The 102,583-nt window shown below is 57.9% G+C and overlaps 2 protein-coding genes across 5 annotated transcripts; both read right to left on the minus strand.

Annotated features, from left to right (window-relative positions):
- Window positions 1-645: 645 nt before the first annotated feature.
- Window positions 646-11,277, minus strand: PEF1 (penta-EF-hand domain containing 1). The gene is made up of 5 exons (XM_050932452.1): window positions 11,177-11,277; window positions 5,744-6,044; window positions 4,327-4,482; window positions 2,913-3,056; window positions 646-2,050 (listed from the first exon to the last, which is right to left on the minus strand). Exons 1-5 carry the CDS (start codon window positions 11,198-11,200, stop codon window positions 1,821-1,823), a joined length of 855 nt encoding a protein of 284 aa, XP_050788409.1. The 5' UTR covers window positions 11,201-11,277; the 3' UTR covers window positions 646-1,820.
- Window positions 11,278-13,946: 2,669 nt separating this feature from the next.
- Window positions 13,947-99,317, minus strand: COL16A1 (collagen type XVI alpha 1 chain). 4 transcript variants are annotated; one of them, XM_050932401.1, is made up of 72 exons: window positions 98,981-99,317; window positions 95,090-95,212; window positions 86,714-86,788; window positions 86,475-86,592; window positions 75,711-75,834; window positions 74,692-74,967; window positions 73,734-73,814; window positions 72,597-72,722; window positions 67,319-67,369; window positions 65,532-65,579; window positions 64,753-64,788; window positions 62,959-62,985; window positions 62,616-62,678; window positions 61,968-62,009; window positions 61,790-61,834; window positions 60,919-60,954; window positions 60,445-60,507; window positions 59,490-59,534; window positions 59,296-59,391; window positions 58,940-58,978; window positions 57,373-57,417; window positions 56,399-56,434; window positions 55,687-55,803; window positions 54,896-54,931; window positions 53,693-53,728; window positions 53,365-53,493; window positions 51,932-51,976; window positions 51,404-51,439; window positions 50,279-50,332; window positions 49,116-49,247; window positions 48,630-48,665; window positions 48,159-48,266; window positions 47,327-47,449; window positions 47,176-47,229; window positions 47,047-47,088; window positions 46,165-46,200; window positions 44,759-44,812; window positions 43,209-43,277; window positions 42,324-42,377; window positions 40,007-40,033; window positions 39,167-39,232; window positions 38,905-38,958; window positions 38,733-38,786; window positions 37,284-37,337; window positions 36,988-37,032; window positions 36,437-36,553; window positions 35,650-35,685; window positions 35,142-35,228; window positions 34,485-34,529; window positions 33,753-33,797; window positions 31,344-31,397; window positions 30,848-30,901; window positions 29,046-29,099; window positions 28,313-28,357; window positions 28,019-28,072; window positions 27,355-27,390; window positions 26,406-26,468; window positions 24,931-25,002; window positions 23,449-23,502; window positions 23,079-23,123; window positions 22,461-22,505; window positions 21,674-21,727; window positions 21,063-21,116; window positions 20,437-20,487; window positions 19,716-19,805; window positions 19,116-19,151; window positions 17,987-18,031; window positions 17,516-17,704; window positions 17,216-17,282; window positions 16,571-16,747; window positions 16,146-16,223; window positions 13,947-15,486 (listed from the first exon to the last, which is right to left on the minus strand). In XM_050932401.1, exons 2-72 carry the CDS (start codon window positions 95,172-95,174, stop codon window positions 15,284-15,286), a joined length of 4,968 nt encoding a protein of 1,655 aa, XP_050788358.1. In that variant the 5' UTR covers window positions 95,175-95,212; window positions 98,981-99,317; the 3' UTR covers window positions 13,947-15,283. The 4 variants fall into 4 exon arrangements, with proteins under 4 accessions (XP_050788358.1, XP_050788360.1, XP_050788361.1 ...); XM_050932403.1 differs by lacking the exon at window positions 67,319-67,369; XM_050932404.1 differs by lacking the exon at window positions 38,905-38,958.
- Between the last annotated feature and the right edge of the window lie 3,266 nt (window positions 99,318-102,583).

The following is a 102,583-nucleotide window of genomic DNA, read 5'->3' on the forward strand; positions in this document are numbered from 1 at the left end:
GGCCCAGATATGGAGTTAATCAGAAGAGTGAATAAGAAACAATTCCAGGCATAGAAAAGCCCTTAGTCTCAGGCCTAGTCTATGCACACAAGTTGACCACTAACTGTACTGGTACAGTTAAAACAGTACAGCCCCATTAGTATGGTTGTAGTTCTAGTAAGAGACAGTCATACTGGCATAAGCTGTACCAGTTTAAGAACCTTCACAGGACTCGGGAAGGAGAATAAATGACACTGGTATAAGGCACCTTTCCACCAGTATAACTGCATCCACACGAGGGGTTGTCCTCGTAAAACTGTATCTGCTAAAAAAAAAAAAAAAAAAAAAAAAAAAATCACACTCCCTAGGAGACCTAGGAAGACCAGTGTGCAAATTGTGCAGGGCAGGCTCTCCTGCTGGAAAAGAGTCCCCCAATCCCGCAAGTTCTCTTGACATCTTTGGGAGGTGACGGTACTCAGACCTTCCCAGCTGAAGGCCCTACCTTTGAAATGATGACTGTTTTGGGGGTAGTTCCAGGCCCCAGGAGCCACCACAGACACTAAATGGCAGGAGTGGTGTTGAAAAGCGCTTTGTTCTGTGCTTGTGCAGCGCCTGGCACAACAGGTCCTAGCTCCTAGGCACTCCTGCAACAAACAACAACTATGCTAATGCACATGGTATTTTATTGCAATGATCTTTCAAAGTATAAACTGTTTACTGAAGCTTAAAGCCCTTCATGATTTTGGCCCCTACAAATGAAAACATAAATTCAAACATACTGGCAAGAAAAGGGAGCTAATTATCCCGTTTGTCACTCAAGTCAAGTGGCCCAATTTCACGTTGTGCAGGAACCGTGCACTTGATAGGACTGAGACGTCAAGCTACGCGGCACAAAAGAACAGGACCCCACAGTGAGGGAAAGGAAGTGCGTGCAATGGTTCTGTTAAATGCTTAATCTTTGGCAAGGGAGTCAGGTTTGAAATGCCAGCACTCGGGCACAGGAATCGGAACAGCTGTCAATACAAATGCTGCATCACTTGCTACTTTGGATATTAAGGATCATACGAGGTAAGATGTCACTAAGCTACTGTGGGGAAACAAGGAAACAAGCCCCATAAGGCCGCCTGAGGAGGAAAAAACATTTTCAGATGCCTGACAACCAGGACAGCATCCTCCCAGGGTGGCAGGAGAGCACAGTTTGGGGACTGAAGTATAGTTTTATCAACCGGAGACAAGAGCAGCCATAGCTGTTTTGCTGGGAAGGGCAGAAAACATTTTTGGTGCCTCCTGAACGACAGAGGGAAAAACGGTGGCCAATCAGAGCTGAACAGCACAGCAGGGCAGTCTTCCCCCCGCCCTCCAAAAAAAGTTGGTGCCTAGGGTAACCACCCTTGTCATCCTCCCCTAGAACTGGCCCTGACCCTGGCAGGTGGTGAGGGGCAGAGGACACTTGTTCTCCTGAAAAAGAGAGAGAGTTACCATACAGTGTAATTTACAATGCTGGCCTTCCTTTGATGTGGGGTGCACCCTGGTGGCAATATAATGTAACCAATGTTTTTGGCAGGGTCATTAAATTGTTTTGTGGACTGGAGACTGAAATCAAAGCGACTGAAAGCAGGGCTTCTGCCACACATGTTCACAGCCTGATTCCACCTGTCCATGTTGCTCCCTCGTTCTCAGGCACTTCACGATGGTTACACAGCGGGGAGAGGAAATGGAATGGGTTTATCCTTTCTGTCGGAGGACATACATATCCAGGTGAGAGGGGCTGATCAATCACTCCCGGTGACTCGTTTCCAGCCTTCCCTCACTACCCTCAGGCAAAGAAACGTCCCAAGGCGTCACAACATGCGAGTCGCAGCCATAGTGAGGAAGTCTTCATAGCTGAGCCGCACGCTGCCTACCCTGCCGGTATCCTTCTCCTGGAAAGCTTCCGTGATGCTCTGGAGCTGGGTGCAGAGCTGAATGAAGCTATCCAACTGGATGGTGGAGTTGGAAGCCCTCTGAGAGAAACGGGCCAGCAGCAGCTGGGTGAACTGGGGGCTCAGGTTGTATCCCATCTGGGACAGAGCTGGGAGTAAAGAAATCAAGATAAAATAAACCCCTCTGGCGACGGACCCCTTCCCCTGGGGAGATCAGTCCATCCTCCCCTCTCAGAATATGCAGAGGCATTTCCTCTCTGCTTTATGAGTACTAGCAATATAAACTGAAGTGCAAATTCCAGATCCTTCCCTTGCCTCCCACAGACAGTTAAATCTCAGCAGCTCATCAGACAAAGTGAGTCTTTAGCTATGTGCCATCCAGGCAGAGTTATTCTGGGGAGGTGGAAGGGGGCAGAGCCTTTCCTGGAAAAAAAGAAGCTAGCTTGCTCTGACACCTACAGCCTCCGGACTAATGCACACACCTGACAGGTAAGAGTCGTGGCAAAAGGTGAGTGGCTGCACAGCATCAGCACACCGTCTCTGCAGCCATGACTTCAGAGTGGGAGCCTCTCCACGTATCAGAGGCAGGAGCACAGGGATCTGCTGTAACAACTCCTACTTTCCAAGCACGGGGAAGCGTTAGCCACAGAAGGTGTAACTGCACCACTTCCATGGAGCCCACTTAAAGCTAAGCAAGCACAGTGCATTCATAAACAGCGGTTCCACAAGTTTAGAATGCAGCTGTCACACTGCAGGAGGGGACAGCTGTAATTATTTAAGTGGGAGACAACTGAGCCAGCACCGACCTGTTGATTCGTCCACCATTGCCTTGAACTGACGCAACCGAAGCAGCTGTCATATAGTTTTGGACACAGCCCCCTGAACAGACATCATATGGTTTCAGAGAGCAGCTAGTCGGGACAGGAACCACAATGGGTACTGTGCTGTCATGCCTGAGGATGCTGCCACCTGCTTGCTCTCTACAATCTGCCACATTCCCTCTCGTCTCACCTTGCTGCAGCTCACTGAAGTTGATGGAACCTGACCGGTCTCTGTCGTACTGCTGAAAGAGGTTCTTCCACTGCTGGATGAAGCGCCACAAGGCCGAGAACGCAAAGACATCGATCCGTCCTGACTTCGTTCTATCAAACATGTCTGCCGAGGAACCAACAGCAAGAGCAGGGCTGTGAGGCGTGATCCAGAAAGAGCGCCAGGCACGTCTACAGTGCCTCCCATCAGAAGCTCTCAAAGAGCTTTACAAACATGCTACAGACCAGGGAAGTCTGTCATTCCGCATTGTTCAGATGGGGTTTGGGAACTTGCCTAAATGCAAGTCTACATTACGGGGCTTAATCGACCTAATTTATGCAACTCCAGCTATGTGAATAACGAAGCTGGAGTTAATGTAGCTTAGGTTGACCTTTTGCGGTGTCTACACTGTGCTGGGTCGACGAGAGAGACTCTCCCATCAACTTACCTTACACATCTCGTTTCGGTGACGTACCGGAGTCGATGGGAGAGCGATCTGCGGTCGCTTTAGTGGGTCTTCACTAGACCCGCTAGATCGACTGCCCATGAATCAATCACTGCAGCGTAGATCCTCAGTAAGCGTAGCCATGCCCTGAGATACAGAACCCAGGTATCTCGACTCCTAGTCCCCTGCTCTAGCCATGAGACCACACTGCCACCTCCCAAAGCTCTCCCCGTTAGGAGCTACAGAGCAAATCTAATCACAGGAACAGAATTCATAACGGGAAAGCACTACACTGATCAAAATGGGGCCTTCAGGCAATGGCATCAAAACCTTTACCCTCGGGGTATCGCAGCAAGCGTGGAAACTGTCAGGAATTCAGTTTGCCATAGCAAGCAGTTTGGATTTTTCTGTCTCTCCTTTGCTCACTGCTCTCCTTAGAAAGAGGAGCTAGACACACAGGACAACAGGCAGGGACTATCCTCAGCTGTCATGCAGCACTCAGCTGGTAGAAGTGCTAAACAATCCGCTAGCTCAGGGCATTACAAAAAGCTGCTGGAGAAATTCCAGCTTCCAAGACTGCGTAAGTTGTTGCACTGTGAGCTTCGGCTCCAGCATCTTACTCCTCTTCTGCTCTTCCAGTCCCTACCAAGTGGGGCATGAAGGTTTGCCCAGTCCTTCACAGCTGCCATCCCTAATCTGAAACCATCAGCCAGCCTGCCATTCACATCCTTCTTGCGAAGTAAATGCTTTGCCAAGGGGGGAAATATACGGCGGCTGTACACTTGACCTAGGATTCACCCTCTTAGATCTAAATTCAATGCACAAAGAGCTGGATTTTTTCCCAACGTTACAAAACCACCCCTGCAGAGTTCAGCGCGATACACAATGTCTCTGCTAGTACAGATTGCAGCTCATGAGCAATTTAAAGGGGAAAAAAACATCTGGACTCACTTATCATCATAAGGCAGGTCTCATCATTAAACGCAGACCAGTTGGAGTTGACCAGGGCCTGCTTGAGCTCTTTGATGGAGATGTAGCCACTGTGATCCGCATCCACTGTCTGGAACCAAGAAAAGGCCTCCGGGTCCACACCGGGTGGCACGTTACCTGTCAGGAGGAACAGGATGAGGGCTCCCACAATCCACTAGAGAAATGACAGCTTGCTAGTCACTAAGCAAAGCAGCGTTTGTCTGGACCTAGCTAGACCCTCTTCATTACTAACAGCTGGGAGTCAGCACAGGAACCCTGCAAAAAGCCAGACAGCAAGTGCCGAGGGACTGGTTACAGCTGATCGGCCTCAAGGAGAGGCTGAGTCAGATTTTCCAGTCTAAATGCGTTTTTATGGCCACGTGATCTAGCCTGTGGAAGCAGGTTCATAATGGCTGGAACTTGGCACGCAAGGTCTTGTGAAAATAGAGAGAAGCAAATTAGATCTCTTCAGATGGTTTGTAAATGGAGCGCAAACAAATGGAAGCTGGGTCCTTTCAGCAGGATAAACACAACCCATTTCAGGGAGACAGATGTGCGACTATAAAGTTTTATTTCTACCATTTGGGGTTGCAGCTTCTTCAGCATTTTTCCCCCATGTTGGAGCCTTAAATAATGAACGGGAACGTTTTTCTGAACAGCAGTTTAATTGAAATGAACGATTCAGTTAAATGCCACAGCTCCCATTCTGCTGGGCAAGGTGTATTGTTCACGTGGCCCCCAGATATATTCCCCAGACCTTTGAATGGCAGTTAGCACATGTCTAGGCCTTGTCATCTGAAATATTCTTTACAAACAATAAAGAACAAGCCCTGGGAGTTTGGTTATTACCCTCATTTTATAGCTGGGGAAACTGAGGTACATAGCTGTGGAAGGCTATTCCCTTGGCCAACTGGCTGTCAGGAGCTGAGCTGGTATTTGGAGTCAGGAGTCTCTGGATCCCTGTCCTGTGCTCAGATCATAACTCTCAGCTAAAGGAAAGTGCCATGTCAGCACTGGTGTCAACATCTTCATTTAAAAACAGCCTCAAGTGTTTACTTAAAGATAACAGCAAGGCAGCTAGCACTTGGGAATCCTGGCAGCAGACTCAGCCCAGCAATCGGCTGCCTGGCCAATGGGAAAGGAATACTCATCCTGGAAACCTCTCAAGAACCTAAAGGATGGCAGCTTGCACCAAAGGCAGGGCTCTTTCTCCACCCTGTATCCCACATGCACACAGCCTTCCTCCATCACTGAAGGCAGTCAACTAGCATTGCGAGACGCTCTTCCAACCCTGATATTCTATAAGCAAGTTTGCGTGAAGGAACAAACTGCTCCGCCAGCACAATGGGGAACTCGTGCAGGGAGGCAGGATCATTCCATCACACACTTTTCTACTCACCAGCAGGAGCCCCGGCTCCATAGGGTCCTGGCTGAGGGGAACCATAGGGATTGGTAGATGGCTGCCCATAAGGCCCTCCTGGAGCTGGGCCTCCTGCATAAGGTCCCCCAGGAGCTCCAGATGGTGCCCCGCCCGAGGTGGGATGCCCATAAGCCCCTCCGCCAGATGGTGGCCCATAGGGGCCTCCAGGTGCTGGGCCACCATAAGAACCACCAGGAGGCAGCCCACCTCCATACTGGCCTCCGGAATAGTAACCACCCTGCGGGGCGCCTGGGGCTGGTCCAGCTGATCCGGGGTAACCCTGTGGGAGGAGAAGGGGGAAAATAAAGGACAGGTTGACAGTCCAATGAGAGCAGAACTCACTAGAAAGCACAAACAGCCACTGCAAGGGGCCAAGCCCCTAGAGTCCCCAGTACAGCTGCACATACAACCAGCAATGCTCCAGACTGCTGGCAGCACCCCCGCCGCTTGGCTATACAGCGTGCTAGCAACTCTGGATTACCAGAGTTTATAACTAAAATCCTCCAAGACATGGACTCCCCCTACCCAGCTTCAATTTAGCCCAAAGGGAAGTTTTTGAAACAAACCCTGTTGAGCAGGGTAGGGAGGGGGAGAGAGCACTTGGCAAACACCAAGCAATCAGCTAAGTACCTGAAGGGACCTTGAAGGGTTAAATTGGATTATCTGAGGCCTACACTCCCACTGGGCATTATTTTAGGACATTTGGGGAGTGTAAAGCATAGAACGAACCAGCCCAGCAGCTTTTCCTGCTCTGGCTTTTCAGCCAAGAAATACCAGATTGAATGGTCTGCACTGGCATGACGTTCTCTGTAACAAACCGTAGCTGCTGTCCCATTCAGTACAGGGCACTGCACTCCTGGGAAACCAGCTACCCATGAGTCCTGCCATCCTAGGTTCCCTGCACAACCCGACAACAGGCAGCTACCAGGACTGTAAATTGGCCTTCTCAGAGCATCATCCGACAAATACTTCACACAACACCAACAGGCATGAAGTAGTGTTATGAACACCACACAGTGGATCATACTAGAACACTGCCGGAGGCCAGTTGGTAAGAATACTGCACAGCATGAGAAAGTTTGGATTGTCAGAAGCTCCTAAGACAGTGAGATGTCTCGCTCCCACTGATGTTCCCAGTGCCCTTCAGCACCATTGAAAATGCCAGTTTTCATGTTTGTGACAGTCGGTGGCCTGGTGGCCATGGACACTGAACCCACAGAACTGGTACAACAAGCCTAACACATCCTGCTCTTCCACCCACAGACTGTAGCTGTGACCTGCAGGAGTTTCCTCTAGGGAGGAGAGCTGAATTTAGTCTCCAGGGTCTAATTCAGTCCTTGGTTTCTCATCCACCTGGGGAGCTAATCAGTGCTGGTTTTGTGATGCAGCCACCTGCCCATCAGGCCCTGAGCAGAGACCACAACAGAAGGGTTTGTACCTGTAATCCTAGCTGAGAAAGGCTCACAGAACAAATGCCCTCGCACTTATGTAAACAACAAGGACCTTGCACCTTCATGGGAAAGGTGAATCCTTTTAAAGCAGCCAAAAGTAAACCCCCTTCCTTTCAGCAATGAGTCTTCACTGCTGTTACGCCAGACTCTTACCTAGGTTTGTCCACACACAAAAACCCTTAACCCGGGCTTGGAGGTGCTTTGAATATGGACTATCTTACCTGGGTGGGGGCATAGATTAGAGCCCAGGTTCTGCTTTAACTCAGGCTGTAACCCACCCTCTACACTTCTCCAATGCCTTCCCAGAATTCCCTCAGGACCATATTTTCCTGCCCTTCCACGTACTCCCTCCTGCATCAGAAGCCATCTGAGTTTTTAAATACACCAGTTCACATTTAAACCCCACATCCTCCACACCCTGCTTCATTTCTACATGGAACTTGAAGAGAGATGCCATCCTGGAGAGCCTCATCTCAATGCGTTATTAGCCAGATACAGGATCACACAACAGTGCTGCACAAACAACATAGGCTGTGCCCCTGACGCCCAAGCACTTCACCTGACTTAGAGCTACAGTATTCCAGCGTGGACACAGCTACGTGGGTACGACCCTAGTGTGGGTGCTCACAGCCAGGCTAGTCTCCAGTGAAGATACACCTGTAAGTCAAATACAGTTGCCTGACTCCCCATTCAGAGCATTATTCCTTGGATCGCACTGCCTCCCCAATGAGGGGCAGCCGAGACAACGTAAGGATACAAACCCTAGGCAGCCTGAGGTGGGGGCGTTCAGCCTGTTCCCAAAAGAGGCAACCCCAGCCAGTAAGGGAAGAGGAACAAGACTCAACAGAGCCCCACCCCCTTCAGAGCCAAGCTTTATCCCCACCCCACCCACATCCTTGTGAATTCACTGTTTAGGGCTGTAAACGGCTGACATCAGAAAAGGCAACTCACAACTGAGATTACAGGAAACACTGTACACTTTAGCACCGCACAGTTTCATGTCTTCGGAAAACCATGTAAGGAGCCTGATTTCAGAGGGCAGGTGGTCAGGTCCCTTTAACGTGTGTCAACCTGAGACCCCCAAAATGGAGGCAGCCAAAATCATATGCACGAGGCACCAACTAGGTGCTGCTGTCCATGCCAAAGGTGGCTGCATTTTAGTGGCACTGCTGGAGTGTGTAAAGCCCTTGGGATCTTTTGGGGCAAACAGCAATTGGGAATTTCAGTGGAAGGCGCCAGGAATGCGAGCTATCACAACATTTACACCGAGGAGACCTTTAACGGGGAAGCCTGTGAAACAACATTGTAGTGCTGTGTTGTGACATTCTGACAGGTGATTGTCCAGAGCCACTTGGGGGCCTGTTGAGTTCTGGGACAGATCCAGTTGGGGAGTGGAGGAAGAGACAGGGGAGCAGACATGTTAAATGGTGCTGACATCTGAATCATCACGCCCTCCACCTCCGCCCACTTGCCCAAGCACCTTGGTGCCAATACACCCTGTGGTGCCCCCAGAGCCACCCTATCAGTCCCCACTCTGCCTCTGGTGATGGCACCCCCTTGACACCAGCCTGGAGTCACCCTGCCATCACACCCTGCGATGCCGTCTGGGTGACACCCTGCCATTGGGGCTGCACTGTTCCCCAGGATACCCCCCTTCATCACCAGCCCCCTTCTGCACAGGCAGCCACGACTGCCCAATGCCACCTCCAGCACCAGCCTCACATGCCATCACCGCCCCCCAGCCCCACCAATGGCACCTCCACCACAACCCCACCCCCAGCCCCTCCCGCGCCGCCCCCCGCCCCACCAATGGCACCTCCACCACAACCCCACCCCCAGCCCCTCCCGCACCGCCCCCCAGCCCCCCCAATGGCACCTCCACCACAACCCCACCCCCAGCCCCTCCCGCACCACCCCCAGCCCCACCAATGGCACCTCCACCACAACCCCACCCCCAGCCCCTCCCGCGCCGCCCCCAGCCCCACCAATGGCACCTCCACCACAACCCCACCCCCAGCCCCTCCCGCACCACCCCCCAGCCCCCCCAATGGCACCTCCACCACAACCCCACCCCCAGCCCCTCCCGCACCGCCCCCAGCCCCACCAATGGCGCCTCCATCACAACCCCACCCCCAGCCCCTCCCGCGCCGCCCCCAGCCCCACCAATGGCGCCTCCATCACAACCCCACCCCCAGCCCCTCCCGCGCCGCCCCCAGCCCCCCCAATGGCACCTCCACCACAACCCCACCCCCAGCCCCTCCCGCACCGCCCCCCAGCCCCACCAATGGCACCTCCACCACAACCCCACCCCCAGCCCCTCCCGCGCCGCCCCCAGCCCCCCCAATGGCACCTCCACCACAACCCCACCCCCAGCCCCTCCCGCACCACCCCCCAGCCCCCCCAATGGCACCTCCACCACAACCCCACCCCCAGCCCCTCCCGCACCGCCCCCAGCCCCACCAATGGCGCCTCCATCACAACCCCACCCCCAGCCCCTCCCGCGCCGCCCCCAGCCCCCCCAATGGCACCTCCACCACAACCCCACCCCCAGCCCCTCCCGCACCGCCCCCAGCCCCACCAATGGCACCTCCACCACAACCCCACCCCCAGCCCCTCCCGCACCGCCCCCCAGCCCCACCAATGACACCTCCACCCCAACCCCGCCCCCACCCCCTCCCGCACCGCCCCCCAGCCCCACCAATGACACCTCCACCACAACCCCACCCCCTCCTGCACCACCCCCAGCCCCCCCAATGGCACCTCCACCACAACCCCACCCCCAGCCCCTCCCGCACCGCCCCCAGCCCCACCAATGGCGCCTCCATCACAACCCCACCCCCAGCCCCTCCCGCGCCGCCCCCAGCCCCACCAATGGCGCCTCCATCACAACCCCACCCCCAGCCCCTCCCGCACCGCCCCCAGCCCCACCAATGGCACCTCCACCACAACCCCACCCCCAGCCCCTCCCGCGCCGCCCCCAGCCCCCCCAATGGCGCCTCCATCACAACCCCACCCCCAGCCCCTCCCGCACCGCCCCCAGCCCCACCAATGGCGCCTCCATCACAACCCCACCCCCAGCCCCTCCCGCGCCGCCCCCAGCCCCACCAATGGCGCCTCCATCACAACCCCACCCCCAGCCCCTCCCGCGCCGCCCCCAGCCCCCCCAATGGCACCTCCACCACAACCCCACCCCCAGCCCCTCCCGCACCGCCCCCCAGCCCCCCCAATGGCACCTCCACCACAACCCCACCCCCAGCCCCTCCCGCACCGCCCCCCAGCCCCCCCAATGGCACCTCCACCACAACCCCACCCCCAGCCCCTCCCGCGCCGCCCCCAGCCCCCCCAATGGCACCTCCACCACAACCCCACCCCCAGCCCCTCCCGCACCACCCCCCAGCCCCCCCAATGGCACCTCCACCACAACCCCACCCCCAGCCCCTCCCGCACCGCCCCCAGCCCCACCAATGGCGCCTCCACCACAACCCCACCCCCAGCCCCTCCCGCGCCGCCCCCAGCCCCACCAATGGCACCTCCACCACAACCCCACCCCCAGCCCCTCCCGCGCCGCCCCCAGCCCCTCCAGCGGCACCTCCACCACAACCCCACCCCCAGCCCCTCCCGCACCGCCCCCAGCCCCACCAGCGGCACCTCCACCACAACCCCACCCCCAGCCCCTCCCGCACCACCCCCAGCCCCACCAATGGCACCTCCACCACAACCCCACCCCCAGCCCCTCCCGCACCGCCCCCAGCCCCACCAATGGCACCTCCACCACAACCCCACCCCCAGCCCCTCCCGCACCGCCCCCAGCCCCACCAATGGCACCTCCACCACAACCCCACCCCCAGCCCCTCCCGCACCGCCCCCAGCCCCCCCAATGGCACCTCCACCACAACCCCCCTCGCGCCCCGCCGCCCCAGAGGCTCCTAGCCGCAGAGCCCCCCCCGCCCCGCGCGCTCACCTGCCCGTACGGGTATCCGGCCATGGCGCTGTCGGACCGGAGAATCTTGCCGCCTCCGCCCCGCCCGCGCTGTGAGAGCAACTTCCCTCCCCGCCCTTCGGCTCCGCTGATTGGTTGCCGGTCTCTTACAAGAGCGTCGACTGGCTTCTACTGATGTCAGTCAGGGAGCTCCGCCCAGAGGGAGATCATGTGACTGGGGGCGTGGGAGGGGCTCTTAAAGGGCCAGCACAGAGTGCGCCCTTAGGCCTAGCAAGAGAGAGAGTGTGGCTCCCCTCCCCACCGCTGAACTGTCTGTCATTGGCCCCGCCCCCTCAAGCCACGCCCCTGTGCCCCTCTGCCCCGCCCCCTGTCTCTGGCCCCATGGCCCTGCCTCCTGCCCCGCCCACTGTCTCTGGCCCCATGGCCCTGCCCCTCTGCCCCGCCCCCATCTCTGGCCGCATGGCCCTGCCTCCTGCCCCGCCCCCTGTCGCTGGCCCCATGGCCCTGCCTCCTGCCCCGCCCCGTGTCTCTGGCCCCATGGCCCTGCCTCCTGCCCCGCCCCCATCTCTGGCCCCATGGCCCTGCCCCTCTGCCCCGCCCCCATCTCTGGCCGCATGGCCCTGCCTCCTGCCCCGCCCCCATCTCTGGCCCCATGGCCCTGCCCCTCTGCCCCGCCCCGTGGCGCTGGCCCCATGGCCCCGCCTCCTGCCCCGCCCCCATCTCTGGCCCCATGGCCCTGCCTCCTGCCCCGCCCCCATCTCTGGCCCCATGGCCCTGCCCCTCTGCCCCGCCCCCATCTCTGGCCGCATGGCCCTGCCTCCTGCCCCGCCCCCATCTCTGGCCCCATGGCCCTGCCCCTCTGCCCCGCCCCCATCTCTGGCCGCATGGCCCTGCCTCCTGCCCCGCCCCCATCTCTGGCCCCATGGCCCTGCCCCTCTGCCCCGCCCCGTGGCGCTGGCCCCATGGCCCTGCCTCCTGCCCCGCCCCCATCTCTGGCCCCATGGCATGGCCCCTCTGCCCCGCCCCTGGCGCTTAGTGTTTGCCCCATGCTCTGTCATGCCTGGCCCAGGCCCTCCCCCCAAACCATGGCTGCCTGAAGGGATCCTCCCTCCTGTCTGAGTTAATGGAGGAAGTGGGTGGCAAGGGGCCTGGTGCTGGGTCAGAAGGGTGGGGGGCAAGGATGGCTCAAGCTGGGAGGGTGTCTCCATTCCGTGTGTTCCCTCCTCTCCTGCTCACCCCACCCCACTCTTGGCTCTGCTGCTCTTACACCCTCGGTCCCTCTGGCAGCATCCGATCCCAGCTTCTCATCCTCATTCCGGGACTAGCCTGCGGCTGGGCAGAGCTCCTTAGCGGGGTGCTGAATAATCCCAATCGCAAGCTGGGGAGAGGGCTAAGGCCCGAGAGCCAGTGTACTGCAGGGAACAAACGGTTCGCCGTTAGCCTCAAGCAGAGAGTGGAGGATCTCCATTTCTAACAGCAGTGATTCTTAGGGTTGGCCTTAAAGCCATTTCCCCCCTCCCGAGGGGCAGGATGAGCATGTTTCGTTCTTGGTACCGTATTACAAGATCAGCACTGGCTTCAGCAGGCTGCCAGCCCTCAGCAGATTGCAATGGATAATGTGTTGTTGAAATAAGTTGCTGGCACTCACTCCTAGCTCAGTGATGGAGTAATAGCCCATGGGCTGTCAGTCACTGCTCTGAGATACCTAGAGAGATGTGTAAGCTTCCACAGTAACCCCCCTTCCCCGCCCTAGCCATGCCTGCTGACCCATGCCAAAGGGCACCACTGCTTCCAAGCTGGTTGCTTAGAAATGATGAATGCCTGTTAGAACTAGATCAAATCCAGAACTCTAAATTTGAGCTGGGGAGCTGAGCGCAGGCTGCAGCTTTAACTAAAGGAAACACAAAGAGACAGTTCTGCTGCAGCTCTGGCCTTCCCTGTTTGAAGTGGGGCAAGTAGCCAATTTAAGCACTGTTTATCAAGACCATTAGTGACACGAAGACACTGTCTCCCAGACATGTAAGAAATGAGCAGCTGACATTTGGAAGGCAGCGGCTGAGAGAGACATGCTAGGTTCAATTTTAAATACCGTGCCTCAGGAAATTGCTCCTGTTACAGCTAATGAGAGTAATGGGAATTCTGCTGGGCTCTGGGCTGTTCATTTACTCAAGCACATCAATACTCAACAACCTTAGTTTGTTCACCTCACCTTATGGAACGGTAAATATGCAGACTCTGGGCTCTTTCCACAGGGGACAGCAATCTGGCTAATGGAGCTCCTAAGACCCACTCTTCCTATGTGCTTGTTACCTATTTGGATTCTGCCTTAGCAGCTCGATGGATGCTGCTGGGCAGAAGTTTGGGCTATTCTGGGAACTGGATACTAACAAAGGACAGCAAGGACCAACGGTAACCATGTATCCTTTATGCAGAGTTGGAGAAACTTCCCCTTACGGTCTTGCACACACTATGGTTGCAAACCTATACACACAGCCGTAGCTGGGGCCAGTTTGGCTCCCTCCATCTTCCTAACCAGGGGGTCCTGGGACTCTTGTGTTCCCCATTGCTACCAGTTTATAAAACTACCCTCAACAACTCTGCTAGGGTTAGGTTATTGCCCGGTTCTTAGGAAAAAAAGTCATTGCTACTTGAAACCATAGTACATTGCTATATGAAACAGCATTTAGCTTTGTTGGTGAAACCAATGGCCATTAAGAGCCTACATACTTTTGAGGATCTAGGCCTGACTTCTTATTCATGACAGACAACTGTTGATGGATGGTACAAATGATTTTCTTATATCCTTAAGAGAAGATGACAAATACTAACAGGAAGGGAATACATCAGTACACAGATGTACTGGTCCAGATGCCAGATATTCCATTGAGAATACAAACTGTCGGGGTGTCTTCCAACCTTTTGAGCTCCACCCACTTCTAGTACATACTCGGGGGCAAGTTTTATCTATGGTCGAGGGAAGGACAACCGGGTAGAATTTAAGCTGTTACTGTCCCCAGGGTGATAGACAAAAGTGCTCAAGATTTATATATAAATAGTTGCTTTAAAAATGCAGACAAAGCTTGGACAGGAATGTTTTATTATTTTCTGTTTGTTTGCTCACCAGATTCAACCTGCCTCAGGGAGGAAAGCAGCCCCCCCTTTCGCACACTGAGCTGAAAAGTGGTAACTGACTGCTCAGACGTTGTATTTTAATATTTGGAAACTGGTTTAGCACTTAGCAACCCAGTCGTGGTTTTTAGATTAGACGCTTGTTTTTCCACCAAATGAAAATGTTGGGCTTTGAGTTAAAGGCCAGCATGACTGCTCCACTTTATGGCTATGAGAAGATGCACAGAGGCCTGCTGCAGATGCTGAAAAAGGGCTTGGTGATCCAGCTTCCTTGGTCTTATTTTTCCCTAGAATGACTCTATGCTGAGGGCCAAAACGTTGTGCAGGAGCGTTCTCTAACGGAAGAGCGACATTGGCACCACGACAAGGAAATGGCTGATGGCACATATGATGCTGGCACGTTACAAATGAAAGGAGTGGCAGAGCATGCACTGCAACACAAACGAAAGGCACACGGAGGCAGAGGGAGAGTTGTCTCGGTCGTGTGAACGGGGATATGTCATTTCACAAACAATGGAGGTGGGATCTGGAATCTTGCCTGAAGTTCCCACCCGTAACAGCTGAGGCTGCTTAGAGGTGTGACAGTTAAAAATACCCTTCCTTCCCTCACCCTCCTCTCTTTGTCTGCCTCAGTGCCCAAAGTGCTGGTGATGAGCAGGCGTTGAAAGAAAGACAGAAGAAGCTAGAGAAGACACAGGAAAGTGCAGGCTTGGCCAGGGCGATGATAAGTGAAGACACCATCATGAAATGGATTTTGGCTGGCCACAGATGGCAGCGTCCAATTCCCTTTATAAACACAAGAAGAGATGCTCTCTCTCTCTCTCTCTCTCTCTCTCACACACACACACACACACACGCCATCACAAGAGACTTAACCCCACTGGAAATCGAAAGAAAAAAATATTAACAGCAATAAAAAAATCATTCACGACCAGTTGCCAGGCCCGAGCTTTGGTCATTCCCAATGGAGTCCTTTGTGAAAATGCCCTGCAGGTCCACTCATCCTAGGGGTCCTTTCATACTTTTGGGCTCGTATATAGGCTGCTCAAGGGGCATCATGCTGAAGCAATCGGAAGGGTTACAATGCCCGGTCTTTCCAGGCTGCCCTGTAGCTCCTGGTGGTCCAGGAACGCCTGGGATGCCTTGCTGTCCCACAGGCCCAGGCGGACCCAGCTTGCCATAACCTGGTGGCCCTTGAGGACCTGAAGAGGAGAAACAAGAAAGGGAAGACAGGAGCTGAGAAGGCTGACTGTGCAAAGCCAAACCCAGATGCTTGGCTGGCTGGTTCTTGCACACATGCTCAGGGTCTAACTGATCGCTATTTTCTCCAGGTCAGCCTGGCAGTGAGCTTTGGTGTTTTCCCCCCCCTCCTCTGCAGTGTGTGGGTGTGGGTCACTGGCCAGGATTATCTGGGTCTGTCTCACTTGCTCATTTCCCTGCCATTGTGGGGGCCTCGGACATCGGGGCACCTCGGTCCCTCCCATTCTCTGCCTGTGGCACAAACAGCTACGTCTCCTGTGGGCAGTGATGCATTGGTCTGATTTCAGTTGTTGGGTTCAGTGCTGGTGGCCTGTGAGATCCAGGTCAGACTAGAGGATCTGGTGATCCCGTCTGACCTTAAACTCTCTGACTCCGTTAAAGCCGACCCACCGCAGTTCAGAGGGTTTGGATGGAGAGGCTTTGGTCTGAGACCCTCAATCTGTCTCACATTGTTAGGAAAAGCTGAATCAGGAGGAGATTTCCCCCTGAAGCACCAGGCGTCTATTGCCATCCATGTCCCTGCAGCAGGAAGGGCTAACGAGTTGACCTTAAAAATGCTGACCCAATTGGGTCCCTGTTGTGACACGTGCAGGGGTCTTACCGGGCGCCCCTGGCGGGCCGCTTTCTCCCGCAAGGCCAATGCCTTTCTCTCCCTTTTCTCCTTTGGCGCCGGGCTCACCTGGAATGCGAGAGCGCAGTAAGAAACCCCACCCGCAGAGCGCAATGCGCATGAGTGACAGAGAGGGAGGAAAGGACGATTCCATGGGGCTGAGCAAGAAAGCGAGTGCGTACAAGGCCACCAGGGGAAAGAGAAGGCGTGAACCACACACACGGGTTGGCAGGAGCCCCCTTAGGTCAGTGGCTGTGGAGTTCCCTTAACTTGCTTTGCAGTCCCGCAGCGGAGAATTCCAGCTGCTGCCACCACGCCATTAAAAATCTCCTGACTCTGGAGGCCATTTCTGAAACTCCGCGGAAATGTCAGGGAAGAGGAGATGCAAATAAAGGGCTTCCAGGAGAACGACCTACCTCTCATGCCTGGCACACCTTGCCGCCCTTCTCTCCCGATCTGTCCCGGTAACCCAGGGGATCCAGGAGGCCCTGGCCGCCCTGGCGCTCCATCTTTACCAGGGTGACCTGGTCGTCCTGGGGAGGCAGCCATCTCCACCGGGAACTGCATCCTGGAGGCATAGTACACCATCCTCTCTGCAGAGAGAGACAGGGAGCCAATGATTGCACCAGCCAGGGGTTATTAACCCCAAACTCTTGCTATCGGGTGTAGGAAGCCTACAGTAATGGGGACTTATCTGCAGACCCTGCGGGGTGTAGAAGTGCACAGGAAACGCCAGCTTGGGAAGTAACAACTGGCTCAAAGAACACAGTGCGGTGCTGGAGGGAAGCAGGAGCCCGGGACAAACACCATGTGCTTATTCAAAGGGCTCTGAGATGTAATGCACACACAGATCGTCCGTTCCCATCTCGGCACACCCTGCACTAGGTAGTGGTACGGTGATCTTCTTGGGAAGGATGAAGGGCAGCGCTAACCCTTCCGGGATTTGGACACATGGATCCAGAGACTGGCGCAGCTCTTTCAGCCAGTATGTGCCAAGCACTAAGCCGTCACTTGCAGCTCAGCCCAGCCCTCCAGCCTCCCGTTCCCACCGCGCCGCTTACCGTCAAACATTTTGTTCAGCTCTTGCCGGATGAACCGCTTGATTTCATCGTAATTCACCATGTCTCCCTAGAGAAGGGGGACAGAAAAAACCACAAAGCAAATCTCACCCTGAGAAAAGGCAGCAGGAGGACATGCCTCGCCCATGGCCACATAGTGAGTCAGTAGCAGAGCTAGGAATAGAACTCACGAGTCCTGATGCTCAGAGCCAGATTGTGAACCCTTGCTCAGACTGCTTTGTTCTGCGAGAACCCCCCCATCCCACCCCCAGCAGCAGGCACTTACCCCTTCTCCCCCCTTACCATTGTGCCTGGGAGTCCTGGCGTCCCCGGGCTGCCAGCAGGTCCTGGGGAGCCCGGGTGGCCTCTCTCTCCTGGAGACCCACGTGGTCCCACGGGGCCCATGGAGCCACTTTTCCCTGGTCCTCCAGGCATGCCAGCTCTCCCCTTCTCTCCAGGGTACCCTCTCTCCCCTGCAGGGCCAGCTTCACCCTGGAATACACAAGAAGAAGCCAGATACAGTCAGAGGCAGAAATCTCTCCAGTTCCTTGTCACCTTTCCCCACCCAGACAAGAGATGGGCATCTCTCTTCAGTACAGCAGCTCTCAGGGCAACTTAGCATGGGCTGGCCCCTCCAGGGATCCCAGGCAGCAGGACCGCAGCTGGGGAAACATTCACCTCGGCAGCCACTTCTGCTCAGCAACAGAGCCCCAGTGTAGCAGCTGTCCAGAGCATTTGGCTCAGTGTCATGGAGCAAAGCTGAACTGCTCTTACCTTCTGGCCAGCTGGTCCTGACGGTCCAGGCTTCCCCGGTGGGCCCTAGAAGGAGGCAGAAGGGAGCAGTGATCACAGGAAGTTCTGCTCTGAAATGATTTCTAGACTTAGGGCTGGTGGCCCCTGCCCGTCTTGGTGCCAGGGTCTAAGCCTGTGTGAATGCGGTATACTGGAGAGGCAGCAATGGCTAGGGAGGGCTCTCTCTCTCTCTCAGACTCTGAGGATCAGGAAGCTTAAAGCTAAACAAAGAGGTTTCCTCTAGTCTGACCTCCTGCGTAGCAAAGGCCACAGATCCCACCCAGTCACTCCAGCGTCAAGCCCATAACTTGTGCTTTCAGCTCTCTCTTCCTCTCATGCCAAAGAGCCTCCTTTATGAACCTGGCTGGATCCCTGCCTCGTCAGACCAACCCTGCCTGGGTGCAGGAAGCAGGAACGTGGAAGCAAGGAGTTTAGCCCCTGCCAACACCCTGTGGGATATGAACACGTGCTTGTTGGTACACTGCCTTTTATCCTCCAGGCACTGGCCTCTATTCTGGAGATTCTGCCAGGGCTCAAGGAGCAAGACAGACATGCTAAGGCCCCACTTACCCATGTCGCTGGTACACCCTTTCTAAGGTACCACCGCGTGGGGTGACACTAGGGAACTGTCACTTCCTCCACTCTGATGGCAAACCAGGAAGTCCCACCTTCCAGGAAGCCTGGGATGGGATGCTGCCCCTGGTGGCAGGGAGTGGGCAATGCATGAATCTCTGTGGAGTGGGGAGCCACTTCCCGCTAGGGATCCAGCTCTAGATCACAAAAGCAGCTCGACACGTTAGGACGGTGCAGTCCGGGGTCAAGGGAAAACCAGGCCTGAGCATTGTCCCCTAGGCTGTAGTTATTTATCCTCAGCTAGGCCCCTATGGCGCACTCAGCACTGCGGGGCAAGACATCGCTGATGCTCAAGGGAGTTTTGCCTGAGTAAGGGCTGTGGGTCCAGGGTCAGCAGCGGCACTGACCGCAAACATGATCCTATTGCAATACGGTCCAGGATAAGGAGGGGGCAGAGAGCACAGTGTGAACCTGCCACCCTCGCTGCCGTGGAACAGAGCATGCGAGGGGGGAGCCATCATGGCCAGCATCACAATACCTCTTTCCCAGCTGCTCCATCCGCTCCCATCTCGCCCTGGGAAATCAAAGACGGAAACATGAAACGTTCCAGAGCCCTCCTTTCTCCAACCCATGCTCCCAAGGAAAGGGACCTGGACAGCCCAAACCCGCCTGAGATGCTGTGGCTGAGAACACATCTCAGGCTCAGACCCTGTCAGCACTCTCCGAGGGTTCGCACCATGCAGCGGAATAAAGAATTCCCAACACCCACCGGGGAGGTCACCAGGGCAGCCCCTGCAGTTGCAGTGCCCAGTGTGCGCCAAGCACCCAGCGGTGCACGTGCTGTCGTACGGATGGATGTTGCCGAATCCACACCGCATGGAGCGAACGATGGATGGGCTAAGCCTGGCAGGGCCCAGACCGGCACGCCATAACTGGCAAACCTGGCACCAGAGAGAGGAACTTGGCAACCTCAGAGCACGCCGGCGTGCTTTGTTCTCCGTCCTTCCCACAGTGCAGTGTCAACCGGGGCTCAGTGTTTGATGTCTAAGCCTCTCCCCCAGCCCCACAGACACTGTGCGCTCCAGGCTCTGGCATTGCCCTAGTCCGTGTCACGTCTCCATTGACATGCAGCACTCACGGGTGGTCCAGGGTGGCCCGGGGGCCCGGGTTGCCCCGGCATCCCTGCGAGACCTCTTTCCCCTGAAGATCCTCTCTCGCCCTTCAATCCCTGGAGAATGGGGAAAAGGAGAGTGCTGATTTCAGACGTTATTTCAGAAGTGAGAATGAAGCCATCAGTAGATGCCCAGGTGTGGACCCGGGCACTCAAACATGCAGTCGTGATCAGAACAGGCAAAGTATGGGAGCTCAACTGCTGAGCCAGTTCTCAAATGTGGATGCCCTCATTGGAAACCAGGCCCTACACTACCTCGCCTGGCCCCTGATCCAAGCGAGACTGGTGAACTGGATCCTGAATCAGAGCCCAGCCGACCTCCCAAGTGCCATCGGCCACGTTCGCTCCCAAGCATGGCCCTGGCACGGCACGGTACAGCACGGCACGGAACAGCTTCGCGTGCCACCAGCCTGCCAACGTGGCTTGGCAAAGGCAGTTCAGCTGGTGCTGCATGGCTGGACATGCACCACCTCTGCCTGGGGGATGGTGGCAGCTGGGAACATTTCTTATGATGCTGGCAGAGTGAAGCTGGTAAGAAGGCTGGGGTGAGACCCCCAGGTTGGGGTCCGCTCTCCCCATCTGTCCCACGCTGAAACCCACTCTGGGAAGAACGAGGCTGTAGGAGACTAAACATGCTCCTATGGATCTGTGCCAATGGGGAGGCCCCTGGGACAGGGACAGCACTTACCATTCCTGTGATTCCAGCTGGGCCCGGCTGGCCCGGGCTTCCTGGGGGACCCTAACGAGTGAGAAGAGATTAGGACATTTTAACAGAGTAACAATTAACCTGGACGCAGGAGCCGAAGCCAGCCCTAGGAAAAGGCCGATCAACTCCTACCGTGCAGTGCACCGTGCAGTGTCCACTACACCCGTCAGCTCGCTTCTTTAAACTGGGGGAACCAACGGGTGATTGAACAGGAGCGCCGTGGCCAGAACAGCCATAGCACCTCCCACCAGACACTGTCCTGTCAAGCAGCCTTGCCTGCTTGCACAGGCTTAGTCATTTTATTTAGGGGCAAGTAAAATAGCCATCATTCCATACAGCACCTCCTGCTGGGAGAGGCTGGGACTGCAGTAGCTGAGAGTCCCCCCACCAATCAACTCCCTTGAAGTGCTTGCTGCTGGGACTGGCATTGGTGAGAGTTCCCCTACAGCCAATGCCCCTGCATCATCCCCTACAGCGCCTCCTGCTGGGCGAGGCTAGGGCGGGAGTGAGCTCACACAGCCCTGTGTTTTCCCCCATTGGCGCCGGATTAAACCAGTGCAATTGGGATGTTGTCACTTCTTCTCAACCAGAGCAAAAATTCAACTTACTATATGGCCTGGAGGCCCCTGTCTGCCTTGGGGTCCCATCGGACCAGGTTCCCCCTGCAAAAGACAGAGCGATTATATACAGTCGCAGCTCGTACAGTACACACCCCTCCTCACCCAGCTGACCTGTATGCAAGAGCATGAGAACAGCCAGTGGGAACCGGGCCCCCTCCCTGGGAACCTGGGTGTGTGTTTGCATATGCTGTACTTCAGCGTTCCAGGCCAGATCCTCAGCGGCTGTAACCCAAGGTAGCTCCATTGACTTCACCAGAGCAGCTGCACTCATTTGCCCCATGGAGAGCCTGGCCCTATGGCAACAGGGCTGCTGAAGTGCTCCTGTGAGTCGCTCAGGGTTTGTCTACATGCAATTAAACACCTGCAGCTGGCTGGTGTCAGCTAACTTGGGCTATGGGGCTGCTGAATGGGGCTAGGGCTGGAGCTTGAGCTCTGGGACCTCGCGAGGGGGAAGGGGCTTGGGACTAGTGGTCAGGGAGCAGAAGCACAATCATGGCTGGCGCTCACATCCAGTGTCGCTGGTGGTAGGTCACTGCCGGGAGCCACACATGGTGCCCTGAGCATTAAACACCCCGTCCTTCCACGCCGCACTGACTCACCTCTGCCCCTGGCCGGCCCGTGCTTCCGGGGGGTCCAGGTTTGCCACAGTCACCCTGGAAAGAAGAACACACAGCATGGAGCATCATGCATGCGCCACGTGTAGACGGAGAGCAAGGGAGCAGGGACTCTGGCCTGCACTGGGTTTGTCACACCAGATCCGGTCACTGGGCCAGCCAAGCTGGCATCTTGCCTCTCACAGTGCAGAGGAACGTGACAGCCTCCCATTACACATGCCAGCCACATGGGCAGTGCCATGAGCAACGACCATCACATCCTCTTAGCTTGCATGGCTGCCAACTTCAGTGGATCTACACTAGCTTATTCCAGCTGGGCACATGGCCCCATTGGGATCATAAAATTATCCAGCCCTTTAAAATCAGGTACCCAGCCTCTGCCGCCATCTGACCGAGCAATCCCACGTCGGCACCCAGTGATGAAAAGGTCCCACCCTGGGGTGGAATGGCCTGGCTTGACCAGAAGAGGAAGCCACTGCCACGCCTGTATGTCACAAGTACATCACTGCCCAGCCCTGGCACCGCTACAAGCCAGGCTGGTTCATCTCCGTCTCTGGAAGCCTGGCTTGGTCCCTTTGGAGGGGGCTTGCAGCGGATGAATGCTGAATGCTGGTGGACACTGGGGCCTGCTCTCTGCACTAGTCAGGGTGGGCGTGAGATTCCTGGGGTGCACTAGCTCTGAATGATGGTGTCGGGGAATGACGGGGTGCTGAATACGCCGAGGGGCCCGCTGCGGATTCCCTGAGGCTGTAATAGCAGCAAACCAGCTCACCTTCTGGCCTGGGAGACCCGGGTGGCCAGGTTTGCCCTTGAAGCCCTGGCGGGGAAAAGAAGAGAAGAATTACTCTCCAGCATCAAGTGAGCAGGGCCTTCCCGGCAGGCTCTGCGGAGTTCCCCTGCCTCCCTCCCTCGGGCACGGAGACACCACCCACACCAGCCCCCAAGGAGCTCTCCCTGCCATAACAAACCCACCGGGAGCCCCCGGAGCGAGCCGAGGGCAGGCAGCTCTCAAGCTCTTGACAAATTACCTCTGCCTCTGGTGGAGATGTGGCCGCTTTCGCCAGCTCTGGAGTCTATCACTTCTCCTTCCTCTTCAACAATCATCTATCTCCCCTCCCTCTGAAATTCAGTGCAACCCCCACTTACAAGGCAGTGGAGGTGCTGTCTCCCAGGGAGAGGGCCAGAGCTGCACTTTGGGGGGAACTCAAGGAAAGCCCAGCTACCGGTTAAGCTCTCGCCGTCTGAATCTTTGTCAGGACCTAGCAGTCAGCAGCGCGGGAGGTGGTGGGTAAGGGTGAGAGTCTGGCAAGGAAAGACCCAAACACCCCCCGACTAGGGACACCTGGTGCTATGCACCAGGGAGCTATTCAGGAGTCCAGCCATGACTTACCGGAATCCCCATCATCCCTGGGGGCCCTGCAGGACCCGGGTCGCCCTAAGGAAAGAGGCAAAGGACACAGAATTAGGTTCGCTGTGGCAGGAAGTTTCAGGTGTGTTTGACATCCCGCCTGGGAGAGGAACTCCAGGAGTGGGACCCAGCTCCCTACTTTCCGACAAGAGGGAGAATAGCCTCTACCTCTGCTCCCCCTCCGAGCTGGCCAACAGCTTGGGATGAAGGCCAAGCTCCCCCCGTCTGGGCTTCTGGTATGAGCCTCGGCCCAGGCTCAGCAGAAGGTCAGCGAATCCTTCACGCCAGCAGGGGCCCAGTTCTGAGCAGAACTGTGAGAAAATAGGTACGAAACCCCATCCTGTTTTCTTACCCGAATCCCTGGCTTCCCGTCCTTCCCATCCAGTCCTTCCAAGCCGGCTGGGCCCTGGGACATCACGGGGAAAGCGAGACTGAGAAAACTCATGAGAGGCCTGTTCATTCACACCACCCTGCTCAATGGCCTGCCTGGCTGATCTCAGGTGTGGGACACTACTACTAAGATAATGCTGCTACATGGAAACACGTCAGCTCTCTGAGGGGCTGGGAATTGGTGCTCAGTATGGCAGCTGGATCCCTCCCTCGCCATCTGGATTGTAACCTTGGAATGTCCCAGCAATGACCTTTCAGCTGTAACCATCCCATGACCACCCAGGACTACGGTCGCTAGCTGTTCCACCCACCACGACCACGTGGGCAGGGATGGAACTCATAACCGTCTGAGCCCTAACCGGATTTCTGCCACAGGAGCCAATGGAGAACCTCCAGGAGCTGCAGCTGTGTTAGTGCTCATATCCAGATGCAAGAGGGCAGCACAGCCACATCTGGGGTAGGCTGCACATCCCAGCCAGCAACAAGCAGCAATACATGGGCCCGCTAATCAGTGCATTACACGCAGCAAGTGTGGAAACAGGATGGCCAGTAAACAGGAAGAGGGACCATTGGGTGGATAGTGGTGATCTAATATCTATTCCACCCCACCCAGGTACTTATCTCCCTGGTTCCAACCAAGGCCAATCCATTTTCAGATTTGCAGATTTTAAGGCTAGAAGAGACTATTATGCCCATCTCATCTGATCGCCTGCATAGCACAAGGCAGAGAATTTCACCCAACGGTCCTGCATCTAACCCAGTAACTTCTGCCTGGGCAAGCATGCGTCCCTGTGTTTGAAATATAGGCTCCAAGACACCCGTTCCTTATTCAGAACCAGCACCAAGATTCTGGTCCCACACTTTTGGATCCAACGAAAAGCTGCTGGCGCCTCTCCCAATCTGTGGCCCAGGACAATGCAGCAGCCCATTGGATGATATAAAACGTGTTGCAGACTTTCCCCGAAGATCATTCTGAACGAGACATTCAAGCAGCCATGCGGCATCGCCTGTGTGTGCCGTGACATAGTATCGGTGATGCTGCATTGCGGCGTCAGGGCAGGATCCCTCTGGCCCGAGGCACAAATGCAGAGAGGTGAGAAGCCCTCGGCTTGGGCCCAGGGATGGCATCGTAGCTTAGTGGGGTCAGTTTTGGATTCTCATCTCTCATGGAGGGGGGAGGGATGGGCAAGTCCCATCTGCTGGTACCCACCAACCTGCCAGGTCTTTGTTCTGTATTGAGCTCCTTGTCCACACTCACAAAGGTCTGTACTGCCCAGCTGCTGCCCAGTGTCCCTCACAGCTCCTGCCACCATGATCCTGAGGCCTCCTTTCCCGTGCACTCCGTGTCCCCACAGCCTGGAACCCCTTGAGCACTTCCCCCCACATAGAGACCCCCACTCCTTCCATGCAGTCAGGAATTGAGCTGGGAAAGAGAAACACTCACCTGTATTCCAGGAGGCCCTGGAGGCCCCATTGGCCCTGGCATCCCCGTGGGGCCGCGCATCCCTTCGCTGCCCTGCAAAAGTCATATTGGGAGCAATGAACCTGCTGCCCTCTGCCATGCTAACGCACTGGTACAGAGAGCCATGGGAGAGGATGCCCATAGTCACCGCCGGGCTACTCCAGAGACTTCCCTTCGCTCTCAGCTTCTCCACTTGCCCTCTCCATACGTCCCTGCCCCCTGTGATCCAAGGGGTGAAGGAGGCTGAGTGGCAAATCTCCTGGAAGCGGCGCTAGCCAGCTGGACGAGGCCAGTTCACATGAGGAGGAACACTTGCCTCTTGCTAAGGAATGGGTGAGGTGCTAGCTGTGCCTGGAGTGTGCCAGCTGTGCCCCGGGCATGCTGCAGATGTGCCCCAGCTTTGCACGCTCCATGGACTGCATTTTACCTGTGTGCTAAATGGCTGCAGTTTCTCCTTTCTCCCCTTCCTGGGCCCTATAGGGGACGGAGCAGTGCTGCTGGGCAGGCAGGTCCTGAACCCCAAGTAGCTGGGACCTGTCAGCACTCACGGGATACTCAGTCATCACCGAGGCCCCAGGGGATGTTTCCATGATGGATCCACCATTGGAAATCAGCCGTAAAGGGGGTAGATTGTGTATAGAGAGCAGAGCTAACATTCCCGGGGGGTCCATGTGGCCAAGCACTGCTTCTGGTCTGCACCGCAGGGAGTAGTTGCCAAGTGGCCCTTTGGCAAGAGTTCAGGGCCCAGATCACGCAGTGCAGGGCCCCCGTCTCCTCCCAGCACATATCCGGCTGCCGCACAGTGCTCGGCTCAGACTCTGTTTGCCCCAAACACCGTCCATCCCCATTCTGCACCCCCCGGCCCTGGAGGGGTTTGCAGTTCCCACGAGCTTCTCGCCGAGCTGTCTCTGAGGCTGTGCCAAAATCACAATCCCATGACCTCAGCCACCTAGACCCAAACTGTGTATCTGAAACCAAGTGGCTCGCTGCAGATGGAAACTGGCCTATTCTCCCTGCCATTCCGGGCTTCTTGAGAGCCTCCCTTCCTCACAGTGGCCAGCAGGTGTCAACAGAGCCCTGAGAATGACAAAGGGGCTCTCTCCCCTAGGCTGCGGGGAGCAGGTGGGCGCTTGCGAGAGCTCCTTGGGAAGTTGCTTGTGCCTTTTTGGAAGTGGTGGGCTCATTAAAGGGATCTAGAAACAGGACCCTGGTTAGTGCCCAGCGCTGGCCCTGGATCGGATCCACTTGCAGAACCAGCCCAGATGTGGGAGCGCAGCCTGTTTGGTCCTGAGCAGAGGCCGGAGCCCCAAACCCCGTCAGCAGCAGGAACCTCTCTTCAGGCCTGTGGATGCTCAGAGACCTCCACAAGCAAGGATCCCCTGCAATCAGCAGGCAAAGAGAAGCCCCTCTCTCTTGGGACTTCCAGCACCACAGCCTGCCCGCCTTGCAGCACTCACCTTCTCGGCTGCAGGCCCTGGCGGCCCGGCTGGTCCGGCTTTCCCTGGGAAACCAGGAGGCCCCTAAAACGACAAGGATTTTGGAATCTTTGAAGGGCTAATCAAGTCGCCCTGCATCGGGGTCTGTAATGAAATGAGCGAGGCGGGACACTGACTCAGAAAGAGCCTCCAGCCCCAGCTGTCTGTTACAGACGAGGTGCGTACACAGCTCCCAGAGCCCCAGTGTGGGGGCCATAGGGAGCTATTTTAGGAACATCAGTCCGGCCCAGACAAGGCAGATTGCACCATTTCTGCAAGTGCAGCCTACTTATGCCAGCCACAAGCACACTCCCCAGGCGCCGTCTCTGCGGGCTGCACTGAGCCCGGCTAGCCCCAGGCGTGGTCTCTGCTAACTCTGTTTGGCAGCTGCCACTAAACACGCCAGTAGCTCACGTAGTTCTGCTCCTGCTGTGAACGGGGCTAGTGATGTCTGAAATTCAAACCAGAAGAAAACTTCTTCGGTCCAAGAGACTGTCCCTGGACTTCTGCTCTGCCTCCCCCCGCCACATCCCCTGGCCTGTCCTCAGCTCCGTTAACAAGGCTCCATCCCAAAACAAATGTACAAACAAAGCTCCCCGCCCCCGCTCGATTCCTGGCTGCAAATCCCTGCCCTCAGTTAATCCCCCGATAATCAGACAAAGGTAGTTCGGTGCCTTTATTGTCTCAGAAAATATGCCCAGGAAATAATCCCCATTGATCCCCCTACTCGCTCACTCTGCCTCTGCAAAGCCAGCACTGTTCAGCCATTTGCATACCGCTCCCCCATAATGCTCCTTTCCGGCTCCCTGAGCTTGTCATGAGCAAGTGCACCCCTGTTAAGGGAACACCTCTCCTCTCCTCCGTCTCCTCTGCCAGGCTAAACATGTATTGAGTCCCCCAGTGCTTGAAACTTCCTTCGGGGTGTACTTACGGCTGGCCCTGGGAAGCCTGGTTGCCCCTGAAAGCCCTGTGAATACAGGAAAATATCAGTCATTGGTTTACAGCGCACCCTTGTTCAAGGGGCCCAGCCAAAGTCAGCCCCCCTAGCAGAGGCAGCTCTTTTGGTGGACAGCGTGAGATCCTCCACAGTAGGGGGGTTGGTTCCCTGTGGGATCTGGGGTCCACAGGGCAGCGTTTGCAGCATCTGTCTGACTTCACAGCAGAGCCTGCAGCACCATGCACGCTGTTGGACAGGCTGGGTGGGCAGCCAAGCTGCTGCGTTGCAGCCTTCCCCCAAAGCAGAGATCTGCTAGCGCAGGGAGCCCTGGGGTCAAGGCTCCGTGCAGCAGCATGACCGCAGTCCCTGGTGGCTTAGCAAGGCTGCAGGCCTAGGAACCTAGCCACCATTTGGGCATCTTGGGGTCATCTCATGGGGTTCCTCTGCTTGCTTTGGGGCAGGGCTTCTTCAGCCCCAGCCTGGTCACAGGGCTGAGGAGGGGTGGGGAATGCGGAGCCCCGGTCTATTCCAAGGGGCAGTGCCCACAAAGCAGGGGCAGCTGTGCCACCATCTCCCTCTGAGAAGCTTTGGAGCGGACAGGGCCAACGATTCCTCCCTCCAGGGAGAGGAAGGGGCAGAGGAAGCAGGAGGGTCTCACCTGATCTCCTTTCTCCCCAGAGTTGCCCTGAGCTCCACGCTCTCCTCTCGGACCCTAGTGCAGAGACAGAACAAAGCAGAGGGGCTGAAATTTCTGTGCTGCTGGTACTCCCGAGACAGACAGGAGAACCGGGGCCAGCCCAACCACACATCCAGGGCCTCTTCCTTCACAACGCGCCCGAGCACCCTCTTCCCTCCCTGCCTGTCAGCCAAGTGCCGATCCAGAGGCACCAGTGGGGGCAGGACGAGGGCCTTTAAAGCAGTTTCAGCAGACAGATCTTAGCTGTGAACTTACCGCTGGCCCCGCAGGACCTGGGACGCCATCGGAACCAGGGGGGCCCTGGGGAGACACCAAGGGAACAGGAATCAGCTGTGCTGCCCGGGGAGGGAGGGATACTTACCGCATCACGGGCAAGCCTGCTGGCAGCAGCCCTGGTTTAGCGGAGGGGTCCGGGGGCGGCTCAGCTCTGCTCTGGCCCCATCGGCGGGTCTCAGTGACCCTGCATCCTGTGAGCTCCCGCAGGTGCAGCCATGGGGCTGCCTGGTGAGACGTGGTGTCGGCGCCATTAACCTGGATTATTTCTCTTGGGGTAGCACCCAGATGCCCCAGTCAGGATTCAGGCCCCAGTGCTCCCACCCCCTCCCGCTGCCTTGCTTCCCCCCATGGAAAGCCAGGGACCCATCCCGGGAGGTATTTGCTGGAGGTGAGCGATGAACTTACGTAGTGCAAGCCTGTGGCTTGACAGGGCCACATCGCCCATTGTGTCTTGGGCTGCAGGCTGCCCACCCACCCCAATCCAAGAGGCTGCGTCTGCCCAATCTCCTTGCTGCATGTTCTCAGACGTAGCTTTATGGGGATGGGCTTGGATGCCCCATGGAAGCAAATACAACCCAGGAGCACCCCCAAGCCCAGCCACCAGGCTCCTCTCCTAGCTGGGGGGATGGATTCCCTTCACCCCCATCAAATGGCGAGTGACAAATGGCCCAGAGGCATCGAGCTGGCACAGGGTCAGGTCCGTGGCACTCACCGATTCCCCTTTCTCTCCAGGGGGTCCCAAGTAGCCTCGTTCTCCTTTGACGCCCTGGGGAAGAAGGTGGGGGAATGAGATGAGCTTTGCACAGCAGCTGCAGGGACAGGGGGTGGGGGCTGGTAACCGGTGGGGAGGTAGCTGACGGTGGAAGAGGGGAACTATCTTGGTGGTGGCTAACGTGTGGGCCTGTGAGACCTTCCTCTGCTAATCTGCACCTCACCAGTGCTTCTTTCTTGGCAGGGGTGTGGCAAGTTCTAGTGACTCCCAGGGCCCGTGACCCCCAGGCTCACCCTCCATCTCAGCATAGCAGAGTCCCTCCCCCCTGCACTGCTTGATCGTACCCTTCTTCCCAACACGGCAGCCCGCTTGCCATGGCAGGTCACGCTCAGCTGTCTCGCCTCTCCGCCAGGCGTCTCCACTCCCAGCTGCATGTACCGCCCAGCCCCCCCCCCCGGCTCTCAGCACCGTTGGGCCTATGAATTTACCCTGTTGTGAGCTTGCCTGGAGGAAGCTAGTGAAAGCGCATCAAATGACACAATCCCCGATAACAACAGATGCTGACAGGAAAAAGGTGCAACAGCGAGACAGACTGAACTGGTCCAAACAAAGAGAACTCAAGGGCTGTGTTATAATCATGCCTGGTAACCAAGACAAGTGTGGTGCCGGAAATCAATGGACCCAAACTGGTGTCAAAAATGAGGTCTAACTGGTGGACAAAATAACAAGGGAACTGGCTATTCCAGCCACCCCTTCTGGGTCCTTAAAGAGAGACTTTGGGAAGAAAAATTGGATCCGGGAGCAAACGTCACCATCACAGCTCTCCCTCTCCCCCCAGCCCTCTCCTGGGACCCTGGACCTTTTTCACTCCAATCCTGAGAGATGTCCTGACCAGACTGGGCAGAGAGGGACCCAGCCGGGGGTGTAAGACTTTGGGTTTGTCTCTGGTGGAACCTTGCATCGGCAAAGCTGCGCCAATGCAACGTTTCTGAAGATGCTCCCAGCTGACGAGAGAAGCCCTCCCACCGACATAGCTCTGTCTGCACCAACGATTGGGTCGGGAGAACTGTGTTGCTCAGGAGGTTCAGATTATTCACACCTTGAGTGACCGAAGTCATTCTGTAGTGTAGACCAGTGCTAAGTTCCCACCACCCGGATGTCCTTTACCTTCTCCACCTAAAATCTCGCCTTCTCTTTCCTATCCCTCTCCTTTTGCCTTCTGTCCAATCAGTGTCTGGTGTAGCTGGCCAAGACTGTATATTTTGCAACACTGCTGTGAGCCTGCAACCAAGAAGAGGCGGCTCAAAGCAATGCCCTGAACAGCCTGATGCTGGGACACGCTTGCCAGGGCTCGGCGTGGCTGATAGACCGCGTCACGTGCCTGTGATTTCCAGCAGGGAGGTTGCAAGCGAGAGTCAACACCGGCGCCGTAAGCTGGATTTTCTCTCGGTGTTTTTCTCTCTCCCCTCATGTGTGTGTTCTGTTTTGTCGTCTAGGAAACGGGTTCAGGCTTTAATAGCAGCAGCAAGGCCAAGCACTCCCACTTCTCTTCCCCCCAGAGCAAAGTTCATAGCTCTGACGCTATCTAAGAGGCAGGAGAGGGGAGTGCTTCTAAACACGATCTCCAGCTAAAGGGAACAAGTAACTCGCCTTCCTCCTCTGCTGTATCCTTAAGGCAAGGTGCTGGCAGGCTAAGGACTCTGTGTTCCAAACCCCGAGCCGTGTTTAACTCTGGTTGACAGTGACTGGGCGACCTTAATCCCCATGTCCCAAATATTCCATCTAAACACAACGGTACTCACGTGCAGCCCAGGGGGGCCAATTGCACCAGGGTATCCGGGTTGACCGGGAGGGCCCTGAAGAGAAGAACATTGGGGATCAGACATACCAGGCTCAAGGTTTGGGCTCCTGCACCCCGTGCTATGCACCAGTGCCTCTTTCTGCTGGGCCAGCCTGGTGCGCATGGATGTAAACCACCCGCTAATGGGTTGATCTGGCAGGTAAATGTGCCGAGCCCCTGCTGCCACCAAGCCGGGGCCAGGCAGCCAAGGCAGGTCCCTCTGGGGCAGAGCTGGGATCATTGGCCAGAGAGCCTGGCAGCAGAACCTGGGGCGGCATGACCTCAGGTTCCAGCTCTGTCCATGTCGCAGCCCCTCTGAACCGAGGTGTTGTCTCCCCCTCATACAGTGATGGGTGGGTTTCTCCAGCAGGAAACCAGCATCCCGCTAGCCCCTCTCCCCCATGGGGCAGCAAAACCCACTGGCGCTCGGGGAGTCGGCAGCCAGGTCTATCACTCACCAGTTCCCCTTTCGCGCCGGTGAGCCCAGGTGGTCCACGCTCGCCCTGGAGACCCTTTGGAGAGAAAACATGAGGTTCTGCCAGGGCATTTCCACCCTGAACCCCATTCCCACCTTGCCGGTGGCACAACCAGCTGCACGCAGCACGGCAGGGCAGCAGAGGGTGGGATGGCGCTACCAGACACGAACACAGCTCCCACACCTGGAGCCGAGCGCTTCAGATCACACTACCTCCATTGCCACTGGAGGCTCTAAGGGCTATTGCCACTGTGAAAACTAGTCCTGCCACCTAGCCGCAGGGCTGGCTTTTCCGAGCCGGCCCCGCCTCCAGGGAGCCTCGGAATATCGCCACCCCGCTAGCTGGCTCCGACACTTCGTAGGTCGAGGGGCAGTGCCTGCATTTGTCTGATGGAACAAAGGCCAGAGGAGCCTAAAAAAAACCAGGTTGAAGACAAGCCCCACCCTGCTCCTTAGCAGGCATCGCGTCCAGGGGGCTCAATGGGTCGGATCCCCAGCCAGGGTGGGGATCAGCCCAGCTCCGTTGCCTTCAGTAGAAACCTGTCAATTTGCAGCAACTGGGGATGTCTGTGCACATAGCTGGGTAGACACACCCTGGCTGGGAGACAGGGGCTTACCTGGCCCATCTCCAAAGGAACAGAGGCAACCGTCTTGGATGCTGTGATTTCTGAAACCCACCCCACCCCCCTGGCCCCTCACCCCAAACGCTCCTCCCAGACGTGACGTCCCAGCATAGACCGGCGCTGACTGGCCGACACGTTGGAAGGCAGCTCCTCGGCAGCCCTGCTTTCTGAAGCAGGTTCTTTGGACCATGGTGGATGGGTGCTGCATATCCCTTCAGTAGGGGGGGACTTGGGGCTAGCAGGGGCACTAGGCTGGACACGTGCCCCACAGATGGCTCATCGCTGCTGGTAGCCCATGAGCAGAAGTTACGGCTGCCCGTTTCCTGGGACCTTGTTCACACCCAAGGGCTCCCAGTCGCCTTTCCCCTCCTGCTGCGCCCCGAGGTGAAGCACACGAGCGTGAACACAGGACGGGCTGCACCACCCCCAGCGCGCGGGAAACAGACGAGAAACACACAAGTTCTCACTGGGCGTTCCAAGGCATGACTGACAGGTGAAGCTATGGAGTGGGAGGGGCTAAGGAGGCCCCACCACTGGTCCCTACAGTTTCCAGGTGAACCTGGGCGGGGATCGGCAAAGCAACAAGGAGCGACTAGGATGGGGGTTAGTTTCGGTTACATGGCACCTACGTGGTGGAGAGTGATGCTGTTTCATAGGACACACCGGTGAGGACGTGAACACTGCATAGCAATCACACAGACAGACCGTGGGGTTACTGTGACATTAGTGGAAGATGCCAGATATGAGATTAGGACATGAATGGGGGGGGGGATGAGTCCTGTGAGAAAAACCACAGTTCAGGCGCCATCTCCCAGGCCTGGCAACTGGGAGTCAGCAGGGGTTTGGGGAGTGGGGCACAGGAGGATCCATTCGTTTTGAGTGCAGGATTGGGGCTTTGCTGAGAGAGATTCTGTGCGCTCAGCCGGGCGCTGAGGCAGGCGGAAGAGGAGACGAGAGAGAGAATGAAGAGAAAGGGGAAAAAAAGTGGAATCGATTCAATTTTTTTCTCGACTGAGTCTGACTTTAGCACAATGGGGCCCTGGACCAGAATGTCTAGTGTGTGGCAGCAGGTTCCGCTTGCCACGCACCATCTCTGTGTGGATAAGCCCTGGGTCAGAGCAGCTCCATTGGAGTGACACGAGGTTTTCATGTGGATTGCAGAAGCAGCTTCAAGCCCCAGCAGAGATCAAAGGCCCCACTGTGCCGGGTGCTGCACAGACACACAGCGAGAGACAGTCCCAGCCCCAAGGAGCTCACAACTGAAGCAGCCAAAGGGGAGGAGAAAGGAAGAATCACGCCCATTTTACAGATGGGGAACTGAGGCCCAGAGAGATTCCAAGGTCACCCAGTGGGTCTGGGTCAGAGCCAGGAAATGAACGCAGGGCTCCCAAGTCCCAAGCCAGTTGCCTGGGCCACAAGGCCAAATTTACACTGACTGAGAAGCTGGCTCCACTGAGTTCAATGGAGTTACTTCTGATTTACTCCCATGTAAATGGGAGGAGAATCAGGCCCACTGAGAGGGAGATGAGTGGCAAGGAAAGGAGAGATGAGGGTAGGAGGGATGCAGAGGTGACAGGGCAGGAGATTAACCAAAATGAGGCTCTTCCTCCCGGGGCCTGGAGAAGTCTCTGACTCGGGGTACCGCTGTGCATGGGGCCTATCTGAGTGATCAGGCGCAGAGCCTGGAGGAAAGGAATGGAGGGGAACAAAGCCAAACAAGCATCAGCAACAAAGGACCGCACAGAGCACGTGCAGTGCTGGATTCTTACAGGCAATCCGGGTGCGCCAGGCGTTCCAGGAAAACCTGGAGGGCCCTAAGGGAAGAAACAGTGAGATCACACCTTGGAAATCACATTCAGGAGGCTGACAGGGCTGGACCTGCGGCTGGTGGGGACAGGACCCTCAGCAGAGAAGCCAAGGGGCTGGGTTTTCCGACACTGGCTTGTTTCAGACTCTTGTTCTGAGCGGGATCTCTCCTCTTCTGGTTTCCGAAACAGCTCTGGAGACTCACCCATCCTTTACTGTCAATGGTAACTTCGCCCCCATCTAGAGAAGGCAGCTCTGTCCAGAAGCACTTACTCCCCTCCACCTCTCACCGTGGCTTCAGGGCTGGCCTGGGATTCGCTGCTGGGTTGGCAGAACGCATGGCCACTCCTGCCACGCTCAGCCATTCCCAGCCCAGGCTCTCGGAGGGAAATCCAGGCTTGCTGAAGTCAGTGGGAATTTGGCCATTGACTGCAGTGGGGTTAGGATTTCAGCCTGGGATTTTTGGAGGGGCCACAGAGCTGTAGCGAGTCCCCAACGTGCAGTGATCTGTCATCCCAGGGCTCACCGCCCCAACACAGGGAGCGACAGATAACTCTTCTCTGGAGAGTGCTCACAGCACACAGCTGTCCCATACAGAGCAGGACGGGGCTAGGAAGGGGCAGCACCCCGCCCTACGTACAAAGAGCAGGAGAACCCCAAGTCTACAGAGTATGCTCTTTGCAAGGGTTACTCACAGTCGGTCCAGGGGGTCCTGGAGATCCTCTCGTCCCTGGTGGGCCCTGCAAAGAGACCGGCACAGAGTTAGATGCTTGATACAGGAGCCGTAAAGCAGAGCATCATGTCTGGCCATTGCAATGGGTGTGTGAGGTCAAGACAGAGCCCAAAGAGGAGCGTGTATTACAGCTCCCTTCTGTGCCTGAGCCACAGAGATTGTGAGTCTGCTACAGCCGCCAGCTCATGCTTGTAGGTCAGGAGCTTCCCAGTTCAATCCTCATCACAAATTCACATAACGAGCAGGTGGAGACCCCAGCGACTGCTGTCACTGAGAGACGGGAAATACAGAACAGAGCAAAGGGAGAGAGAGAACGGAGCCGGGTTGCCACTGATCGGGAACAGCAGAGTTCACCTCCAGGACCTGGAGTTCAGTGGGCTGGCGCTGGCTCTGGCCTGAGGGTTTTTGCCCTGTGCCCCAGGCTCTCCCTGGGGGGATGCGGTGAGGGGCGGGAAGAAGGTGATGCTGGTGGGGGAGGGTATCTAAGGGCCATGCTGTGGGGACGGAAATCTCAATCAATTGCTAGAAACGTCACCCATGAACTGAAACTCTCAGGGGGCCAAAGCCGGAGAGTTGGAAACCCGCCATCTGGTGGAGCCGACCCTAATGCTGGACATACCTGATCCCCTCTCTCTCCAGGTAAGCCGGGCATCCCCGGCAGCCCAGGCCCTCCAACACAGTCACCATCACTTTCTGCTTGGTCACCCTGGGGGGGAAGATGAAATCCATTTCAGGAGATGCTTCTGATCAATCCCCTCCTTCCCAGGCCATGAAACTCAGCAGGCCGCCCAGCTGAACCAAGCCAACGTGTTCCTGGCCGTCACATGCAGAGAGTGGAGGTTGGCCCTTCGAAAACCCTGTCTGCCCCGGCGGGCTGTAAAACTGCCCCGGAGCCTCGTCGTGCTCAGGGAACCGCTGTCCGAGTAATGTGGCTGCCCGTCATGTGCTCTGGGCAGGCGAGTCCCCCATGCTGCGCCCCCGCCAGTCCCAATGCCCTGTCATTAGACAGCCAAGGTGTGGATTCATCTGGCGGGGTTCTCGGGTCACCAGGAAACAGAGCAGAGTCTTCTCCCCAGGCCCCCTCACCCATCCCATGACCAGCTCCGAGTTCGCAGGTCTCTACTCACCCGGGGCTCCTCCGCTCTGGGGAACTGAGCGAAGCACTGAAAGAGGAAGAGACACAAACAGTTTATTCCTGCTGGGGTTTGCTCCACGTTCCTGCCTCGCTTGGGGAAGAGGCGCTGTGAGGCTGGCAGTGTCCCCGGTGGAGGCATGGAGAAAAGGGATCAGCATCTTCTGGTCACCTAGAGGGGGACCCTGCTAGGTACTGGGGAGACACCTTGGAGGATTGGGCCCATACAGCACAGACCCAGTTTCCACAGTGCAGGGTAACCCCAACCCCCAACAGCCACACTCCTTCAGAGACTTTGTGCCCCCACCGATCTAGTGCCAAGCGAGCCACGGGTCGGCATCAGTGAGCGCCATTTGGATTTCGTGCCCATGTTGCACTGGTGGCACAATGGGCAGTACCAGGGAGAATGGGGTGTGCAAGGGGGCATGAATCAGGAGCTGCACAAGGCCGGGGGTAGGCAAGGGGCTACTGGGTGCAGGTGGGGATTATGCACCCGGGCATGTCCCTGCATTGGACAGATGTTTATCTGTGCAAGGGGGAGCTTAAGAACATACGTGCCAGTGTGGACAGGAGACGCGTGTGCACACGTGTGCACGGGGCCGTGCCCCTGGGTGTGTGGAGCTGTGCATCCACAGGGTGGGGCCGTTGTGCCAGTGGACATGAGAGTGCTCGGGGGTGTAATGCACTCCGGGACCTGGCTACCATTGAGGCATGGAGATTCCCCTGTGTTTGAGTCCCAATTGCCAAGTACCCGCTGCAGGAGGTGGTGGTTGGGTACTCACCCGTGCGCAGTTGTCTATGCCGGGGGCACCGGGCATACCCTGGTCGCCCTTCTCCCCTTTGACTCCGCTGGGCGTGTGGGAGCCAGTCTGCACCTGGGCACAATCCCCGCAGATATTCTAGCGAGAGAGGGGAAGAGCAGGGATTGCACGAGGTGGGATCTGCCCAGTGGCCAGCTGGCTCAGTGCATTGACTATTGTTTGCATCACGACGGGACTGACAGGGCCCAGCCGGAGATTGGATCCCCACGAAGCTAGGTGCTGCACCGGCAGAGCAATACAACGGCCGCACCCCATGGAGTTTATGAAGATGGGATTGTGTCACCCTCTAGTGGCCAGCCCATGTGGCTACAACAGCCTCCTTCTGAGCGGATGCAGTCTCTGGACCAGAGCAGGCTCCCTCGGGCTCTGACAGGGCCCAGTGCCAGATGCTACAGGAGGAGCATCCGCCCACCCAGAGTAACCTGCTGCCTAGCCCCTGTGAGCCAGAGGCTGGCTCAGGTCCAGATGTGCCGCCTGCGGCTACAGCTGCCTCTGATCCTTGGCGCGCTTACCTTGAGCACCTCGATGTTCCTCTCCGCTACGACAGCGAGCGGCCCCTGCAAAGACACACACAGAAAGAGAGGGCAACCCTCTGGGAAACGGTCCTTATCGCCGGAGGCTCATCTTGCTCAGGGCGACCGCCAAAGCAATGAAAAGCATGATGGGTAACAGGCTGTACGTTAACATGTGCTTTGCCTGGGAGGACTTAGGTGCTTGGGAAATAACTTGGCAAGAGCTACCGGCAGAAGAGCGCTAAGCACACACCTGGGGCAGACGGAGACACGGACACATCAGCTCCTATACCTACCACATCTCCTGCTGGCCCAGGCAGTCCTGGCAAACCATTGTGTCCTGGGATGCCCTAAAGCCAAGGAGAGAGCTTGAATATTCAAATCCTTCTGCACGGCCTTCTCCTGACACCCTGCTGCCTTCTCCCACTCTCGCACTCTCACTCTTCTTTCCCCTCCACCTAATGCTGCTCTTGGAAGGTTCTGGGGCCCAAACTTGGTTCTGTCTTGAAGGTGCTCTGATCGGACACCACTAACACTCAGCTCTGTGCATCTGTAGCTCTCAAAGAGCTTTACCCAGGAAGGGCGGTGTCATTCTCCTTGTTTTTACAGATGGGGAAACCGAGGCACGGACAAGCAAAAGTGATGTGGCCCAGCAGCAGGGCCGGGAATAGAACCCAGGTCTCCTAACTCCCTGCCCAGGATTCACTGTGGAGGGGGGAGTTTTTCAGAAACTAATCATTCTGGGGCAAATACTGTAGGGCTTTATTATTACACACAGTTCTAAAGTGCCCATCACTGAAGCCTCAGGGCCCTGCTGAGGCAAAACCCTCACTGACTGTAGCAGGATTGGTGCCTGAGTAGGGACTGAAAGCTGCAGCACTGGGGTTGGTTTTTAAATGTACCATTTCACGGTCAAGAAATAATACTCTTTTTTTGTGGGATCCACAAAATTGTTTGGTGTCCCCCCCACACACACACACGCTGGGTAGGCCGCAGAACTGCACGAAGATGCTGTTCTCTGAGCTGGATTCATGCCGGCAGCACCAACACAGGCATTTAGGCAAGACAACGGTGCTACATGAACGGCTGGGGATCCTTCGTCGATCACGGCTCCAGTCCAAGGGACAGGGAATAGTCTCTTTAAGGCTGAAGACGTTTGCACGGAAGAGGGCAAGGTCTCCCTGAGGCTGGGAGGCTGTGAAATACCAGTCGCAGGATGGCTACAGGGACTCAGCTCCCGTCTGAGTTGGGTGGAAGTTATCTTGGGCCTCTCTGGGTTGCCTCAGCTGGGCCGGCCAGCGATCAGCCCAGCACATGGGCATTACTTTTAACCACTGACAATGAAATGTCCCGTAAAGGCGCGGCGAGCAGCTCTAACTGGAGAGCGCTTGGCCAGATTGGCTAACGAGCCTCGGGGTGGGCAGGGGGCCGTCAGTGTTCTCTGGCGCCTGCCAAGGGCGGGGTCCCGGAGAGATACGAGGAGGTTAGAAATAGCCCAAAGGGGCTGGCGGGAGGGTTATGGGATGCCCTGCTGGCTGCTCATGCCCTGATCAGAGCAGCTGGGCTCCCCAAGAGTCTGGGGGTGACTGGAGATCATGCACACGCACACATGGCCAGGCCTGCTCCCGCTGCAGGCAACTCATGCTTCATCATCGGCCCCCAAGGGAGCAGGATCGGGGCCTCAACTTGCCCCCAGCCATGTCCTGCAGTAGAGAGCCCACCTCATTCTCTTCTCCCTCACTCACCTGTCTCCCCGGAGCTCCTGGGGGGCCCGGCGGGCCTGGGACACCTGGCGGACCCTGCAACATCCCAAAGCAAACAGAGAGAGGGGCCATTAGGACGGTGCTGGGTGAGTGGCTGGGAGTAGGCGCAGGGGGACCCAGGCTGCCGTGCGGACAGAGAGGAAAGCGCACACACCTGCGGGCCAGGCTGAGGCTGCCAGGATGTCCCGATCCACAGTCCTGGGGCTCCCTGCGAGTCCAAGAGAAGGGGAGAGCGTTTAGCGAAGGCGAAGCAGAGCCCAGGGCGCATGTGTCACAGCTCCACCTGCCCAGCCACCAAGGCAGGAAAGCAGCTGGGCGGCGGGGGAGGGCAGCGCAGGATGTGGGGGCAGGTGGCCTGCCCTAGACCATCACCCAGCTGGAGAAGGAGGCCAGGAATAGGCTGACTCAGGGCTTACCGGCATCCCTGAGTAGTTGGGGTCCACACGGGGGCCAGGCTGGCAGGTGCATTCACCGGGGTCCCCCTGAAAACACAAGAACAATCAGCACTGGGAGCCCCCTGGCTGGGGGCCAGCGGGGGGCAGGGTGGTCAGAGCTGGGAGCCCCCTGACTGGGGGCCGGCGGGGAGCAGGGTGGTCAGAGCTGGGAGCCCCCTGGCTGGGGGCCAGCAGAGAGCAGGGTGGTCAGAGCTGGGAGCCCCCTGGCTGGGGGCCGGCGGGGGGCAGGGTGGTCAGAGCTGGGAGCCCCCTGGCTGGGGCCGGCGGGGGGCAGGGTGGTCAGTGCAGGGAGCCCCCTGGCTGGGGGCCGGCGGGGGGCAGGGCGGTCAGAGATGGGAGCCCCCTGGCTGGGGGCCGGTGGGGGGCAGGGTGGTCAGAGCTGGGAGCCCCCTGACTGGGGGCTGGCGGGGGGCAGGGTGGTCAGAGCTGGGAGCCCCCTGGCTGGGGGCCGGCGGAGAGCAGGGTGGTCAGTGCAGGGAGCCCCCTGGTTGAGTCACAAGGGCCAGGGCTGTAGGCACCGGTGTGCAGTGACACCTTACTGCTTGGTCTCTGCATCGTCGGCATGGCAGGGAGGGGACAGCCCTACTCTGCAGAGCAAGGGGAAGAGTGCCAGGGACAGGAGGAACCCCTCATCCGTGGCTTGGCTGCAACACCAAGTGCCCAGCAGCGAGTGGACGCTGCAGGCAGGGACGCAGGTGCCAATCGGCTGCAGCCTCGCCATGGGCTACGGGCACATGCTCAGCGCCAAGGGAGGTGACGGGCCCAGCCGGCAATCAGGGATGCAGAGGAAAACCAGCTCACCTTCTCACCCCGTGCCCCCTTCTCTCCCTGCAGGGAAGAAGCCGAGAGAAACGTGTTAGAGGCCAACGTCAAATGGGTCAAGAGCAAGAGATTGTGTTGCAGGTTCTGTCTGGGTCCCGGAACCAGAACCGGAGAAGTGCAGGGCAGGGTCTGCATTCGCCCTTTCAGCCTGGGAACAGCTGTTCACTTCTGCCATGCATGTGTCCTTACATCCACTGTTCACCAATCATCGTGCAAACAAGTCTGTGTTGGTGTGAGCGACTGGGGAACACCTGCTCTTTGCACAAATACCCAAATTCACAAAAGCATCTGCTATTGGCCTGTCTCCTGTTCCAAAACGTCCAGTCCTCCAATCAGAAACAATAGCATGTGGCTTAGGCGACCATTCACACACCAGCACTAACCCGCCGTGAACAGGTTGCATGAGACAAAGGAACCAACAACTGGGAATGCATCTGAAGAAGTGGGTTTTTACCCACGAAGGCTTATGCCCAAATAAATCTGTTAGTCTTTAGGGTGCCACTGGACTCTTTGTTGTTTCTTTAACAACTGGGAATAGCCTTTGTTCCAGTCCAGCTCTGCTTCCGGATGGAGAAAGGGCTCCATTCATCTCCTAGATTACTCACAATGGAGAACTTCCCCGGCTCAGAGCAGAACCCGGACAGCTGGAGGGAATGCGCGCAACGGCTGTTGGACTTCAATAGCTGAAAGGACCACAGCCAAGAGAGGAATCATCTCCGGAAAATTCCACCTCTGTTACTACCCACGCCAGAGAGGACTCGGAGGAAAAGCCTCTAACCCTCATATCCCCTCAGCACTACTTCCAGCTTGTCTCCGTCTGAGCTTCAACCTTTCTAGGGCACCTGCCAGCCAAGTATCTCAACCCGCTTTACAAGGGACAGTGACGATCCCCATCCTATAAGCAGGGAGGCAATGATCCCATACCCTGGGCCTGAGCCGAAGCTCACGGACATCAATGGAAAGGTTCCCGTGGACTAGTGAAGAACAGAACCCCGGTCTCCCTGCCTCCCAGACCCATGTCCCCTGCCCCCTCAATGGCCACATGGCTAATGCCCAAGCAGCAAAGCTAGAGCCGTCTGCCTCACTTTCTCCTGGTCAGTTTCCCTTACTGGTTCCGCTCTGGGCGGGGGAGGAGGGTAAAATAAGAGGGAAAATACCTGGTTTCACCAAATGAATGAACATTTCTATTCATACCCAAAGGTTATTCTTCTCCCCCTTCTACTTAAATCTAGATTTTGGGGGCCTAACAAGACTACATTGACTATGTCCCTTTCACAGCTCCCAAGGCAATGCTGGATCAGTTCCCAGTGAAGTCCAGAGATGCCTGGAGCAGGGGTGAGCTTTCCTGGGGACCCCTCTTTTGTCACTTCCCCCCGGGGGGCAGGGTTTGCTGAAGAGTGGTTCTCCGGACCAATCTTCTTTCTACAGGGCTTAGGTCCTTATCTGGCCCCCCAAGCGCAGCATCTGAGCACCTCACCATCTTTACCATCTTTACCCTCACAACAGCCCCGTGAGGTAGGGAGTGGTGTTCTCCCCTCTGCAGAGATGGGAAAATGAGGCACCGAACCGGTAGTGGAGCAGGATTGCCAGAGCACCAGTTCCTGGGGAGGAGAGCTGGTCCAGTGGGGAAACGCAGGGATGGACCCATCCCTCCCCCCATCAAAAAATCCTTCTTTCAGCAAATAAGGCCCTGGTGGGCTGCGGGCAAAGTGATGGGTGAGGGTGATGGACACCAAGGTGATGGAGGTGACATGGAGAGAGAATGGGCTAACGCCATTACCTCGTTTAACAAGGTATCCGTCCACTTCTCTGTCACCAGGGTCGAATCAGAGACAGGGAGCCCTCAGGGCGAGGGGAGGAGCTTGCTCCCGCCTCTCCCGACATGGAGGCCGCCTGCATCAAAGCGCAAAACACTGTCAAAGACGCAGCCCTTCCCAACAGGCCAGATCCTCGGCCGGTGTGAATCGGCGCGTCTCCATCACGGCCAGCGGAGTCTGGCCCACTCGCGCCGGCCCAGGAGCTGGCCCGGCGGCTCTAGCAGCGTCACCAGGCCCGACGTTCCGGGGCGGCACCGTTGTGCCACGACATCTCCGGTGCTTGGGGGATGCCGTGTGGCAGTGTCGCCAGGGAAGGTCGCGTGGGGTGAGGCCTGTCAGCGGGGGAGCGGGAGCACAGTCAGTCTGCTGTTGCTGCTGCACTGCCTGGTCTCAAGGGATCGAACACCCGGCGCAGCCCGATTCTAGCCTGGTGGTTTCGAGAACACCCTCCAACAGACGCAGGGCTGCATCTTACGTACCGTCAGCCCGTTGGATCCAGGCACTCCTGGCATTCCCCGCTGCCCTTCGCGGCCCTAGGGAGAGAGCAAACAGCAGAGATGTGAGGCAGGCGAAGCATCACCCTGGCTTTACAGATGGGGAAACCGAGGCACGGAGCAACTTGGCCACCTTCCCAGTATTGCCCGACAGATCAGGGAACAGAACCCAGGAGTCCTGCCTCGCCCACCCCTGCTCTGACTAGCAGATGCATTCTGGTTAATGCAAGGCACTGAGGGTTCATAACCAGGTGCAGAACTATGAGTGGCATTGATCCTGCCTGTGTCCTGGCACTGCAGTGACTGCATGCACCTGGGCCCTGTTGCAGGGTCAGTAGCCGCCCCATGGGGGTGACTCTTCCACCCAGGCTAGGACTTAGGGAGATCCCGGACCGTGACACCAGCCAGCTCAGGCTGGGCCAGTTGGTCTGGAGACCCAGGGACAACCACGGCATCTGTCTGAGTCCAGCAGCCCCAAGAGTAGATCCTCTTTCTAATGCTTACAGCCAGGTCTGGTCTCTTCTCACCCGGCACTGAGAGGCCTCGGGCGGTAGCACAGTCCAGTGGGAGGATCTAAGCCCTGCACTGAGCTAGGGACCTGGAGAGGATTATGATGGGCTGTTCCCTTTCCTCTCCCACCCTCCACCCAAGCAGCCAGACTCTGGGGTCCACAGGCACCACAACATCTGAGGCTCGCTGGCTAGCAGCCCAGCAGCAGGGCCTAGGCGGGGGGTTGTGCACATGGGGGTGATTGCTCCGGGTAACACGCTGAGGAGGGTGAGGTCCTGGCATCCCCAGGAAGCCACTGTAACATCCCTAAAGCCACAGAGCTAACGGGGTCCAGCGCTGCAGCAGGTACGGGGTACTTACCGGTGGCCCAGTGATGCTCATCCCTGGAGGTCCGGGAGGACCCTCCGCCCCTTTAAGGCCAGGGGATCCCTGCAGGAAAAAAAAAAAGTCACACCTGGCCCAGCCCCAGGGTTGGGGGGAATCTACCCCTACTGCAGGGATGGGATGGAGTCCTCATGGGACTGTGGCTCAGCCCCCCGGGGTCTCCTGGCTTTGACCACTAAGCCACACAGTCCCCTCCCCTTTCCCAGCATCTCCAGGGAAGTCTCCACTGCAGGGGAAGCACCCAGCCGCTGCAGCTGACTCAACACCAGGTGCAGCCGTTAAACCTTCCGGCCCATGGTGAGAGGAGAGGCCATTCTTGGAACAGAGCATGGGGCCATAAAGGCACAAGCTGGCCCAGACAGCCACCAGCAACACCCCTCACTGCCGGAAATGGCCCACGGTGCCGCAGGATGCCAGGGCTGGATCCCAAGTTCTGAGCGTGCCATGCCCAGAGCTCTGGGGGACGCATCGTGCCAGGTGCTCCCCAGGGGATACTTTCACCCCAGTAGGAGGCAGATTGTCCCCCTGCTTCTGTGTGACTGTTGCCCGCCCACTTCCATCCACATGGGCTCCCTGCTGGGAAGAAGCCTCATTCCCTTGCTCTGAGATCATTGTGTTCCCAAGTGCCCCCGACCCTGGGGGAATCCACAGGCAGCATGGCTGGCACTACAGGGCAATGATGACTGGCCAGCACTAGCCAGTGAGATGCACAATGTCCTGTGTCCTGCGCAGGCCCAGGGCTAGCCCAGCAGGGCTGGACTGCAGAGCCTTGGCAGAGCTGGTAGAGGGGTGGCAAGGGCTGGAAAAGCAGGAGCAGCTGCTGGTTAGGAGCTGCGTGAGCCCAATGCCCAGCCTAGCCGGCGGCTCCTCGGACTGGAGGTAGCCAGCACACACGTCCCCTGCTGGTACTAGGCAGGCTGCAGCCAGCCACTGCAGTCACTCCAGGTACGGAGCGTGACAACCCCCCTGATGTGTACACAAAAGCCCTCCCAGAGGCACGGGGCTGCAGCAGAGCTGCAGTATCAGGGCCTTCAGGCTGAGGGCAGCAGGGGGCAAATAATAGGGACACAGCCCCAGCCCCAAAACTCCCCCCATCCCGTTCCCAACAGGGCGGGGAGCTGGACTCCAGCAGCCCTGCAGCCGTCTGGCAGGATCCCCGGCCAACTCCTGGCTTATCCTGCGTGCTAAACCCCAGCTACACCATTGTGTCTGGCCACTCGCTGGAGGCCCCTGCCTCGTGGCTTTGCCCGGTGCCATTCAGCAGCCACACGTGGAGGATATCAGTGCTAACGGCTGCAGCCTGCATGGTTAACAGCCGGAGCAGGGCTGGCTGGGGGCCAGATCACCGTCAGGCAGCGTGCCAGCAGGATGGGCTCCACAGGCAGGGAACAGGCTGGAGTCCCGTCACCCTGCCTGACAGACAACAGCTCCTGGCCGGGGATCTGTCACTGCCAGACTGTAGAACAAATCCCTCAGTCACCCACAGGTGCTAGGGGAGGGCTCAGTGCCAGGCCAGGGGCTCTCACCTTGGCACCTTTCTCTCCCACGGCGCCTACCGGCCCTCGAGGTCCAGAGTGTCCCTGGGGGGCGAAAGACAACAATCAGCAACTCCCTTTGCTTTTCCTCCAGAGCGCCTGACGCCACCTGCTTTAGGAGGAGAATCACTGGCTGCCTCTAGTGGCTGGTCCGTGTCATAGGTTAAGGAGTCTACTACTGCTGCCCGCTAACAGGTATTTGCAAAGACAACTAAAGGAGTTCAGCTGCCATCTCCCACTGGAATTCCATGTGACATGGGCTCCCAAGGGCATCAGCTCAGGCGAGCCCGTTAGCTGGCAGCAGCCGTAGACTCGTTAACCTCGTACGTGGCCCAACCTCAGTTCTTACCTCATGCAGGAGAGGCTCATGCTGTTAGATGTGAAGGGGCCTGGTTCAAACCTTGCTAATGGCCCAAGCAGGGTGAGTTTAAGCTTCCTCATGCAGACGTCAGTGGGGGCTGAGGGAAGAGCTCAGGACTTGGCCCAGCACATGGGACCCTCAGGCCCCCTCCCCTCTTGAGGGGCAGCATGTTCCTGGAATGGCTGGGCCACAGCTCCAGCTTCCTCCAGTGACCCAGCATGTCTCCAAGCGAGCATGACTCTGAGAACATCACGTTGTGTAGTGAGTTGTGTGGCACCATGTGCACCAGTGCAGCACAATGCTGGGAGACGCTATTGTGCATCGCACGAGTGGTCCAGACTGGCATTGTGTGGTAGAGTGGCTTGCAGAGTAACACAGCACCGTGCCATGCTTCCACACCACTGCCCGTGCCGCACAGTGTAACCCGTAGCAGCGTTGTGACGTTACACAGAGTAATGTTGTGTAACCTTGGCGACAACGTCCTATCCGACAACAGGTAACACAGCTCGGTGTGACACTATGCAGTGCAGGGCTGTGTCTGGTCTTGTGGAACCCTGCATGGCGTAACACTGCGTACCGATGTTGTGCGACACTGCAGAGCCTCACCACTCATTGGCACGTGGGCCCCAGCACAGCAGGGAGAAGGTTAGATAATATATGGGTGATATTGGGAAATTGGCCCCATTTCAGGACGTATAAACGCTCAGTGGTGACAAAGTATCTCTCAATTATATGATATGCCAGGCAGGATATACGGGGCCACTCCAGGGACCTGAAACGGCAGCAAAACTCTCAGTTTTGGTCATATTTTTAAGTGTCTGCACAATATGGTTTATGCTGCACATAACAAATCCTCTTCCCAGGCACCCAACCGGCCCTGGACTCCTCTCCCTTTGCAAGGGAGGCTGGTCCTTTGAAAGGGATACTTGATGGAGGAGAAGTCTGCACCTTCTGTGCCCCCCACCCATGGAGGGACGGGCAGGGGCCTATTTCTCTTGTCAGCACGTTGGAAGGGGAGGAATGAAGGCATACTCACAGTAGAACCGGGCAGGCCTGTCTCCCCGGGCTCCCCCTAAAAGACAGGGAGAATTGGTTGAGTCTCACTCTAGCAGTTGGTTCCAGCACGAAGATAGAGGCGCCAGTGGGGGTTTCCATCAGAAAATGGGGGGGATGGCAAGATGCCACCCTCCCTGCTCCCTTTGCAGGGCAGGGATCAAACCGAGCCTGATACTTGACTTTCAACTCTTGTCTTTCCACTCAGGGTTATCCCTGATTCGGGCCATTGGCCTCAGCTGTGTTGGCATCTCCTCTGCCCACCTCGCCCCCAAATGCTTCCCCAGGTTCAATGATGTGGCGCAGCAGCAGAAGCAGGAGGAGACCCAGAGCTCCAGGCAACCTTCCCAGCAAACGCCTGGGACAGGATGAGGCTCTTCTGCAAGGGTGGGGGCTGCAGAGAAGCGTCTGGTGCCCACAGGGGGCAGGCGAGCAGGGACCTGCGCTGCCTGCGCAGAGCGCTCCAGGAGGAGACAGACACAGAGGAGCCCGGCCAGCGTGAGCCGCAGGGAGGTGGTTGGTTTCGAACCAAGTAGGCAGATTAGAAGCGGATCCTGCCATGCACGGGGAGACCCTGGCACTGTCCGAGGAGGAAAGTAATACCAGCCGAACTCTGCTGGGCCATGGGAAGTGGGCAGCCACGCTCGCTCAGGGGGTGCCAGAGCCCCGGGACTCAGGGAGGCTGCAGGAGCCAGGATGAGAGGTGTCGTGGAAGCAGTGGCACCACCGGGCAGTGCCAGAGACGAGGTGAAAGGCAGGGCTGGAGATAGCAGGGGCTGTGGGGGAAGGGGTGGCGACACGCTGCTCCTTGGGGGATGGTGCTGATGGAGCAGACCCTGGGCTACCAGCTTGTGCTGAGACTCACCTGCGGACCCTGGGCGCCAATCCCGGGGGGGCCTGGCTCGCCCTAGAGAGACAACAGACACCGGTGGATGGAACAGCCCCAGCTTTTGGCAATCCCCATATGACAAACCCCGCTTCTGCCCACACTCACCTGCAGCCCCTTCAGACCGGGGGGCCCCTGAATCCCAGGGAGTCCAGGTTTACCCTAAAAAACACCCCCCCACAGAAACGTTAGCCTAGGTGTTCAGCAGGCAGCGGACATGTCTTTGATCAGGGATCTCGCTGGTGCAGGGAGCACTCACAGGTTTCCCAGGCTGTCCAATGCCCGGCAGGCCACGGTCCCCTTTGGCGCCGGGTTTTCCTGGCACCCCAACCACATCCGAGAACTCTCCCTGGAGAGTGGGGCAGACGTCGCAGGCATCTCCCTGTGCAAGGGGGATGGAGAAAGGGGCCTGGGTCAGTACACAGGAAACGGAGACCAGTGCGGCAGCTGGGGACCGAGGGAGGTGGAGGCACAGACAGCCCCTCCTCGCCCCAGAGAGTCCCATCCAGGTTCAGCCAGAGGGAGATTTGAACTTGCCACCCTCGGCTTCAGAAAGCACATTCCTTGCTAACTGGGATAGAGGCACAGGGGCAGCACTGCCAGGGGCCACTAGAGAGTGGCACGCAGCACCCCTGGCAATGGCTGAGAGCCACCGTGCTAGGGAGGCACGTGGCTGGGGGGAAGACGGCGACCAGCTGTTTGTTCTGCACAGTGGACGACTTGCGAAGATGAAGATTCCCCTTTATGGAAAGGACACGAGGAATGTGTGTGTATGTGTGGTGAGGGTAGGAACATGGGAACAGGAAAGCTGCTCCCAGCATGGAAAGGTCTCCCTGCTTGGGGGTGCCCCAGAACAGAGGGCTACTTGACCAGCTCACAACAGACACAGCCAGGAGAAGAGACACTGGCTCCACACAGCAGTGCCAGCTCCCAAGAAGGCACAAATTGGGCGGAGGGTGTAGGGGAGCGGGTGTCTTTTGATAGTGGGGGCCAGTACTCACCCATAGCTTAATCCCAGGTTAGACCCTTAGCGACCTGGGCTCTGGCTGCACCGATCAGCAGAGCTAGCTCTGTGGGAGGGGGGCACTCACCTTTTCACCTTTGGGCCCTGTCGGACCCCTGACGCCAGGGTCACCTGAAAGCCCTGGCAGCCCCACTGAGCCCGGTGTGCCAGGGTCCCCTGGATTTCCTGCATCGCCCTGGACAGGAGAGCAGACAAAGAGGATGTGACCCAGAGGATCACAGGAATCCCGGCTCCCTGCCTCCCCGGGGTCTCTGCCCCACTCTCCTTGGAGAGCTGGGTGCCAGCAGCATCAGAGTGAGTGCTAACGGCCTGGCAGCACCACTCGTGTGATGAGTTGGGACAGGGCGACAGTGCTCATTGGCCGGACCCAGCAGCCCCAGTGACTCCGATTCCCCAAGGAGCTGGGCGCTCAGCCCAGCCCATGCAAAGGGAAGCCCCCATGCTATGGGGGCAGGGCTGGGAGATTCCCACAGCTAGTGACCACGGGAAGCAGGAGGGGCAGGAAGCTGTTCAGCGACATCCTTCCCCTCCCTCTCACCTTCTGTCCTTTCAGTCCAGGCTCCCCAGGTTTGCCCTGGGGGAACAAAACACACAAGGGAGGAAGAAACAAGCCAATCAGAAGGGAAGGAATGGAGCCAGCTCCCCCCCAGAGCCCCCTCACATTCCCAGGGCAATGACGGCACCCCTTAACAGAGAGGCCCCGAGTATGCATACCAGGAAGGAGTCAGGGAATATGCCCACAACCCCCAGCCCCACACCCAGCCCCTGCCCCCTGAGCACCAGCGGAAGGAGCAAAAGGCCAGGTGGACAGATGCTGGCACTCGGCAGGGCCTGCCAGTTTGGATTAACCATTTCATTGCTGGTTCATTCTGCACCTTCAGTGCCCCTCACAGGCCCCTGGCACATCAGGCAGCATTACAATCCCCTCCCTGCATGCCATGCCCCCCTTTCCTATCCCTCCTCCTCTCTCTTACCTTCACCCCTTCCCTGCCCTCCCTGCCCCCCATATGCCCCGCTGACTCACCGCTCTGCCAGGCACCCCAATGCCAGGCAGGCCTGGCTCACCCTTCTCCCCCGTAGCACCAGGCACGGACACCCCGATCACCTCCCCTTCGAGTGCCTCTGGAGGAGCAAGGCACTGACCACACGGCTCTCCCTGCGAGGGACAGGCACCAGGGTCAGAGCGGGGTGGGGGCTGGGCCCAGTGCGACCTCCCTGAGTCCCCAGGCTCCTTATTGACAGTGGGGACTTGAGCAAACTCCGTATGGGCCATTTCAGCCCTGTAGGTCCTTGTACAGCCCCTGAGGAAGGGGGACGGAGCGCGGCACCCGGCACCCATCAGTCCAGAGGGGAACGCTGCTTCGGGCCCAGATCAGCAGGGAGCAGAGGCAGTTCTCATGCAATGGCTCTTCAGCAAGACGAGTTTAGAGGTCTCAGGCCGGTTCCCAGTAGGACAGGTGCCCACAGCTCGCAAGAGCCACCGTGGTAAGTGGCTGCCTCCAGAGCAGCACCTGGAACCGGAGCTCCTCGCTCAGCCCTCCAGCTAAGGGGTTGTGGGGGACACTCGTCCCTGTGGGCCTTGCTCTGTGGCTGGAGGGAGTCCAGGAGGTATCAGCTGGCTCGGAGCGCCACGGAGCTCGCAGGACAGAGGGACTTCATCCTAGCTCCACTGCTGGCACCCCGGAGAGTGCTGGAGATCCCACCCCGCCTTATACAAAATGGGTCTGTCCACGCCTGGGCGGCGGGCGCCTGGCCACCCAAGCAGAGCTGCCCACTCTCACTGCTCACCATGGGTCACACGCACTGTGCACAGGTGGAGATGGGGCCCTGGCCCCAGGGTGCCCTGGGTTTTGCTGGTGGGGAAGGTGAGCCAGGCCAGCCTGGCTTTATGTTCTGGCCAAGGCGCCAGTCTCACACACCAGCTGCGGGGGTTTTGAGCTATATCAAGTGGCTGCAACATCTGTGCTGGCAATGCACCATCATGGAGGAGCGGCGGGGCGGGTGGCGGTGCTCGGATGAGAGAAGGGACTCTCAGGAGACACCCTCCCACCTCAAAAGAGCTGCCGGAAAGGAGTTTCCATAAGAGGCTCAACAAGGGCACAGCTCTAGGGGTGAGCGCTGGATGGGGGAGCATCCCTAGCCACCCCACCCCTTCTCCTTCTGGAACAAGGGTTTCCAGGATCTCACCTTCTCTCCTTTCAGTCCTGCAGGCCCAGTGTTCCCTCTGTCACCTGGAATTCCCTGCACAGAGAAGCAGCAGCTGAGGTGAGACAGGCTCTGCTCATATATGTACACACCCTTACATACACATGCAACAGGCCCCTGCAAACCCACACAACAGGCCCTTGCAATCCCATAAGTACACACACCTATGTGCACACACAACAGGCCCCTGCAAACCCACATGTGCACATACACACACCCCTACGTGCATACACAACAGGCCCCTGCAAACCCACACATGCACACACACACACACGACAGGTCCCTGCAAACCCACACATGTACACACACACACACACACACACACACACACACACACACACACACACACACACACAACAGGCCACTACAAACCCACACAACAGGCCCTTGCAATCCCATAAGTACACACACCTATGTGCACACACAACAGGCCCCTGCAAACCCACATGTGCACATACACACACCCCTACGTGCATACACAACAGGCCCCTGCAAACCCACACATGCACACACACACACACGACAGGTCCCTGCAAACCCACACATGTACACACACACACACACACACACACACCAGGCCACTACAAACCCACACAACAGGCCCTTGCAATCCCATAAGTACATACGCCTATGTGCACACACAACAGGCCCCTGCAAACCCACACATGTACACACACACACACGACAGGCCCCTGCAAACCCACACATGTACACACACACACACACACACACACACACACACACACACACACCAGGCCACTACAAACCCACACAACAGGCCCTTGCAATCCCATAAGTACACACACCTATGTGCACACACAACAGGCCCCTGCAAACCCACACGGATACATACAGGCTTATACACGCGACAGGCCCCGGCAATCCCATACGCACACATTCTCTGTGCATGCCGACGGGACCTCCCTGGGATCCGATCCATGTCTCTGTTACCCCTCGCCCTGCACTGATTCGCTGATTCCCACCACGTTACTGACACTGCGCTCACTTGCCTCGGGAGCCTCTGCTGCTGTTGCCAGTGGGGAAACGACTAGTTCCTCACAAGAGGGTGCCCCACCCAGCCCCAGGGCATCCAGCTCCCCTACTCACAGGTTTGCCGGCCGGTCCCGTCTTTCCGACCTCTCCCTAGGAAGCAAAGCAGATAGTGCAGGGGGTCAGGCCCAGAGGAAGGGAGAGGGAGGAAGACAGTGACCCCACGGACCCAGCGCTGCAAATGAGCGCAGGGCCAAGAGGTTCACAATGCCATGAGTTTAGCTTTGGTGCGTCCTCAGCCTGGCTCAGGGTGTCATCGGAAAGCCGCAGATTGCAAAAGCCAGGTAGGGGAGGCCCAGCCAGCAGAGTCCTCACCCCAGCAGGGAGATGGGGCTCCTCGGTACTGCCGGCATGGGGCAAAGGGAGCAGGGCAGGGGGCCAGGGTAGTGCCCGAGAAGTCTGGGGGTAGCAGTGAAGGAACGTTGTTATCCCCAGCGCAGAGAGGCTCTGGTGAGAGCTACGGGGAAGGGCCAGGCAGGGTTTGCTGTAACCGATCCAACCTCCCACCTCCAAGATTTAACCCTTCACCTTCAGAAACCCTCCACCCCCAGGGGGAGCCACAGGCAGAAGGATGAGGGGACTCACCTGCTGCCCCTTGGCTCCAGCCAGCCCAGGGGCCCCAACTTTACCCTGCAGGACAAGCAAAGGATCCAAGTTACCCATCCAGCAGGAGGATTCCGAGGAGCCCAGCAGAGCCCTCCAGACAGCCCCCTGCAAACCTGGAGAGTGGAGAGCCCCTGGGAACAAACCGGGAAGGGAGCAAGGAGTTCATCCCAGCATCAGCTGGGCCGAGGCAGCAGGGAGGGGAGGGGAGAAAAGGGGCATCAGGTGTGTGATGCAGTAGGGAGTGTTGTCTGGGGGTGGGAGAGCAGGGAATGACTTTAGGTGAGGGACAGGACCTGAGCCTGTAACCTGAGCCACGAAGGAGGGTGTGGGGAGTCAACACCTTTGCCCGGGAAGCTGGACGAAGGAAGAGAGCCTGCGGGAGGGGTTTTTTAGTTTCAGTTTGGGGCTGGCTGGGAAGAGGCAGGGAACCCCAAGTCTGCGGTCTAAGATCCATGCCCCCCAGAGGGACCTGACTGAGGGGTCCTGGCTGTACCTACAATCCCTGCTTGGGACTGTGTTCCTGTCGTCTAATAAACCTGTTTTACTGGCTGGCTGAGAGTCCCCGTGAATTGCAGGAAGTGGAGGGTGCAGGGCCCTGACTCCCCCACACTCTGTGACAAGGTGCCAGGCTTCTTAAGGCAGCAGGGAGAAGAGGAAAGGACAAGAGGCGAAGGGGAGCGGGGCACAGGCCCTAAGGGGCTGGAGCAGATATGGGAGTAGCAGCCAGGTTTGGATAGGAGGCTCTCTGGGGTTGGATTTAGGCCCATCTTTGCAAGGGAGGAAGCTCAAACTTTTCCCTGAGCTCAGACCTCGCCATGGGCATGACCCGCCCCGGAGGACCGGCCTGCATCCTGCTCTAGTGGCTGCTCCATGTTCTCTCCGGCTGCTTGCCGGGGACTCCCTCCTTTGGCTCCAGCAGTCAGAGGCCCAAGATCTGAGCACAGATGGTTGGCGGGATCTGACCCCACTGGGAGACCATCCAGGAGGCTGGCCAGGGGCTCAGATCCAGTGGGCTAGTGCAGGTAGGGAGAGCTGGGAAAGCTCTTGGCCTAGTATGCTGCATGTCCCTGGGGAGGATGGGCCATCTGGGCTGAGAGGAGCCTTCTAATGACCTCTGCGAAGCAGTGTGGGCAGGGCCCCTCGCGCTGTTTGAATGCTGGGGCGCTGGGTTCCTTCTCTCCCTCCCGGCAGGTGGGGCCTGGCAGCTTTTACCATCTGGCTTTGCTCCCCTTCTCCCATCCCTCGCTGCACACCAGAGCGGGGAGCCAGATCTGCCTTCCACGCCCCACTCAGACTGTCCCCAGCGCAGTGCCGGCATGGGGACATGCACACGCCCCGGGGACCCTGCCCAGCACAGCCTCTAGCCTGCCCATCTTCACGCTGGAGACCCAAGGAGCAGGGCACGTACTCACCGGCAGCCCGGGAAGCCCAATCCCTGGGGACCCCGGCTCCCCTTTGGACCCCTCCTTCCCCGGGAGCTGGTCGGAGCTCTGCAGCATGGAGGCGAGAGTGACTGGATTGCACGACACGCAGGGGGAACCCTAGGGAAGGAACCAAACGGTGCAGGGTCAGAAAGGCTCCCAGTGCCTCTGCGAGCCATAACAGGGTAACGGCTGCAGGCCAGACTCGGGGCTCCTCTTCGGAGGGGTGGCAACCATCGACGGGGCCTGCGAGCCGAGAGGAGAAGGGGGCCGAGGACACTAAGGATGAGCAGGAGATTTAAGGCACCCGGGCACTCACCTTCTCTCCTTTTATTCCATTGATGCCAGGGTCTCCCTGAAAGAAACAAACACAGACAGGGTGTCAGAGGCAGGATGCAAAGCCCGATGCTTGCTGCCTTCAGAACATTCTTCAGCCAGCGTGGGACACTGCAGGAGAGGAAGCTGGAGGGCATGACAGCAAACTGGAGGGTTGGGATGTGCACACACTGCTCCCCTCTACTGGACAGAATACGAAGCGTTCAACTGTGCGTGACATAGATCCTATAGTGCTAACAGATGTGGGCGATTCTCCTGTAGCTCACACGGTAGGGAAGCAGATCTGCCTTAGCCAATGACAGCAGGGCAGCAGCTGCTGACTTGACTGCTGTCCTGCAGCTGGTGGGGAGCAGGATCAGTCCCAGTGTAACAGCGCTCTGCCCTTCTCCCAGACCAGCACAGTTGTGCACTCACCCTGGACTATTATAGACAAATCGAAGGCTTCCTCGGACTAGGGAAACGTGCCCAAGGTAACTAGAGTGATGTGGCTGTGTTGCTGGTGCAGATGTGCTGCCTTGGTGCAAGAAGGGAGTTAGCGTCAGAATGACTTTCCTCCGTAACTTGCCGGGGGTGCATTGGTGGAGCTGCATCAGTGCAAAACCCCTCCAGTATAGAGGGAACCTTAGTTTCCGATTCTCCCTTTCACTGTGGGAGGGGTGGAGAAAGACCATTCTGAATCCCCCCACGTCCACTGCCCCCCTCTTGGGGGAAACCCAGCAGTGCCCCACTCCCATCCTTCTGAGAATAGAGCCAGAGGGACAAAATGCCCAGGGTCCCACTGACTGCCAGCTTTGGGGTCGGAAAGGAATTTTCCTGCAGACCCTGGGGGTTTTTCCACCTTCCTCTGCAGCATGGGGCACGGGTGACTTGCAGGGGTAGATTCTCTGTAACCTGAAGTCTTTAAATCCTGATTGGAGGATGTCAGTGACTCAGCCAGAGGGTCTGTGTCTGTTACAGGAGTGGGTGGAGGAGGTTCTGCAGCGGGCCACGTGCAAGAAGTCAGAGGAGATCATCATGAGGGTCCTTCTGGCCATTAAGTCTCTGAGCGGCAGCCACCGCCCAGGGGGCCAGAGCCCTGCTGGATCAGAGGGGCCACCAGCGCACCCCTCACTGCTCTCCATGGGCAGACAGGGAATTCTGCAACAGCACGGCTAGAACCAATGCGTCAACTCTCTGAGGCACTCACCCTGTCACCCTTGGGTCCGGGGAGCCCTGCCTTGTCCTGCAGGGGAAAAAACAAACAGGTGAGACCAACAGAAGCACCCCGTGGCTGCACCTTGGCCGGGACTGGCCCCTCGCTCCTGGAGGGGAGCCAAGGGGATGCCCCAGGGGCGCATCGCTGGTGCAGGATCAGGAAGGACCCTGGGGGTGGGGGAGGGAACCTGAATGGATAATAGGATGGCTAGAGTTGGGGGATGGGAAGATTAAGAAGTGGGATCCCAGCCCCTGCTCCCCGAGTCTGACTCTGCCTTTGTGGCATCAGCTCTGGGATGGGTTGCAAACCAGGAGGGCTGATTCCCTGGGTCCTGCTGACTTGGGGGCCCAAGAGCTGAGAACAGGCAGGAAGGTTCGGGCCTGATCCTGCCTCTAACCCAGACCCAAGCACAACCTCCTCGCCTCGACCCCATTGCCAGGGAGAGCAGGGTTGGAGGACAGCAGGGTGCAAGGCCTATCCGTAGTCCTAGGTGACAGTGTGGGGCAGGGAGAAGGGTGGCCCGGGGCCATCGGGGGGTGAGGGGTGTGCAGGGGGCCTTGTTTTGCATGAGGACGTGCTCTAGTTAGGCAGCCAAGCAGGGCGAGGTAGCGTCCCCTGCAATTCAGTGTAGGTGCAAACACCACCTCCTTCCACCACCTTCACTTTGCCCCCTCCCTTGTTTCAGCCCTCCCAGGCACGGAGGAGAGGATGGATGCCTGGCTCCCCGCAGAGAGGGCGTGTGGGTTCTCCTGTCAGGGGCATGGCAGCATGTTCGAACTCACCGATTTCCCCGCTTTCCCCGGCACTCCGGGCTCTCCTTTGGGTCCCGGCTTTCCCGGGAGGCCGACAGCATGGGTCATCCCCTCGGGGATGCTGGGGCAAACTTCGCACGGATCCCCCTGTGGGAGAGAGGAGATGGTGAGACATGGGCCGCGGCCCTGGGGACCCTCGACTTTTGTCTTTGGGAGCCGCCATTGGGTCTGTGTGGGGTGGTGACCAAGCGACTCCAGAGCGCAACTGACATGACAATGGACCTGGCCCAAACCACCCTGAACTTTGGACCCAGATCCTGACCTTGGACCAGCAGCAGGCGAGCCAATCAGGATCCCTCAATAGCCCCAGTGGGGGATAATCGAACGTAGGCCAGAGCAGGGTTGGAGGATGGGGCAAAGAGTCAGGCTCTGAGGGGTCTTTCTGGGCTCAGGGCTGAATGGGGTGGAGAACCTAGGCAGGGCTCAGAGAAGCTGGCTCTTGAGTTCCTGGTCCTTGCTGCTGCCTGCATCCACTTCATCTCGCCCTCCTCCCCCAGCAACGGCCTGGAGCTGGGAGGCAGCTCCGTGGAAAGTCTCCTGCTTCTCAGCTTTCCTGAGCAGGCAGCTGTGAGGAGGCCCCACCTTGAGCCCAGAGGCCTGCCTAGTCTGCGGAGCCCCATGGTGCACAGAACAGAAACCAGGACAGAGCACGCCCAGCGCCAGGCCCCCACGTGGTACCCACCTTGTCTCCCTTCAGGCCTGGGACCCCTGGCTTGCCCTGTGGGGGGAGGGAAGATGCTGGTTAGCTTAGGCCGAGCAAACCCAATCCCAAGGCCTGGGCTGCAATGGGATAGAGGGCAGCAGCCAGACCCTGCCCCGGATCAGCCCAGTAATCCTGACCCACAGCCCCCTGCTATCCCAGCCCTGGGCTCACCCCACCCCCTCCCCAGCCAGTGCCCCTCAGTCCTGACCCACAGCCCCCTGCTATCCCAGCCCTGGGCTCACCCCACCCCCTCCCCAGCCAGTGCCCCTCAGTTCTGACCCACAGCCCCCTGCTATCCCAGCCCTGGGCTCACCCCAGCCCCTCCCCAGCCAGTGCCCCTCAGTCCTGACCCACAGCCCCCTGCTATCCCAGCCCTGGGCTCACCCCACCCACTCCTCAGCCAGGGTCTCTCAATCCTGACATGCAGCCCTGGGCTCCCCCCACCCCGCTCTGACCGGCAGCACTCCGTTGTTTCGCCCTGAGCCCCCAACCCACCCCCAGTGCACTTCCCTCCTATGCCGCAAACCTGCGTCCTCTCCACACGGCTCTGCTGATGCCCCTCACTCCTGACCTGCACCCCCTCTCCTTGCCACAGCGGTGCTGGGCCGGCCCCAAGCAGAGCCCCCCCGTGACATGCAGGAATGTGTGCAGAACAGAGGGGGCCCGGGCTGGGCTCAGACGTTCTGGCCTTCCAGGCCTAACAGCTAAACTTGAAGCCAGCTCTCCAGAGGAGAGGCCAGGGTGAGAGTAGCAAGGCTCCGGCCAGGGCGTCACCAGCCCCATGTCTCACAGCCAGGGAAGGCCACAGCCGTGGGGCCTCTGCACCCCCCACCCTCGGGCTGGGCTCACAGCCTATTTCTGCTTTCCCCACCCAGCTAGGGCAGGCAGCCACACACCGCCCCCCGGCCCTCCAATGCCCACCCCGCCTCCATGGAGAGGAGCCTGCTACTTACGGGCTTCCCAGTTGAACCTCCCGGTCCAGGAGATCCGGAGTTACCCTAGAAACAGGCCACCAGAGAAACACAAACAAACTGAGCCCGGGACAGGTCCGACACCAGTGAGCACAGGAGAAATGGGCTTTGTCCGATGGGACCAGGGTCCTGGGCTCTGCCCAAGAGAGGTGTAGATACCCCTGGATCCTACCCTATCCCCTGATAGTTCAGCCCCAGGGCCCCTGTCCACAGCCCTGCTGATGTCCCTTAGTCCAGCCCTGGGCCCTCTACCCACAGCTCTGCCCTGGGCCCCTAGCCACAGCGGTGCCCATGCCTCAGACCCCCGACCCACAGCCCTGCCCATGCCCCAGATCCCCTACCCAAAGCCCTGCCCTGCCCCAGATCCCCTCCCACAGTCCTGCCCATGCCCTAGATCCCCTACCCAAAGCCCTGCCATGCCCCAGACCCCCTATCCACAGCCCTGCCCCAGACCCCACCCATAGCCCTGCCCTGCCCCAGACCCCCTACCCACAGCCCTGCCAATGCCCCAGATCACCTACCCACAGCCCTGCCCATGCCCTGGGCCCCCTACCCAAAGCCCTGCCCTGCCCCAGACCCCCTATCCACAGCCCTGCCCTGCCCCAGACCCCCTACCCACAGCCCTGCCCATGCCCCAGATCCCCTACCCACAGTCCTGCCCATGTCCCAGACTCCCTACCCACAGCTCTGCTGATGGCCCTCAGGCCTGCCCCGGGCCCCCTGCCCAAAGCCCTGCCCTGTGCACACTAGACATGCCCTGCTGTTGATCAAAGTGAAGAACGAGCTCATTACGCTACATATATCACCAAGCCCCCGCGCGCCTTCTGGCGTCACCATGAAGACATGCCAATCACAGCCTGGCGGTGGAGCAGGGGCCTCAGGCTCATTTGAGGTCAGGGAGCAATGATGGGCAGCAAGGTTCCCTGGAGAGGAGCCAGAATCCAATTTCCACCCCATCAGCAATCGCTCCGGGACCCCGGAAGCCCTGCCTAACCCCGAGGGGGCACCCCAGAGCATTGACCAAACCAGCTGCCCAGTTACTCCGGAAACAGCCCTTTCCCCCGTGGCAGGATGGGGATGGATCCATTGCGCAGCATCACATGCACTGCCAGGACACCCCCCGACCTAATGCAGGCAAAGGCCTGAGCCACTGAGCCCCACAGGGAACATCCTGCCAAGCCAGGCTCGTGCACTGGGACAGCGAGAAGAGGCGCGGCCTGAGCGATAAACCTGCCTCCACTGGGCCTCGAAGAGGCGCGGCCTGAGCGATAAACCTGCCTCCACTGGGCCTCTCGGACAGACAACAATCCCTGTAAGAAACACGTCCCACAGGTCTCTGCAAGGACATGGGGGGCGCGGGCGAGGAACAGGCAGCAAGGTCGATGTTTTAAACCAGAGATGGGCCCCGCTCAGGCCGACTCTCCTGAGCTGGGAGAAGGTCAGAGGCGGCTCCAGACTTAGCAGCTGTGGCTGTCTGGAGTTCAAGCTCATGCCCACGTCAGGCCTGACCCCATGGGCAGGCTGGGTCACTAGATGCAGCTGCACTTACTTTTTCTCCTTTAGGACCTGGAGGGCCACCGGGGTCACCCTGAAATTAATGAGAGAGAGAGCGGTCAGCGCGTTGTCTCCCAGATGGAACTGGCACACCCCACAGGAACGGCCTGGCCTCCCCGCGACCCACTGAGTGGGGCGTCCGCAAGGCACTGAGACGCCCTCAACTACCAAATCCAAACAGCTCGTCCATATGGCGAGAGAACGACCTGAAATTCCACATAGCCCATTGACTGACAGGATTGCTGAGGCCCAGCTCACTCTTCCAAGAGGCCAGCAGCCGTGAACAGCAGACATGCATGCCCAAGGAGGGGCGCTAGGAAGTGAGGAGAAGCAATGGAACCAAATCCCTACCGTTTTCCCTGGAAGTCCTATCCCTGGAGGACCTGGTGACCCCGGGGGGCCTGGCTCACCGGCTAGCCCCTCAGGTCCAACGAGCCCTGGATCACCCTAAAACACAAACATGACTGTGAGCCTGGCTTCTCCATCAGCACAGCCTTCAAATCCCCGATCACAATTCCCCCCACTCTGAGCCTGCAGGACGGTACCTTCTGTCCCTTCGGCCCCACCACACAGATCTCTCCAGGCCGGCCCTAGCAGGAGAAGGAAAGCAGGGTTAGAACATTGTAAGCTCTTTGGGCACTGTCTTTCTCTGCTGTTTGTACAGCACATTGCACAATGGGGCTGTGGGCCGTGACTGGGACTCCTAGGTGCTACCATAATACACCTCATCAATAATCACAACAACGGGCTCCCAAAAGGTTTCCCACGGGCACCGAGCAGTGCACGGCCCCGGCATAGATCACAGCCTGCAGCTGTCTTGGTCCTTTGCCATTAAAAAATACAGGTTGATCTGTTTTATAGGGCATCTGTGGATCCCAGAGAAATGCATCAAGCTGATCCTAAAAGGAAGAAGGAGCCATTGTATCCGCCCACATTTACACAGCCCCCGCTATCCTGAGGGATCTCAAACCTCTTTGCCCTATCGCATAAGAATCACTTGGCCACTCGGGGAATGCAGCCACCTCTGGGGTGGACCGTGGCATCTGTCTTGCAGCACCCAGCAACACCGCTCGGCAGTGTGGATCGGGACATGAAGAATCTCTCCCCCAGCTGAGATGACGGGGAATTTTGGGAGATGGAATATGACTAGGCAGCTGGGAATTTGTGGAATTTTGATTGAACACAGGCACTTAGGGCTGCAGATTCTCCTCTGCAGGGAGCGCCCTTTTGTGCCTGAGCTCAGTAGTGACTCAGCGACTCATTAGAGCCGCTGGGTGTTCGAGCCCTGCGGCATTGCTGGGTTGGGACATCGTCACTAGCTAGAACAGGGAGCGGATGCAGCGGAGACGGTAGGAATCTGAACGTCTCTCCAAGGCTAACAGGGAACTGGGAAAACACGAGGAAGCTCCTGGGAAAGTGCTAGCGAGCGCTGGATCCTGCAGCCCCAGGGCAGATTGAATAGAAGGAGAGAGGGGACATACGTTGCAATGAACGACTTACATCACGCCCCGGCAACCCGGGATTCCCTTGGACTCCTCCATCTCCCTTCTCGCCTTTCTGCCCCTTGAGAAGCAAACCAGAAAACCGCTCATCAGAGGAGAACCCAGTGCCCCGGCTGTCCCCACTCCTCAGACCCCAGAGCTGCCTCTGCCCCACCACCACCTGTAATGGCTCCAGCCTCTTCTCACCCGCATTGGGACACGACAGCCTCCAGGCCCCTCAGGGCCAAGCTCACGGAAAGCACCGCTAACACATGAAGCATCCCTGTTCCCTCCCTCACGGCGCCCTCCCTGCTCCACTCCCCCAGGTCCAGACCTTGCTTTTCCCAACCCCTTTTCGACTCCTAGGCTCCTCTCCCAGGCAGGAGGAGATGCCTTCCTGCACAGACGAGCTACCCCTGCAAAGCGGGGAGAAGCCTCCACCGGGACCTTCCCCTCCTGGGCTCTTGCCCTGCAGACTGGGAAAGCGAGTTACCTTTTGCCCATCAGCACCGGTCGCTCCTGCTAGGCCCTGTTTGCAATAGAAACAAGGTGGTTAACCCAGCCTCTGCCTCCGCTTGGCCATTAACGCCCAGCTCCTTGCAGGATTCACTTTGCAGCAGCACACTCAGTGATGCGCCCCCTGAGTGCACAGAGAGTTTCACCACAGCCCCCCGCACAGGATCTGGCTAATAAAGATTTAAATCCCACCAGATAAACTTGGCCACAGCAGAGCGCAGCCTCTGAGCGGCATTCAGTGGAATACGGAAGGATATTAAGCCTTGGCAGGCCTGAGAGCCGGGGGGAGCAGGGGATCTCCCTGCTGCAAAGAGAGGGAGCGTCACAAGGACCTGGGGGTCAGAGCTGAACCCCTGGAGGAGGTAAAGGAGGTGCCAGACAAGCTGGTTGTGATGTTCAGGGTCAGATCCCGAGCTGGGGCTAATGGCCCAGCTCTGCACAAGTGAGTGGGAGCGGTGCTGGCTGGAGTTGGTTTTTTGACTCCAATGAAGTTGCAAGCAGCATTTGGCCCAGTGCCATTTCTAGGCGCTTTGCCCATTTACACCCGCGAGGTCTACCACTGGCTTTCAAGACCTCATCTGGGCCTAAGTGGTCCCAGTCAAGCCCGTAGGGGGAGCAGGCTCCCCCAAACGGTGGCCGAGCTGGAGGCACTGCACCCCTGGTAGGTCTGAGCGGTGGGAGCTGCGTGCAGTGGTGCTGTGGGGAGCCCATGGGCAGCACGACAGAGAGAGGCCGACGGGCACAATGCTGACCCTGTGTTGCCATGAGGGAGGAGAGATGGCACTTGCGGGGGCAGCGAGGTGGGGGTGGAGTTTCAGGGGCCGACCATGCAGATGAGCTTTACTCACCAAGTCTCCTCGCTCCCCCTTCTCTCCCTTCGGCCCCTCCGTGCACTTCAGAGAGAAAAGGAACACGGGGCGGGTTAGAGGAGGATGGCACAAGGCAGCGTGAGGTGCCAGGGGTGGCCAAGCCCCACAGGGGATGCCTCCCCCAGGGGCCTGCCCAGAAAGGACAGAGGTGCCTCACCTGCAAGGGGCCGTCGAGGGAGCTCTGGATGCAGTCTGCGCCCTGCGGGAGGAAGGGAGACGCTCAGAGGGAGGAAGGAGATGGGGCTGCCTGGGGCCAGGCTCGGGAGGGGCGCAGAAGGCAGAAACAGGCCCTGCATGGCCAGGAAGTCCCTTCGCCACTGGCATGATAATGGGCCAAGCTGCCAGGCTTCGCAGCCTAGGCCCACACCTGGCTGCAGCCCCTCTTTGCCGGTCGTGGGTGGAGGCTGGGCTTTCCCTCCCCTGCACTGGGAGAGACCCCCCACCCCATCTCTGGAGCAGGCCCAGGCCCCGCACTGGAGTCACATACAGACCAGCTCATACTGCTCATGTCACCAGACCCTCTAATGGGTAGAGAGAGCTGGGAACCGGGGACCATGGGAGTAAGGGCTGGGGGGGCATGGGGTGGAGACCCAGAGCCATCCCATCCAGCCGTCCTGCACAGGAGAGCGTCACCAAGGCACCGGGCCCAGCCAGCCAGCGCAGGAGGCACCCGGGGAAGTTCCCGACATGGCCGTGACGCAGGATTCCCAGTGTGCATGTGGCAGCCATCTCCCCAGATGGGCCCATCGCCCCCGCAAGCTGGGCGGCTGTGTCTCCTCGCGCCGGGCACATCAACACTACTCACACGCTCGCCTCGCTCCCCCTTCGAGCCGGATGTCCCAGGGAGTCCGCGTTCTCCTTTGCCCCCCTGCAGGAGAGAGGGAGAGTCCCATGAGAGACACCTGTGTTGCAGAGGGGAATACACGCCCCGTGCAAGTGCACATGGCCCCAGATGCACACGGACGAACCCTCACCGCAGCATGTATGGACACACGTGGACACACACAGACACACATGGATGAACACACGTGAATACCTCTGCACGCTCGTGCACTCACTACCAACTGCAAGCGGGTGACGCTGTGTGCCTTTGCACGAGCAGGACGGAGCTGGGCTCTGCCTGTCAGTCAGGGCGAGGACAAACTTACCTTGGGGCCGGGGGGACCAAGCGTGACCTGCACAAAGCAAAATGAAACACATCAGTGCAACCTAGTCGGCTCTGCAGCTGAGCCACCCGTGAGGAGGAGGAGAAGAGGGGTGGGAGCAAATGGGTGGAAGGAGCAGGACAAGTTCCATGTCCTTTTAAAATCTTTCAAGGCGACAGTTCAGATGGAGCTCTGGCTCCAACCTCCTGTCCCAGAAGCACAGGTGACCCCAAGGTGTCCCAGGCCACCCTGCCAGCACATGGAAAGGATTGTGCTTTTTGTCGCATGCCCCCTTCTGCCCCAGTTCAAATCCCCACTCCACTGGACTCTGGCTGCTGTGCTAAGGGCAGCAGATAAAGGGGACTAAGGAAATAAACAAAACTGCTCTGGGTTTTATCAGCCCTGTGTCCTCCGTAAAATCCTACAGCCAGCTCACAGCGCCCACGCTGGCCTGTCACACAGGCATGGAGGGCAAATATCGAACAGCTGTGAGCTCTGATCCCTTCTTTTTTCCCTCCATCAGAGCCCCCTGTGCCCACGCAGCTGCTGCAGGAACCTTGCAAACATCTGGAAGCCATCAGCGCTCTCCCCTGGCCGTCCAGCTGTTCCAGGGGATGTCGGCCAGAGAGAACAGGAGGTGGGTGGGTTCTTTGGAGAAGGCAAAGGGGCCAGAGCGAGCTGAAGCTCCAGGCACCTGAGGAAGGTACGGTCAGGTCCCGGGGGAGCTCTTGGGGGGTGCATGGCAGGCTGGGTTCCAACGGAGCCAGATGCTGCCGGGAAGAATGAAGTTCAGTCTGGTTTTGGGGCTGCATCTTCCAAAGCAAAGCTGTGACTCTGCAGGGGCTGGGAGCCAATGGGGAGTGAGGGATCTGAGGAGATAGCCCTGCCCCGTCACAGCCCCACTGGTGGGAGACGGGCCAGAGCCCTCCTAGCCTAGGGCCTCCATCCCCACCCACCCTCCTCCGGCAGGCTGGCCTGCAGCACTATGAACGAGATGGGCCTGCTCCAAGCCCTGCCTCTGTGCAAACCTCAGGTCACTCCTCAGAGGGTCCTTCCTGGGCCCTGTTCTCCGGCCACTGTCCTAGAGACGTAAACCTCTTGGAAGAAACACCAGCCCTGCAGCTACCAGCCTGGGCTGAGCGGCTGGGGCTGGGCATTCCCTTCCATGCTGAGGGGGTCTGTGGGGGGGGTGGGTCAGCTACAATGCATGGGCTGCTTTTCTCTGCTGTGGAGGCCTGGCAGGCTGGGGTATCCTGTGGAGGAGCTTTGCACACACACTAATCCTGCTGGGTTCTCGGCGTGTAGCACCAGGGCTCTCACACGGAGAAGCAGAGCTGTAACTCAGCCAGAGCGGCACTGTAGGGCGGTATCCGTCCGTTGGCTCTCAGCATTCAGGGCAGCTCAGCCCTGGCTGCGGCAGATTTTCTGTGCTACTCAGAAACATACAGAATCCAGTGGGACAGCCGCAATATGGAGCGATGGAGAGGCTAAGTGACTTGCCTAAGGTCATACAGGGAGTCTGTGGCAGAACAGGGAACTGAACGGGGATCTCTTAAGCCCTAGGCTACTACCCAACACCCTGGGCCATGCTTCATGTCTCCAAAACGTGTGTGTGTGTGTGTGTGTGTGTGTGTGTGTGTGTGTGTGTGTGTGAGAGAGAGAGAGAGAGAGAGCGCGTGAGCGCACGCTCCTCTTGCCACTAGACACTGCTGTGAGACAGCTGCCACTGAAACGCCCCCGTCACCCAAGCCCAAAGCCCACTGGAAAGCTCCAAGAAGCAGCAGGCCCTTGACTTACGTTGGCGTGTGGGGCTCTCTGGGGGCAGGGTGCGCACTGCAAGAGAAGAAGAGATGACACCGGCAGTCAGGAAGCAGGAGAAACCGTTCCGAACTGCAACGGGGATTTTTACCAGAGGTGGCTTGAGGTGGGCTGACCCCGCTAGCAACCTGGGAAAGCGTCCTGCAAATCACCGCCTCTCACGTCCCGCCCCCCTTGCTGCACTTAGCTGCGCTCTCCGTGGCATCAGCCGGTCTAAAACCTGCCTGCCCTGGATCTGTTTGGAGACTGGCACTCAGACCGCTCCCCACAGGGCTGTTGTGGGTGTCAAGGTCAAACAGGCCCCCAGCCCCGATCCCATGCGGTGCTGGGATCTGCCACTGCTGCCAGCCAGGGGGACTCAGGAAAAACAGCACCATGGGGATAGATAGAATCTCCTATTTCCTCTCCCGGCTGGCGAGGATCCAGGAGCTGCCAGCCCAGGCCCCACAAGAGGGTTGTACATGTGGGTTTGTGGCTCCCCACGTTTCTTCAGCCAAACCAGTGGCTGCAAAATGCTCCCTCTGGGCTGGCCAGCTCCTGCCAGGAAGCAGCTGGTTCTAAGCCAGGCAGACACCGTCAGCGGAGGTCCCTGGTCCCAGCCCGCTCAGAGCCCAGCCCAGCTGGAGTCTCCTCAGTTCTCACTCGGATGGGCGCCGGTGGGCAGGCAGCGACGAGAATGGGTCAGAGCTCACCACAGACGTCCCCTGCAGCCTAAACCTAGCTGGAGCATTGCACAGCTCTGAAAAGCCTCAACTTACCTCATTGCGAGGCTGGCTGCGAGCCTGGCCGCGTGGGTCTTGGTAGCCCTGCAGGGGAGCGACCCAGAGAGGAAAGAGGTGTGAAAATGAACCAGGCTACCTGTTCCCCTTCTTTCCAGCTGGGGGGCTAATGCCGGGAGGAGGGGGGAATGCACCAGTTCTAATGGCTGCAGCCGCGTCTCTAACACAGATGTATTGGTGCTGCTTCTCCACCAGCATTTCCAAGGCCTAAGGGGCTGGAGTAACACAACCTGGGGCCCGCTCCTGGTACCCCCATTCTCCTCCCGCTCACCTCGGTGTGACCTCGGTGCAGTTACTCCTGAGCTGGCATAAGCGAGAGGAGAATTGGCCAACTGCAGTCGGCCCCGAGGAGACCAGGCCACGGTCTCCCGTTACTAACGCTCAGCTGGGAATGCCAAGTGAGGGGTGGCCCCTGGGGCTCCCAGCCATTGACCCCAGCAGCAGAAACAGCGAGTCAAGGAGTTGTGCTAGCACAGTGGGGCAGGGCGCGTCAGACTCCAGAGGCAGGGCCGGCCTTAGGATTTATGGGGCCATATGCAGTACTATTAAACTGGTGCCCAAACGCCGGCGCATTTGACTCTGTGAATACTGGTGCTCCTACACTGCCCCTGTGCTGGTGCCCCTATGCTGGTGCAACTGGTGCCCTTACACTGGTGCTGTGAAAATGGCCCCTGCCTTCTGCATAGTAAGCAGACTGCAGCGTGTGCTGGATGTGCAGGAGCCGACCCACTCTGACCTGCTGTCCCAGTCACAGGCGTGGACTCCGGGGGTGGGTGCTCCGCACCCACAGGGAAAATGTAGCACCACGCTCCCCCCCTCTGCCCCCTCCCCCCACGCTTCTCGCTCGTGGATGGTCCCACGCTTACCAACTCCTCCCCGCCCTCCCAGAGTCAGGAGGGAGGGGGAGTAGGTGGGGAAGAGGCAGGATGGGAGTGAAGCAGGGGCAGGAAGAGGCAGGACGGCGGGGGCTTGGGGGAAGGGATGGAGTGGGGGTGGGGCCTGGAGCAGAGGGGGGTGTTGAGCACCCCCTGGCAAGATGAGAAGTCAGTGCCTATGGTCCTGGTGGTGCCCCAAATTTTCGGGTGCCCTACACAGCCGCATATGCTGCGTATGCCTAAGGACGGCCTGGCTGGAGTGCCAGGATCCCCTTTTGCCCGCAGTTTCGGATGTGCTTGCTCGTTCCAGCCAATGCTCAGGCAATGCTGGAACAAGGAGGTGCTGAGATGCTGCTGGGCTCCCTCCAAGAGGAGCTTAGACTGAGCGCAGTGAATCCGGACAGACTGGGGGTTGATTCAGCCTGTAGCCTTGGCAGCGAGAGATGAGGCCAGAGGGCAGTGGGAGGGCAATGGAGCAAGACACGTCCACCCCCAGTCCAGAGCACTCAGGGCTTCCCTCCGTCCAGGCCTGGCTAAGGAATCCAGCACGAGCAAACGAGCCCTTGGGTGCCAAGAAAAGGCAGGGAGGTGAGGCAGCTCCCGATGCAGAGCTGTGGTCCAGGCCTCATGGCTAGGAGGAGCCGCACTGGGGGGCTGGCAACCACCTGGCTAGCCCTGGAGATCAAGGTGTTCGGTGTGCATGAGACGAGACCATCTCATGGCATCTCATGGCGACCGGGAGGGTGACTATTAGGGAGCCGGTGGGGGTCAGTCTGGGAGCAGCTGCCCAGGGGCTGCAAAACTGGATGGATCCCAGCAGGATTTCATCCCAGCCCACCCCGGCCAGGCAGCAGGACCCGCCCAGACTCCTGACTGCCCCCAGCGCCTCACCTTTCCTTCTGGCTGGCCCTCCACGCTGACCTGCCCAGATGCCTTCGCCTCCTGGGGAGAGAGCAAAGCAATGGGCAAATTATTGAGCCTCCTTCCTCCCACGCTCCCTGCCTCCCGCTGGTGGGAAGCCAGGATCAAGCTCCTTTCAAGGCCCCTGCTTAAGGGCAGCTGCTGGGATTGGTCAGCACCTCGCCTGGCACAAGAGCAAGGCCCTGTCTCGCACAAAGGAATGGCCACCTTGCCAGGTAACTCAGCGTCCTGCTGCGCCTGCAGACATGGAAGGAGAATGGGGGAGGGGGAGGGGGGCTCCTAGCTCAAATCTTGGAGGAGGATGCTAACAAAACCTGGCCCTAGCCTGCTGGTCTGGGGACAAGCCCTGAGCCCTGCTTCCATCCAGGAGGGGATGGAGGGTCAGAGTCACAGCAAGAAAGAAGCTCCGGCAACGTCTGTTCGCTTATGCAGTCCAAAGCCTTGTCTTGGCAATACAGATTCCCTGACCCTGCACCCCCGGCTCTGGCTGCCCACCCCCCCCAGCTCCAGTTGACGCCTACCCCCACGATGGGGCATTGACAGGGAATTGCTCGCTTGCACACCATGCCGGTGTTTACCGGGACAGACAGCAGGGAGAGAGGAAAATGGCAGCACCCCATGCCCTGCCCTCCAGCCTCTGTACTGTAACCCAATCCCCCCAGGAGGCATCATCTCCAGACAATGGCATTCCTGGAAATGGATGCCGGCAACATGGCACAGCAGCCACTGGGCACCGGGGCCAAGTGGGGGCAGTGCCAGATGGACCTGGGCATTATTTCACTGGCTTCTTAGTACTGAGCGCAGGTTACTGTCAGCTCCATCCAGACCCCTACGCCAGCCTCTTCTCCCCTCACACTGGGCTTTGCCACCAGAATTCAGCCATCGCAGTGTCTGGCTGGAGAAAGCCAGGCCAGACACTTGGACGGACCCTCGCGTGGGCAGACACCCCCTTTGTTTCCCTGCCAGCCCGTCTCTCTCCACCGGCTCTGCAGGAAACAGCCAAGGCCCAGAACATGCTGCTCTGCAGGAACAGACTCTGCACTTGTCTGCAGAGGGATGTTTTCCTCCTCTCTTCCTTTTCACCGCTCCCTCCCTGGCTTCGGCCACTGCTCACCCTGCCAGCAGTTACGCTGCTCCGCCTGGAGGAGCTGCCCCAGCCTCCTCCTCTTCCCGAGCTGCCCCCCCGAACCTAGTGGCCCCCTCGCTGCTAACTCTTCTGGACAGTGGAAAATGTGATGCAGGGTTTTCGGGGGGTGAATCAGTGCAGCTGGGTTCTGCTCAACAGGAGCGTGGGCACTGTCTGCGGAACGTCAGGGAGGCCCCGGCGCGGGGAGAGGCCTGTCTGAAGCGCTAGCGACGGCGGGACTGGAATTCACTGCTTGGACCGTTTGTATTTCAGAGCCCACTGGAGGCTGCAACGGGTTCTGCGTCTGGGGACGTTTGTTAGGGAATTAACGGCTGAGAGGTGCAATATGCCCCATACCTGAATGGGCTGGTCACTCCGCCAGCCCTTTTCCCCACTCTGTGCCCATTCCGGCTTCACACCGAAATGCCCCAGGCTCAGGGATTCATGCCCAAATTTCCACTCCAGAGCATCTGCCCAACTCCCCTGCTCCCACCCAGAGCAGGTGTATGTGGCACTCTGGCGCCCCCGGGTGGAGGCAGGGCCACACATGGAAGTTGGTCTTCCCTCAGCGCAAGGGACTTTTCGAGGCCCCATCCAGCCCTACATTCCCATGAGCCTGCTCCAGCCGAGGCTAGCAACACGGCGCCCTTTAAGCTCACTCAACAGGGGCTTGTGCCTTAAGGCCCAGAGTTCTCAGGTTCAACCCTCGCTGGCAGCGACCCAGCCAGGGTCCGGCGCTCCCTGCACTGTGTGCCACTCAGCCATGGGACAGAGCAGAGGTGCCCTGTCTGGGAGCGTTCCCAGGCCCAGACTTGTCCATTTGCATCTCCTCTGTCTGCTCAGCTGCCTGGCGCTAAATCCAGACTTACTTCCTTGAGCTGGGTTATGGGGGGGAAATACCATTTTCCAGCTGTCTCAGTAGGTCAGGCCTTGAAACCAGCGTTACATAAAGCAGCAAGTCAGACACCAACCTCCATTCTTCCTCCACCTAACGGGTAGGGCAGGGTGCTTCCCAGACACGAGGAGCAACAGAGGCAGCTGAGAGCCGTGGCCTGTGACCCTAGCAGAGCCATAGACAGACTGGGCACTCCGAGGCGATTCAAGGGATTGACACACATACTGACCGCATGGGCTGAAACTCAGGGCCGGCCCCTCATCTGGTGTAAATCAGCCCAGCTCCAGGGACTGCAAGAAAGCTTTGCACCAGCTGGGGAATTGGCCTGTTAAACTTGCAGGAGTCACGGTGCTGGATGAGACTATTGGTCCACCCAGGCCGATGTTCTTCCTCCAGCACTGCTGGGGTCTCAGGTTCGAACAGGGGGAATTTCCCCTGCAACGCGCACACACCCTTCCACAAATCACATCAGCTGTGGCCCATTCAGCCCTCTGCCTCCAAGCCCATACCAGTGCGATGGGGTGATGGTGGGGCTGGGACCCGGGGTTCTCAATTTGTTTTCATTTTCAGTCTCTGCAGCGCTGAGCCATCCCAAGTCCAAGCAGCACCCGGTCCTAATTCCCTCCAACACTGCTTTGCACGGGTGCCGCTCCAGATTCTGGGTGGACGAAGGAGGAACCAGGCCTGCTTCTCCCTTCCCAAGGTGAGGCAGGGGGCGGGATGGGGCAGGCGTTTCACTCAGATCCAGGCAAACCAGCAGCAGAGCTGGGCTGGAAAGCAGCTGGGCCAGGACAAGGACAGGAAAAGCCAAATGCCAGAAAAATGCACCCTATTAGAGATCAGGCAACCGGAGCGAACTGCTGCAGCACAGCCGCCTGCCCAGCGAGCGGTTGTAATCCGCACACCAGCTGGGTGGGGTGTTCTGGCCCAGCCAGTGGCACTGAGATCACTTTGAGAGAGTTACCTGAGTCTGTTCTACAGCCTTCACCAAATGCAAGTTTTAGCTCATGCAATAGAGGCTCGTGCACTAAGCTCCAGAGGTCCCCGGTTCGATCCCACCCACTGATAACCGGGGTCTGTCAGCGTTACACGGTGTGACGAACTGGGAAAGTTCTTAATGTTTTCTCTGAGTACTGTGTTGGTGCCTCAGTGTCCCCATAGCAGTTCTTAAGTATCTGGCAGAGCAAAGGGCCAGTGCACCTAAATGCCTGGCACTCTGTCTCCTAGCAACTGATGGCCTGGGCCCCTCCTCTGCAAAGGTGCCAGCTGAAGGTGTTGGAGACAAAGAGATCAGGTGACCTCCTGGCCCAGGAAAGGGGCTGAGCAGAGAGGAGGGGCTGGGAGGGGTAGTTAGTCTGGAGCTGGCTGGGGTCAAGGGTGGAGGGCAGACCTGGGGGTCTGGCACACTGCCCCCCAGAATGGACCCAGCCGAGGGGTCCGGTTCGCTGTATCTACAAGCTCTGTTTTAGACCCTGTTCCTGTCATCGAATAAACCTCTGTTTTCCTGGCTGGCTGAGAGTCACGTCTGACTGCAAAGTGGGGGTGCAGAACCCGGTAGCTTCCCCAGGACCCCGCTGGGGTGGACTCGCTGTGGGAAGCGCACGGAGGGGCAGAGGATGCTGAATGCTCCAAGGAGAGACCCAGGAGGTGAAGCTGTGTGAGCTTCTTGCCCTGAACAAGTCTGCCCCAAGGGAGAGGAGGCTCCCCAAAGTCCTGCCTGGCTTGGTGGGGAGCAGTTCCAGAGCATCGCCCGGGGACTCTGTGACACACGGTGACCTACACAAAAGGCTCCTGCGGGGTTCTGAGTGCTTCAAGCCCCATGAGTGCCTGCTCCCCGGCCCACGCCGTACAGCGCTGGCGCCAGGGAAGGATACAGACCCCGTGGCTGGCCACATCGCGACTGGGGCCAGAGCTCACGCCCCTGGCTGTGTGAGCTGGGCTCCGCACCCATCTTACATGGCGGCTGCAGTGCAGTTTCCTATTGTGCTTGGCAGCTGTTTGGGGCAGGGACTGTCTCTTTGTTCTGTTTTTGCACAGCGCCTGGCGCCATGAGGCCATGCTACTGCAATACAAAGAAATAAGAAGTGACTAGAGCAAGCTAAGAATGCCCCCCTTCCCACCCCAGTACTCTTACCTCTGTTTCCTCCACTGTCCCCTGCTGGGAGACGCTGGGAATGGAGCAGCTCTGAACTCCTCACACAGCCCGTGCTCCTGCCCTGCTCCCTACAGCACCCCCTCCCTGGAATAGGTCTGAGCTACCCCACAGCCAGGATTCCTGCCCCGCTCCCTACAGCGCCCCCTGCTGGGAGAGGCTGGGACCAGAGCAGCGTGGGGCTCCATTCACGGCCAAGGCTTCAGCCTCGTGCACCGCAGCGTCCCCTGCTGGGAGGGGCTGAGATGATTTCAGCTCCACTGACAAGGTCAGATTTTCTATTGGCACGGTGGCTGCAGCTCCGTAAGTGGGTCAGGAGGCCAGGACGGCGAGCGCCAAGGGCACATCCCCCGCCTGCCAATGTTCCCAACACATTTGTTACTAATTTAGGGATTGTTTCTGCCGACGGTGCCTACTGAGAAGTGACGTACATCAAAGGCCCTATCCAAGCCGGACCCCTTTCACAGACGTGAGAACATTGGAGGAACTCAACAAGCCACTGGGCCTGTCCCATCTCCCCGCTTCTACTGCCAGGCCAGGAAAAACTTTAGTCCGTGCTGTGGTTTACATCAGCCCCAGTCTGGTGATGCTCCCCTTGATTTCAACCCCGAAACCAGCCTCATGCACGGGGGAGGCAGGGCTCGGGTGGAGGGCAGGCAAGGCTTGAGCAAGCTGAGACACCATCACTACGGAGGGACGGGGAGGTAGGGCTCCAGGGAACAGCTTGGGCCAGCCACGGGCAGGGAGGGGAGCTCAGGCTAGCCCCACGTGGTGTTCCATTTTTCCTTTGGGAAATATGGGTCACCCTATGGTGCCCAGAAATCAATGCAATATTCCAGTTGGGGCACCCTAGAGAGAGGGACCTTCACCTCCCAGCTACTTGCCTGCTCTGCACCAGCTGCCCTAAGCAGCACTGGCTTTGCCTGCTGCCATGGGGCGTAGCACACTCTTGGCTAGCTGGCTACCAGCACCCAGCGCCTCTGCTTCCTCCTCTGCAGAGAGGATCAGGTATTCTGGGGCATGGGCCTGTCCTGCCCAGGATGTGCTCCCCTCGGCGATGCCCCTTGTCTCTCACCTGAGTCTCCTCCAGGCAGAAGCAGCGGGTGTACACCTTGCCATCCGTCTGCGGGTTGATCTCAATCAGATTGCTGGTCTGCGTGCCCTCTGCCTGCCGCCGGGTTTTGGAGGCTTCGGAAAGGCACTAATCGAAGGAAAGTGGGGGCTGGTTACACCCCAGGGCCTGGGCAGACACCACCCCTCTGAGGCGGGGAGCTGAAGACAGTCACAGGCACAGCCCCAGCCCCCGGCCAGTGCCAGACAAATTGCTCAGTGCATTTCTGGCAGCGCTGCCGATTCAGGCCACCTACTGACTCTGCCCCCCTCCAGATCTTGGTGCCACTGGCCGATCAAACCCACGATCCACCTAGTCTGACAGCCGATGTCCAGCTAATGGATTCCCTCTCCTGTGCTGCATCTTTTGTGGCAATTCCCCCCATAGGCACCTGGGGGGTTTCCCGGGCCCGGCCGGCTATGGCCCTTTCCCCGCAGCACAGGGGTTTGCAGCTCTGCTGGGTTTCACCCTCGCTGGGTCACTGAGGAGGCGATGTCTGATCCTCGACATAAACCAGGCTGTTTGCTGCGTTTGTGAATGTCACTGGCACAGAGGCCAGCAGAGCTCCTCAATCTGCTCCCAGAGGCTCTGCTCACCCCACCCTGCACAGCCCCAGGGGGTCCAGCCAACCAAGCCCTAGGTAGGCAGCTCCGGAGAACTCGGCCTGGTTGCTGGGGCAAGGGAGAGGAATATTAGCAAGGGGCCTGCCCCGCTGTGTGTGGACAGGGTCAGGCGGCAGAGGAGCAGAACAAATCCTCAAGATCCTGTCTATGCATCCTGGGCACCCAAGGAGCCGGCCTCCCTGAGCAGCTTCAGCATTTCTAGGGTAGAAGGACGGGCTCGGCACCCTGGGCAAGTCACAGAGTTTCTCTGTGCCTCCGTTTCCACCTGTACAATGGGCAGAATCCCTGACCCATAGGGTGATGTGAGGATGCAATCCAGACACATGGCGACGGGGGCCGGCGATGTACCAGGATGGACAGCGCATGGGCTTCGTGAGCCCCGAGGGAGTGAACAGAGACCCGCTAGCTCCAGGAGCTGCTGGATGGGAGGGACATTAACCCCCCCCGCACCACTGCAGAGAGCACATGCATAACTCACCCCGCCGGCCGAGATCTCGCAGCAGCCTTCCTGCATCACCATCTCTGGGTTGCAGTAGATGTGGGCCTGCTGGATGTCAAACTGCAGTGGGGGGAGGCAGACACAGTCAGAACACAAAGGGGCACCCTGACCCTCCTGGGGGCAGGGGGCAGCCAGTTAGCACGGCACCAGGCCCCCAAGGGCTTGGCAAAGAATCCCCTTGAAGGTACAGTGAACCCAGCCCCTGGGCCTATGCAGGGGTCAGAGGAGGAGTGGGAGTAGGACAGGCTCTGGAATCCCTCTTCTCAGCCAGGACAGTCCAGCCCCCAGGGGCTCCTGCCACCAGCGAGGGAGGAGTCTGAGTTTTCCCTGAGCACTGGCTCAGGGACAGCAAGGAAGGGCCAGAGGTGGCCTCGCCTGCCCGTGCGCACACACGCATGTGCACACAGACACACACTCACACAGAGGCTTTCCCTCTCCCTCTGCCACTCCGCCCCTCCCCTGCCAGGCTGACCACCATTTATACTGTCCTCTCTGAGCCAGTTCTCAGACATCCCACCTGCCCTCGCCTTTTCCAGCCCCCTCCTAGTGCCTCGCTTGTCCCACCAGCCCTTCAAGGCAGGAGCATTTATAACACACACACACACACACACACACACACACACACACACACACACACACACACACACCTGGGCAACCTGTCCCATTAGGTCCTCGAGGTTACTCCTCAACTGACCAGGCGAGGTCGCTGCTAAGCAAAGCCAGGTGGCAGCTGTACCCATCAGCCAGGCACCTGTGACCCAGAATTCCCCCCTGGGCCACGCAGGGCATGGCCCTTCAGCCGCTGGGCCAGCTCTCAGCACCTCCCTCCCTCCCTCCCCTTGCTGACGGAGGCAAGGGGCACCCCCACTGCGAACGGGCCCGGGCCCGCGAGTGCCACATGGCCGGCGCGTGCCCAGAGAGGCCCGGGGCGACTCACCGGGACAGGTGTGCCGTGCACGGCGTCCAGGCCGATGAAGGTGTTGCCCTCGCTCGCTATGCCCCGCCGGGGCTCCAGGGGCTTGGAGGAGATGTAGCTGCAGTCCACGTGGACGGAGACCCGCCAGCTCTGCACGCTCAGAGCCACCTTGTGCCACTTCTGGTCAAAGAGGGAGGAAACCCCCTTCCCGGCGAAGATGCTGCTCACAAACTCCTTCTCCTGGGCCCGGGCCTGGAATTCCAAGCTCCTCTCTTGGCCGTTGACCCCCAGTGAGAGCTAGGCACAAAGAGATGCTCTGGCTTAGGATGCTTTCAGCGGCGAGCGAGAGAGGAAACAGACAGACGCACAGGTGGGCGCGGGGACTGGGCTGAGCTAACGCCAGCCACTGTGGCCTCCAGCAGAGGGGGGGCTCCTTGCCCGTTGGGTTTGGAGAGACCTGTCTTGGCAATGAGGGGTCTGGGCAGCCCCCACACCCACTGCTATCAGCTCGGCTAACCCCACCCCTCCTGGGGCAAATGGGGCCAGAGCCATCCCTCCTCCTTGGGGGCACGTCTTCTGGCACCAGCAGGGTGTCGGAAGCCTCCAAGGGTGCATCGGAGGCCGACAGCAGCAGTAGGAGGCTGGCACGGGTGGCAGAGGGGGTGTGCGCCCCACCCCCGACAATGTTAGAGCCTGGGCAGGCATGGGTGCAATTGGCTTCATCTGCCAGCAGCGAAGCACCAGAGGCAGCAGCGTGGATATGGTGACCCGAGCCTCTTTGATCTGTAGCCTCCAGGACTAAAGTGGCCTGGTGGGACCCCAGCGCTCTATAAGCCAGCAATGACTTCCCACAACATGTGTTAGCAGCTCCTAGGGGACAACCTGGCTGGGGTAGCCCCTGTACCACATGGCGCTTTACTGCTCTGTGTGTCGGGCTGCTCCAGGGAGCTCTTGTTCCTGGGGAGCAGCAACCGTGGTGGGGAAAAACAAGGCAGCAGGAGGGAGAAAGGAGAGAAGGGAAGCAGGTGAGGCAGAGGTACCTGGGGGTAGCCCTGCCGGTCGGTGACCTGGAAAAGGTACCAGTTCTCCTTGCAGCTCTGTTTCTTCAGGAGCAAAGTGAACACCAGGGTGAACTCATCAGGCAAGCCGTGGGGGAACACCTGTCTGGGGGGCGGGGGAGAGAGGAGGAAAAGTGACATAAAAGGAGGTAAAGACGCAGCCCTGGGGGTCCCAGGGCATAGCGTGTGTGTGTGCGCGCGCGCGTGCACGACGCAGATTGCATGGGACTGAGTGTGAGGCCCCGACACAGGTATCCATGTGTGTGTGTGAATGCATGTGGCTCTGTGCAAATGAGACAGACACAGACACGTTGTTTCCCCCTGTGATGCCCCCGAAGGTGCCCAGGGTTGTGGGGAATCTCGCTAGCCCCTGCTCTTGGCATGAGTGCTCCCTGTTGGTACCTGCCGGGGGCAGCTCCCTGATAAGCCTGGCCACAGACAGCACAGGAACTCCCCTCCCATCCCCTGCGGGCACTGCTGTCCCTTGGCAGCAGACAGACAGACACCCACCCCCAAGCCCTCCAGGGTGCCCAGTCCCAGATCCATTGTACATGCCAAAGGAACAGTGCACCCCAGCTGACTGGTTATACCCATCCCCTTCCAGTGACCTGCCTTAATTCATAGACCTCGAGAACATAACTAACTGTGATACACAACTCCACGCACATCTTGCACTGAGGACCCTGGCCCGTGAAACACAGGCTTTCAGCCAGACCTCACATGGCAAACGGATCTGCAGATCCCAGACCCGGGGGCCCTGTAACCGTCTTTCCCCCCTGCACCCTCTGCTAGTGGGCAGAGAGGTCCTTGGCTCATGCCCCCCATGGAGGGAATAGCCCTCAGTTGGAGCAGACACAAACAGAGGCAAGGCAGGTGGCAGTGCCAGCTCCATCCCCGTCTTTCCTTATCTAGTCACAGCTGAGCAAAGCTGGTCCGAGACTTGGGAGAAAGGCCCCTGTGCCTCCTCCATCCCACGACAGCTCCCTGCACTCCTGGGGCCAGGGAAGCAATGCCCAACCCGATCCCTCCCAAACCCAGCTCCGCGCAGGGCACACAGCCCCTGCAGGGCGCCGGGGTGTGTGTGGAGACGGGGGAACCTCAGCTCTCCCTGAGAAGGCAGCCTGGTGGCTGCTGTTTCCATCTGTGTCGGGGGCCGCAGAGCTGGACGAAGCGCAAACACAAGAGTTTAGATCAAAACAGGAAGCGCCCGCGTGCTGGGGGAGCGGGATCTGTTTGTGTTTCCAGCAGGGAAATGTCAGGGCTCCGTGCTGCACTGGAGGTGCCAGCGCTTGTGAAACAGGAGATCAGTGAGAGGCAGCCAGCCTGCCAGCCGGCCTCACATCGTGTGGAAGGGTCTGTCTGTCCTCAAAGCCTGGGCCAGCATTGGCTAATGCATGCCAAAACCACACAACGATTCCCAGTGCACCGAAACAGCCCCCCTCCCAGACACCCTGACACACAAACACCCCCAACGCGTGCATCCCACACTCATCCCCAAACATCTCCCAGCACACACACACACACACTCCTCCCAGACAGGCAGCCAAATAACCTGACACTGCCCCCGACACCCCAACACTCACTCCCCCTCCCACACCCAAACAGATGCACAAACACCCCCAACACATGCATCCAACCCTCCCAAACATCTCCCAGCACACACACACACTCCTCCCAGACAGGCAGCCAAATACCCCAACACTCACCCCCCCCCACCCAAACAGATGCACAAACACCCCCAACACATGCATCCCACACTCATCCCCAAACATCTCCCAACACACACACACACTCCTCCCAGACAGGCAGCCAAATACCAACACCTCAACACTCACCTCCTGCCACACCCAAACAGATGCACAAACACCCCCAACACATGCATCCAACCCCCCCAAACATCTCCCAACACACACACTCCTAAACACTGAAACACCCACACCACCACCAACCCCCCAACCCAGTAGCACAACCCCCCCCGCCACACACCCCCACACACACCCTCAGGACCTCAAGCCGAATTCTAACGCAATGCCCAAAGCTGAGTAAGCCCTTCGTACCCAAGCCAGCCCCACTCTTTCCCATGGATTCCTTCCTTGGCTAAAAGGCCAGTCACTTCCCATTTTCCATTCCCCTTGACCCAGCTCCAACCAAAATAACAGAAAAATGGCCCAGAAGTTCCTTCTCTTTTCTAAGCAAAGAAAAAGTAAAGTGCAGAGAGCAGAGGCTCAAAATCCAAAACCTCTTCCTCTTTCACTGCAGCAACTGCCAACATCTGTCAGAGTCAGAGCAGACAGCGCGTGTGTGTGTGGAGGTTCCACTGGGTGGATTAACTCCAGCGCTGGTCAGTTCCAGCTGCCGAATTGTTCCCACTGTCACAGGAACATTGCCCGGCAGTGAGTCACGAATCTACAGAGGATATCACCCAGGTTATTCTGTTTCCATGCTGTGCGGATCCTGCCAGTAGCTCTCTCAGAGGTGTGGATGGGACGGTCCCTGTTATCAATCCTGGGGGAAGGCCTAGGGATAAGGTCCCATCCTACTGGGCACTGCACATACAGTCCCTGCCTCAATAGGCGAGGCCAGCAAAGGAAGGATTCTCAACTCCACTTGACAGATCGGGAGCTGAGCCCCGGAAAGATGGAGGGACTTGCCCAGGGTCACAGAGGGAGTCAGTGGCAGTGCTGAGACTTGACCCCAGATCTCCCGAATCCCAGTCCAGCACCTTCGCCACAGTGTCCTCTCTCAGAGCTCCCAGAGCAGAGCAGCTGGGAAAGGCAGATGGTTGTCACCCAGGTTTATAAAAGTGCCCATCGCCATTGCCTCTGGTCTCTCTTTGTGTCACTTTGGTCAGGAGAACAACATCCAGAGCAGAGCAAGCCCCCCAGAGCCCAGAAAGCACTCCCCGGTGGTGCCAGCTCGGGGTGGGCACTGGGGAGGCCAGAGGGGTGAGAAACAGCACCCTGAATGCAGCCAAAGTCGGCTCACGCTGGGGAGGAACCAGCCCCATTCAGCCAGCCTTGGGGGCATGTTATTGACAGGTACAAGGCTCAGCTGCCTGCCTCGAATGCTGCCTGATGAGAATAACCCTCCTTCCACCATCCAGTCCACTGCAGGAGCTGGGTGAAGGACAGCAAGACGAACCACAGATCTCTGCCCCGCTCCTGTGGGAGGGGAGAGAGCAGCAGGCGCTGGCTGCTGTTAATGGGGCCGGTGAGTGAAACCAGCCTGCTGAGAACAGACAGTATGACACACAGCACCTGGCAAGGGGTGGCAGGGTGTTAGCCCCAGAGTCCTGGCCAGTTCCTTCTGCCTTCTGCAGTTCCCCTGCAGTTTCACTTTAAGTCACATAATTCTTCACTGGCTGGCCTAAGCTGCTGCCACGTTCCACCCCAGAGGGGGCTGCATTTCAACAGTGGGTGACACGATTCCTATCTGCATATTACAGAGGATGCAGCAGATACCCCAGGGGTTGTGGAGAGGAGCCCGGGCAGGAGCTAACCCTGTTCAGATGGTTCCCTTGCCTATCCCTGTTCAGCTGCGTACAAAAGCCTGAGGTGAAGGGAGATGTTTCCCACCCAAGGGGTGAGACATGCTAACAATTCTGGCATGGTGCAATCGCTCCTTAGGCATCAACTAACCGGCCTGCTCCCATCCTCGCCACAGAGACAAGCTCCAGGTTACCTGCCTGTCCTGGCCGGTTCCTCATTTGCTTTCCCACTGCATACCTGATGCATGGCTCAGCCCTGGAAGTGAGCACCTACAGGAGGGGTTGGCAATGGTGCATGCACCCCAAGATACAGATGAACCCAACGCTCCCCACCCCAAACAGCCACTGAGGGCCCGGGCCCACCCCCAAGCTGCAATCGCTTTAGCAGCCAGCTAAAGGAGTGAATGAAAAAAGAGAGAAGGGGAAACCAAGGGGACTGAAAGCAGCCATGGAAAGAGGAAATGGCAGTAATGCTTTGTGAGCCAGCCACCCTCCAGCAGCTCAGGCAGAGGGCGTAGGCTCAACACCTTTATCTTCCACACAACACGGACCTCTGGGCCATGGCTGCCTAGCATGTAGCACCACTGATCCGCTGGTAGGAACCCCACAGCCAAAACAGGAAAGTCACCTACCACCACTCTCAGGGTTCAGCTTCATTAACAGAGAGAAACATCCACTCCAGCCTTCTCCCTAGGCTGGGCTGCCTCTAGCGCTCCTCCCTCAGGACAACTCAGCCCACCCCCTCGGTTCTTTCTCTTCAGAAAACCTCTCTCACCTCCATTACATCCAAGTAAAGTAACAACCTACTTAACCCACTCACAGCAGGACTGACACCTATTAACAGGCTAGAGAGTTCCAGGCAAACCCCACCAGCCTAAAGAGTGACTTAGTCAAGGTCCCATCCAGCCCCAGATGGCTTTGAAGAGAGACCAGGCAGCTGGGACATTTTGACAATTTCAAAACTTGGGTGGGGGGTGGGAGAGGTCACATTTTTTTCAAAAGGGAAAGTTCATCCAAACCGCCTCTTTCCTGCTAGCTGTTTCCGGCGCAACAAATCAGCATTTTCCAATGAAAAAAAGACTGTCAGATATTCCTGACCAGCAATCCTGGATCTGACGCGATGGGGACCATGCAGGAGTCCAGGTAGACCCAGGGGTGAGGGACGTGATGAAACAGACAGGGGATCTGATTTTAGATTCATAAATTCCAAGAGACCATTATGATCCCCCAGTCAGACCTTCTGTACAGCCCAGGTCAGAGAACGTCCCCTGCAAAATCTCTAGAGCAGAGCTTTCAGAAAACCCAGACCTGACACAAACATCGCCAGGGGTAGAGAATCCACCATGGGCCTCGGTCAGCTGTTCCAATGGTTCCGTACTCTCACATTATTGCCAGTCTGAATTTGTCTAGCTTCAGCGTCCGGCAGTTAGATCAGGTTAGATTATTAGCTAGAGCCTATTATCAAATATCTGTGCCCCATGTCAGGACTGTAACCTGGTCACCCCTGAACCTCCCCTCTGTGAAGCTAAACAGACAGAGTTCCCTGAGTCTACCCCTAGAGGCGGGTTTTGCTCATCGCCATGTGGATCCCACTGTACAGAGCCACTCTCCGTGCTGGGGTCCACTCCACGGCCCTGGGGAAGGCACTTTTTCCAAGGCAGGAGGGAACTCAGCTGCAGCAGGAGACTGAGCAGTTCGCCCGAGGGCCAGTTAAAAGCAATTACAACTCGACCAACCCGCCACAGCCTGGCAGAATCCAATCCCTCCTTGCAGGACAGAGCATTGCTTCTCTGCTCGACTGTGACTCAAGGAGCCCAGGATTTCATGGGAGCCATTCCGTGTGTTATGACTGTTTGGAATTGAGGGGGGCAGGGATCCGTGTGGTTTGTATGACAATAGCAGTGCTAAGCGCTGCTCATACGCATAGTAAGAGACGTCCCGGCTCTGAAGAGCTCACAAGATAGACCAGGCAGAAGTGTGACCTCACTTTACAGAATGGAGGCACAGAGAGGTTAAGTGACTGGCCCACAGTCACACAGGCAGAACAGAACCCCGGTCTCCTGAGTCCCAGTCCAGTGCCTCAGCCAAGCAAGGTGATGGGGGACAAGCCCAGGAGTTCTGGGCTCAGCTTGGAGAAGCAGCCACTGGTCTAGACACTGCTGCTCTCTGAATCCCTCAAGTCCAGGCTGGGACCTCCTGGGAGCAGAACTTTCCACTCGGAGACATTTCCACAAGCTCTCTCATTCCAGCACCTCCACCTCTGGCTGCAAGCCAGGCAAACACAAGCCATGGACAACACAACAGTCCTGATGTTCCGGCACCTGAATGGGGCGAAGGGTGGAAAATTCAAGGGCAGGAAACTCCTTTTATGGACCCAGTTTGCTCGTCCCCAGCAGAAAGTCTCCCCCCCCAATGCTGAGCTCCAGCGCACTCGAGAGTGAGTGATGCCGACCTTGCCAACAGGATCTAGGCAGCTCTCGGCTGCCTCACCGCTGTGCCAACTCTTTCCCCAGGTTCTGCTTGGGAGTAGGATTAACGCTGTGGATGGGCAGAGTCTCTGCCAGGGCTGAGGCTGTGAGGAAGCCCTGCTGGGTGCAGACAGGACCCCAAAGCTCTCCCCCGGGCAGGAGCATGTGGTTACTGGTGGCTCTCCAGGACCCTTCACAATTCCCCACTGGTTTTTCTTGTAGGGTTCTTTATATAGCCAGGATGGAGGGGTGCAGGAGAAATCAGCAGACAGGGCTTTGGAGCTGTGCTCCAGCTCTGGAGCAAGCTCCAGGCAAAAACCTGCAGCTCCGCTGCTCCGCCCTGCAGCTCCGAGCTCCGCTCCAGCGCCCTGGCAGCAAAGTCTGGAAGCGACTAAGTAACTCAGCCAAAGTCACACAGGGAGTCAGTGGCAAAGCCAGGAATTCAGCCCAGATCTCCTGAGTCCCCAGCAGGGGCCCTAATGACCGGGCCAGGTAGCCTCTAACCTGGGGCTGCCCTGTACTGGGAGCTGGAGTTTGCTAGAGCTGGGTCAGGGACAGGGTGAGCTAACTGGACGTGAGAGCTGTTTATACCACGTGCCGTTTGGGGCACAGGTCTAGCACCCAGCTTCCCACTCTGCCCACAGGGCAACTGATGCTGCAGCCCTGATCCTTACGCTCAGACTCGGTCCTTCCCCGGCGCCGTGGGGGAGCGGCGAGCGCCTGGGAAAGAAGCCCGGGTTACACGGGATGATGGGAGAGGGTCCAGCGGGGCAGTGTCCGAGCGGCCAGACCCTGCTGAAAGGAACTGCCTGGCTAGTCACTGCTAAGCCTTTCAATCCGCCCGTCTAGACCCATCCTGCTGCTTGCCAAGACGGGGATAGAAAACACACGCACAGAGTGGCTATTGCATAAGGCCCTGGCCAGCGTCCCGGCTGAATTGCTTCACCACATGATTTACTTTCGAGGATTAGGACAGTCATCACCGCCCTCAGCCTGCAGCTGGGACACCTGCGCGCCCCCTGCCCAGGGATCCTCCAACCCACCCAGCTGTGCTGAGTGAGCAGCCAGACCTGCTCTGCCACCCCAGCACGGTGCACAATGGGTGCAGCTGCCAGCTGATCTGCAGCTCCAAGCGGGCAGCTCCCACACTGGAGAGGGGCCCTCCAGCCCAATCCTAAACATCCCACCCAGCCCCTGGAGGGTGCTGGGCCTGGCTCTGTGATCAGAACCGCGCCCCGGCTCTCTGCCGACACTGCTTTCCATAGCACAGAGCCAGGCTTTAACACGCTGCAGGAGGGCACCTGCTGCCAGGGTGCCTCCTTAGAAGGGGCTTGGGGGAGATCACAGGTAGGATCCTCGTGGGGAGGTGACACCGTTTCCCCTCTCTGGGTTCAGATAAGGGCTCCTGCGCTGGGGCTGCGGGAGGCAGGCAGGAGAAGGAGCTGCAGGAGCCATGCTGCAGGCAGGCTCCGTGTCTGACCATCGGGGAGGGCGGCCGGAGATGGCAAAAAGCCCATTAGTTGGGGAGGAAAGAGGGGCGTCGATTTGGGTGCCGGACTGACTGCAGCTCAAGCTCTGTAAGAGGACGCAGGCCAAGGCACAAGCCGGATGCTGAGGTAGGAGGGTCTCCTCACTGGCTCTGCAGGGCTCCCCATGCAGCAGCTGGAGGCCCCAAGGATGAGATTTCCCCTCCCCTCACAAACACGCCCTTCCCAGGTGCTGCAGAAGCCACATAACTCAGGTTTGAAATCACCATAGACACAGAGGCTCAACGCCAGTCAGGGTCCCTTCCCTGCCCCGTGTGACCTAAAAGACCCCAGGGATTTGCCTGGTGCTATTGGGGAGAATTTCCCCTGGCCACCTGTGCTATGAATCCACCAGCTGCTATCCTCCACCTCAGAGGCAGCTGCGAGATCTGTAATCTGCGAGGTGCCAGGTGATGCTCTGGGCAGAGGGTGCATGCTCCAGGCATGGGAGTTGTGATTATTGCTGAATAAGCAGCTCCCTGCTCCACACAGTGGTGGCTGATTTGTGAGAGGGGCCAGCAAAGGTCCTGGCCCAGCGTCATTTGCCAAGCAGTTGCTGAAAGCAGAGCACAGCGAGGAGCGTGACCCTTCGCACCTGCCCGTAGGAGCTGCTGCTGAGAGAAGTGATTTATGGGGTCTAATGAGTCTGACCTTGCCCCTTTAAGCAAAGCGAGTGGAGAAGCTAGTCCAACCGCTGCATCTTGCCAGCCTCAGAGACCCAGACGTTGCTGTCTCCTCTCTAATGCTTGGGGCTCAGAGCGAGAGAGGCAGTGCGCTGGGAAACCCTGGCTAAAAACCTACAGCCATATTCTAGAGCCACAGACCCTCACCCGCACTGGCGCAACCCCCTGTGCAAAGAACAACGAGGGTGCAGTGGGTCAGGAGGCCACAGCGAAGGCTGCGTCAGAGTTCTCACAAAGCGACAGTACCGCCAGTAATGGAGCCGTCACCCTGGATAACACTCTGGGCCCCCAATAATAGTGCAGTGCTCTGCATTAATGGTTCAGCTACTGTGGAGTGACACCCCAGTAACCCCAAAACACAGACAGCAGCGTTCCAGAGTGAGGATTCAAGACAGCAGAGGAATGCAGCCCTGTATAGTCAGGCTCTAACATACCGCAGCGGCAGCCGGGAGACTGCCCATGGTTTGAACCATGACAGCAGGAGAAGGCTGCAGCAGGTGCTAGGGTGTTCACCTGCCAGAGCTGTTTTTCCAGCAAGGCTGGGGCAGAGGAGACCAGAAACACAGGTGTCTGGCAGCTGCACCACCAAATCCACCTCCCGGCAAAGCTAGTCACCTCAGCCACGGGGGAGAGAGGAGTGAAGTCAGGCAATTTCCCCAGGCTCTGCCCCTACCCCTGCTCAATCCATCCCGAAGGGACCTTGAGCATCACGCCCCATTGAATCAGTGCTTCTCTCTCTGCAAAGGACGGAGCGGCCCAGCTGCCGGAGAGGCGCAGAGTGCCTTTTGGCTCCTGAGAGGGACAGTCAGCAGCGCAGCCCTGGGATTTCCAGGCCTGGCTGCCTGCCGGATCAATTGCCTCTGGCGAAAGACCTGCTGCATCCCTCCGCCGAGGAGGAGAAGTGGAAACACAAGAAGCAGCATCTGACCCAGAGTCTGAACTCCTATTTCATGGGTGTGAAGTGTCCAGGTTGCTATAAAATCACCACTGTATTCAGCCATGCTCAGATTGCAGTTCTGTGTGTTGGCTGCTCCACTGTGCTGTGCCAGCCCACTGGAGGAAAGGCGAAGGATGCGCCTGTCACGGAGTCCCCGGGCAATGGTCTGGAACTGCTCCCCACAAAGCCAGGCAGGACTTTGGGGAGCCTCCTCTCCCTTGGAGCAGACTGTCTCCAGGGCAAGGAGCTCACATGGCTTCCACCTTCCTGGGTCTCTTCTTGGAGCACTCAGCATATGCCCCTCCATGCGCTTCCCACAGTGAGTCTGCCCAGGCGGGGTCCTGGGGAAGCCAGAGGGTCCTGCACCCCCACATCGCAGTCAGACGTGACTCTCAGCCAGCCAGTAAAACAGAGGTTTATTTAGAGGACAGGAAGTCTGGGGGTCTGGGAGCCAAGAGCAGCCCTTTGTTGGAAAGGAACTCCCCTGTGCCTCTCAGTTAACCCTTCACCACCCAACTGTAACAGGCGGACCAGCTGGGTACTTACTGCGTGGGGGCCTTGTCGGTACAGACAACAGGAGTCCCTTTAGTTAGGTCCATCTGGGGGCCCCAGAGAGGCCACAGCCCCGTTGGGAAGCCCAAGCCCCATCGGGGCACCCCTCTCCATTTCCCAGCCAGCTCCAAACTGCAAAACTCCCCCCAGCCTCTCACTCAGCCTCCCCCCGGCTCCTCCTCCGGCCTTTGTGTCCTTTGTTCGGTGTCCCGGCAGAGGTGTCACCTGGCCTTCAACCCCCCTCCTGTGTTCTCAGGTTACATGCTCAGGTCTCCTCCCTTCCCCAGTGCAGGCCGTCCCAGCATTACTCCCCTGCAACCTCCCCAAGTCAATACTCCCCACTCTGCATTCACAGAACACAGCAAGAACATCCCCACTTCGTCACAGCTCCAAAAGCAGCACTAAAGTGTGTCTAATGGGTGGGACTACTTGCACCGCTGGCTGCACAGACAAATACAGACGGTTCGAGAGCATGGGATTCAGCCACAGAGCAATGTTAAGTGTCACGATGTGAACAGAATGCTTTCAACACGTCTCTAGAATGTGAGGGGAGAACGTGACTTTCCTACTGTCCCCGTAGTCTCACCCATATGACTGTCAATGCATTTTGGATAAAATGGAAAAAAAACACCAGAAGAGCTTGGTTGTGAGAGGAGGCGAGTCACGACACATCAGCATGCAGGAGGAAGAGCAGGGCACTGGGCCGGAGAATCCGCAGTGCAACCCCAGCAGCTCAAGCCCAAATGGGATGGCTCACCTGGCCCCCGGTGACAGCACATGGATCATAGAAGCCCTCCCTTAGACCGCACTGCGCAGCCCAGGAGCAGGCTCAGAAGCACAGGGTGGGAGGTTCTGCCTGATCTCTTCAGGGCAGGGCTGTTTTGTACTGTGTGTCTGTACAGCGCCTAGCACCAAGGGCCCACATTCTCAGCAGGGGGAGGAGGGCAGGGTCCAGCCACTTCCTGCAATCAGTGGCTTCAAGTCTGGGTGTCTGGGAGCCAAGAGCAGCCCCTTCTTGGAAAGGAACGCCCCTGTGCCTCTCAGTTAACCCGTCACCACCCAACTGTAACAGGCGGACCAGCTGGGTACTTACTGCGTGGGTTGGACCAGAGGCGTGCTGCCGAGCCGGAGGATCAGAGGCCCTTTGGGATTGCGGATTTTCTTCACAGAGGGGGTCTTCAGAAGAGCAAACCGCTTGATAAGATTAAAACCTGCAGGGGAGAGCAGGGAGGGGAACACGGGTGAGACCCAGGCTGCAAAGCTCCTGGCTTGCTGCAGGATGGATGGTCCCGCTGAACCAGCCCGTCCAGGCCTTTTGGCACGCACACTCACCCGTTATATTTGCATGCTTGTCACTGGCCTGGTCTAGCTTCAGCCCCTCCTGCTGCAAACGTGGACATCGCTCGCCTGGAAGAGAGACCGCCGTCAGCGATGACAGGCACGCAGTGCTCGGGCTGCCAGGGTGAGTGGGAACCCCGGGGTCGAGAGTGGCAACGGGGCTTCTCCCACACCAGCAGCGTGCTCGCACGCGGACCCAGTCCGCAGGCACCTGAGAGTTAGCGCCCCCAAGGAGTGGGTTCCAGGAATGACTAATAAAAACAAACTCCCGGCTTCTCACGGAGCCGCGTGAAGGTGGCTTGGTCTGGGCATTGGGGTGACAGGTTCTGAAGCTCCATCCGCTACTAGGTTGTCAGATCAGATTTGTACCAAGGGATCCGATATTGTCCCCGCCTGGCAGCTGCCGGAAAGCCTGAGTAAACCAGCCTGGAGGGTCCCCGCACAGCTCAGAGCGCAGAGGCTCCTGCAGCCCAGCTGGCTGCTGTGTTGTCAATACCAGCAGAGACATTAAGGATCGCGCAACCCACGGGCCACTAATGCAGCCCCTGTCCTAGCAGGGGCCCCTTCTGCTCGAGGGGGAGGTGCATGGGCAGGGCAGTGAGGGGGGGGGACACTGCACCCCAACAGTCTGTACTGACTCTGGTCTGGTGATACCCAGAGACCTTAGATCTCTAGGGCTCCTCAGCTGGCACTTTTTGCTGGCATGTTTGGAGCAGGCTTTTTGTACCCGTTTATGGACTCGTATTTTCCCCTTACTCTGCCATGCTGGGCAGGTGATTAATTTGCTCCAGCCTGGGCAGAGTAGGGGGAGATCTCTCCCGCCCCCCCGAATTATGCCATAGCATGTCAGGCCCATACCACATCTTCCCTCAGACTCTCCGCTTCAGATCTAGCAGGGCACTGACATTTGGGGACTGATCGTATACCCCCCCCCCAATCAATCACGCTTGTGGCTGACAGGCTGGGATCGTTTCCCCCGTCCCACCATTGGAATGATCAAACATGCCACGCCAAAGGGCCTCATTCAGTTTCACGTGCTCAGCCTGCCAGGCCGGAGCGGATTTAATGCAAAAAACATCCAGGGAAGGGCAGATCCCGGCTCCCCTGGAAATCCCTTTGTCCCAGGGCCCCCCAGGCCCCATTCCTGCTCTCGGAGTCGATGCTCTATCCCACCCCACCGCGCACGGACCACACCCACTCGCGTGGCTGAAGAAAGCCATGAGCAGTGGGGACAGCCACAGGTGCCACCGGTCACTAGCGTGGTGACAGCCACAGACCAGCAGGGCTTGTGGTGTCCCCAGACTGGAGAACCACAGAGCTGCTGGCTAAGGAAAGCCAGTCACAAGCCTTTGCAAAGGGGTTTTCCCTGCTCCTGGAAATCACGCCCTGGGGGCGCTAAATCTCTCTCACACACGCCCCTTCTGCCCCTTTAAGCCCCTTGACGGCAGGAACCCAGAGATGGGTCTGAGCTGCAATACTGGATTTCAAACACCCCCCCAAAAGTCAGATTCCTTTAGGGCTCCTGGATTAATTACACTCCTCACCCCCAACCCACCTCCCCTGGTCCCCGATGTCAAGTCCTAGCATGCGTCAGCCCCCAAAGGCCCCCTGTTCTGCTACCTGGCCACAGCGGCTGCCAGGAAGGTGAGAGGCAAGCGGGAGGATGGGGAGCAAGGCAGCTGCGAAATGCGAGTCTCCCACTGTTTACGGGAGTCTGGGCCAACTCCTGGGAAAAACAAGCTCCGAGTCAGGGTGATGGAATGTGCTCCCTGCTTGGCAGCAGGCAGGAGCACAGATAGCCAGAGACAGGGCCCCACGGGTCGTTGAAGAGCTCCGGTTCTCCAGACCTGAGCCGGTGCCTGGGGCTCGGGGGGCAGGGGGGATCTGCTCTGATGGGGAGGGGACCGTCTTCCTTTGTGGATTCGGAACGGCTCCCCATCCCAGCGGCTCCACCGGCACCATAACCCCAGGGATTGTACCTGGGGCACAGCAGGGCAGCGGGACGGGGAGGGCCTCCCAGGAGCTCTCCCAGCGAAAGGGGGAAGATACCAGCCTACTGCCCAGGGCACAAACTGGGGAGCATGGCAGGCACCATGAGAGGTGGGTGGAGCCACAGTGCTACAAGTTAGCAGAATGGGGGGGAATAGAACCAGATGGCCCGAGTTTCACTTACACTACGGCCCCTCGGTGCTGCTCTGACCTTAATGAGGGAAATAGCCCCCTGAAAACCCGCTGGGCAAGGAGCCTCCCTGGACAGGCAGAGCTGGCACTAGGGCTCTACTCCTGCAGTCAGCATTGGCAGCCGGGCGCATGTGCTACCAGCTGGGCATTAGGATTCTTTGCTTCCCAGGGCCCATAGGGGACCCGGGGGAAGCAGAGTGTACATCAGAGTCACCCATGGGCTGCTCTAATGCTCACTGGGGCCAGACAGACCCAGGGAGCCCCGGGGGCAGCAAGGCAGCTCAGAGGCACCTTTCTGCCCTGCTCCGTGCCCGAGTCCAGTGCAGGGACAGAGTAACTGCCCAGCTGGGCCAGAGAGAGACAGAGAAAGGCAACTGGAGAGGATGAGACCAAATGAAATTCAACAATGACAAATGTGAGGTGCTACACGTAGGGGAGAAAAACCAAATGCACCAATACGGCGCAGGGGGTAAGCGGCTGGCAGCAACATGCTGAGAAGAAGCTGGGCATTGTGCTGGAGCCAACCACCATCTGAGTCTGCTGTTGCAAAAAGAAGCAAATGCAATTTTAGGTTGCATTAACAGAAGCACGGCAGGCAAGTTACAGGTGCTACTCGGCGCCGGCTAGGCCTCAGCTGGAGGACTGTGCCCAGCTTTGGTCACCAATGTATAGAAAGGATCCAGTGGCGAGCGACAGAGATGATCAGAGGCATGGAACACAAGCCATGCGAGCAAAGGCTGAAGGAACTGGGTATGTTTAGTTTGGAAAAGAGGAGATTAAGGGGGGACATGACAGCAGTCTTCAAATACTTGAATGGCTGCCGTAAAAAAGACGGAGAAAAGTTGTCCTCTCTTGCCACAGAGGGCAGGACAAGAGGCAACGGGTTCAAACTACAGCAGAGCAGATTTAGATTAAAACTCAGGAAAACTTCCTCCCGGTAAGAACAATAGGACAGTGGAACAGACACCTTGGGAGGTGGTGGAAGCTCCTTCACTGGAGATTTTCCAAAGGAGGCTGGAGCCATCTGTCTTGGAGGGTTTAGACACAAGAAATCCTGCATCTCGACAGGGGTTAGACTAGATGACAGACCCTTACTGTCCCTTCTAACCCTACGGTTCTATGATTCTATGGAAGAGGAGCCCGAGGGGAAGAGATGCCTGCAGCAGGGAGCCCACAGAGGGGCCCGTGAGGACTCAGAGCTCTGGGGTGCAGCAGGGCCCCCGAAGAGGGATGGGACAAGCATCTCCACTCCTCTCTCCAGCTAGCCCAGACCCCAGGAGGCTTTGTTGCTTTCCAATGCCAGGTTCTGCTGGAAGCGTCTCCCAAAGCTCTGGCTGCACCCAGGCGCATTGAGCTAACCAACCCCGGGGGATACCGTGCCACAGCCCCCATCTGAACACCCCCTCACAGAGCTCACTGCCGGTGCCCCCGGGTTAAGGTTGCGCGGAGAAGGCAGCGGAGGCGCTGAGCAGAATCCAGGAGGGGCAGAAGAAGAAAAGAGGAAAACTGCTGGCTGGGAGGAAAGACTCTGCGCTAGCTGGAGCCAAACGGTGCTTTGCCTGAAGCCACAACCTAGAACATTGGCTTCTCCGCTGCCTCCTGCAGATCCCCCAGTGCAGCGGGAAGAAACTCCCACAAACCCCAGGGAAAAAAGCAGAAGTAACAGGAGCGCTGGCTGTGAGCAAATGAGTCTGTCCCCAAGGCTAGGGTGGCACGAGGCCCCCTCTGGCCAGGACAGAGGGGTAACGGATAGCTCCAGGCTCCCCCGTGGAGGGCGCATGACAGCACAGGGCTCCTGGGTTCTGCCACGGACTCCGGAGCAGTCTTGGGCAAGGTGTGCAGCCGGGAGCCTGATTCTCATCTCATGCTACCGTTTGCAGTCCCTGTGCCAGAGCAGGGTGGAGCAGCCATAGCGTGCAGAAGCATCAGACGCAGCGGTTCTGACCTGGAGTCCATTGAGGCCAAAGGAAAGAGTCTGCCTGACTTCAGCCGGCTTTGGGTCAGGGCTCCCGGGCCCGAGTTTCAGAAATGGGAGCACTCGCAAACCCAGCCAAAGTCCCCGGATGCTCCAAAGCACAGGCCTCCCCCCTGAGCTAAAGGGCAGGCTCCTCAGCTGGGATCAGTAGCAGGTAGCTGCAGAGGGAGGCAAAGCTACGCTTGGCCAGTGCGTAACACTGCTACAATCCTTTACCAGCTACGCATACAGGGGATCATTTCGCTCTCACTGATACACAGCTTCTTCTGGGGTGGCAGCTGTTTAACAGCTCACAGCAACCCCAGCCATCAGCTGAGGAGAGGAAGAGGAGAATACCGCATCCAACTGAATCTGTGGTGTGTGGGGGGAAATCACAAAATACAGATCTGGGCAAGGAACTGACCCAGGCATTGTCGGGGTCTGTTTCTGGGGGTAGCTGCTGGGGGTCTGCACATTAGCGAAGGCTGCAGAGGAATTGCTTGTGCTAGTTGAGGGAGAAGTTTCTGCAATGGTGCCGTCTTCCTGGCCGCTTTCCTCTGCCTGCTCTCAGATGCAAGAGCAAAGTTGAATCTCAAAATATCCTTCCCGTGGAGTCAGCCTAAGCCAGGAAAAAGTGTGCGTGGGGGGGGAGAAGATATGCCAGGCCTGTCTTAGTCCAGAATAGAGAGTCTGTTCAAAGAAGAATCCTCCTTTATCCGAGCAGGCAGAACCATGGGAAACGGTCTGGAAAAATTCAGTCGGCTTTGCCCATGTCTGTGTCTCTTCGGAGCTCCAGCAAGTTGACTTGGCAGGATGGTTTGTGGTAGCAGGGAGCGTTCCCCAGAGGCTGATTGGGAGTTTGTAACCACAGGCACACTCGAGGCAGGACAGCCCAGGGGCTAGGCCACTCTCCTTGTGCCCAGAACACCCGGGTTCTATTCCAGCTTGGACACCAAGCAGCTGCTGGCCTCTCTCCCTGCCTCTGTTTCCTCATCCGTCCTGTTTGGAGTGTGAGCTCTTTGAGGCAGGGCCTTCTCTCCCTACGTGCTGCGATGGGGGCTTGTTGGCGGGGCACCTTGACTTGCTACCAAAGTGCAAATAATTATCCAGTCAGGGAACGGAAACGGTAACACGTGGCCCTCCGGCTGGATTTTCAGAAGAGCGCTGTACCAACCTGGGCCCCTTCGATGCCTCTGAGCGGTTCTGCAAATCTGGCTACACGGGTCCAATCAAAGCAGCTAAGATTTCAGGGAACAAAGTCTCACCAGCGGGAGTTATTTGCAAAAGCTGTTCTACAAACGAACTGGCAACAATCACAACGGCTCACAGGCAGCTGGCAAAGAGAGGAAGGGAAAATTCATGGGCGAAACCCTTTGATCTGCTAAATGCCATTCCCCTCCCAGGTACAGTGCGGATTGCTCACTAACAACTGATAGAACAAAAGCTTCGAATGGAACGACCTGAAACAACTTCTCGGGTTTCCACATTCCTGTGGGATGCTGGTACCGATGGGAGGAGAAAAGGGGAGAACCTGGGGCAGGAAAAGGGGCACACAAGGCGGGCAGTAAACTGAAAGGAGTCTCGTGAGTGCGGTGTGTTCCCCTGGGGAATGCTTTCCCAGTTCCTTTTATTTCAGAGTGAGCGCTCTTTGCTCTGGGGTCGCAGGAGCCCCTCTACTGAGCAGCAGCAGGTGACGGGGCCCTGCCAGTTGGCTTCCATGGGGAGGAGACATGGAGTCGGGGGTATATTCTAAGTGACTTGCCACTGCACAAGCTTCCGGCCAGTTTAATAGCATACAATCCTGCCTGGTCAGAGCACCAGGGCTACTGTATTCAGATCCCAGCTCCCTGAGCCACTCCTGGATCCCAGCTCGCCGACCAAGTTATGCCACTTGGCCTTCTCAGCTAGCATCCGAGTTTACTTCTGCAAGCCTCGTTTGGCTGGCCAGGTGCAGAGCCCACCGCTGCTGCAAGCGTTTCACATGCCCAGCTTGGCACATGCACGCTGCAAGCTGGAGAGGTGTGACCCGGCCGAAGGAGCCCAGCACGTCCAGGGGTCAGATCCCCAATGGGACAGCAGCTGTCTCCGTGGCCTGGGCAGAGTCATCTCTCCACATTAGCCTCCCCATCTGCAAGGCGAGGGCATTGATTCCTCCAGCCTCAGGTGCGTGCCAAGGCTGAATCAGTTGATATCGCTGAGTGCTTAGTGCTCTTTCTGGGGTCTCCCCACTGTATTTGCCCATGTCTCCTTTTGATCCCAGGCCTGAGACCTCTCGTAACAGAGAACACAACTGAACCCAGCTGGTGCCAAGTCCTCACACCCCCACGGGGAGCAGCCTGACTTGGCCAGGGGCAGGCGCGCGATGATCTAATGAGCCTAAGAGCCAAGCTCCGGCACGTGCTCACGGGCAAAGGAGCCTGCTGGTGTCCAGCTGGCAGCAAGAGTCCCACTAATAGCAAGAGGGATCTGTGCCAAGCAGGAGGCCCCATGAGTGACCTCAGTGCAGGCTGCGGCCCCGCCTAGCGGGACAGCAAACTTCCCAGCCCCCTCTGCCTGTGATGATTCAAGGAGTCCAAACCCCAAGGGGGCTTTGGGAAAGCAGGGCCTCGGCTGCAGAGCGAGGCTCCTGATCATCACCAGCTGCAAGACTGCAGAGTGTTCATGCTCTGGTGCTCAGCTCAGCAGCCTGCCCGGCTCCGACTTCTCACGGCACCCGTCGGCAGAGCCGGCTCCGAAGCAAGCAGGGGTCCGGGTTGGGAAAGGGGAAGGAGCAGTGAGGACAGTGGTGGGAGCCCTACTGGGGTGTGGGGCTGCATCCTCGGCCTGTCCATGCTAGCAAGGACTTGGGGCCAGGTCAGCAGTTTATGGGATGCTCGACTGAGCCGCCCCGATCCTCAGGGGCCAGAGGAGAAGGGAATTCATGCAAGGCGGCTACCGCCCTTTAACTTGCAGGCCTCCTCGGCTAGCAACACACCTCCGTGGCTCATCCCAGTCGCCAGAACCCCCAAGTCTCTCTCCAAATGACTGATTCCAAGGTTCCCGGCTTGACCCCCTCCCCACCCTCCCCTATATCCTGAATGCGGATCTCCTGGCTCTGCTGATTCGCAGGCAGGAACCTTGCCACTACTCCTGCCTGGCATATGTTCTGTAGAGACCGAGGGCCTGAATCTCCATGGCCCGGCCTCCCTCCACCACCCTTCCGATGGGCCATGCTCCGCACTCAGTCTGGGCACTGGGGCAGGCCATGGAGAGTCAGGCCTAGAGAGGGCATGAAGGTTGGGGGAAGCCAGGAAACTCAGAGCTAGGACTCCTGGGTTCCATTTGCAGCTCAGACACTGGCTCTCAATGTGAACCTGATCAAGCTGCTTCCCCCTCTCTGTGCCTCAGTTTCCCTGTCTACACCTCAGGGATAATGCTGCTAAGCTGGGAGGCTGTACTTCGTGTGTTAGAGCCCATGGAGGGTCAAAGTGTGTTGATGCCGCAGTGCTGCAGTCTTGCTCATGGGCTGCATTATCCATCAGCCTCAGCCCCCTCTCCTAACGGATAGAGACACAGGAAGGGGAAGCACCAGACAGGCACTCAGCGATGGCTCCAGGCAGGGAGAAGAATTTTCCAACTTCCCAGGCCCCAATGAGCCTTTGACCATTGTGAATGGGGGTGGTGGGGACTGGCTCCCTACTCTGCGAGAAGAGCTCGGAGAGCCTCAGCTGGGAGGTGCAGCACGTGTGCATTTGATACCCAGGAACAGCGCTGATGTGCCAAGGGCAGCACCCCATGCAGGAATGAGTCGTTGGGATGCAATCGGCTACCGCGCTTTGCACACTGAGATCAAAAAGCCCCGAGTCTCTGACAGCCAACTGAGCAGCTGCCTGGGAAAAGCAGCCCCCTCCCCATGCCCGCATGCAGCACCACCCACTGCAACACGCTGGCACTGGGATTTGAACCCATCACCCCCTGGTACATGCACATAGAAAACTGACCCCTCCCTTCCTGCACACGGCTCTGCCAGTGCACCTCAGTCCTGCCCTGCAGCCCCCCTGCTAGTCCAGCCCTGGACTCCCCAAACACAGCTCTGACGGTGCTCCTCAATCCCAGCCCCCATTGCTAGTCCCACCCTGGACTCCCTGCCAATCCCCTAAATCCCCCCCATCCCAGTCATGGGTCCCCCAGACACAGCTGGGCCAGTGCCCTGCAGATGCAGCCCCCAGCTGTTCCATTCTGAGTGCCACTCTTACCAGCTTTGGGTACAAGGAGCTTCCCTCCTGTACAGGTAACCAGGAGGCCAGCTAGGCAGAGGGCAGAGACCCAGGCTCCCAGCATAATGCCCTCAGGTGGATCAGAGACCAGTGCTGCTGCTTCTAGAAGTGGAAGAAACCAGTCATAAGTAATATGCCCAGTGCAGATGGGCACAATCCTCTCCTTGGCGCCTGTGAGCCTGGCCCTGCTGTCCCCGCTAGGATCCACCCAGGTCCATAGCAGTGGGCAGGGGCATCAGGGGACGTAAAGGGCACAGGACGCGGCACATGCATAGTCTGCAGAGGTTCAGGCCCAAGGCATAACGCACAGGAATGTTGTGACCAAGTGAGGATGTTCTTGCTGTGTTCTGTGGATGCTGAGTGGGGAGTATTGACCTGGGAAGGTTGCAGGGGAGTTTTGCTGGGACTGCCTGCACTGGGGAAGGGAAGAGATCTGAGCATGTAACACGGGAACCCAGAAGGAGGGTTGGAGGCCAGGTGACACCTCTGCCCGGGAAACTGGACAAAGTGACACAAAGGCTGGGGGAGGAGCCGGGGGGAGGCTGAGTGAGAACTTGGGGGGAGTTTTGCAGTTTGGAGCTGGCTGGGAAATGGAGAGAGACGCCCCGACAGGGCTTGGGCCTCCCAAAGGGCTGTGGCCTCACTGGGGCCCCCAGATGGACCTAACTAAAGGGGGTCCTGTTGTCTGTATCAATAAGACCTGTCTTGGACTGTGTTCTTGTCGTCTAAATAAACCTTTTGCTTTATTGGCTGGCTGAGAGTCCTGGTGAATCGCGGGAAGCTGGGGGTGCAGGGACTGGTCTCCCCCAAACTCCGTGACAAATGTTCCCTTGCTAACAGGTCCATTCATAAAGCCCCTGCTCAGCAGGGATGGGCCCAAACCAAACCCCAGATCTCTGGGAAGTCCAGATCCAGGATTGGCTGTTCTGAGCCAGCCAACCCCGTAGTGAAGAGAATGGCAGAGATGTCAGCATCAAAACCTGCTCTTTCACCCACCCCTGCTGTGAACGCCTGGGTGCGTATCATATCCAGGGTATCAAGCGCGCCGGCCGCCGCTCGCACTTGGGTCTATGGACGGCTGCCCCAGAGAGCAGGCCAAGAGACAAGCGCTGGCTAGGGAGAGCCTGGGGAGTCAGCAGGGGCTACAAGGAAATACTGAGACAAGACAGACACCACATGGGGGAAGGAGCAGAACACAGCAGCAGAGCGATCACTGCGATAGCAGCAAACATCACAGTACCGCGCGCAAAGCCAATATGCAGGAAAGGAGAATTCAGTCCCCTCCTGCTGCAGCTACTGCACAGCACAGGTTATTAAAGTGACCCCTTCACAAGCACCACAGCTCTCCTGACACCCACAAAATCACTCCAGGAGCAAGATACGGGATGGAGAAAAATCAAAGGTCTCGAGCTTGGAGAAACCTTTGGAGAGATTAAAAAAAACAAGGAGTCCTTGTAGCATCTTAGAGACTAACAAATGTATTTGGACATAAGCTTCCGTGGGCTAAAACCCACTTCATCAGATGCATGGAGTGGAAAATACAGGAGCAGGTATAAATGCACCAATAGATGTGAGTTGCTTTACCAAGTGTGAGGTCAGCCTAACGAGACAATTCAATTGACAGCAGGATACCAAAGGAGGAAAAATAACTTTTCAAGTGGTAAGAAAGAGGCCTTGTTAGACTGACCGAACATTTGGTAAAGCACTCTCATCCTTTCATGTATTTATACGTGCTCCTGTATTTTTAATTCATACATCTGATGAAGTGGGTCTAGCCCACGAAAGCTTATGCCCAAATAAATTTGTTAGTCTCTAAGGTGCCACACTCCTTGGTTGTTTTTTTTTGCTGATACAGACTAACACGGCTACCCCGAAACCTGTCACCATGCAAGCAGGGCCAGCTCCAGGCCCCAGCACACCAAATGCGTGCTTGGGGTGGCATGCTGCGGGGAATGCTCTGCCGGTTGCCGGGAGGGTGGCAGGCGGCTCCAGTGGACCTCCCGCAGGTGTGTCTGCGGAGGGTCCGCTGGTCCCAAGGCTCCGGTGGAGCATCCACAGGCAGGCCTGCGGGAGGTCCACCGGAGCCGCAGGACCAGCGGACCCTCTGCAGCCAAGTCTGTGGGAGATCCACTGGAGCCGCGGGACAGGCGAGCGGCAGAATGTCCCCCATGGCATGCCGCCGTGCTTGGGGCGGCGAAATGGCTAGAGCCGGCCCTGCATGCAAGGCTTCGGAGAGATGTTCATCTGAGCCCCTTTATCTGGAAACCTCATCAGACTTCACTAAATCCACCAGGAACAGATTTTGACCAGCTGATCCCAGCAGGACAGTTTTTAGATTATTTTTTTTAACATGCACTAAATAACCTCATCTAGATTTTTTTTTACATTTCCCCAGCGAAACTGAGCAATAATGGAACTAAAACCATAATCTGAAGACACCGACCATCCGGGTGGCTTTTTTCTGGGGTTTTCTGGTGCTGTTTTTAAGGTGCATTGAATTTATTCTATCGCTTGCTTTGGCCATGAGGCCCTAGCAAGGCGAAAATCTTGCCCTGATAAGAAACCAATGGGTGGGAAAGGATTTTTTTGTTGCTCAACCTCTCCAAGAAGAAAGGGAAATGCTGTTCTGATGACAATTTTCCTGCAGTAAACGCTGTAAAAGACCATGGTGGAAACTTACCAACAATTTGCAAAACAAAAACAGGAGGGGAAGGAGGGGGGAGAAACGCTACTGCCAAGTTTTATGTTGGTCTCCTAGTTTTCTCCCAGGCACCTCATGCCTGATTCTTGCCTCTGAATTAATGCAAGAGCACCTCTTGCTGCCACACTTCAAAGATTAAAATCTGGCAGTCCATGCTTTAAACTTCATCCCCGATGGAAACCCCCCCCCCCTTTGACCTTCATGGTGTGAAAACTGCCTGTTTTACTACCACCAGGCCAGACTGAACCCCACGCACTTTCAGAGGGTCCCACCAGGGGGCAGACCACTGATAAAAAGAGGACCAGCCATTAACCCTAAGCTGGGTGATGTGTTAACATAGTGGTATTAAACCATGATTGACACGGAAGGTAAAGGGGCAGGTAAAGAAACCTGTAAACTCGGAATAAATCAGCCTGCAAACCCAGAATAAATCAGAGCTTGCCCCATAAACCACATGTCATAACATCCTTTACTCACCCCATGCAGGGGCAGGGGCAGGGACAGGGGAAGCCCCAAATTATCAAACTGACCTCCTGCATAGGACAGCCACCAACCCCCACCCAGCACCCGCAAGGAACTTAAAAAGATCTCCTGGTTCCGGAGCAATTTTGTTTGGCCCTTAGGTAAAAACGACCTGATTCTTCATGGTTCCTTCGGTGACCCCTCAGCCAGGTTTCACCGTGTATAATACATGTAGGTGCATGCTGGGGATTGGGAGTAAAGAGCTACACAAGGCGACGCACACGCAGCGCTGCTCGCCGGACAGTGAGATCTTTGTTCCTTGAATGTTTCCCATCTCCCAGTAGTTTCCACTCTGGAACGCTGGGTCGATGCAAGCCAAGGGCTTGGACCGATCAGCTTCCAGGCCCCCCTGTGCAGGCTGGGAATCACAGGCACTGCTGGATTCTGGAGCAGGTAATCATGAAAACAGCAGCCTCCACAAAGGGAAAACACAACCCGTCCTGAGCTTTGCAGCCTGCCCCAGCTGCACACTGCCCTCTGGCCGTGGTGACTCACTGCCTCTGCCTGTCAGGGATGGAGATACGTCCCCGTCCCCCAAGCAAACCTCCCTGCCGGAGACGGACTCATGCAGGATGAAAAGTCCTGGGGGTTCCAAGCAGCTGTTAAGTCAGGCCCTGGCCTGAGTGAGAGGTCAGTTGCCTGCTTACCTGCCAAAGAATCGAGGCGCTTGTGGGGTTAGATGCAGTTCAGACGGGGAGCCGGCTGTGAGACCATGTCTGCAATTTGGGGAGCGTGAGGTCCCGGGTGGGAAACGCAGCGAGAGGACGCACGCGTCAGCAGGACACGCCGGCGGTCCCACAGAGCTGTTCCTGGCAGTCGTTCACTCCAACTTCTCGATTGTCAGGGAAGATTTATTCCGCAGGGGGAGATATTTCAAATCCTTGCGGCAGAGGGAGCGCAGCAGATCTCCTCAGAGCACCACTGACATCTTCTGGCCCTGGCCTCCTCTCAGCCCTCTCTCCTGCTCTCCCTTTCCCTCCCGAGAGCGAGCGCTGACTGCGCGCAGAGAAGTTGCTGTTCTGCCAGGCCCCCGAGCTGGAAATGACAAGCCATTCAACGTGCTGGAATGCTGGAGCAGCTTAATCAAGCCCAGCTGGGACAGGCACAGCGCCGCGAGGCAGGGAAAGCCTCTTGCAGCTCGGCGGACGCTCCATGCGCACGGGAGCTCGCGTTTGACACATTGCCCCAAGGCAGGATTCGAACACACTACTAGTTCCCATTATCCCCTAGAACAGCTATCCCCGCCCCTGGTGACTGAGGATCAGAACAATCCTGCCCTGGTGTGTTTAATGCGACACTTGGAGGCTCCTTGCTGATGGGTGGGGACAAATCGCCAGGGCCTTTTAAGAGTCGTGGGTGGGACAGATATGCTCTAGCCTTCTCTCCACCTAGTCCCCTTGCTCCCCCACACTTGGACACAGGAGTCAGCGCAGGGCATCTGAAATGCTGGGCACTCTAATAATACCTGGCACATCCCACAGTGCTTTACAAGTGTGAATCCCCATTTTACAGAGAGGGAAAACTGAGGCAGAGAGAGGGCCACAGCTCAGAGGAAGGCTGGCCCAATGGACAGGGAACTCAGGTCTGAGTCCCAGGCTAATGAAGTCCCTGGTCTGCCACAAACTTTCTGTGACTTGGGTAAGTCACTTACTCCCTCTGTGCCTCACTTTCCCATCTGTACAATGTGGATAAGGGCTCTTCCCTGCCTCCCAGGGGCATGGTGAGGACAGATACATTACAGACTGTGAGGTCCTCTCAGATATTACAGTAAGGGGGGGGGCAGATAAGTACTAGCCACCTAGACTTTAGCCACAGAACCACGCTGTCTCTTCTACAATGCCAGAGGAGCCGTTTCCTTGGGCTACTTCCCCCGGCAAAGTGACCGCCCTGGCAGGACATGCAGAACACGGCTGCCTTCCTGTCAGCACCATAATGCTGCATTTGCTCCTCTCTAGAAGCCTAAGTGGAGGCAGAGGGTGGCACCTTGCTTGGCTGCGGGGGGAGTGCCAGAGTTCAGAGCACCGTGTCGACTCTCGGAGCAGAGCATTGTGGGTTTATATGGTTGGAAGCTTTTCTCCCATCGGAGCGATCGAGTCCAAATCTGGCGTTTGCTTCTCCATGTGCCGCGAGGCCGAGCTGCCGGCTTTCTGGACCAAAATAGCTTTTCTAAAACTCCTTGGTGCAGTCAGCCCCACCGAGCCAACACGGCTCCAGAGAGGGAGCCCAGTTTGATTCTGGCTCGCACATCAGCAGCATGGCTTCCATATGCAGCCTCTCCTCCAAGGGGGTGGGATGCATCAGCCAGGAAGATCACGGCTCGGTTCCCGCTGCCCAGGTGGGGTTTGCGGTGCTGGCACCGACAGGATCGCACAGCTCTGACATCTGCACTGGGAAGAGAACAAACGCAGAACCTCACACTCGAATTGCCAGAATAAAACACTGCTTGGCAATATATTTATCACCAGGACAACTGCATCCACAGGATTCTCAGTTACACTAAGTCCCCTGTAGGAAACAGACCCTCAGCTCAGATATATGCTGGTGCAGGATCTATACCTGCCCTGCCCCCAGTCTCTGGTACAGTGGGTGGATTGGGGGCTTGGCTGGAGCACCCTGGATTACAGCTATTCTCTGCCCCCCATGGCCCAGACAGATCCAGGGAGGTGAGCATGTCAGTTAGAGCAGCCACAAGGCTGTTCTACTTGACATCACATTCCAAGCAGGCCCTTGCAAAGCCCTGCGATACAAACATGGAATGAGTCAGCCTTTCCCCTGCAGGATCCGGGCCCCTGAGGGACACAAGAAGCTGCCGACAAGCAGAAAGCGGTTGTGGGGGGATGGGGGTAAATATGGCGAAATGCAAACAGCTCACAGGCTGCAGGGGGCTGGCACGGAGGTCAGCAGAGTTCAGCCTCCATCTGTCCTTCCCCACCACTGACCCGGGCGCTAGATCCTCCTCTGGATCGCCTCTCGCTGCCCATTGCCATGGGCTGCCGTGCCTCCCACCGCTGAGCACCCATCGCTGACGGAGCCAGGTCTCTCCACCACTCGCCCCCTCTGCCTCCCACAGGGCTTCCCACCAAGGATGGAAAAGAAGAGCAAGGCGCAGATAGGAGCCTGCAGCCCCACATTAATGACAAAACCACAGACAGCAAGCAGTTAGCAAGCCCCAGCCACGTTCTGCAAGACCAGCTGAGTCAGGCAAAATCGCAGCCTCAGTCCAACCACAAGGATTCCCATTTGAAACAAAGGCCGCCACTCAGAACTTGCCGGAATTGATTTTCCACCAGCAGGAGCTATTATCCCTGGCTGGGCTGAACGGGAGATCACTTAGCCAAGACAGGGAAGGGAGCGGTCAGCGTAGTCGAGGCAGTTGTGTCACACAGGAGTGTGTTCACACATGATACCTTTTCCAGGAGTCGAAGCAGAGCCGGCAGGATTCCGCTCCCAGGTCGCCCCATTGGTGCTGGGAGCTGCTACGGAGAGGGGTGTCTGCAGGAGGGTGCCCAGCGGTTGCACCTGGGCAGTGGAAAACGGTTGAAAGAAATACCTGATTGGAGATTAACACTTAAAAGGGAATTTCCCAAGGCTGGGAGATGGGAAACTGACCCGACGGATACATCAGGCTGCTCCTTTGAGATGTGGGGCTGGGGAATCCAGAAAGCTGCTTGCATCACCTGCGCCTGTTCACCTGCAGCACTATTCAACCTCACAATGCTCAGCCAGTGTCAAATGGCCTCGCGCACCATTGGGAATCCAGCCCACAGGTGCCACATCAGATCAGACCACTGACTGAGCTGCTCCTGCCTCCTGCCTCCAACCTCAGAAGGTGACAGAAAACTCTATCATTGCCAATTGTGCAATGCTGCATGGGGGCTGGGAGGTAGGAATAACCCTTCCTGATCCCTGCAGCGATCAGCTCTGAAGCATGACGTTTCATGATCTCTGCAACGATAAGCAGGCCTACACTTGTTCAAACCTCTTAAAATGTCACCATGGTACTTACTCTTTGATCTGGAAAAGGGCAAATATAGTGCCCATCTACAAAAAGGGAAATAAAAACAACCCAGGAAACTACAGACCAGTTAGTTTAACTTCTGTGCCAGGGAAGATAATGGAGCAAGTAATTAAAGAAATCATCTGCAAACACTTGGAAGGTGGTAAGGTGATCGGGAATAGCCAGCGTGGATTTGTAAAGAACAAATCGTGTCAAACTAATCTGATAGCGTTCTTTGATAGGATAACTAGTC

This window comes from Gopherus flavomarginatus, chromosome 22 (assembly GCF_025201925.1).
Source record: "Gopherus flavomarginatus isolate rGopFla2 chromosome 22, rGopFla2.mat.asm, whole genome shotgun sequence".
NCBI lineage: Eukaryota > Metazoa > Chordata > Testudines > Testudinidae > Gopherus > Gopherus flavomarginatus.

What these genes read in the sequence shown, in the direction of transcription:
- PEF1 (XM_050932452.1), bottom strand. Translation starts at nt 11,200, where the DNA reads ATGGCCGGATACCCGTACGGGCAG. An exon ending in TGGAGCCGGGGCTCCTGCTG is followed by an intron (nt 4,483 to 5,743) that starts GTGAGTAGAAAA and finishes TCCTCCTGACAG; the next exon opens with GTAACGTGCCACCCGGTGTG. An exon ending in GACCTGCCTTATGATGATAA is followed by an intron (nt 3,057 to 4,326) that starts GTGAGTCCAGAT and finishes GTTCCTCGGCAG; the next exon opens with ACATGTTTGATAGAACGAAG.
- COL16A1 (XM_050932401.1), bottom strand. Translation starts at nt 95,174, where the DNA reads ATGCTGGGAGCCTGGGTCTCTGCCCTCTGCCTAGCTGGCCTCCTGGTT. An exon ending in CAGGACTGAAAGGAGAGAAG is followed by an intron (nt 49,248 to 50,278) that starts GTGAGATCCTGG and finishes TGTCCCTCGCAG; the next exon opens with GGAGAGCCGTGTGGTCAGTG. An exon ending in CAGGCCTGCCCGGTTCTACT is followed by an intron (nt 44,813 to 46,164) that starts GTGAGTATGCCT and finishes TTCGCCCCCCAG; the next exon opens with GGACACTCTGGACCTCGAGG.